This window comes from Balaenoptera borealis (assembly GCF_965194805.1).
Source record: "Balaenoptera borealis genome assembly, chromosome: 20".
NCBI lineage: Eukaryota > Metazoa > Chordata > Mammalia > Artiodactyla > Balaenopteridae > Balaenoptera > Balaenoptera borealis.
The window spans coordinates 8,511,762-8,654,135 of NC_138879.1; the positions used below are offsets into that span (position 1 = coordinate 8,511,762).

The 142,374-nt window shown below is 51.5% G+C and overlaps 1 protein-coding gene and 1 long non-coding RNA gene across 2 annotated transcripts; one reads left to right on the forward strand and one right to left on the reverse strand.

Moving 5' to 3' along the window:
* The first annotated feature begins 9,017 nt into the window (after positions 1–9,017).
* Positions 9,018–77,367, forward strand: MGAT5B (alpha-1,6-mannosylglycoprotein 6-beta-N-acetylglucosaminyltransferase B). The gene is made up of 17 exons (XM_082371718.1): positions 9,018–9,701; positions 13,528–13,640; positions 22,497–22,644; positions 34,133–34,248; positions 34,780–34,853; positions 35,879–36,049; positions 36,912–37,076; positions 37,786–37,955; positions 54,002–54,133; positions 55,516–55,649; positions 59,979–60,109; positions 68,075–68,230; positions 69,292–69,438; positions 69,626–69,742; positions 74,849–74,923; positions 75,316–75,572; positions 76,102–77,367. Exons 1-17 carry the CDS (start codon positions 9,634–9,636, stop codon positions 76,298–76,300), a joined length of 2,373 nt encoding a protein of 790 aa, XP_082227844.1. The 5' UTR covers positions 9,018–9,633; the 3' UTR covers positions 76,301–77,367.
* Positions 77,368–100,015: 22,648 nt separating this feature from the next.
* Positions 100,016–134,137, reverse strand: LOC309618253. The gene is made up of 3 exons (XR_014238374.1): positions 123,177–134,137; positions 103,827–104,742; positions 100,016–100,699 (listed from the first exon to the last, which is right to left on the reverse strand). It is a non-coding gene; the product is annotated as an uncharacterized lncRNA (long non-coding RNA).
* Between the last annotated feature and the right edge of the window lie 8,237 nt (positions 134,138–142,374).

Genomic DNA, 142,374 nt, shown 5'->3' on the forward strand with positions numbered 1-142,374 from the left:
TGCTTCAATTTTATATTTATGGAATTAAACCAGCAGCCAAGGGGCACTTAATTAAGATTCTTTCTCATCAGTTGGAGAAGAGAAGATGGCGGGGGACAGGGCTTGTGACCCATATTCTAGGAGGAAAGTTTTAAGTACTTGCAATAACATGCTGGAGACCCTCGGTGGGGGGGCTTGGTGGGTCACAGGCCGGGAACAAGGGTTGTCTTCACGCTGGGAATCCTGGGGCCTGGTCCCCGTCCTTCACTTCTTAAGCATTTGCCAGTCAGAGCAGCATTTATTCGGTGTCTGGTCCACAGCGCCCTCTGTGCTGTGTCTGCAGATACACAAGAGCACAGAGCAACCAGGGAGCTCGGGCTTGGAGACGGAATCTGGGTTCAAATCTCGGTTCTCCCCCTTACTAACTGTGTACTTGTGGGCAAGTTATTTCATTTATTAAAAATTGAGATATAATTCACATAAAATTCACCCATTTTTGAGTGTACAATTCAGTGGTTTAGTATATTCGTAAGACTGTGCAAATATCACCACTATCCAGTCATATATTTTCATCACCTCAGAAAGAAACCCCCTGCCCATAAGCAGCCACTCCCATTCCCCTCCCCCAAGCCCATAGTAATCATTAATCTACTTTCCGTCTCTATAGATTTGCCTGTTCTGTACTTTTCTTATAAATGGGATAATACAATATGTGACTGGCTTATTTTACTTAGCATAATGTTCTCAAGGTCCATCCATGTTGTAGTGTGTCAGAACTTCCTTCCTTTTCAAGGCTGAATAACGTTCCATTGTGTGGATGGACCACATTTTATTTTTTCCTTCTTCTGTTAGTGGACATTTGGGATGCTTCCACCTTTTGGCAGTTGTGAATAACACTGCTCTTGAGACCCTGCTTTCAATTCTTTGGGGTATATACCCAGAGGTGGAATTGCTGGATCATATGGTGATTCTATTTTAATTTTTTGAGGATCATTCCTTCTTAAGGCTGAATAAATAGCATTCCATCATAAGGACACACCACAGTTTATGCATTCATCCATCAATGAGCAACTTGGGGTTTTTACACTCCTTGGCTATTCTGAATCATGCTGGCAGTACACAAGCCATGTGTACTGGCTTGTGTCTGGCTGTGTGCTCTTGTTTCTCTTGGGAACAGACCTAGGAATGAAATTACTTCATCCTTTGAGTCTCAGTGTTTGTTCGTGAAATAGTAATTGTGACCTTGCAGGCTTAGTGTAAATTGATGAGACACGTACCTGGTGCAAGGTGGGTGCTCAAGAAATGGGAGCTAATAATAACAATGATTTTATCTTTCTCTGTGCCTGAATCTAGTCCTTGAGGAGCTTATAATTTAGTAGGAAAATAAGACAGACAAAAATCAGCACTTACTATGTATCAGGCCCCGTGAGAAGTCCTTAGGTGCAATCCTCACTCTTTATTTATTTATTTAACCATTTAAAAAATTGAAGTATAGATAACTTACAGTGTTGTGTTAATTTCAAGTTTATAGCAAAGTGATTCAGTTATACATACACACATATTGGGTTGGCCAAAAGTTCATTCAGGTTTTCAGTAGGATTATATATATATATATATATATATATATATTCTTTTTCAGATTCTTTTCCGTTATAGGTTATTACAAGATATTTGGTATATTTCCCTGTGCTATACAGTAGGTGCAATCCTTACTTTAGGGATGAGGAAACTGAGGCTCTGAGAGTAATTTGCCCGATTAAGGCAGGGATGGGGCGTTAGGATTGGAGCACAGGCCCCTCTAACTCCAGACTCCTGCAGTGAGTGAGGCAGTGGCTTGTAGGATCTTAGCTCCCCAACCAGGGATTGAACCCGGGCCATGGCAGGGAAAGAGCTGAGTCCTAACCACTGGACCACCAGGGAATTCCCAGAATGAGGCAGCTTCGATCCGGGGCTGAGAAGACCACCACCCCCTACCCTGCAGACATTGCTGCCCTTCAGGTGCACAGGTGAGCATGCAGGGTAGGGGCCAGGCCATGCCCTGGGAGCTATGTGTATATACACCCCAAAAAGCCAGGAATAGCTCGGGGAGGCTGACCTTGGCGGTGATACTCAGAGTGAATGGGGATTTGCACAAAGGAACCAGATTTGGTGACAGTGGAAAGTAGGGAAGGTTTGGGGCAAGAATTCTTTGGATGGTGTGGGAGTGAATACTTCATGAGAGGAGGGGGCCTGCGAAGTAGAAGTAGGGTGCAGAAGGCAAAGTGAGAAATGGCCCCAGCTGACCACCTGTCAGGCTGGGCTTGGAAACTGGGGTCCTTAGAACCAGCCCTTCTACTTTTCCCTGCCCAAACTTCTCTACTGGATGTAGCTTGTGTCAGATACTGTCCAGGACATTTGGGGCACATCGGTAAACAAGAGATAAAAATCCTTCTCCTAGCTGGGGGAGTGCATCTTCACCCTCCATCATCTGCCTCCTCCTCAAACCTCTCAAGGGACCTAGAAGGGATCATGGCTCTCCCACCACAAGCTGGGGCATGGGAGGCAGAGGCAGAGTGGGACTGATGAAGTGGGGAGGGACCGCTTTCCACACCTGCCGGGTGTTGGGAGGTCCTTGCCTCTCAGTAGGGGACGGTCCCACATGGGGTTGGATGCCAGGAGATCTTGCTAAAAAGGGACAGATTCCAAAGTGGTCTGAGACACAACCCAGCGAAACTTGAAATCCTGCATCACCCTTGCCTGAATGGAAACCAGAGAGGGGAGCCTTTGGGCAGTTGCTCTTTTGAGATGATCCAGGGGTATTTGGGGAGAAGAAGGGGGAAATCGAGGCAGCTGGGTGGCTTCCCATGTCCCCCAGCAGCTCTTGGAGGGAGGGAGCTTTCTTCCTGGGGGCTGAACTCTTTGGAGGACAGCTGCTCATGCCTGTCCCCCAGGACCCCTGGACCAGGGTTTTGAACACAATGTGTGACATAGGTTCTGAGGTCTGCTGGGCTTGAGATTGGAGGCTGGGTCTGCAGTGATCCCTTGAGCAAGATACTTCACCTCTATGAACCTCTGTTTCCTCATCTGTGAAGTGGAGATATGAGCTTCTGTGCGGGGAGCATCAACCTTTGCAGTGCCTGGCAGTGGTGGCTCTAAAAAACGGTTTGTCAGTTTTCTATTGCTGCTATAACAAATAACCACACACACGTAGTGACTTAAAACCACAGAAATGTATCAATCATTTTGCTGTTCTGGAGATCAGGAGTCCAAAATGCATCTCATGGGGCTAAAGTCAAGGTGACAGCAGGGCTGTGTTCTTCCTGGAGGCTCTGGGGAGAATCAGCTTCCGGAGGCCACCTGCATTCCTTGGCTTGTGGCCTCTTTCTCCATCTTCAAAGTCAGAGGTGGCCGGTTGAGTCTTTTTCACGCTGCTTCCCTCTTCCATATTTAAGCACCCTTGTGATTACATTAGGCCAACCCAGATAATCCAGGATGATCTCCCTATTTTAAGGTCAGCCGATTTACAACCTTAATTCCACTTGCAGCCTTAATCTCCTTTTGCAATGTTACATAACATATTCGCAGATTATGGGGATTGGGACATGGTCATCTCTGGGAGACCATGATTCTGCTCACCCCAGATGGCTGCTCCCGTACTCCTGCAGTGACCTGTGATGCAACTGGAGAAACTGTCCAGAAAGAAAGGGGGTCTTTTAAAAAAAATTTTTATTATTTATTAGTTCCCCGACCAGGGATCGAACCCATGCCCCCTGCGACCAGGGAAGTCCTGGGGGTCATTTTTTTCAAGTTGCCCTGCTAAAGAAAATTTAAATAAAATAGCCATATAGCTGTGGTGACATATTTAGAATCCCTGAGTCATTTCTGGGCACCTGGTAAGTGCTCAATAAATGGAGTCTCAAGGTCATGTTAAATGAAGAGCTTGCCTTTGTCTCCAGCGCTGGGATGGGGTCCACTTGGGAGGGTCCCCTGTCTAGTCTGTCCTGGGCTTCCCTGCCCATCCACACACATGCACAGACACAGACACAGACATAGCAGCTAACTTCCCTGTAGAACAGGGAAGTACAATGGCTGTGTTCCCTGCTCTCACAAGCTGTGCGGCAGAATGGCCTTCTGTCATAAATAAAAATAAACCCCAGACGCTGCTTTTCAATCGGAGGATTAGCCTAACTGTGAAACAGAAGGCATGAAAGATGAATTGGAGCAATAGCTCTCCCCACTTCTCAGCTGCCCTGCCCGGCTCTAGGCTGCGTGCGGCTGCTTGTTCCCGCCCAGCGAGGTTGCTGATGATTTGTGCACAGTGTCAGTAAACGCTGTTATGACATTATTAATGCTCCGCTCTCCGACAAAGGACAATGGCCTATTGCCTCTTAATGTGCTGTCTGCTGCGGCAGTCGGAGCACATTAAATGGGGATTTCAAACACCGTAAACCACGTTTCTTCCTCTCCTCTTCCCACCCCAGGCCGCTGTGAGCTCCAGAAGCAACCTTGAAGCCTTGGGCAGGTGGGTGTGTACTCAAAGCTGTGATGCCCCAGGAGACTCCAGGGGGGCCCTCGAGGGGGCAGGGAGGTCCCCAGGGAGCCCTTAGAACCACTAGGAGTCTTGACCTTCCTGGGGGCAGCACTGTGTCTTTGCTGCGGGGAGGGGGACCTGGTCCCAGGGAAGCTGGACTTGCTGCGTGGGCAGGGCTGGTGGGCTCCCTGCTCTGCCCTTGGGTGGCATCTGCAGGAGGGCCCAGATGGCAGACCTCCAACGGATTTTATCGGTCTTGCAGTGTTCTAAAAATATTGAGTCTGCATTTTAAAATTCTGTGGCCACACGTGAGAAGCCCAGTTTTCTGACTCCCTTGAAATAACTGGGCCCAGAGTCACACAAAGCAATGGCGGCACATCCCCTCAGGGACCTCCAGTCTTTGGCATTCTCTGATCACTCCAGCCCCTTTCTACCAGGTCCCTGAAGTAGGTTGAACAGTGCCCGACCCCGCCAATTCACGTCCATCTGGAACCCGAGAACATAACCTTATTTGGAAACAAAGTCTTTGCAGATGTAATTAGTTAAGATGAGGTCATTCGGGATTAGTGTGAACCCGAATCCAATGACTGGGGTCCTTATAAGAAGAGGAGAGGACACAGAGAGACACACACAGAGAAGGTCACACAGAGACGGGGGCAGAGACTGGAGAGATGCAGTTACAGGCCGAGGATGCCAAGGAGTGCTGGGCCCCGCCCGAAGCCAGCAGAGGAGCACGTGACAGTCTCCCTCAGGGCTTCTAGAAGGAACTGACTCTACCAGCACCTTGATTTAGGACTTCTGGCTTCCAGAACTGTGAGAGAAAAATTTTCTTTTTCTTTTTTTGCCACATTGCACGGCATGCCGGATCTTAGCTCCCCAACCAGTGATCGAACCCAGGCCCCCTGCAGTGGAAGCGCCGCGTCCTAAACACTGGACCACCAGGGAAGTCCCGATAATACATTTATATGGTTTGAAGTCCCCCCAGTCTGTGGTCGCTTGTGACAGCATCCCTAGGAGACTACTATAGCTCCCCTCCCTTCTTTGCATGGCCCACCAGCTAGGTATTTTGAGTACGACGCCCCTGAGCAGTAGTACATCACCCACTTTCCCCAAATTCCTTCCCTGGGGCCCTGCTCCCCTTTCGGACAGAGGCCCTCCCCTGCCTGGCCAGGGCCTCCTGCTGGTGCTGAGCTTCTCCTGACCCCTCTAGCCAGACCATCAGGTCATGCAGAGGGCAGTGGGAGAGAGCCAGGAAGTGCCACATTTAGAGCACCCAGGCTGATGCAGGGTCTTCACCCGACCCCCACGTTGGGCTAGCTTGTGGTTCTGTTTATAGCCTCAAAAGAGAGAAACAGTAGAAAGGGGAGGGTTTGGGAATCTGGTGTGACCCGGCATCCTGGGTCCTTGAAAGTGCCCCCCAGCAGAAGTGGCCCCTATTCTCCTCTCATTTGTTTAGGGTCACTCTGCTTCTTATCTGAAGGCTGTGGGTACGTATCTAGAACGTCGGTGTTTCTCCAGTGGTTCTCCACCCTGGCCAGCTATGTGGGCATAACCTGTGGCATTAAAAAACAAATGTGACATTGTAAAGCAATTACACTCCAATAAAGATGTTAAAAAACAAAACAAAACAACCCCAAAAAACCCCCCAAATGTGCCAGGAATTCCCTGGCGGTCCAGTGGTTAGGACTCTGTGCTTTCACTGCCGAGGGCCCGGGTTCAATCCCTGGTCGGGGAGCTAAGATTCTATAAGCCGCACAACATGGCCAAAAAAAAAAATGCCCAGGGCCCATCTTAGGTACCGAATCAAAATAAGGACTGCATTCTGCAGGTGATTCTGCTGTGAGTCAGGGCTGAGAACCACTGGCCTATAGGCCAGGGTCTTGGTTTGGGTTCCCCAGAAATAGATTCTGAGACAAGGGTCCAAGTGCCAGTAGTTTATTTGGGAGGTGGCCTCAGGAACATGGATGGAGGAGTGGGGGATGAGGCAGGGAAGGAAGGAAGCCAACATGGGGTACATGACAGAGCCGGTTCCCTCTGTGGGCAGAGGGAGCTCAGGGAACTCTGGGAACCGAGTATCCCACCTGAGGGAGAGGGAGCCCTTGAGGGCTGCTTCCAGGGCATGAACTCCCTGATACTTCTATCTTGCCCCTGCATGTTCGAGCATATTCTCACAGCCAGGAAAAAAGCCTCAGGCAGCGTTGCATGTATTCTCAGTGGCCTGCCTTCTGGCATGTAGAGGTGAATGCCCGGGGAGTAGGACGAGGCACCAGCAGCGGCTGCTACAGGTGGACGATAGCAAGAAAAATCATAACCACCTGCTGGGAGGGCTCCAAGGTGCCAGGCAATTCATGACCGGCAATTCACAAGTTCTCTCCTAATGTCTGCAGCACAGCAGAGAGCAAGCAGGGCCACATGCACTGAATTTCGCCACAGACAAGAGGCTGACAAAGGGGAAATGGACTCTGAAAGGAAGAGGCAGCAGGGTGGTCTGGTTCAGTGTCTTCCACTGTCTGCCCCAAGCCTCCCTGCCTGGCTCGAGCCTGCAATGGGGTACCCTCTCCCACCTTCTGAAATCTGGCTTCCAGCCGAGAGAAGGCCGCCACACCAGACATGGCTGTGCCTTTGGGGAGGCTCCCATCTTCTCCCTTCCCTTTTGGCCTAAATGCCAACCAGGAGCAAATGTGACCCCCTGAACTTACGGGAGAGGTGCACACAACGGGAAGGGGCATTTCATGCCCGAGTGTAGATGTGGCTTTTGCCCTGACATCCAAGGCTTCAGTTACTGCCTGAGTGTGTAGCAGATGTAGGTGCCCAGGGACAAGTGGGACCCCAGCAGAGACCCCCCTGCCCTCAGAGATCTCCTTGGCCAGCCTGCCGTGATGCCCAAATTACCCATCACCATTTGTCACTCTTCGGCACGAAGGCCTGGTCAGCGTGTCCTTGTTCAATGTAAATTGGCTACTTAGCTGGAGTTAACATATTAATCCGCCAACACCCATTCACCATCGGTTTTCATATCAGCGGAGAGCAAGGCGATGAGGTAATGGAACATGGGGCAGGTGAATTTTGATGAGGAACGAGCAGGAAAAGCCGAACAAGAGTCACAGCTGGTGAGAAATGGCTCAGAAGGGGCTGGGAGGTGGGCTAGGTGGGCAGCAAAGGGGCTGGGGACCAGGGGCCTAGTTGGACCAGGCAAGGACCAGATGGACCAGAAGAAAGGTTTTGTCTTGTGGAAGGACCCTCAGCGTCATCCGTGTCATTTTAATTAATTAATTAATTAATTATTTTTGGCTCTGTTGGGTCTTTGTTTCTGTGCGAGGGTCTTCGCTAGTTGCAGTGAGCGGGGGGCCACTCTTCATCACGGTACGCGGGCCTCTCACTGTCGCGGCATCTCTCGTTGCGGAGCACGGGCTCCAGACGCGCAGGCTCAGTAGTTGTGGCTCACAGGCTCAGTAGTTGTGGCTCACGGGCCCAGTTGCTCCGCGGCATGTGGGATCTTCCCAGACCAGGGCTCGAACCTATGTCCCCTGCATTGGCAGGCAGATTGTCAACCACTGCGCCACCAGGGAAGCCCCATCCATGTCATTTTACACGTGGCCTGAGGCCTTGGGCTCTTCCCAGCCTGGCCCTTCTGTCTGTGCCTGGCCAAGCTGGTCTGGCAAGTGCTCTTCCTGAATGAGCAGCACCCTCAGATCCAGGCCTGGCTCTGGGAGCTGCCCTGCCTCGGGGGCTCACAGGGGCCGCTGACCCCTCTCTGCAGTGGCAAACACCTCTCCAGAGTCAAGAAGTGGAGGGAGGGTGGGGTGGGGGTGAAGGGGGGATGTGCATGCTTTATAGAGTTGGAAGGAGCATTAGTGAACCTCGGGTCACTCTCATTTCATAGCAGAGAGACCGAGGCCCGGGAGTCCCCCTGACTCTCAGGCATCACCCACTGGTCAATGGAGGGTCTGAAACTAGAACCCAGACCCACAGAGCGCGCCACTGCTTCTGGCATCAGTGGAAGAGCCTCAGTGTCACAGGCCGAGTTTGAAATCAGAAAGCAAAGGGGAGCTGCTGCAGTTTCTGTTCAGAGAGGGCCAGAGGATGGGCGAAGGTTGCAAAGCGAAATCACTGTGGGTGTGAAGGGGCCATTGCAGAAGCCCACTGCGGCGGCAGAGACTGCGGCGGCAGAGGCAGCGGCGGCGACCGGAGGGAGGGCCCTGGCACCGGGCGGAAGGGGGGCTCTCCTCCCAGGGCCGACCTCCTCTGTGCTCTGCAGGAGCCGAAGCAGCCCTCGGCCCTCAGAGCTGGTGGCACCCGGGATGCTTCCGAAATCCAGCCCGGGGAAGTTGCACAGCTGGAGGGAGGCTCAAGGACCCCTGCTCTCCGCGCCGCCCGCCCACCGCTCCCGGCGCCCCGCCCCGGGCCGGGAGAGCGCGCTGCTGGGCCGCAGCCACGAGGTGGCGCCTGCGCGCCGAGGAAGCGCGGCGGCCGCTCCTGGGCCGCCCCAGCCGCTGCTTGGCCGCCTCCTCCGAGGAAACAATGCGGCGCCTCCGGGCGTAACGCGGCGCGGGGCCGGACGCCGGACACCCGAGCGCGGGCAGACGAGCGAGCGGGAGGCAGGGCGGGCGCGGGGCGCCCTTGCCCGGAGCCATGGGCGCGGCGCGGCGCGGGGCCCGGGAGCGGCGCGGCCCGGAGGCGCGGGGGGCCGGGGCGCGGGCCCGGGTCCGCCTCTAGCCGGCACCGAGGGCGCGGGCCGGGGGATGAGGGCGACCGCGGCGGGGAGCCCGTCTGCGTGCCGCGGCGCCGTCCCGCCCAGAGAGCGAGCCCGAGCAGGCAGACGCGCGGCCGGCGGTCTGGGGGCGCGCCGCCTCCCGGCCCCCAGAATGTGAAGCGGGGAGGGCGGAGACGCAGAGACTGCCCGGCCGGGCGCCCTCGCCGCCCTCCGGCAGCCGCGCCGCGCTCCCCTTCCCCTGCCCGCCGAGGCCGCGCCGACCCCGCGGGCCGCGGCCAGGGCAGCGAAGCCGCCGAGCCCCCGCGTCCCCCGCGTCGCTCGGACCCGGCTTCGGCCCGCAGCGGGTTCGTGGCCCGGACGTGGTAGGAGCAGGGCCCGGGACGGTGCGTCCGGCCTCGCCCGCGGCTCCTCGCCCAGACAAGTTTGAACAATGATCACAGTCAACCCCGATGGGAAGATAATGGTCAGAAGATGCCTGGTCACCCTGAGACCCTTTCGGTAAAGTTGTTTCCCAGTTGGCGCGGGGAGGTCTTTTTCTCCAAGGGGGCGTGGGTTGGGGTGGGCGAGGTCAGCCCCGGCGAGAGTGTCTGTCCCAAGGCTGCCTGTCCCGTTAGGAGAGGGGGCGGTTTGTGCTTCAACCCTTGGTGGTGGCTAGTGGGGCTGGGAGAGGGATGGAGTTGGGGTTCCGGTTCGGGTGGGGAGGGTGTGTAATTCTGGGACGGGTACCGAGTTTGGTCTAGGTTGGAGAGGACTCGGGGTGCGAAGGTGGGAATGGGGGCAGAAGTCACCTATGTTGTGGTCCTGGGCCCTGGAAGTCGCCCCAGCCAGGGTGCCCCTTCCGTGCCCCTCCGGTCCTTCCCCACCTCGCGGACGGCCCAACCCCCGCGGCAAAGTTAGCGCTCTGTGCGGGGCGGTACCCCCACCTGGCGGGCCAGTGGAGCCCTGAGTCGGCCCGCCCACCCCCTCTGCCTGTCCCACCCCCTCTGACCCCGCCTTCTGCGCGCACTCCTCTCCGCGGGGTGCGGGCCTCTGTCCAACGGGAGGGTCCCCGAGATTGCGGCAAGGACCCCCTCTGATGGGAATTCGATCCCCGATCGCGGGCCTCGGAGAGGCTGGGGCAGGGGCGGCGCTGTGGGGCGGAAGGGCGACGAGAGCGTGGAGGCGGGATGGAAGCGAAGACCGACCCCGCCACCCCAACCTCGGCGGTCAAGGCCAGGCAGGGCTACGGCCGTCGGGGTCTGCCTGAGCTCTGCTAGTCCCACCCCAGGGGCCTCCAGAGCCCGGCGGTTCCGGGGCAGCTCCCGCTCCTCCCAAGCGCCGTCGGAGCCGGGCCTGCAGCCGGGGTTGGGGAGGGGCGCTAAGCGATGGGTGCCCAGCGGAGTCAGGATGCCATCTCGCCCAGGGGCTGAGCGGCGGAGGGCGCCGAGGGGGCGGCGGGGCCCGGGGCGGGGGACGGGGGTGGGCCGCACTCGGGATGCGGCGACAGGTGGGGTCCGGGCTCGGGAGGGAGCCCGCGAAGGCAGGAGCTGTACAGGCAGAGGTGCCCGAAGTTTGGGGGGCGGGGGGAGCCAGATTTAAGGCCCTCCCCTCCAGACCTGAGGCGGAGACCCGGCCCCTCCCATGCCCCCCGCTGGTTTTCCTTCTGATGGAAAGACCGTGGCTCACGTGGCTGCCGCCCCGCCATTGCCTCCAGCTATTGGATCCTCCTGCGCAGGGTGCAGGGTTGAGGAGACAACCTTTAGGACGGCAGGGGTCAAGCTGGACCACCAATGTCCAGAGGATTCGGGACGACCGTAGAGCTGGGGGTCCCCAGAATAGAGCCTTGGGCAGGTGATTGGGGGTGTCAGGAGCCCCCACGCCCTAAAGTTCCCATGGGAAGCAGGTGGGAAGCTAGCATCTCTGGAAAGGGCCTTGTTCCTCAGGGGAAATCCTCAAATCCCTAGCCAACCGAGACCGTCGTCAGCCCTGTCTCTCCCACCCAGTGTTGACCCCTCCCTCCAGGCGGTGGGAAGCCCAGCCTCTGACCCCAGCTTGGCTGGACATTTCCCGGCACAATTGGAGGTAGTGGCTGGCGCCAGCACCATGGACAGCACCAGCTCCCTAGCGCTCCTTCCTTTTGGGTCCTGCCCCTGTGGCTCTTTCACGCTCTTTTCAGAAAGCAGGATGTAGAGGTGGGGTTGCATAGGTTCCCCTCCCCACCCCCAGGTTATGTAACTTCCTCTCAGGGTATCCCTAGGCTTCCCAGAGACCCACAGCCACCAGTGAAGTCTTCAAGTCCCCTTCAGATTGGAGGGGGGGTGTTTACGACCTCCAACCATATCAACCCTACTCCCAGCTGCCGTTGTTAATCCTCAAGGGCAGCTGGGAGCCCTATTCCCGATGGTTTTCCCAGAGCCTCTGGCAGGGTCCTTATTCCATAATTGCTTCTGGAATGTTGCTTGAATGGATGCATGGGTGGATGAAACCATTTTAACTTGAATCTACTGTAAATGGCCCCAGGATTGGGTCTGGCAGACAGAGACGCAGATGAGGTGTTTGGGGCTTCAGGTTCTGGGCTAAAGGCCTAGATATCTTTCTCACAGCAGGTTTTTGGACCCTGGCAGCTCAGGTCCCCAGCTCTAAATACAAGTACCCCATAGCTGGGGAAGGGGAGAGGGAGTGGGGACGAGAAACTTGGAGAGACCCATCCTTGTCCTCAGGCTGGGGGGACAAACTGCTGATTTCCCCCAGGATCTTCCTGGATGTGTGACCACCCTCCCCCTACACTGTCCTTCTGGCTGCTAGCCTGAGACCAGCCTGACTTCATCTTGGGGATCCCAGGGCTAGAGTCCCACCCCCAGGCTTGGTGGAATTCAGTGAGGGGTCCCTGGGAGGTGAGGGAGCAGTGTTCCTTGTGCCATCTCCTGGGAGAAGCTCCCAGTGCCATCTCTGCTTTTGGGTTCTGCCCCCCTCTCTGATTTAATCTCTAACAGCTTCCTTTAAATATGGGTTGGGAATTTTGTTGTGCTTTTATTTTCTTCTACAATTATGTGTTTTCTTTAATGAATCAAATTTTAATTAAATACTGCTCTGCCAGTTTCAAATAATGAAGATTAAAATGCATAAACAAGTCTTGCATAGATACAAACAAATGTGGGGTTTGAGGATGGAGGTGGAGGTGGGAAGGCTGGAGGTCTCTGGCATGATTTGGGGGGGCCCCCATGGTGAGCCTGGCTCCACCAGGGATGGGGTTCCTCACCCTGACCTGGGGGGGGGTCTCCTCTTTCAGCTCTGCCAGTTCATCAAGTCCTCGGGTAGATTCAGAATCCCAGAACAGCCGCCACCTCTGCTGCCCTAAGGCTATGCTGGCCCAGAATCTAGTACGGAAGCAGCAGGAGCCTGGGGCCAGACTTGAGGGTGGGTTCCCTGCTGTCCCCCTGGGGATACCTTAGTTCTTGGCACTTGGGATGTAATCAAAAACTAGGTGTTGAAGTATAAACAGTCGTGTTTTGGCCAACTCCCCTGACCACTGTGACGGCACACACTTGTATGACACCCCATGCACAGGTGTTGGCTCGCTCTGAGCCGTGGTGTAATCTACCGTGTGCCTGCCTGGTGAAGATGTGGATAGGGGGAGTCTGGACACAGAAGGCAGCCACAGGACCCTGCCCTTCTAGATCTTACCATCTGGTAGTGATGGGAGCCCTTCCCCCCCCCCCGCCCTGAACATGACAAGGATGTGTTCAAGCTGGTTGCTGCAGCAAGGCCTGTGTACACAAGTGCTGATCAGGGCCCAGGTGATTGATGGGCTCCAGGTGGGTTTTGTCTAGACCAATTACTTGCCCTCTGGCTGGCATCAGGTCCTGCTGTTTCCATCTCTACCAGTTGTTCTCAAACTTGAGCGTGTATCAGGGTTACCTGGAGAGCTTGTTAAAATGCACTGCTTATCCCACCCCCAGAGTGTGTGATTCCGTAAACCTGGGACTAGGGCCCAAGAATGAGCATTTCTGATATGTCCAAGGTGATGCTGATGCCTCTGGTCTGGGGACCACACGCTGAGGACCTCTGCTGTCAATGAGCCAGCTTCCGTCTGGAGGCTAGAACTTGCCCAACCTTGTACCTTAAGGATGCCTCACTGTCCTGCATGGTTTTGCGTGTGGCCACTTCCTTGTAGTCCAGCTCTCTTTATCCTGTGTGATGGGAGACCTACTGGTCTGGGAGCTCAACCCCCTGGTCTTTTATTCCTCCATCCATCCATCCCTTCCTCATTCATTCGTAAGGAGCCCTTACAGGATAGGGGTGCATGTGCTGACCTAACCCTGACCTGCCCTATTGCTCTCCACAGGCTTTTTGTCCTGGGCATCGGCTTCTTCTCACTCTGCTTCCTGATGACGTCTCTGGGGGGCCAGTTCTCAGCCCGGCGCCCGGGGGACTCCCCCTTCACTGTCCGCACAGAAGGTATGTTGGTGGGGAAAGGGGAGTCAGAAAGGGGTGCAGGGGTTTGGGGGTCAGAGGAGAGGGAAGCCTTTGAACCTAACCCTGCAAGAGGCTTTCTGGGGCTGTGTCTTGGGCATCTGGCCACCTCGTTGGTGGATGTGTGAATGGTGGGGGCCTTGCACACTGCTTTGGCTCTTGTCCTGGCTGTGGTAATCAGGCCTCTCAGGCAGGAAGGGCCTTTGAGCCAGGGTCTCCCAGGCATCAGAAGAGGCTGCCTGTGTTGCTTCTCTAGTGGGGTGGTTTGAGGTTTCTGGATATGACACCTGTCTCTCTGAGATACACATATTCTGTACCTTTGGCCCAGGCACAAGGGAGAGGGCAGGCCTGCCGTGGGCTCATGTGTCTTATCTCCAAGCTCTCTGGTCCTTCATTCTTGCCCACGTGATACTTACAAGGCAGTGGAATGGAGGTTCAGAGCATGGGCTGTGGGGACCAGATGGACCTGGTTTGTACCCTGGTTCATCATTTACTAGCTGTGTGCCATTGGCCACATCACTTAACTCACCTTCAGAGAAGGAAAGCAGTGACCATTTTCAGGGGTTGGATTAAATGGGCTCACGTGGCATGGGGTGTGATGGGGTGGTGGCCTGGGAGACCTCCTCCTGAAGGTGGGTCCCGCTCCCCCCTCATCCTACTCAAGGAAGAATGGAGAACAGTTCAGAACTGCTCAGTGTGTCATGGGAGTCTCCCAGTAACCGTGGGAAGGAGACACATAGTGGGGAAACTGGGGCAAAGGGGGTTTCTGGAACTGTTCAGGGGGCTGCTCTGTGGGCTTTCCCCTGCCCCTCTGGGGAAGTCTCCATTTGAAGTCCACCTTCTCAAACCCCCAGGCCTCATCCGGCTCCCCTCTTCCCAGCAACGGATAAACCCTCCAGTAGGATGGCTTGTCATCTAGGGTCGGTGCTCCGAGGGGCACTTACTCTGCCATCTGGTGTCTCCTTAGATTCATGCCTTTGGTTTAACACGCACTTCTTTAAATTTGCAACAGCTCCCAGCAGGAATTTCACATTTATTAGACGTTCTAGCCTGAACGTAAACGAATCTATCCCCTCTCTGACTCACAGAGATCCCTCGGTCTCTCGGAGCCTCCGTTTTCTCCTCTGGTAAACGGGGCTAACAACACCCTCTTCCCCAGGATTGTCATGAGGGGGTGTGAAGATAACGTATATGAAGGGTCTTGAGCAGCTTCTGGCAAATACTGTGAGCTCTGTAAACATTTACTGGATGTGGTGAGTCTGAGATGGGGGCATTGCCGGAAAGGATGTTTAGGGAAAAGAGGACCAAGGAGGTACCGGCGTCTCTACGTGGAAGACTCCTGAGGATGGGGTGGGGGGGGGTGCGGCTGTGAAGGTGCACTTGAGGGGAAGCTTGGGGAGGTGCGGAGGGAGGTGGAGAGTGGGGGAGGGGGTATAGGGAGCGATACTCAGGCTACCTGGGTGCCACCCCTGGCAAGGGGGCGTGTCTGTCTGGGTGGGCTGCTGCAGGGGGCTTGGGCAAGCTGACCCTCCGCAAGGTCAGGGCCCCAGGAGGTGGGAATCAGGGACTGGGGGAGGAGGGGGGTATGGCTGGGCTCTGTTTCTTCTGCTCATCTGCCTGGGGGGGCGATGGGGGGGCCCATCCTGGCAGGGGGTGGTCCCAGTGCCCAGAGGACCGGGGGCTTGTGGGGGTCCTGCCATGCTCTGCGCTGTGCAATTTTGCCTGGCAGAGGGAGAAAGGGTCCAACTCCAACCTAGATGCTGTGTCTAAGGGGTGGGCGGAGCCATAGAGGGCAGAGGACTTGCCCAGGGTCATGCAGTTAGACTAGAGGTGTGTGTGTGTGTGTGTGTGTGTGTGTGTGTGTGTGTGTGTGTGTGTGTGTGTGTGCGCGCGCGCGCGCACGCGCACATGCACGTGGCTAAGCTTCCTGTCGGAGTATAGTATCCAGAAACTGAACCCATCCATGCACCAGCAACCTGGATCAAGAAACAGAGCGTGATCCATCCCCAGAAGTGCCCTCAGGCCTCCTTCCACTCACTACTTCCCCAAGGACTCCGGGACCCTGACTTCTAATAGCACAGAGGAATGTTGCCTGGTTCTCTGAATTTATGAGAATGGAATCCTATGGCAGGTGTTCCATTGCGTGCCCCCCTTTCTCTCGAGAGTACATTTGTGAGATTCATCCGTCTCGTGGTGTGTGGTTGCAGACGTTTGTTTTCACTGCTGCACAGCATTCATTGTGCAGATACGTCACAATGTATTTATCCACTCTGCCCCGGGGCGGACATTGGGCTGTTTCCAGTTTGGGGCGTTTGTGAATTGTGCTGCTGTGAACATTCCAGCACATGTCTGTGGTGGACACATGTGGGCGTTTCTGTTGGGTGCACCTGGGGGTGGAGTTGCCGGGTCTCCTGTGTGTTGTGACATTAGTTCTCAGACCAAGTGTTTTCAAGTCTTTTCACACCTCCCAGGCCCCTGTGCTGGAAGCTTCGTGCCCGGAATATGGAAGTCAAGGCCAGGAGGAGGAGCTAGACAAGGAGGGAGCCCTCTGAGAGCCCCTGGGAACTGACCCCAATTCGGTTCACATCCCAGGTCCCACTGTCCCCTCAATTTTTTTCATGCCCTTGGATTAAGTTGATTTGCTTGGACAGACCCAAAGCAGAGACTTGGAAAAGCCCTAAGTTGACTCTGTGGGTTTAGAATCCTGATCCTGTAAGAGATGACCCCTCAAATGAGAACCCCACCCTGGACCTGGGGTGGCCCTGCAGACAACCTAGGAGGTGCCAGCATTTCTATCTAGGAGCCGCCCAGGGAAGGATGGGGTTGGAAGTGGGGGGCGGTTGTGAAGGGGTCTGGGGAGCGATACTGGAGGTCACAGTGGGGGTTGGATGTTGGATAATGTTTATTCTGGGGGGTCTGTGAAGCCCCAAGGCAGAACCAGGAGAAGGAAACCCACTAAGGGTTAGAAAAAAGATTTAGAAAGAAAAATCCTCCATTGGTCTATAAAACTGTCTGAGTACAAATAGGGAAATAACCTCTCCTCTCCTTGCCTGTCAAGCCTGTGAGGATGTGAGGGACATGGCTTGGAGGGGAGGGGCAGGGTGAAGGGTTTTCTCTAAAGAGCGGAGAGCCTTCCACAGCCTCTTTCGGATTGTGGTCTCCCTGGGGAGGCTCTGGTTTCCCCTGTGGGCCGGTTCCTATTTTGTGATAAAGTTCTCTAGTTTGGGGATAAAAATGTGACAGACATCTCATTGTATATTCTGCACACTCATCTTAAGATTCAGGAGAGCAGGAGACTGAGCAGAGAATCATAAGTGGGAGGACGGCTAACCTAAGTCCCTCTTGCTGCAGTTGGGCCCAGCTTGGGCCTTGGGGGAGGATTTTTTTTTTTTATATGCTCCCTCTCCAGTCCTCCCTCCCCACCCCAGTCCCTCCTCCTTGCCTCCTGCCTCTGCTTTCCTGCTCTTGTCCTAAGAGGAACTTGCTTCCCTCCTAATGAGAGGGGACTTGAACTTACGTCTGAGGCCTCTTTCCTGGGGTCCCCGCAGATCCCCCAGAGCCTGTATGGCTGTTCCTGGCTCTCTGTCTTGTCTTGAAGTAGAGGTCAGAGGCTGTCTCCGGGGAGAGGGCTGCAGGCCACAGGTCCTCGCTTCAGCGGCTTGTGTCCGCCCTGAGGCTCCCCCGTGCACTGGCCCTGCCGGGCGTCCCGGACCCTGGCCAGCCTTGGAACCTGGGGAAAATCAGAGACGTAGTTCCTTGCTCTGTGGTTGGCTCTGGCCCTGGATCTCGGTGCTCAGGGGGGCTTTTCTTCTCAGAGGCTGGCAGGGGATGGGTGAGCCAGGGCCTGGCCTTGTCTCCCACGCTGCCCAGAGCTCCCGTGGCCTCAGCTGGTTCCTGCGTTGGCCGTGTGCAGAGACAAGTGTGCGCTCCTCCAGCTGTGCAAACACCGAGTCTCAGCCCCCTCTCAAGTGCCGGGGAGGTCTCTTCTGTCTGGCAAGGTGGGGGCTCCTTCAGTTTCCAGGAACCAGTGGGAACGGGTGGCGGGTGGGGACAAGAAAGGGGACAAGGGCAGACGGGAGAGAGAAACAGAGAGCACGTCTGGGGATGGATTGGGGCCTCGGTGGGTGATAAAGCACCCCTGTCGATATATGTGAGGACCATTTGTATCTCTCAGCATCCCAGCTTTCCTTATTTATATGGAAATATGGAGGGAACCTGTGTGACTTCTGCGATGTGTCACTGGGGCCTCACGTTAAATACATTTCAGTTTAGCCGCCGCTGAGAGCGGTGCGGTGACTCAGGGCAAAAGCCACGTCAGGAGGCTGCTCTGCTGATGGTCCTGGCCGGCCGTGGCATCCGGAGAGCCATCATGCGGCTGAGCGGCTGGACTGGCTGTGTGTGGCCTGCTTCCCTCCCGGGACCCACGCCCTGCCTCGTCCAGGGCAGAAGATGTGCCTAGTGTCCTGGAGCTCCTCAGGAAGTGATGGGGGCGGGGGGTTGGTGGGGGGCCGTCTCCTGAGGTCTCAGGAGCTCCTGGAGTCCTGCACCATCTGCAGACAATGGGAGTGGCCCCCGAGCCCCAGGTGCTGGGAGGGTATCTTGTGGTCTTCGTCCAGTCTGATGGAGGTGGCCTTACAGACCCATCTGAGATCTGTCACCTTAGCCCCAGTCTATAAGCCCTCTGGTCTTCTGGGGTCCCTCTTTCTGTTGACTTTTTTTTTTTCTTTTTGGCCGCACCATGTGGCATGCAGGATCTTAATTCCCCGACCAGTGATCAAACCCGTGCCCCCTGCAGTGGAAGCTCGGAGTCCTAACCACTAGACTGCCAGGGAAGTCCCTCTGTTGACATTCTTAAAGAATTGGCTTCATCCCTTGTATGAAGGGCAATCCAGAACCCCCAGATATCTCCAAATACTCTAGGGGGCTTATGCTTCCCTGGTCACCTCTTGCTCTGATCCCCTGCTTCTATTGAATTATCCTACTGGATGTCTCCCCTCCTGCCTCCTCTGTGTCCCCTACACTGACCTAGTGGGAAGGACACCCCTTCCTTCCTAAACCGTCCACAGGGATGGGGGGATTTGGGGTGGGGGTTGGACCACTGCTCAGCAGAGCAAACAGATGACAATTCTCTTTTACCCCTGCCTTTCGCAGCCCCCCCCCCCGACGTGTCCCCACGAGTCATCCCTATGGCAGCGTAGCTTCCCCCATCCTGCTTAGCCCCTCTGGGTCGTTGTCCTGCCCCCTGCCCATGTCCGCAGGCCTTGTCCTCTCTCCTGGTCTCCCTAGACTGGGCTGGGAAACTCCAGTCTTCCTACCTGAATATGCAGCGTCATTTAGGTTTCTCTCTGTCTCATTGCTCCGGGCTTCTAGATGACGCTCTGGCCCACCCAGGGGTTCAGCAAAGCAAAACAGAGCTCTCTCCCTAAGGAGATTCTGACGGCTTTTATAGGAACACTTCTTTCCTTTTCTATTACCCTGATCTCTGGGGACAATTAGGGGAAGAGCAGAAACCGGGGAGTCCCGGGCTGTAGACCCTTGGGGCTCAGTAAGTCAAACCCTCGCATTCTACCGGAGGGGACAGGGACGCTGAGGCCCAGAGAAGGAAAGTGACATACCCCTTCCCCCATCTAGTGGGGGCAGAGCAGGTCTGGAGTCGAGGCTTCCTGACTCCCACTCCGGCCTCTCCTGGGCCACAGTGCTGCCCCCAGGCTCTGTCTGGCTCTTGGGGCCGCTGTAGCTCTAGGCCAGATCTTGCAGTTACTGGCTCCATCAGCTATTTTGCAATTTTTGAAATAGGATGGGGGTGGGAGTGGGGGTGGGGTATGGTTGTCAGTGAGATCTTGGGAGGGGCGTGGGCAGTGAGCTCAGAGGGGAAGAAGGGAGCTTGGGATGAGCCCGGAGAGAGCGGAGCCGTGTGTCAGGGCAGGTGCCAGGCCTGAGGCATTGTGGGAACGCAGCGCCGCCCCAGGAGCAGTGATGTGGCTCAGCACTGCTGGAGTGCTGTGTCTCAAGTTCCAGCTGCCGCCCAGGCTCTGTGGTCCAGCTGGGCCTGAGCGCATGGCTGGGGGGCCTCTCAGGCTCTGGCCTGAGGATGTTCCCAGCCATGGCCTCACTCTCCTTTTTTTCATCCCACTCCTCTGGGGAAGGGGCCACCCCAGCCTGAGCTACGAGCGATCAGGGCAGCCCAGGGAGGCTGGCCAGGCTGTGCACTGCACAACTCCAGGACATCCATCAGGTGGCCCACAACACGAGCGGCTCCCCTGGGGCTGTGCAAAGTGCTGCCAGGCCAGATCATCTGATGGGCTCCTATTTTTCTAGCTGAAATGAAGGGAACTCCCCTCTTGTTTTACTCTGTGCTCCAAGCACTGGTTGAAAGCAAGGTATTGCGTTTGAATGACGGGCTTTGGGGGGTGTCCTCAGGATGAGAGTGATTTGAAAGAGTCAACTGTTGTCCCCAGCTCTGTGGAGTTGAAAGAGAGAAGGAGCTATTTATATCTTGCTTTTTGATTGACTAACGGATTGAGGCCATGAGTGAGTCGGGAAGGGCCGAGTGGTGGGAGAGACCTCAGTTTTGCTTCATTTAACACTGTGGTGAAATTTCCTGATCCCAACTGAAAAATCCATCCAGTTTTCTGAGGGGAAAGTGGGAAGACCATTAGCTCTTTCAGCTACTCGGTTGGGAGGGGTTGGAGACAGTTTCTTTCCTTCCTTCCTTCTGATGCCCAGTTTCTCCAGTACCCAACCCCACCCTGTGTCTCTCCTCCGCTTCCTCTGCTCTCCCCACCCTTGGCCCCTACCCGCCCCCACCCCCCCATTCATGCCCATTCTTTTCTTCGGAGTCAGGGATCCAGGCTCTTTGAGGAACCTGCAACTCCTCCCTGCTCTGGATTCGATGCCTGGCTGGGTCCCCCCCCAGCTCCCCATGGCCTCCCATCTGACCTCAGGTGGGCTCAGCTGGCAGGGGAACCCAACCAGGAGGTGACTTGGTGTGAGAAAGCAGTGGCAGTCACTGGAACGGGCCTGGTGCCAGGGGATATGGGGGACAAGCAAAGCAGAAATGTCACAAGCAGCCCTGGTGACGTGCAGCCTCTCTAGGCCCCTCTCCTTGGCTCAGTCCCAAGCATGGAGCAGAGGAGACCGGCCCCCTCCTGCCCCCCTCCCCACTTCTCTCCCCACCCGTCTCTGCCTCTGGCTCTCAGTGGCCAGCCATGGTCTCTCCTGCCCCGCTCCTGGCACCTTGACATTGGGTTGCAGACAGGGCCTGGTGTTATTGCCTTGGGTTTGGGACACTGAGGCTGAGAGCAGTATGACGACTCCCTTGGCCATGTGGCCATGCAGGGGGTGCTGGCGGAGGCAGGTGAGAGGCCAGGTGTCCACTGTAGCCCCTCTCAGTCCGCTGGGCCCTGACCCTTTCCTTCCTGAGAAGCAGATGCTGTTGGTGTTCACGTCCTCAGCCCTCACGATTCCTGTCACGTGCTGGAGACGGCTCTGCCACCCCACGGCAGGTGGAAAGTTCCAGAATGTGGCCGTCCTTGGGAGCAACCCTTAAGCAGTGACTGGCGGGAGGTGGTGTGCACATGCCTGGCCCCCTCGCCCCCCTGGGGAGAACTCTGAGGCCGGATCTACACCTGCTGGTTTCCCCAGGTTGATGACATGCCCTCTCTGGGCGGCCTCCCCGTCCCTGGGTCACCTCCCCACTTCCCTTCACCTCCCAAATAACGACTTGCCCTCAAACCCTTGTCTCAGGGTCTGATTCTGGGGAGCCCCACCCAAGGCACCCCCGGACACCCCCGCCCCTCCAGCAGCCTGGGGAGCCCCTGGGAGCATCTGTGTCCCCATGGATTCAGCTCATTTATTAAGAGTGGCTCAGAGCTTGGCCCCTGGGGTTTGCAGGCAGCCTGGTTGGGAATTGCAGTGCCTGGAACCGAGCACCTGTGGATGGTTTGGAGTAGCTGCTTAAAACCGTCACAAAATTTAATTAAAAAGGAAGGCAAGAGCTGCTCTCCCACACTGGCACGTGCGGTGCTAATGATCGGGAGTGATTAGAAAGGAAATTGTGGAAAATCTCGGGCTGGTTAATGGGATCTTGGTTGAAGCACCTCGTTTTCATTTAATTTTATTCTTCACAAGGTCTCCTGGCCCCTCAACCCTGGAGTTGATCTCTGGGAACCCAAAGACCTGGTTGAGAGTCAGGACAAATTCACAGTGGGTTTTCTAGAGTGGTGGCTGGGGGAGTGGGTGGGGACGGGAGGTGGCTGGGGCCCCGAACCCCTTGAACACAGGCTCACAGCCTGTGCATCCGAGCCACGTGAAGAGCAAGCAGAATGCAGGGTCCTGGGCCCCATGCCTGAGAGATCTGAATTGGCAGATCTAGACAGCGAGGGCCCAGGAGTCTGGACTTTATCAGCCTGGCCAGGAGATTCAGGTGCAGGTGGATGGTTGACCACACTTTTAGAAACCCTGTTTTACAGGTTCTGTCTGGAAGTTGCTGTTGGGGGGTTTTGGGGTTCCTGTCCCACTACTGGGCCTTCCCTGTCTTCTCACAGACCTGAGATTATGTCTAAAGCCAGATTTTGCTGGTGACAAAAACTGAGGCCCAGAGAGGTTAAAAGTTCATCCCAATGTCACACAGCTGGTAGGAAGCAGGGTGGGCCCAGGCCTCTCTGGATTCCTGTCCTGCAGGGGGGAGGGGTGGGGGGGGCTCACTATCCTGACCCCTCCCCTTCCCGAGAAGATGGGGGTGGGGCTGGGGTCTGAGCCACCCCGCCAGACACCAGGTGGTCTCAGATGGCCTCCGGGCTGCTTGGGCCTTGCCTGACTGCACCCACACTCTTCCTGCAGTGATGGGTGGGCCGGAGTCCCGTGGTGTCCTCCGCAAGATGAGTGACCTGTTGGAGCTGATGGTGAAACGCATGGACACGCTGGCCAGACTGGAGAACAGCAGTGAGCTGCACCGGGCTGCCGGCGACAGGCACTTCCCTGTGGACAGGTGAGGGGGCCCCGGGAGGGAGAGGGGCACCCCACTGTGTGCTGGGCTGGGGATTTGGCCTCAAAATGCATTTTATACACACACACACCCAAAATGCATACTGTGTGGTTTTTATAAATCTTCCCTAAGTGGCTTCCCATTGTACATATGTTGCCCTTGCTTTTTTCACTCACGGTGGTGATTTTGAGCTCTGTCCATGTCGATGGGCATGTGTGGATATGCACTTGGTTGTGATGGCCATAGTGATCATCTGTCCTCCTCCCGTGGACATGGGCTGTCTTTTTTAAAATCTATTTATTAATTTTTGACTGCATTGGGTCTTTGTTGCTGCGCGCAGGCTTTTTCTCTAGTTGCAGCGAGCAGGGGCTACTCTTTGTTGTGGTGCGAGGGCTTCTCATTGCAGTGGCTTCTCTTGTCGTGGAGCACGGGCTCTAGGTGTGTGGTCTTAGTAGTTGTGGCACATGGGTTCAGTAGTTGTGGCTCGTGGGCTCTAGAGCTCAGGCTCAGTAGTTATGGCGCACGGGCTTAGTTGCTCCGCGGCATGTGGGATCTTCCCAGACCAGGGCTCGAACCCATGTCCCCTGCATTGGCAGGCAGATTCTTAACCACTGCACCACCAGGGAAGCCCCGACATGGGCCATCTTTGCAAGAAGAATTTCCTGGTTTATTCATTCTAAATATTCCCCCACTGAGGCCAGAATGTGCAAAGTTCCCCAAGGTTTTGTGCTGCAGCCCCACGTGCCTCTGTGCAGCCCCAGGAACCCAGGTGGTGCATCTTAAGTGTCGGGTTCTCCTGAATCCCAGAGAATGAGGGGGCGTGAAGTCAGGGCCGTCCCAGCTGGGAGTCCTGGCCCCCAGACTTGGATGTGGAGGGAGGAGGCTTGGACCTCACCCATCCCAGGGAGGCACTCTGCACCTGACCTTTTATATGTTGAGGTTCTTGATGAGATGGAATTACTCAGTGTGTTCTAACTGCTGAGAAATTAGTTTGAAACCCACACTTCTACACAATTTGGGAAAAGCTATACCTCGGCCAGTGTGATTTGCTAAAAGTGTTCTATTGCTGAAAAATATGTTTGAAATCCACACTTTTAGACAATTTATGGGAAAGCTATACCTCAGCCAGTGTGTGTGATGTAAAAGCCAAAGTTCCAGGTATTTCTGAAGTTCGGTGTTGGGCAAAATCAAAGAAAGTGATGGTGGTGAGTCCTGGTCATTGAGGGGCCCTGGCTGGGTGGATCCTGAAGCACAGCCCACCTCTTTGGTCTAGTGGGGGATCCTTTGCCCCATAGGCTGCCTGGGCTGGACTACTGGCCGTGGGTCCCAACTCAAACAGGCCTTGCTGATTGAATGTTCTGGATGCCCAGTCAGGTCAGCCGATGTCAGCCTCCCTGTCCTCATAATGGGCGCCATTTACTGAAAGCTCACCTTATTGAGTTACCTCCGTGATCCTGTCAATCCCACAGCCACCTTAGGGGGGGGCTTTAATCCCCGTTGCGTAGAGGAGGAAACTGAGGCACAGAGATGTTCATGAACCTGCTCAAAGCTGCACAGCTGCTGAGAAGCTGGGGCCCAGGTCAGATGGCCCCAGAGCCCCACCTTTCTAACCAGTGTGCTCTTGATGGCCGTTCATTAAATATGCGGCTACGTAGGGGTTCATTTTTATCCCTTTGCAAGACTTTTCATATCGATTAATTCACAGCTCAGGGGAAACAAATCCTTTGTTAGACCTTTGTTCTGACTTTTTTGTTTTGGAAAATGTAGGCACTAAAATTACAGTCCTGGAGCCTGGGATTAAATGCAGTTGTGGGTTTGAAGAGCCCACCTCAGTGCCTGGCTCCAGGTGGGAGCTCTTCACCCGCAGGAAGTCGGGGCCCCTGGGTGGGCTGTGCTGCTGTGTGCTGGGTCCCTGGTTAAATGCTCTCACCCTCCAGGGACTGAGCATCTGACAGAAGAAACTAAAGGGATCTGTCTGCTCATGAAATACGTCTTGGCACCTACTAAGCACCAGGCACTGCTCCCGGTGCTGGGGACACCGTGATGAGCCTTGTCCTCATTCCTGCTGGGAAGACAGACAGTAACTGAGAAAAAGAAAGAAATGAGATAAAGTCAGATACTGAACCATGTTCTAAGGATGAGGCAGTGGGTGACTGGGAAAGGGGCTATTCAAACAGGGCGGTCTGGCAAGGCCCTTGGGGGTTGGTGATATTTGAGCTCAATTCTGCATGATGGGAAGGAGCCAGCCACGTGAGGAGCTGGGGGGCAGAGAATTTGAGGTAGAGAGAGCAGCAAGTGCAAAGGCCCTGGGGTAGGAGCAAGCTTGTTGTGTTGGAGGAAAGGAACCAGTGTGAAGGCCAACCTGGCGGAGCGTGGTGGGGTCTGGGAGGGGTCAGCTGTGGTGAGTAGCATTGGGATACTATTCTTAGAGCTGCGGGGAGTCTCTGGATTAGCGGGGTGGGAAGAGGGGAAGCAGAGGGGCCAGTGGCAGAGACAGGAGACGGAGGCAAAGCTCCTGGGCTCCCCTGTACCCCCCCACCCCGGAGGCGTGAGACTGCTTCTTCTCCACGTGCACAGGGCGATTCTCTCCCATGCTGCTGTGTCCCCTCTGATTCAGCCCCTCGCCTCCCTCTCATCCTTTCCACTTTCCCGGCTGCCCCCAGCTGTGCTCCCACCTGTCTGGGCTGCGGATCCAGCCTCTGTCCACAGGTCTGTTCATCAGCGTGAGGGCAGAGGGTCCGGGCCTGCCTCCTTGGGCTGGGAGTGCTCCTGCCAGCATATTCAGTGTCTCTGGTTTCTTCCAGTCCTGGCCTTCCCTCCCTCCCATGCTCTGCCCTTCATCTCCACCCCCTCCAGCTCCATCCCAGGAAATAGCAACAATCTATCATGACCAGCAGAGCCCATCAAACCCCAAGGGCAGAGCCATAAATTTCAGGGACACTGTTGCTTCTGGTTTCAGGGCGAGAAGCAGTGGGTGTGTCCAGGGCACGCTGAGGCTGCTTGCTCCCACTTCCCATGTGCACAAACACCGGAGCCCCCTCCCCACCTTATCCCCCTCCGGGCTGTCAACATGGAGCTGGCGGGCGAGAATCCTGCAGACACGCACCCTGCTGTGTTTCTAGCAAACTCTTCAGTGACCTGCACTTGGATTTCTCACTTTACAATTATCTGTGGCTTAAAAAAGAACAACCTCCACTGCCCTCCTTCTGCCCTTTGGAAGCTTCTGGGCTGTGCCTCCCACTCATGGCTGGTTTATCCTCAGGGAAAACAAATTTGCCATTTTTAGCCTAGGAAAACAAAATTTGGGATTATTTGCAGATTTGTTGCAAATGGCATCATATTATGTATCCTAAAACCAAATAGTAGTGATCTCTGAATTTTCCATAAGGCTTCTCTGCAGCGGCAAATACGGCCAGGATTTGAGGCTGTCTGCATTCAAGCCAGTCCGTATTTGTTGAGTGCCTACTGTGTGCGGGGTCTGGGCTGGAGCGTCAGGAATGAGTGGAGAAGACCCAGGAGACAGAAGTCAGAGAGCTCTGTCCTCAAAGAGTGTCCGAGCCTCTTAGGGAGAGAGAGCCAGCACCCTGTCCCTGTGCAGAGGAGACGGCAGGAAGGAAGATACATCAGAATTCCTGTCTGTGGGTAAGGAGTTGAGGTTTTTTTCCCAATTTTTTTATAGCTTTATTTAAAAACTCAAAAACGCTTCTAGATATTCCTGACCATCTCTGTGCTGGCGGGGCCAGGTGCCGGGGAACGTAGCTTCCCTGGGGTTCTATGTGTGAGGGTGGGGAGACGTTACCGGTTAAGATGACTTCGGGCTCAGTTTTGAAAGATATGCCTCACTTCTCTCAGGCCCTGTGCTGGGCCCAGCCTCTGGATTTGCCCCTTCCTAACAGGACAGATCTGGGAGCATGTCTGGCTCCTGGGTTGGGGAGAGGCCAGACTGGTGGGGGTGGGGGGTGGTTGTCGGCTGAGTGAGAAGGTCACTCCAGGGCAGACACCTATTAAATGTGACATAAGTGTGAAGGGTTAAACATCCCTAACAAAGACAGAGGTTCTCAACATCCAATTATATGCCATTTGTAAGACAGGCCTAAAAACAAATGACTCAGAAACTAAGAATAAAAGGAAATGTATCCAGGACACACAAACGGAAAGAAAGTTTAGATGGCAATGTTTATAGCAAACAAAGCAGAATTTGAGGCAGAGGAACATTCAACAGGACAAAGAATTCAGCCTCACTAATAATAAAAATCCCACCCTTAAGAAATGGTTTAACTTATCAAACTGACAAGTATGTTTTAATTATAAGACTTTTATCTTTGAGGGTGCAGCCAAATAGACACATGTACTTTGAAGAGACTTAAAAGTACTACTATTAAGAAGACAATAGGAAAAGGGCCAGTACAGTAGGGATATCAATGATGGAATAAAATGTAACCACTAAAAAATATGTTTTAAAAAATATTTACTGACTGGCAATGTATTTATTCATACAGTCTAAGTAAAAGAGGCAAGATACAAGGCGTATGTAGCAGGATCTCAATGTGTCTTAAATAGAATAAACATATGAGATGTTGAAAAGGAAAATCCTCCAGGGGAAGTCTGGGCCCTGGGGTGTGAGTGGGGGCTCCGTCCCCCATAGTCCGGATTTGCCCCGCCCATAGGGTACCACTCCCTTCCCCAAGTGATGAAACCACATGCAGTCCAACTCCAGCTCTCTTCCTATCAATAGTGGGAAGACATCTATCTATCTATCTACATCTATCTATCTAATATAAATATATATGTGTACACGTACGTGTATATATATTTCTTGGTGCAGGAGAGAAGGAGTCCTCCCTGCTCTTAACTTGGGGAGGGGCAGGCAGGTCCTTAGTCATCTCTTGGGAGCAGTCACAGCATGAGGACCTCTGATGGGAATGAGGAAGGGGCTGAAGCAGAGGAGGAGAGCAGTAAAAATGCAGGGAAGGCTGGACACCAGGCTGGGGGTTTCCTGTGTCCTGTGTGGTGTGCGTGAGAGGTAGACAGAGAGACAGACAGACAGACAAACCCAGAAAGCACACATGTCCTGTCTGTGGTGCTTGTGTTTCTGGCTGTAGTGTTTGTGTCTTGGTACGTGTGTCTGCGGGCACCTGTGAGCGCGAGTCTCTGTGTTTTAAAAGGAAAGCGATCAGTTTCATAATAAAATAACAACTCCCAGCAAGCATGCTGGCTGGGTGCGCAGAAATCAATATCTCATTAATTGAATGCAACCCTCATAAATCACGGGAGGAACTCGAAATTAAACTTCCTTCCCGCGGCTTCCTGGAGAGTTCGCGCTCAGGGCCAGGGGACTGAGGGCTGGAATCAGCGATGGCCTCGTGGGGCTGGGAGGAGGGGGCCGAGCCTCAAGGGGGCCTTCTGGGGGCCTGGCCTGATGGGAGGTGATGCCTGGAGCTGGTGTCCTGGGGGGAGGTGGCCACTGGCTGCCAGCTGGAGCCAGAGCTCCCGGCTTGGCTCTGGCCCCTGGCACCTGGCCCTGGGTGGTGGAGGGAGCAGAGTCTCCTGAGGCCACTGGGTGGCCTGTGGTGTTGGTTGCTTCTTCAGGGGACCCTGGGCCAGTGCTCCGAGGCTGGCTGCACCTTGGAGGCCGGCTGGCTCCAGGAAGCCACTTACGCCCGAGCGGAGGGGCTGGTGGCCAGTCTGTCAGTGTGAGTGAGGGATGCTCAGGCAGGTGTTTGAGGCTTTGGAGAACCATGAATGCTTCGAATACCCCAGCGGGGCTCCCTGGGGCTGAGGAGTGGGGTGCGCGGGTGACCAGGGGCCTGTCTTGGCCTTCTTTTACCTTCCGAGTAAGAATTGATCATTTTGGTGGAATGCCTGGTACTTAGTATGTGTGCACAGAGGCCCAGGGCTCACAGTCTGAGCATGTTTAGTTACTTTGCAAATACAGTGGGAGGGAGCAGGGCTGGCACAGAGCACTGGTGTCTGAGTCTCCGCCCCGTCCCCAGCCTGCAGTACAACCCTGGGAAATCATCTTACCTTCTCTGGGCCAGTTTCAGAGCTGACTGAAGGAGCAGTAATAATGATTAATGATGAGAATAATAAAAGCGGCTACCCCCTACTGGGTACATATTATGAACTTTGACCTTGGCCAGCGACCCAATGAGGAAGATCCTATTCAGGTCTGCATTAGACAGATCTGAGGGAACTGGGCTCAGACAGGAAAAGGACTGGCCCAGGTCTTAGGGCTGGAGGGGGCTGAGCCTGCCTGCCTTGTCTGCATTGCCCCGTGGTGCTGAGAGCAGGGCAACCACGTGACTATCACATTGGTGGGGGAGGGGTGCGAGGTGGAATCTTCGCCCGGCTGAGAGGATGGCGGGACCCTTAGGGCTGGCGTGATAATGCAGAATGTCCCCAGCTTTTCTGCCCCTGCCTGGCACCTACAGATTACAGGTTGGGGCCAGAGAACCTCACTTCTCTTGCTGGGGTGCTCGTGGGGCCCCTCCCACAGTGGCTCAGGAAGAACCTTTTGCTACTGGAGGAAGTGCAAGGCCTGGGCCAAACCTGCCTCAGCCTGGAGCCCAGGTACCTACAGAGTCCCGGGCCTGGCGGGGGACAGCGCAAGGCTGATCCCCTGGGCAAACTTGGGTGGGACCGGGGGGGACACAGTTTAACCAATAGCAAAATAATATTTTATGACTGCATTGGCATAAAGATGCATATAGTAACATTACATATTAAAACCTTTTCTTTGACCTACAATTGTTTCCCGATGTTTAAAGAAATGGAAACACTTTCGCAGACCCCTAAAAGCACTATGGGCCCTGGTACTGAACTGCCTGGGCCTGATGGAGAAGCCACCCCTGCCACCACCCTGACCCCATGGTGACAACACTGTTAGCTGCAGGCAGCTGCACACCATCTCCCCAATCCATCCCCCCTTTTTCTTTTCCACAGAAGCATTTCCCAAGTCATAGATGTGCTGCGGTGAGGTCTCGCGACATCTACTTTGATTGTCATTTTAAAAAAAGCTTCCCAGGGAGAGAAGCCTAATCCTATATTATTTGAAAATAGAAAGTGCTGTGCAAATGCTAAGTCCAGTATAATAATAGTGATGCCAAGTAATTCTGTTTTGAACAAGTTGAACTTGTTAAATCAGACAGATGCCATCTGCACTGTTCTAAAGCCGGGGCTGGTGATATGTTTTATGCAAAAAGTGCTTATCAGATGAAAATTGCTGAATCTCCCCAAAAGTAAATTGCTTTGCTCCGTAGTTAGACTTATGAGACTTCCTCTCAGGGATGGGGTGACCACTATAGGTAGGGAGTGAAATCATCTCAAGCATTTATTGAGCACTTACTGTATGCTGAGCACTTGACAGTCAGCCTCATGTTTAATCCTTGCAATTAATCACTCTGTGAGGTTGAGATTATTCAGATTTTATATGAGCTAACCCTCATATAAAGGGTTATAAATCAAAGGGGTTCAGAGAGGTTAGATAACTTGCCCAAGGTCACACAGCTCTCCAGTGGAACCAGGATTTGAATCCAGGACCTCAGACTCTGGGGCCCTTTCTTGGTCCAATAAGTCTCCGAATAATGTGGAGAGTCATGGACCTAGAAGTGTGAGGAGTCAAGGGTTCCCCCGCCCCCCATTGCTCTTCATCTCCAATGAAAGCAGCAGCAGGATGGAGGCTGGACTTCTGCAAGAGGAGGATGGGTGGGAGATAAGATGTTCCTGACAGCAGGGTGGCAGGAGGACCTGGGCTCTTTTTCTGTAATGGATTAAAAACCATTTCCCCTCAATTCTGCAGATGGTGATTGTGTTTGTTTCCTAGGGCTGCCGTAAAAACTGACCACAAACCAGGCATCTTAAAACAACAGAGATTTATTTTCTCTCCATTCTGGAGGCTGGAAGTCCACAATCTAGGTATCAGTAGGACCTCACTCCTTCTGAAGTCTCCGGGGGAGGATCCTTCCTTGCCTCTTCCAGCTTCTGGTGGCTTCACGTGTCCCTGGCTTGTAGACACGTCACTCCAGTCTCTGCTTCCATCGTCACGTGGCCTCCTTCTCCCTGGGTGTCTCCACATGGCCTTCTTATAAGGGCACCAGTAACTGAACTTAGGGCCACCCTCCTCCAGTGTGACCTCATCTTAACTAATTACCTCTGCAGTGACCCTGTTTCCAAATAAGGTCACATCCTGAGGTTCCAGGTAGATGTGAATTTTGGGGGGACACTATTCAACCCAGCACAGTGATGGAGCTCTGGGCATGTGGCCCGTGTGGGGCAGTACCAGGCTCCACTTATGAAAGCAAATCCCTGTTCTTGAAGGCGCAGGACTCCTTTGGGGGTTTTAAACCAGCCACCCATAACCACCCCCAGGCATGGGGGTGCTCAGAGAGGTGGATGGAGCAGAGCCTGGACGGAGAGGTGCCTTCAGGAAGGCTTGAAGTGAGGTGGAGTCCCTTCCAAAGTTTCCAGGGACCTGGCAGGACCCCCACTGGTCCCAGACAGGGGTTACTTGTGCCCTAAGGTCTCTGGTTAGAAGCTGGAGGGCACGCAGTCAGTCCTTCTCCACCTGGGAGCCCCACCTGTTGGGCCTCGGCCGCCCGTGCTCTGGGCCAGCCCTGACCCAGCAGCTGTCAGGTCTGGCCTTCTGCCCTGTGGCCGCCTCCCTCCATCACCAGAATGCTCCTTCCAGGCGGTGCCGTGTCCATCCTGTCCCTGGAGGTCAGTGGGGAAAGCATTCCACGACCCTCATTCAGAAATTATTTCAGAGCCCAGGGGACATCAAGGTCATCACATTCCTTCTCTGCTGCAGCCCAGGCATTGTCAATGGGTGCGTATCACCCCCTAAAGGGTGAAAATTGGCTCTTGTAATTTTAGCTACTACAATGGTTTGTGGCCCTCCACAGGCTACAGTGTGTAAACAGATCTGCAGAATATCCGTGGAGTTGACATTTCAAGGGGGGAGCCTGAGAAGGGGAAACGATGTCTAAAAAGGCTCCTTAAGGGAGTGATAATGAGAAAAGGTTGAGAAACAATGGTCCAGCCCAAATCCCTTCTGCTGCAGCTCCAACCCCACCTCCGCAATAATGATCGCTAACACAGACAGGGCTGTTTTCACGCAGGCACTGCTGTTCTGTGTGCCTTACACCTTTCCTCACTGAGTCCCCCAGTGCAATGAGGGAGGTGCCGCTATCTCCTCCATTTTATTTGATTTTTTATTTATTTTTAAATTTTTATTTATTTATTTTTTTGGCCGTGTGCACGGCTTGCAGGATCTTAGTTCCCTGACCAGAGATCAAACCCGGGCCCCCTGCAGTGAAAGTGAGGAGCCCTAACCACTGGACCACCAGAGAAGTTCCTTTCTCCTCCGTTTTAAAAGATGAGAGCTGGAGGCACAGAGAGGCTGAGTGACTTGCCCAGGGTCACACAGCTCAGAAGAGGCAGAGCTTCAGCTCACTTCCTTGTGTGTTACTGTAAATTGGAGATGAGCTGATTGTCCTCTTCCCTACAGCATTCCTTGACAATCTGAAGACCAAGGAGAAATATTGCTACTTCCTGCCTGAGGACTTTTTTGAGCAAAGGAAACATCATCTTATATGTCTTTGCTCATTCTTATTTGTAATTTCATAGAAGGTTGTTGAAGGTTGAATTGTGTCTTCCAAAGGGATATGCTGACCTTCTAACCCCCGGTACCTATGAATACGATCTTATTTGGAAATAGGGTCTTGGCAGGTGGAATCAAATTAAGAGGAGGTCATACTGGATCAGGGTAGGCCCTGCTCCAATGGCTGGTGTCCCTATAAGAGAGGAAATCCGGATACACACAGAGGAAGGCCAAGTGAAGACAGTGAGGACAGAGGCGGAGACTGGAGTAATGCATCTACTAGCCCAGGAACGCGGAGGACCGCTGGTCCCAGCCAGAAGCTGGGACAGATGCTCCCTCAGAGCCTCCAGGAGGAACCAACGCTGTCGACACCTTGATTTCAGACTTCTGGCATCCAGAAGTGTGAGAGAAGACATTTGTGTTGCTTTAAGCCCCCCAGTATGTGGTCATTTGTTACAGCAGGAAGTGAATAAAAGGCAAGGCCATTTTCCATTAGAGTTTGGAGAGGGTGGACTGGACTGTGTGTGCACATGTGTGTGCAATGTGTGTATGTATATGTGTGTGCACGTGTGTATATGTGTGCACGTGTGTATGTGTGTGCACATGTGTGTATATGTGTGTGCACATGTGTATATGTGTGCACATGTGTGTATATGTGCGCACGTGTGTATATGTGTGTCCACATGTGTATATGTGTGTGCACATGTGTGTACACATGTGTGTATATGTGTGTGGAGGGCTCGTCTGTCACCCCCTTCCTGTCACCTCTGCCTTCTGTCCCCACCCCCATCTCCATGTCTCCCATACCAGTTGCCTTTCTCTGTGGATGGGGCCACGCCCTTCCTCTCCTTACAGAAAGTAGAGGTGGGGGGAGGCGGGGGGGGGCGGCTCGAGGGGCACCACTGTGCCTCCTCTGGTGAGAGGTGGGGTTTACAGACCCCAGAGGAGCCCAGGTTGGAAAAATCCTCCTTCGTATAATTCTCATTATGTGCGGCAATAAAGACCTTACAATAAAGTCCTTGTAAAGGGATAAATGGAGCTTAAATGGGGCCTGCGAAGCCAGAGGAGGTGGTGAAAATCAAAGGAAATGGAATTATTGTCTTCAGAAAAAGTAAGCAGCTTCCCCGAGAAGGGCCTCCAGAGCCTTCCTTGCTCTGAGACCCACGTGCCAGCCGAGTGGGATCTGTCTCAATAGAAGTTTTTGCAATGAGATAAATACTGCATCTGATGTCTAATAAACTTCTCTGAGAGGGGAGTAGTAATCAACACCAGGAAATAAATTCTCCAAAAATAAAGGCAGCACGAGTATTGATGATGGGGTGGAGGGCTGTGAAGTTTATGGCACTAAACTCATTTAAGATCCTGGGAAGAATTCATTCTTGGGAACCCAACAATAATTTACTAGAGGTTTAATAGTTGGCAAGTCCCCAGGCTGCTCTGGGTGGAATTTACTTTGGCAAGATACAACTCCTCTGGGAGAAAATAGAGAAACAGACTCAGGGCAGCCGGCTGTGCTCAGGAAAAGGGCCTCCATCACCTGGAGATCCCTAGACAGATCTTGACCAGGCTCTTGAATGGAATTCCTCTGCCCATGTCAGCCTCAGGCACTGCCCTTCACACGTGTGCAGACATGCCTGGCACCTGCAGATGTGGGCTTTCCCAGATGCATGCCACGTGGGTGCGTTGATGGTTAGCGAGCCCCTCCAGCCCGGGCTGGGGCAGCAGCGGCTCCTTTTCCTGGCCTGACTTTACCCATCGCTACCTTTCCGTTTGGTGCGGGGCGGTGTCTGGGTGCCGGGGGCCCTGCAGTCCCGCTGCCTTTGCTGGCAGGCTGAGGCCTGCTCTGCCCGGGAAGGAGACCGTGGTAGGCTCACCTTGGCTTCTCGCACTTAGGCTACCCCCCGGGGCCGGCCTCATGGAGCGGATCCAGGCCATAGCCCAGAACGTCTCGGACATCGCCGTGAAGGTGGACCAGATCCTGCGCCACAGCCTGCTCCTGCACAGCAAGGGTGGGGGCCGGGGGCACCCTTCTACTCCCAGGAGGCCAGAGTACAGGGTGGGACGTCCAGGGTGGGGCCCTGATTTCTCCCCACGGCAGCTGCCCTAGCTCCCGGGGGCCCTGCGTCGGGCTCTCAGTGGGGTACCTCAGGGTTCCCCCCACCGTCCCTGGGTGGCCCCTTCCATTCCTCTTGATATGGGGGCATCAGGCTGGGAGGCCCTACCTCTGCCCCCGTCAAAAAGTCAGGAGTACATTTGGGTGGATGCCCGAGGTCTGCCCGTCCAGAGAGCTGGTTCATAGCCGTTCAGACCAGCTCTGCACTGGTTCTGCACCCCCTAAGGAGGGTGGGAGTGTTGGAAGAGGGGACACCCCAGGCACAGGGACCCCCTGGTGGTGGCCTTTCAGGGGAGAAAACTCAGGCCAAGGGCAGAGTGGGCTCCTGCACTGCCCCACCCCAGACCAGCCCACCTGCCTCACGCTTTCTTTACCGGGCTCCTCCTTGGACCCAGGTCCTCAGCAAGGTGACCTTCTCTCCCTGCAGTGTCTGAAGGCCGGCGGGACCAGTGTGAGGCACCCAGTGACCCCAAGTTCCCTGACTGCTCAGGGAAGGTAGAGGTGAGGCCTGGGCCTGAGGGTGGGGATGACCAGGGGCCCCTCCTCCACGGAGACCATACCCCAGATTAGCTCTGGGATTCTGCTCCTGGCAGGGATATCCACCATCAGGGGCCTCTCTGCCTGACCTCTGGACCCTGAACCTGGCACTAGCTGGCAGAGGCCCACCTCAGGGAAACCACTTCTCTGCTTGGGCCATCTGCCTGGGGCACCAACCCAAATGTCCCAGGATGGGTCATGTTGCAGGGTTTTCAGTACTTTCTTACAGCAGACGAACTATTAAGTATACGTATGGCACCACCAGCAGCCTGATTCCCAACAAATTCAGACAAGGTGTGGACCTCATTCTCTCTCCCCCTCCCTCCCGGCCCAGCTGACCAGCTGGATGGAGAGAGCCCCTCCCTGTCCCCACCTCCAGGGTCCCACCTCTGGCTGCCTGACGTCTGTCCATCCGGGAAGCCAGTCCACAGGCATAAAAGCCAGCCCCCTCACTGGTGCTGAAATCCCTAAGAGCGTGGGGTGTTGGCATTGCAGACCCCTTCCTTGGGGACCAGGTGGGGGTCACTGTGGATGAGTCCTGCCCTGGCCACAGCCCTGGCCCCCCTCAGAGGCTGCTCCCTGACCTTGGCTTCAGCTGAACCCTGCTCTTGGTTACGGGTGGAGGACAAAGGAAGGGTGACCAGCCAGGCCCTGAGCTGCTGCACCTCCACTGTTGCCCCTGGAACCTTGGCCGCATGTGTCCTGGACTGGCCTCATTCCCCCAGGGTCCTTCTCTTTCTGGGCCTGGGGGATGGTGGTCCTGTCTGGCCTTCCCTGAGGTTCTCAGCAGCCAGGACACAGGGCTGGGTCCTAGGGCCCTGGTCCAGTCTCTCTTCTCTGCTTCTAGCCTTGCTGCATCATTAGGGTGGGCCCCAGAGACCCTGTCCTGGGGGACCTCGGGGTCCCCAGGGACATGCATGCAGGGGGCTCACCGAGGGTGCACATGGGGCTGGCGCTGGCTCCTTGGCCCAGGCTGGCCCTCTCCACAGTGGATGCGTGCCCGCTGGACCTCTGACCCCTGCTACGCCTTCTTCGGGGTGGATGGCACCGAGTGCTCCTTCCTCATCTACCTCAGTGAGGTCGAGTGGTTCTGCCCCCCGCTGCCCTGGAGGAACCAGACGGCCACCCAGAGAGCCCGCAAGCCCCTCCCCAAAGTCCAGGTAGGTGTGGGAGGTGAGTGGGCCGGCACGGGGCTGCCAGCCAGCTCTGCCAGGTGGGTGGGCTGGTCCCAGCCCGCCAGCCTGTGGGTGCCCGTGCCAAATTCTGCAGGATGCTGCAAAGCTGAGACTGCTTAAGGGGCAGGCTGGGGCCCTGGAGGTGCCCCCTTAATGCACTGGAATAATGGTAATAATAGCTGTCACTCATTGAGGGCTTCCTGTGTGCCAGACACTTTATTTGTACTTAAATCTCCCAGCAGTCCTTATGCAATCGCATTTAATAGATGATGGATCTGAGGTCTGGAGAGCTGAGTTAACTTCTTCAAGGCATATAGTTACTCTGGCTCCACTGAAAGGTGGCCTGGCTTCCCTGCCCTTGGAGCCCCGGCTCCGACCACTACCTACTGCTTCCTTGTCGCAGCTGGGATCCTGGGAACTGTCATAGCTGACCCCCTCACGAAGGGCTTGGGACAGGTGGCTGATTGGAGCTGGGCTGGGACAGACCAGTGTGGCTGGGGAGTGAGTGTTGGGGGGAGGAGACCTGGGCTCCCTGACTGTGGGAACTGGTGGGCCGCTTAGAAAAAGTGGGAGGGGCTTCCCTGGTGGTCCAGTGGTTAAGACTCCACACTTCCAATGCAGGGGGTGCGGGTTCGATCCCTGGTCAGGGAACTAAGATCCCACATGCCAGGCGGTTGCAGCCAAAAAATAAAAACAAAAAACAAGAAAACAGAAAAAGTTGGAGAAGCTAGAACAGGCCCAGCCTCACGGGGAAGGTGCCAGCCCCTGTGCCCAGGGCAGTGGGTGATGGCGGTGTCGTGGCTGCTGGGTGGAGGATTAGAGAACTGAGGTCTGGACCCTCCTGCAGGCAGTTTTCCGGAGCAATCTGTCCCACCTCCTGGAGCTGATGGGCAGCGGGAAGGAGTCTCTAATCTTCATGAAGAAACGTACCAAGCGGCTCACGGCCCAGTGGGCACTGGCGGCCCAGCGCCTGGCGCAGAAGCTGGGGGGCGTCCGGAGGGACCAGAAGCAGGTACCTTATCCTCTACGTGCATTGAAGCAGCTGAGCTCAGAGAGCTTAGGAAGGGAGCTCAGGGCCTCAGGCTGCCAAGTGGACACGGGGTCTACCCTTACAAAAGTTTTATTGCATTTATTTGAATTTGAGCCGCGGGCAGGGGGAGGCAGAGTCTGGATAGATGCATGTGGTAGCCCTGGCCCTTTTCACGTCTGGGGCAGAGTGACACCCCCTCCACCTTAGGAGTCCTGCAGTCTGTAGACATCTTGTTCTTGTCAGGCAGAAGAGTCATGGCATTTGCCTGGAATGTTGGGAATAATGTAGCCTGTTTGGGGGAAGTTCCATGGTTCATTGGTTCGTCCATCTGTCTGTCCATCCATCCGTCCACGCAATAAATATTTACCTGACTCTCTCATCACCCTGTTTATTTCTTTCAGAGTCCTTATCATTTCATGAAATTATCTCTTGTCTGTGTTTACTGTTGTCTACCTCTTCCATCTGGAACCTAAGCGCCTAGAGGGCAGGATGTGACCGTCTTGTTCACCTGTGTCTCCAGCGAGGTCACTCTGCCTCTTGGTCCCTCCGCTGTGCTCTGGTGCCAGAAAGCGCCCTTCCAGGCACAGCCTGGAGACAGTGTCTTCTGCTGGCCGGGTCTCCCTGGGGGTGGCAGGGCTGAGGGCTGCTGCTCCTCTGTGCCAACCCTCTGTGTCCCCCACCCCACCCCCAGATCCTTGTCCACATCGGCTTCCTGACAGAGGAGTCTGGGGACGTGTTCAGCCCGCGGGTGCTGAAAGGCGGGCCTCTGGGGGAGATGGTGCAGTGGGCAGACATCCTGGCTGCTCTCTACGTCCTGGGTCACGGCCTCCGGATCACAGTGTCCCTGAAGGAGCTGCAGAGGTGAGTGCCGGGGGAAGGGAGGGGAGGAAGGGGAGTCCCTCGTCACCCAGGAGCTCTGGGCTCCTGCTGTTGTCGGATGGTGACATTCCTAATTCCCTCCTCCAGCTGCTCAGTCTGCCTCCTGCCCTTCTGTCCTCAACGCTGATGCCTAGTCATTTTGGGGGATGCACCAAGGGCGTGTATTTGCATAGTGCTGTTCAAACAGGGTCCTGTTCCCCATCTCGGGGCTGACAGGGGTCCTAGTGTCTGTGCTCAGGGACTGACCAATACTGGCTCGTGGAGTTGAGCCACGTCATGCAGATGGGGTCCCCTCTGCCTGCTGTCCTGGTGGACTTGCTGCAGCCTCAGGGGTCCTCTTCTGGAACGGGGCTCCTTCCTGGGCCTGTTCTGGGGGTTGGGGGCCAGGAAGACCTGGAGGGTGGTGAGGTGGGCCAGCGATGCCTACCCCTTCCAGTGCTTGCTTTCCAGGGTCCCTCTGATATTGTTGGAGGTGGGAGACTAGTGATTAGACTGGGTAGGATTTTGTGTGTGTGTGTGTGTGTGTGTGTGTGTGTGTGTGTGTGTGTGTGTGTATGATGGGGTTTATTTTAACCACTGTATCTGTGGGATGTAGAAATATGTAAGATTTTTCTTCTTTTATTTATTAATACTTATTCTATGATATTTGATACATACAAAAATATATGTACCGTATGTCATGAAGTACAAGAATGGAGTGATCGCCCAAAATTCTGCCATCTACCTTTACAATGAGAATATTACCAGGGCTCTCATGTTCGCCTGGGGACTCCTCTTGCCCATCCCTCTGTCCTGCCCGCCGCCCCCCACCCCACCGCCCCGGCACTGGAGGAAACCTGGAACTTGGATTTTGTGTTTATCATTCTTTTGCTTTTTATTATTTATTTATTTATTTATTTTGGCTGGCCGTGAGGCATGTGGGATCTCAGTTCCCTGACCAGGGATCAAACCCCTGCCCCTCGCAGTGGAAGCTCGGAGTCCTAACCACTGGACAGCCAGGGAAGTCCCTCTTTTGCTTTTTTAAAAAAAAATTAGTTTTTTTTTTAACAAATTCATGTATCAATAAACAATATATTGTTTAGTTTTATTTTCATTTGCTTTGAGCTCTGTAAAAATGACATCTGCTGTCTGTAGCCTCCAAGACTTGTTTTCTCCACCCATTATTAGGTTTTAAAGATTTCTCCACATTGCTGCCTGTAGCTCTATTTCATTCATGTTCAGTGCTGTATGATATTCCATTGTGCGAATGTACCGTAATTATTTATCACTTTTTCCTGTGTGGACATTTTCCCCTGTTTTTACAAGTTATTATTTTTTTAAATTTTATTTATTTTTTTGGCTGCATTGGGTCTTTCGTTGTGTGGTCTTTCTGTAGTTGTGGCGAGCGGGGGCTACTCTTCATTGTGGTGCGTGGACTTCTCACTACGGTGGCTTCTCTTGTTGCGGAGCACAGGCTCTAGGCATGTGGGCTTCAGTAGCTGCAGCACACGGGCTCAGTAGTTGCAGCACGCGGTCTCTAGAGCGCAGGCTCAGTAGTTGTGGCGCACGGCCTTAGTTGCTCCGCTTCATGTGGGATCTTCCCAGACCAGGGATCGAACCCGTGTCCCCTGCATTGGCAGGCGAATTCTTAACCGCTGCACCACCAGGGGAGTCCTTTACAAGTTATTTTGAATGATGCTGTGGTGGACATTTTGTACATGTCACCTGGTGTCCCTGGGTCAGAGTTTCTCTTGGGTATAGACTGAGTTTTTTCTTTGGTATAGACTTTGGTACACAGTTGCTGGGACTTAGGGTGTCTGAAAATTCAGCTTGACAAGAAAATGCCAACTGTTTTCCTAAGTGACTGTACCAGTCCAGTCCTACCGTGTGTAGGTTCCCAGTGGGATACATTCTTACCCGCATTTAGTGTTATCGGACTTTCTCATTAGGGGTGTGGAGTGGTATTGTAATATCTTGTTATGGTCTTAACTTGTATTCCCTGACAACTGATGAGGCTGAGCAGTTTGTTATATTTTTGGCCCTCCTTCTTTCCTCTTGATGAAATGCCACTTCATGTCATTTGCTCACTTTTCAGCCGTGTTGTTTATCTTTTCCATATTGAGTTGGAGGAGTTCTTTATATATGATGGGTATAAATCCTGTGTATATTATATGTGTTTTAAAATCTTCTAAGGCTAATTTGTGGCTTGTCTTTGTAATTTCTTTATGGTCTTTTGTTTTAAGGAACAGAAGGTCTTAATTTTAATGTAATTAAAGTTATCAAGTATTTTCTTCACGGCTTGCGATTTTGTGCTTGGTGAATTCCTATTCCTTTCACTGGCATCGGGATAAGATTGTCTTAACTTTGTGCCAGGGCATAACTAAGGAAGGCCTCTGAGTTGTTTGCCTGCAAATGAACTTTTCTCCATCAGCGCATTAACTTACTCTCAGGTGGTTTTCAAGCTAGAATGTGATTCTTCTCCAGAGCCCTCCCACCAGCCGGATGGTCTGTTTGTTCTAGAAGTCGTTCTCTTTTTCTGATTGGCATTTTGTCCCCACCACGAGTGCTGATGCTGTGTAGCGTGGACGTGTTGGAGAGAGGAGGATGCCGATGGGGACAGAGCCATCGACAATCCTAGGTCGACAGGGCCCAGGCAGCACTGGCCTCGGGCAGCTAATCAGCCTCTGCAGTTTTCCCCTGCGGCTTAAAGTCTGCCAGTGACTCAGGTAGAACTTCTTGTGACCTCAGTCGGAGAGAGAGTAGGGGGAGAAGGAGGCTGAGACTGGGGTGTGCTTTGAAGGTTTACATCCCCATGGCTTGAAATTCACCCCTCTGGAGTCATCCTTTTAAGTTGATGTGCTTGTCTCCAGTAGGCCTAGTAAAGACGGAAAGTGTCTTCAGAGGGGAACGGAACATGTAAGTGTGGATGTGGAAGAGGGTCCGCTTTGAAGGGGGAGAAGGCGACAGGGACTGACGAAGGGGCTGCATGATTGTGGCAGCGTTGCGAAGCCCATCCCAGCTGGGGGGGCGGCAGGTTCTGGGGGAGGAGGTGCCACCTTGAAATAGCACCTCTGCCCCATCTGTTTGAATGTCACCAGAGTGGGAAGGAACTAGGCTGGGAGCTGTCCCCGTATGCCGGTGCTGAACCGTCAAACTAGCTACCCGGTGCTGGGAGAGGGAACCGGCACGTCCCTCACGCTGGCTCTCACCCTGTGGCATTTTATTGTCAGACAAGCTGTTCCCATTGTGCGGGCCACTGCAGAGCGGTGTGCCCTCTCGCTGCCCACCAGCACGCACTGCTGCTCGCTGAGCTGTGCCCGCCCCTGCTCCCTCCGAACAGAGAGCTCAGGAGATGTGTCCACACTGTGTGTGGAGCAGAACACTGCAGAGGCAGCTAACATTCGCAAATAATGAAAAGAGGTGTCTCGCCCTGGCCTCAAAGCTTCCTACAGGAAACTCAGATGGGGTTGGGGGGGGGGAGGAGGGAGGAGAAAAGGGACCCGAGGTGTGGGAAGCCAAAGAAGTCTTAAGCAACTTAGGATGGCACAGCCAGTGCTGTGAGAAGCCAGACCTGCCTCAGGCAGAACAGCAGGCAAGGGTCGGGGGACCCTTGTCCCCTGGGTCACCAGAGACCCCAAGATGCAGTGGGAAGAATCCTGGGGGTGGGGACTGTCCAGAGCCCTCATCCCAGGCTCTGCCACATACAAGTCCTCTGTCAGTGTGAAGCATCCTTCTGTCAACACCTAGCTCCTAGCTCCACCTCAAGGGTTAGATGAATTCACGTTTATCAAACAGCGCTGAGCTGGATTCCTCCCTTCTGACCGTGCATCTTCTGGGGCCAGAGAGGTGAGAACTTCCTTCCTTTACTGCTCCCTCAGGGAATGGGAAGGATCCCATGCATTTGCGACAGCCCAACATCACACTTAGAGAACCGTCCTTCCGTGAGAGAGCAGGTTATGACAAGTCTCCCTAAGAGGCAGGAATTTAACTCAGTTGTTCTGCTTCTCAGCCCGTGCTGGGGCGTCTCCTCTTCCAACCTGGACCCTGAGTCCTTACCTGCCCAGAGTACTTCCTCTTCCTCTGGCCAGTCTGGGCCCGGCTGGAGCTGAGCCTGTGGTCAGTGAGGTTGCTTTTGCCCATCGCAGAGCCAGAGCAGTGAAGATGGGGGTCACTGCACTTGGGAGGCCCTGGTGAAAAGTGCCAGAATCTCAAATATGCCCCTGCTGCCATTTCTTTCACTCCACACATGCACCCACATGCGTGCATGCACGCCCCTGTGCACAACCACACATGCACACCCTTGTATATGCACACCCCATGCATGCACACACATGCACACCCCTGCACACAGGTGCACGCCTCCACACACACGCAAACACACACCCTTGCACATGGACATGCACATACCCCTGTGCATGACATGCAGCCCATGGCACACTCATGCACACACATGCACACAGGCACACCCCCAATGCACACACGCACACACACACCCCACAGAGAATCCATATCTTTCCACCAGTGTGTCACTTCCTGCCAAGCCTGTACGGATCTGAAATTCCCAGAAGCAGGGGCTCTAGGGAGAGGTCGCCCCACCTCCGCTTTGCAGTGTGTTAAAGGGGCAGGCCCAAGGCTGTGCCCAGACAGCTCTGCCCTTGGCTCCCTGTGGGGTGTAGGTGCAAGCAAAGACTCTTGCTCAGACAGGGCAGAACTGTGTAAACAACTCAGCCACCTCAGGAAACAGTCTCAGGAAGGCTCTTTCTAAATCTGTTAGCAGGTACAATTTAAAACAACTAAACGAATAAAAATTTAAAAAAAAGAAAACCACCTTCCCCAGGAGACATAGCACACTTATATCTATAAAATTAACAGCACCCGCTGTGTTGAAATTCGTTTCAGGTGGGAATTCTTAACCCTGGCTGTAGCCAAACCGCCTTAGAAATATACCGACCTTTGGGCCCCATTCTTGGCGTCTCTGATTTAATTGATCTGGGGTGGCGCCTGGTATCAAGTCTTCAAAGCTCCCCCAGGCAATCTATGATCTAATGAGCAGTGACCGTTGGGAAGTAGAAAAGTTGAGGCTGTGGCTTTTCAATGCACACTACCCCCCCAGTCTGGGTAGCAGGATAGCTGTGGGGTTAGGACACTGCAGAATGTGTGCACGGGTCCCGAGGAGCAGGATTAGGGGCTGGGGTGAGGGCTCAGCGCCTTAAAGATGTGTGGATTCCTCCCGAGCCTGCATTTGCACACTCAGAAGCGCCAATGTTACCCTTGGTTGCAGGGTCGGGGTCAAGTGGAGGGACAGGCCAGGCAGGCACTCCTTGGAGGTGGCCCAGGTAGCGAGGCCTCTCGCAGCCCACCCAGGACATCCGTGCGAACCTCTGCCCTGGAATGTACTTCATGCCACGCCCTTTCCTGGATGTACTTTTTCCTGGTGACAGCTGTCGGCTGGGGCTATGAGCTGCTCAAACTGATTCTTTGCTGGGACCACCCGGACGCTGCATAAATGCAGGCCTTTCCTTGAGTGGAGATTAAAACACAGATGTGATTTAGTTTGCTAAAGTCGCCGTAACAAAGTACCACAGACTGGGGGGGGGGGTTTAAACAACAGAAGCATATTGTCTCCTAGTTCTGGAGGCCGAGATCAAGGTGTTGGCAGGGTTGGTTGGTTCCGAGGGTGTGAAGGAGGATCTGTCTCAGGCCTCTCCCGTAGCTTCTGGCGGTTGTTGGTGATCTTTGGCGTTGGTTGGCTTGTGGAAGCATCACCTCTATCTTTGCCTTTATCTGCACATGGCATTCTCTCTGTGTATGTGTCTGGGTCCAATTTTCCCCTTCTTATAAGGACACCAGTCATATCAGATCAGGACCTACACTAATGACCTTATTTCAACTTGGTCACCTTTGTAAAAGCTCTACCTCCAAATCAGGTCACATTCTGAGGTTTTGGGGGTTAGGACTCCAAAATATGATGGGCGGGGGGTGCACAATGCAACCCATAACAAGATGGTGACCATTTGAGCCTAGAAAGGGGTTGTGGGCAGAGATGCCATTGAATACAGGCATGGCACTGCCATGGGTTCTGCGGGAGGTGGGATCATCCGGGGGCCCCCTCTCCCAGCCTTGTGAAGCTGTTCCATGCAGGTGGCACCAGGGTAACGTGAAAACAGGTCAACGGGATGTGAAGATAATCCGAATTCTGAGAGTCGCAGCTTGGCTCCTGCCATAGAACGTCTCCCTGGGCTGGCAAAATGCCCCGCGTGGGGAAGACAGCAGGACAAAGACGCCGCCTGTACATTTGTTGTAGTTCATTCACAGATGTTCACGGCAGATGTCTTGGCCACTGACTCAACAACGAGGCTGGACGGATGAGCCTCTTTTCTCTGCTCCTCGTGTTTTGGTGTTTTAATTAACCGACTCACTGGAGTGATGTTTGGGGCAATGCACAGAATCTACATCTGGCTTTGCTGCTGCAAGTTGTTTCCGGGGTGAGAGCGGTGGCGTGCAGGGACAATGGGCCCTGATCAGACTGCAGCTCGGGCATGTCAGACAGTCTCGCCCGTGCCCTGCGCGTGAGATGGGAGGAGAGATGAAGCCAGAGCTCCCGTCAGCTGCATCTGAGACATCCTCATGGATGCCCGGATCCACGGTGGGCATTCTAAAGTGAAGCCTTTCCCTTCCTGCCTGCCCAGAATCGGCTGTGCTCATCTATTTTATTTGCATAATTTCAAGCATCATTAATAGTACATTGGCATGAGGAGAAATTACCAAGCTCTTCCTCCCTCCATGAGTGAAATTGGGTTTAGGAGAAAATTAGTTGACTTAACTGGGAAATAATGAAAGTTTGAGAAGAGAATGTTTAAATAAGGAGGACGAGGAGGGGAAGCTCGGCCCCGGCCACTGTGGAAATCGGTCTCCTGGCCTTTTTGTCTGTTCAGTGTTTGTTCAAGGGAAATACTGGGGAGGGTCCCCGGAGAATGACCAAGGCAGGGACCACATCCTGTCCCTCGTGCTCAGCCCAGCTTGACCAAGCTTCAGCCAGTAAACCCTCTGAAGAGCCAGTCCAGGAAGGCCTCAGGGTTTGAACCCATTCAGATCTGTCTGTGACTGGCTCAAACTGGCCTGAACTAGCCAGCTTAAGGCAGCCACTGGGGGGATGGTGCTGCCATTCTCTGGAGTGGCGGGAGGGGAGAGAAGAGAAAAGCACTGATTTGGGGGGACACACGGGGAAGACCTTGAATTTGGGTTTAGACACGTTGAATTAGAGGTGCCCACGTGGAGGCAGCTGAGTGATGGGCCACGGGGGCTCAGAATGGAGACAGCGTCTCGGCAGCCGCTGGTAACTGAACACAAGCATGAATAAAACTGCCAAGTGATAGGGGAAAAGGCCTGAGAGCAAAGCCTTAAGAAACAGCAACACTGAAAGGCTTCTTGGGAAGAGAGGTGCTGGCAGAGGGGACTGAGAAGGAGTGGGCACCCATGGAGAAGATGCTTCTAGAAGGAGGGTGTGGCCAATGATGTCACATGCTCACAAAAACTAAGAAGGAGACTGAAAAATGTCCGAAGCATTTGGTCACATGGGCGTCACTGTTGACCCTAGAAAGAGCCATTTTAGTTGATTTGTGGGGACAGAAGCCAGAAATCTGTGGGTTGTGGAATGAGGGGGCTGCTGAGGAAACCAGCAGCGAGTTAGGTTCTTCTCCAAGGAGTTCAGCTGTGAGCGGGAGGAGAGAGAAAGAGAAGTGGGGGGACAGTGGAGCCGTAGATGGTGTGTGAGTTTCTTGGGGCTGCTGAAACAAAGCACCACAAACTGGGGGATTATTGTCTTCCAGTTCTGGAGGCCAGAAGTCTGAAATCAAGGTGTCGGCAGGGTTGGTTCCTCCTGAGGCTGGTGGAAGACTGTTCCATGCCTCTTCTAGATGCTGGGAGCCTCTGGCTTTCCTCGGCTTGTAGATGTCTGTCTTCTCCCAGGGTCTTCTATTGTGTCTGTCTCTGTGTGCAATTTCCCCTTCTTGTGAGGGCACTAATGACCTCACCTTAACTTGACCATCTGCAAAGACCATTTCCAAATGAGTCACATCCCAGATACCGGGGTTAGGACTTCAACATCTTTTGGGGAGAATACAATTCAACCCATAACAGAGGTTTGCATGTTTATTTTTCAAGATGGGAGAGTTGTAAGCGTGTTTAAATGCTGGTGTGAAGGAACCAGAAAAAGGAGGAGTTGAAGCCACAGGAGGGAAGATAGTATCATGCATGGTGGCCCGAGAGGATGGCCCCCAGGAGGAAGGAGAAGAGGGCAGGATGTGGTGGGGGTACCGATGGGGCTACAGGGATGGAGGCAGGGGTTGGAGCATGCCCACTGATGCTTTTTATTTTATCTTCGATGTAGGAGGGATGAACATCTGCTGGGAGTGAGGTGGAGGGGGCGGGAGGTGTGAGGAGAGTGGACGAGACCAGAACACCCTGTAGGCCGCCCTGGATTTGTGATGTGTTAGCCCTTAGCAAAGAGGTTTGAACCAAATATGGCAAAATCTTATGACTTGACAAGGCTGGGAAGTGGGAGCACAGGTATTCATTATATCATTGTATTATTTTCTGTAACTTTCTGGATGCTCGAAATACTTTATTGTTCAATTAGAACAGGGGAGGAAGAGCTGCATCCAGCATCTGCTTGGCACTTAGCAGACCCTGTACACAGTGGTTCTTTCTCCCCCACCTATTCCCAGAGGAGGCACGAGAGGCAAATGACTAATTAACACTAAAACACTGCATCCCCTCTCCCTTCTGGTTTGTTTGTTTGTTTGGCTGTGCCATGTGGCTTGCAGGATCTTAGTTCCCCAACCAGGGATCGAACCCGTGCCTCCTGCAATGGAAGCGTGAAGTCCTAACCACTGGACCGCCAGGGAGTTCCCGCCTCTCCCTTCTTTTGCCTTCTTCCTCCTTGGGTTCCAAGGAGGCATTTAAATCCGCGTAGCAGGATCACGTTCGGTGTAGCTGAACACCGAGGAAGATGAGGGCCTCTGCTGCTGGGGGCCCAGAGCCTCGCCGGTCCCTGCCCTTCATCCTTCCCCAGGATCCAGGAGGGATGATTCCCAGCACCTCGCACTCCATGCTGCTCTGAGCCACAAAGAGTGGGAGTCTGTCTCTTGCAAATCAAGGCCCCTAAGCCTTGACCTTGGCCCGTAAGTGTGACCTCACGGATGTAGTGGCCTAGGCGCCTTTTCCAGCTCTGGCCTGGTCCACATTGGGGCTGGGAGGTTGCAAAGGAAGAGCGATTTAAAAGAAATCACAGGCCCTCAGGAAAGGTCCGTGCAACCCAAGTGGGGTGGGGAGAACTTGGGAGGAGTCAGAGAAGAAATGAAGAGGAGGGCTGGCTTCTGAAGGCTTTTGAAGGAAGGGTAAGGAGGTGGGATTCCTTCCGGGGGGGCGGCGGGAGGAATGCGTCAGTACATCTGCAAATCTCAGGAGCCATGGGTTCTTGTAAACAGAGGTGGGGTCCTGAGCAAGGGGAGGTCTTGTCCCATGGCGGCTGGAGAGGAGGAAGGCAGACAGTGGGATGAACTTCCTGGAGACTGAAGTGCCCCCCACAGGAGGGATAAAACTCCATTGCTCTGGGCTCAGAGCAGGGGCAGGGCCGGCCTGGGACTCCTTTTATTCCTAGTGAAGCTGGCAGAAGCATAGGATGGTACAAATAACCCCTAGCACTCCTTCTGACTTCCCTGAAATCATAAAAGGGCTCTGGTCAAGAGAGGAATTATCTTGGGAACCAGACTCTTCTTTCCTCGGCTGTTCTGGAATGGACCCAGATTACCCTACGGTTCGTGGCGGCACTCCAGGGCTGTGTGTTTCCTTTAACCCAAGTCCCCCACAGGGCTTGTTCCAGTGGGATTGAGAGCAGAGTCTCACCCATCTTTGTTTCCTCCACGGGTTGGTTCCTCACAAAGGTTTGTGGAACTGGATAGAACAGCGAGAGCCCCTAGGACCTGAGAATCCCTGGAAAAACTGAAAACCAACATCCCAGTGGCAGGCCCCACCCCAGAGTGAAGAGGTGGCACCTCTGGGACCGACCTGGCCATCAAGAGCCAACACGGGCTTTGGTGACCCTAACCTGCACCCGGGCCTGAGATGCACCTTCACTGAAGTCCTGGCTTGGATGAGAGAAGCCTTGGTTCGTGCTCAGCATTCACGTGCATTGTTACATAAATGGGGGAAGGAGGCAGGGGACAGCCAGAGGGATGTGTTCCCTGCCCTGGCAGCCCCCAGCGAGCTGGAAGAATGAGTCTGTCGTTTCATCCAGCTCTTCTGGGAGCAGCAGCCATAATTTTAGCCCTGAGTTTGCTTACTAGGAGGGAACGCTGGGGAAGAAAGTATTGGCTTTGGACCACAGACCCGATGCAGGCCGCCCAGTTCCATGTCCGAATCCTCCTGCCTGTGTTTGCTTTGGGCTTTGGCTAAGCAGTGGCTTTTCCTTTGAACTCCCTTTTCCTCTGAGCCCTGACTCCACTGGGGACCTGACCGTTCTCTTTAGCTGTGATCCCTGACCCTCCGAGGGCACTGGGACACCTGCCTTTTCGGGAGACAGAAGCTGCGGGTGAGCCCATCGTGAGGGCTTCATAAGGCTGCTTTCGTTGGCTCAGGAAGGTCAGCTCACGCTGGGCAAGAGAAGGAAACCCTGCAGGAGAATTTAATTCCTTCCTTGTTAGTGATCCTAACCTACCTGCTAAAGCAGCTCGTTAGAAGCCCAGTTAACTTTCTGGGTTTATTTCTCTGTGGTCCTCACGCTCTGGGGAAGGGGTGGCAGCCGCTCTAACAATGGCCGTGAGAGAGAGACGGGGGCAGTGCCTTAGTGCTCAGGGGGTGGGCACCGGACGGGGTCAGAGGGCTAGCAGGCCCCAGAGGAGACAAAGGTCCTGGGCTGCCCAGGCGGGGTGCTCCCAGTAATGAGATGGATCCGGGGAAGGTGAAGTTCCCCATGGGCACTTAGCGCCTGGAGGCAAAGATCTTTGAGCGCTTGGTAAGGATTCTTTTTAATTAGGTCCATCCCACACAGAGAAGACAGAGAGGGAGAGAGAATAGTTTGTTCCAGAATTTGAGCACTACCTGGAGAGATTATTTCTAGCCACAGACCAAAGGCACAGGGAGAAATAAAACCGGAGAATTTTTAGCCTAGAACCGTGGAGATTTGTCCATGTATCGTGGAATGGGAGTGGAGGTGGACACCAGAGCGATTCTGTGTCTGTGCAAGGTCACCCAGCAAGTTTGTGCTGGAGCTGACGCCCAGGGATGCTCTTCACCGTGTAGAACTCAGCATTTTGATTCCTAGCTGAGGTTTTTTTTTTTTTTTCTTTTGGGCGTAGATTATATTTTTTCCCTGCCTTGTCCCATTTACCCATTCACCTTTTGATCTTTTAGCAGAGTAACAGCCATCCTGCTCTGGCTATTTGCTGAGCCCCTACATTGTGGGGGGCCCTGGAGAAGATGGGAACATGGGTGCCTTTGGGAGACAGAGTGCTGGGCGTGCATTTGTGTGTCTGGGCACGGACACCATGAGTGTGGACAGTTTGGTTTTGACTCTTTAAAAAAAATTGTAGTAAAGTACATACAATGTAAAATATACCATCTTAACCGTGTGCGGTTCAGTGACGTTAGGTACATTCACATGGTTGTACAACCATCCCCCCCCATCCATCTCCAGAGCCTTTTCCTCTTCCCAGACTGAAACGGTCCCCATCCCCCACTGCCCCTGACAGGTTGGCTTTCAAGGGTGGATTAATCTGGGTTGGGCACCAGGACCAGATGACCAGGTGACCTGTAGAAAGGCTTTTTCCCTAGATCACCCCTTCCCACACCCCCTTCATCTGTATTTAGACTCCCACTCAGGTGGCCTGGGGACATTTGGAAATTCATTCCAACCACCCAATTTGGCAATTGCACGGAAACTTCCCAAGCGTTGGGGGTGGTAGTGGGCGGGCAGGGGAGGCTAAGTGGGTGCATCTGAAGTCCCCTCATGCTGAGAGGCTGCTTGTGCCCCTCTCACCAGGGCCAGGGGGGTGGGGAGGCTCTGTGAGCCCCTCCCGACACAGCCCTGGGCTAAGAGTCGGAAGAGAAGTGAACTTGACATTGGAATTAGGAAGATGTCTGGACAGGGGCCTTTTGAGGAGTCAGCACGGAAGGTGGAATTGTACAGCTGAGCCTCCCTGGGCACCTTTGTCTGAAGGTTGTCAGGAGACAGCGTTTTTCAATTCATGTCACTGCTCCAACCAACCACTTAGAGTAAAATTGCCCATAAAAGTGAACTTAAATTACAAGTGATAAAACCACAACCCCCTCTCCCCTCGGCTGACCCTCTCTGCTTTCCTCGGGAGGAGCTCAGATTCCTTGTGACAAGAGTAATGAGGAAGCTTCAGATACATTTCCAGTGCAGTCATCGTAAATTGAAAATCTTTGTTTTCTAGGGCTGGGGGGACCGTGGGCCTCCTTGTTAACTCCTCCTGGGAAGGGGACCTGCCGTCTCTGGACCAATTTGTCTCTCCTCCTCTTCTTCCTGCTGTGATGTCCTTTTGGGACCCGTGGGGCCACTTGTGTCCAGTCCAGACCAGGAGGCTACTCAGCTAATAACCCTTGGCGACGCCCATCAGCCCTGGGCCCCTCTCACTCACCCACCCCCTCTCTCCTAACATGCTTTTCTTGACCATATTTTCAACCTTTAAACCAGTTCTTCTGGGGGGAGGGGGAGGGCAGGTACACCTGGTTCATTACCTTGTTAATTCGTTCATGAACACAATACTTATTGGGTCAGATCCTGTCCCAGCTCTGGGCTTTCAAAGATAACCTGGCCGTGCCCTGGAGGGGCCCCGGTTGTGAGGAGGTGACTCAGGGCAGTGCAGAGGGATGGTAGGGAGGGGAGTGGGATGCTGGGGCAGGGGGATCGAGGGAGAAGGGCGTCTCACTCTGCCCAGAGGTCCAAGGAGGACTTCCTGGAGGAGGAGGCAAGGTTTGAGTCCAGGAGCAGGAGGTGAGAAGTCTCTGGAGAGGATCAGATGGAGCCAGGGATGACTGACCAGGTGGACATTGTGGAAAGATCTCTCTAGAAAAGAGTCAGGCAAGACAGGAGGGAGGCAGAATGGAGAGGAAATTATCTCAAGATTCTAGCTGAAAAATGACCGCGACCTTAAGTGAGGGGTGTGTGTGTTGGGGGTCGGGGGATGGGGTAAGGAGTTGCCAGACTCGGAAATTCAGAAGGTGAACCTTATGACTAAAGTAATAATAATCAACGGAACTTTCACTCTCCTTGCCCCACTTGATCCTACCAGGAACCCCGTGAGGCAGGCATTTTTATTTGTCTTTTGCTGATAAGAAAAATGAAATCCCTAGAGGCTTATGGCCCCTCCAAAGTTAGCAATGAAACTGGGACTGGGGCCCAATCTCTGCTGGCAGCCTGGGGCTCCAATTTCAGGATGTCACTGTGGTCCAGTGACCCACCATTGTGCTGTCTGATGCCCGGTGGCCCTGGGAGGAAGGAGAGCTCAGTGGGTGGGGGTGTGGGCGCTGGAGCCCACTGCCTGGGTTCCAATCCCAGCTCCACACCTTCCTGGCTGTATGATCCTGGGTAAATGACTAAACCTCTCTGTTTCCTAATCTGTAAAGAGGGGAGCAGGATGGGAATGGGTCTGATCTCATAGGGTAGTTGCCCAGATGAAAGGAATTGAAGAATTGATGAGTTGAAAGCATGTAGAATGGTGCCTGTGTTCAAAATGGTAGCCATGAAGGTAAGGAAGACGACACAGGCTCTAGGAAGTCAGTGTGGGGTCATTTTCCCAGGAGAGGGCTGTGACTCGCTCATCTGGCCTCTCAGTGGCCCTGGTGTCTGGGGCTGGGGTCAGGGGTGGGGTCAGGGTTGAGGCAACCGAAGGCAGCCCCCATGACTTTGTTGGCACCACCCATGGCCACAGAGGGACAACATGTTGCCTGGTAACCAGCCGGAAAGGCAGTGTGGGAAAATCAAGCATGTGACTGGTGCAGGTAGCAGCAACTAGACCCACCTACGGTTTATATTTTCAGAATCGTCTTAATTTTCCCAGACCCAGATTCCATGAGGGAAGAGCAGCCACCCCCTTCCTCACTTCTGCAAGAGGAATCATCACTTTGTCTTTCTATTTGTGGTTCTCAGTTGAGTGGAGGAAGTGGGGAGGGGGACCAGGGTCTGTCCTAAACCCGGAGCTTCTATAGCCCAGGACAAAAACGATACTCCATCTGACTGGAGGACTTTGGGGTCCAGCCACACTGGAAAGAAAACAGGGATCCTACAGAGGAGAATGTAAAACCTGCTCGACACTTAAAAATACCACCAAATATTTCATGAAGTCTCCAGGTTGTGGGAACTGTTTCCTGTGATGGCTCCAGACCCCTGGGGTCCTGGGCTTATTCCCCTTTGCTTTCTGAGTAATTCAGCAAAAAAGCTGAAGAAGCATGCCCTGCCTTAGAAGCCCTGGGTTTGAGAATCCTGTGTGGCCGTCTGGTTGGAAAGAGGGACTCATTGGAGGGTTGGACGGGTGGAGACGGGGGTGGGGGGGGGGTGCTTGGCCATTTTTAAGTTTATAGATAAGAAATGGGGAGAAAATGGTTATAAGATTTTTGCACTCCTCTCTCCCCACTTAGCAGCAAAGGTTCTACCACTGGGGGAGCCAGCATGGGGAAGATGAGTGAGGCTGGTTGCACTGGCTGGGGGAGGGCATGCCCTTCTCTGCCGGCCACAGGCCAACCCCTGATGCCTTGATCCCCGTCGCCCGAAGCTCCCCTTGACATCTTTCCATCATGTCCTTGTCATCAGGTTATCATAAACATCGCTGAAAAGGCCGCGTTAGGGCAGTTTGCTCAGGGGACAGTGTTTACCGAGCCTCTGTGGGTGTTTTGCTGAATGTGAGCAAGATACTGCAGAGGCGTCCAGGTGCTACTTTTCCACGTGGCTTGAATTGTCTCAAGGAGCCGGAGATGCGACCCAGGGAACTGATGATAACCGTGGCCTTTTGCCATGTGGATCCCTGAAGGGGCTCCCTGGGAGGTCTCGTGGATGCCTTCCAGCATCTGGACCACGAATCCAAGGGAGGCGGGAATGGGGGAGGTGGGCAGCTGCTGGGGGGGCTTCCCTGGGGGCCGACACTACTCCCTGCCTGGCTCAGCCGCTCAGTACAGACTTACTGAGTCATTGATCTAAAAGCCTCATCACCTCCGCAGGGGGTGTGTAGTCAGGCTTAGCAAAGGCTCCCGGATGGTGGGCGGGGGTATCCAGGACAAAGTTCACGCTGGCACTGTGGGGGCCAGGCAGGGGGCTTTGAACCTCTCTCCAGGGAGGTGGACTGGGCAGATGGGAGGCCGCGTCCTTCAGGCTCCAGTGAGATGATCCAAAGTCTCCACCCTGGGTCACCAGTGGCAGCCCTGTTCCCATATGAAAGCCTGTGAGTAAGTGACCCAGCAGGCAGGGTCTGCCAGTGGGGCAGGGCTAGGCATCTCCGTGGGCCAGGAGCCAGTCAGCAGAGCGGGATTATATCTTCTGGGGCACAGGTTTGGGGACCCTTCAGCTCCTAACAAATGCTGAAGCTGTGCTGAGGACCTCGGCGGGTGTTTATGGCACTTTGTGAACATTGGGTAAAGGTGCCCCCTCTGGGTGGACACAGCCCTGCAGGGATCAAGTTTGTGCAAATTAACAGAAGGTGCTCCTTCCTTCTGGTAGGTAACCCAGGCCAGGTACAGTCTTGGCAAGCTAGCTGGGGCTGGATCTCAGTCCCATTTGCCCCTCGTTGGAGTCTCTTGTGCAGTGAAAAACCTATACAACCGTACATGGCTGCCCTGTTTGCTTCCTCTCCAAGAGTTCGCCAGGATTCATGCACTGACCTCACTTTCCTTTACAGTGTTCTCCCCGCCACTTATTCTGGGCTATAGGAACCAGGGTGGGCTCCAGGTCCCCCCAACGCAAGCCTTTTTGGGAAGAGGGGTTTTTGCTGTCTGTGGGTCCCTCTCAGGGCTCAGACTCTGAAGGGTTCTTCTCTCAGTAACTTAGGGGTGCCGCCAGGCCGGGGGAACTGCCCGCTCACCATGCCCCTGCCTTTCGACCTCATCTACACCGACTACCACGGCCTGCAGCAGATGAAGCAGCACATGGGACTCTCCTTCAAGAAGTACCGGTGAGAGGGCAGCGGGACGGTGGTGATGGCCCATGGCAGCCCCCGGGGTCTGGCTGCCGGCTGGTCCCCAAGGTGCGGGATTGCACTTTCCCAGGTTCCGCGGTGGAGAGAAGTCTCCCCCTCCGCCACTGCCTGCCTTCTCTGACAGCTCTGCCTCCTGACTAAGGCTGACTCAGATGACGATTAATAAACCACAGCCAGGCGATCCAGGCCCCTCTGCTGCTGGACAGGCTGGGGGGCAGGGTCAGAGCTGACCCAGATGGAGGGGGCAGAGGAATTGCAGGGAGTGGTGGAGGGGAACAAGGCAGGTAACGGGGAGTGACCTCTGTGTGTGGGGACCCAGCAGCCCCCTCCCCACTCCCTCCTCCACCCCACCCCCTCCAGGGCAGGAGGAAAGACAATGCCATAGCTCTGTCTCTCTGCAGCCAGCTGGGTACGGGGTTTAATTTAGCACAGAGAGCCCTGCTATTTATTACGTTTGCTCTAGTCTCATTGACTATCCCACATGATTTTATTAGGAAAAAAAAAGTGACAGGCAGCGTTATTACTTTTATTATTAATGCATGTTCTCCATGCACTGGGGTTCTCTTCCTGCCATCCCCGGCTCTTCCGGGGGAGGAGTGCCGACCTCAGCAGTCTGGACAATTCTGGGTCACCGGCAAGGACTCTGGGTGAGGGAAGTCCTTGTAGGGGCTTCAGAGTCTCACCGGTTTTCTTCAGGTGCCCACTCCAGGGTGGCCCAGATGGAGGGAGAGGTTCTGGGCTTTGGCCCATTGACAGCAGCCTCAATGGGCCAAAGGGTGGGACAGAGCCTCCACCGGCTGGGAGGCCCACCTGAAGTGGCCACACTTGCAGGAGACTTTGAGGCACGATGGGCACGATGGGCCCGTGGCAGTGGCTGGTCCCCCTGGGGCCCTGCTTTTCTGCGTCTCAGCCCAGATAACCCAGGCACATCCTGCGGGTGTCAGGCTCCTGGGCAGAGGGACTGTGGACTCCCTGCCCAGGAAAGTAGAAATCGTACAAGTGACCCCTGGGGCAGTGGGGAGGGAATCCCATTCCAGGCTGGGCCTCCCCTTCTAGGCTCCCTTGGGGCAGCTGTAAAAACTAACAGTCTCTGAGTTAGTGGTCCCTGGTTCAGGTGTATCACTAAGACCCTGAGACAGTTATCCCCATTTGACTGATGGGGAAGCTGACCCAGAGAGGTTAAGGCACTTGCCCATGGTCACACAGCCAGCTAGTGTCGGAGCCCAAGCCCTGACCACACATCGCACGACCCTGACCAGCCACCTTCGGGTTACAGAGCCCACGGCTGGCACAATCCCAGCCCAGGGAGACACAGGGAGGTTGGTGACCCTGGTTCCTGATCCCGGGGGGGTGGACAGGTGCCGCATCCGGGTCATCGACACCTTCGGGACAGAACCTGCGTACAACCACGAGGAGTACGCCACGCTGCACGGCTACCGGACAAACTGGGGCTACTGGAACCTCAACCCTAAGCAGTTCATGACCATGTTCCGTGAGTGTCCGGCCGCTGGGCGGCGGTGGGGGCCTCTCCGAGGTGGCCCGGGAGGAGGCAGGTCCCATTCCTTCCTCTCCTCCCTTTTGGGGCCTGTGCGGGGAGGGGAACACACCCCCTTGGCGTGTCCCCTCGGACGGGAAAGCCTCGATCCCCTCTCTGCAAATGTGTGAGCCACAGAGGAAGCCTCTGGTGGCGTGTAGGGAGGGGGCAGCCTGGGTGCGGGAGGAAGCGTGGTGACCTTTCCAACACCCGGAGGACGCAGCCTTTGTCCTCCTGGAGCACACGTTGCTCTCTTGCCCTCGAGAGCGGCTCAGCACAGGGTTCCAGAACAAAGAGGGTTCCGTGGCCTTTGAGAAAGAGAGACATTCCAACGTGGAGGGAGACTTAAGTGAGTGGTGAGGCGGCAGCATAGGGAGGCTTTCTAAGCAGAGGGAACAGACGTAGTGAAGATGGATATGGAAAGAACGGAAGGTTCTGGAAATGCAAATGCTCCGGGAGCCTCCAGCGTTGGGGATAATGGGAAGTAAGGCTGCGGGGTGGGGTGGCTGGGGCCCCTGTGGGTGACGGGCTTCGGGCAAGGGATGCCATTTGAGCTAAGCTTTTGCGATTTAAAAAAAAATTTATTTAATTTATTTATTTTTGGCTGCTTTGGGTCTTCGTTGCTGCGTGTGGGCTTTCTCTAGTTGCGGTGAGCGGGGGCTACTCTCGTGTGCGGGCTTCTCATTGCGGTGGCTTCTCTTGTTGCGGAGCACGGGCTCTAGGCGAGCAGGCTTCAGTAGTTGTGGCACATGGGCTCAGTAGTTGTGGCTCGCGGGCTCTAGAGTGCAGGCTCAGTAGTTGTGGCGCACGGGCTTAGTTGCTCCACGGCATGTGGGATCTTCTCGAACCAGGGCTTGAACCCGTGTGCCCTGCATTGGCAGGCAAATTCTTAACCACTGGGCCACCAGGGAAGCCCGCTTTCGCGATTTTTAATGAGACTTTAAAATATATACACACTGACCTCCCCTCTTACATGCAGTGTGCTGAAAATAATTTAACCTTTTCTTGACAACTCAGGGTCAATGCTCTATCTCTCTGGTGTGGGGCCTGCCCTGCGGGGCCGGCAGAGGTGTGCAGAGCCGCGTCCCCTGCTGAGTGGCCCCTTCTCCTGTCGCTGTTTGGTGTGGCACCTTTTCTCCTACTTGGGAGACTGTCAGCTGTCACTTTTAATCGTCGTCAGGCTATCTGCATCCAGCAGCATCTTGGATGTCTAACTGGCGGCTCTTTGAAGGCTGTGGGTCAGAAAGCCGGATAAGCGCCCTCGTTAGGATTGTCTCTAAATTAAGAGTGAGCTTGGTTCCAAGCAGGGTCCCGAGGAACTTGCTCGTAAGTAAAGTAGCTGATCTCTGCTGAGCCTGTCAAATGAATGCATCCCTTTTGGGTGCTTAGGGACTGCTTTTTTATTACTCTTCAGGCTCTAGGCTGTATTAGAGGCAGACAAGATTTCTGAATAATACATGAGTAACGGCTTGATTGGATCCCAGAAGGTTGGGAAGGTGGGAAGTTTCCTTGGAGCCCAGATGAGGAAACTGAGGCCCAGAAAGGTGGAATGTCCTGTCTGAGGCCACATGGCTCTGTGGGGACCAGACTCCCTCCCCATAGCCCGTTGCAAGGTTGTATGAGGCTTCTCCAAGAGAAGAGTGACTGTCCTAACGGGTCATCTGGTGGCGTTGTGCTCCCAGCAGAGTGATTGGCGTGGGTTGGGTCCTGAGGAGATTTCTGGAGGGAAAGGAAGCGGGGGTGGGGAGTGGTGGTGATGCTCTAGGCTGTGGAAACAGCATATGTGATAGCAGAGCAGAAAAAATACCATCGAGGATCTGGGAGCAGAGGGGTGGGGTCTTTTAGCAAAGATTCCTGAGTTTACATTGGATATGGTAATTCGAGGTTCACTGTAGGTTCTTGAGCTAGGGAATATCATGGAGAAATTTTTTTTTTTTTTTTCGTCACGCCGGGCGGCTTGTGGGATCTTAGTTCCCTGACCAGGGATTGAACCCAGGCCCTCGGCAGTGAAAGCACGGAGTCCTAACCACTGGACCTCCAGGGAATCCCCCCCCCCCCAGTTTTTTGAGATACATTATTCTGGCAGACTGCAGATGCCAAAGGGACAGTGGTAGAGGACAGGGAAGCAGGAGATGGGTTAAGAGCCCTCTGCGATAATCTACACTGAGAAAATGAGGAGTTGCCCTGGGGTAAAACCCACTGGATCTAGAGTTCCAAACCCGGCAAACTCCTACTCATCCTCCAAAACCCCATGTCAAATGTCTCTTCTTTTTACTGTCACTTTCACTGATCCCCTTATCTATTCCAGGCAGAATGTTTTTACAACTCTTAAACCTAATTCTGTTAAAGCATATATTGAAATAGAGTTATTTGCTTATACATTTATTTCCACTGATAGATTATGTATGAATCACTCAAAAAGGAGCCACTGACTGATTTATCTTTATTTCCCTGGAGCCTATCGAGGTCCTCAGAAAAATGTTAATTGACTGAATCAATTAAAGAAAGAGAGAACAAGAAACAGACTTGCCTGTCTTAATGATATACCAAGTCCAGGAAGGAATTCATGAGCAGACCTCTTTCCCCAGCTATTGATAGCTGGTTGATTTCCCCAAAGAGCTAACTGGGAGGCTGGCTGCCTCGCCCTGCCCCCAGGAGCTCTTTGCTTAATGGTCCCTGTTATTTCAGTTGGTTGCAATACTTCGCTGTCCCACGCCCACTAGTTGAGCAAATTGTTCTAAACCTGTCCCTTCTGGTGGAGTTGGTGGAATGAGATTTTCTTCATCTCTGAGAATAGGGAGGAAATGGCGAATGGGAGAGAGACCTGGGTGCAGCCCCAGCTAGAGCCAGAGGGTAGGGACAGAGGCCAGGGTGGGGCTGGGCAGGCAAACTGGGTCAGGGAGGGTCTGGTCTGCCCTCCTAGGGCCTCTCCCTGGCCTGGCAGAGCCTCCTGAGACAGGAGAGCTGCCTGAGCTCTGACCATCACAGAAACAACTCCAGGCCTCCAGAGCCCCCCCCCCGCCCCCCACCTTATGCCTCTGAAGCCCTAGAGGAGAGATCATTTTGTTCTGCAGCCCGTCCTTATAGTGGTCGGATTTTCAGACTCAAGAATCCGTGAGCTTTCTGGGGCACTTCGACAGAAAACCACCACCTGTTCTAAGGTGCACCAGATATTGATTATAAGTTTTGTGGGTATTGAGAGGGATGGGTAGACATATTGTGTTAAATCTACACATTTGATTAAAGTATGCATTCCCAATTTCAGACATGCTAAAATGTGAAAAAATGTGCATCTGAAACGAAGAAATAGGGTATTTGGCATCAGGACTGTTCTGGGAATTCAAGGGTGTATGGCTGTAACCAACCTACTCCCCGCAGCCTCTCCCACCTGGGAAGGTAGAGTAGGTTTAATTGGGTTCCATAAGCATTCTATTCAAGGTTCTCTACGTGGAAGGGAGGGATCATGTGACTTGCAAATGGATGGCACTTGTGCCTACACCTCTACCCTGCCACGGCAGACAGAGCTAATCAGTGACACTCCTGCAGCTGGCCGAGGAATTGGAGCCCCAGCTGAAAGGCATTCCTTGCCCCTGGTGTGCTTGGTTCTGGGAGGTGAGGCAGGGTGCGATCTGCGCTTTGCCGGAGACCTAACCGCAGTGGATGGGGTCACAAGGGAGGGCACGTGGGCCCCAGAGAAGGCTTCTGGGAGGAGAGGAGGTGACGTGTGAGTGGGACCCTGGAGCGGAATAGGATTTTCTCATCCTAGAAAAGGGTGGTGGGCGCTCCAGGCAGAGGGAAGGGCAGGGCAGAAGCTGGCAGGTGTGAAAGGGAAGATGTTCCATGCATTTGTGAGCCAGCCGGCCGGGCGCTCCCGTGTGCCGGGGACACAGACAGAGCTTTTGCTCTCATGGGGCTTAGATTCTGATGATGATACACAACCAAATCAATATATACTATCGCATCTGGTCAGTGAGTGCTGGGACAAAAAATAACGCAGGGAAAGGAGACAGAGTGGGATTGGGGTCAGGAAAGACCTCTCAGCAGGGCCTTGTGAGCAAAGAGCTGCGTGGAGAGAGGGCTGGGGAGGTGGTAAGAGATGCCGTGGGAGGGGGCCAGGGCACTGATGGGTGGATGCTCTCCCCGCCCCAAACCGGACCCCTTACCTCCCAGCCCCCTTCCCCATCCGTGCCAAACAGGGAGCCCTCCGATGGGACTGGGCCGGGTGGACCCAGGGCGTGCCCTTGGCTGTCTGGTAACCCTCTTCCTGACCCCGTGGTCTGGCTGCAGCTCACACCCCGGACAACTCCTTCATGGGCTTCGTGTCCGAGGAGCTCAACGAGACGGAGAAGCGGCTCATCAAAGGCGGCAAGGCCAGCAACATGGCCGTGGTGTACGGCAAGGAGGCGAGTATCTGGAAGGTGAGCCCCGCTGACCGCAGGCACCAGCCCTCGGCCCCCAGGGGCTCCCAGCCCCAGGATTCGGCTCCCATCCACCGCCCCCAGCACTGGGCGACGGTGGAAAACAGCCCCCACTAATGGGTCAGAAAAGAGCCCTCTAACTGCCTTTGGAAATACCAGCCCGGGGGGCTCATGCCTCACCCCTCTCCCTGCTCCCATGCTTTGCAACAAATTCAAATGGCTTAACCTTCCACCCTCCCTCGGGTGGATCAACAGACACTCTAACCCCGCAAAGGGGGTTTAGGCTAGACGCGGGGATTCTGTGGGATGGGAGGCAGTGGAGAAGCAGGAGAGGACTAGGAGCTGGAACCCCATCTTCAGGGCGGGGGTCCCACGAGAAGCACCACCCGCATGGGAGGGTACCCACTCACCCGGCCACTGACTTGTTCTCTCTCCTCTTTTCTCTCTGCCCCCCTGGCAACGAGGCAGCTCCAGGTATGCCGCGTGTTCCCTTCGCCTCCTGCCCCCCTCTGCTCTCTATAGGGTCTCCCCTGGGGGTGCTCCCGAGGCGGGCTTTCCGGGGTTTGTGGCTCCTGTGGATGGACCAGACCAAGGTGGGAGGAGGGTGATGGGGACAGCGGGGTCTCAGGCTCTTCCCGGGGCCCTCTGAGGGGAGGCAGGCCCTGGAGGTCAGGGTCCAGCTCCGCGTGGCGCAGGGCAGCTCCTAAGATGGGCTATTGACCTAAGGCAGGCGGCATGAGGCTAAAGGTTAATAATAAAGATGCCGATCGTGGGGAACATTGAGCAGCCCCTGTACCCCGTGTCAAGCCTGTCACATGACCATCTTAGTTAATGATTCTCATGCTGTGTTGATTAGGATTAAGTCCAGCTGTCACAGAAAAACCCTGAATAATAGTGATTGAGGCAAGATGGAAGTATGTCTTCTTTTCTGTTTTCAAACTCTGGAGGTGTCAGTCCTGGCCTGACACCTGGGGCTCTTCTCCCCCGGTTGACCCGCCCTGTTTAGTTCCCACCCTGGTCTTGCCTCATCGTTTAAGATGACCACAAACAGTGCACAGTCATTACATCTGCCCTCCAGCTGGGAGGGGGTGGGGGAGGAGGAGGAGGAGGGGGAAGAAGAAGGGGCAGGGGAAGGTCAGGTTTAGGGACATCTCCTGACCATTATGCGCATCTCTTCCCCATATGGCCCTGTGGCTGGGTCTCGGTCCCATGGCCATGCCCAGTCTCAGGGGATGCTGGAAGTGGCTGTGCCCCTGGCAACCAGGTGCCCAGCTCAGCCCTGGAGTTCTGTGACTGAGGAAGGGGGAGGAAAGCGATATTATGGGACATCTCATGGTCTGTGCCACAACAACCCTATGAGGTCATAGCCATGGCTAACACTGGTCCATCCAGAGCTTACTATTGCCAGGTGCTCGCATATATTTTCTCACTTGACCATCAACTACGAGGTTAGAGTGACAAGCTAGTTAAGTGGTGCGGCTGGGATTCGAACCCACATCTAACTCTAAGAGCCAGAACACTTAACTCCGACTCTGCATAGCTTCCTCGGTTATGACGCCTTGGATAGAGGCAGAGAGAAGCTCTGGATTAAGCTGGACTACGGGTCCAAGCCCTGGCTGAGACATCAGTGCCCACTGCCAGGTGTGGGGAGAGGGGCGAGGGGTCATCCTCATTTGATGCCAAACGAGCTGGCTGCCAGGGTACCCGGGGTGCCGGGCAAGGGAGCGAGCACAGACGGTGTCTGCTTGTACCAGAAGATACCGTTAAGAAACTGCCCCAAGAGAATGAGAGGTTATGAGGACCGGGAAGAGAACAGTTGTATCTCTAGCTCAGGAGCTTCTGGGATAGCCAGGAGCAACGCTGTACAGCAAGAGACCTCAAAGCAGCTGCTTCCAAAAAAAGACATCTTTGCTCTGGTCTTTGTGACCCAAGGAAGGCACAGGTGGCCGGATGAAGAAAGGAATGACAGCAGCATCCTGGGACAAATGCCATCTAGAGTTCAGGGGACCAGGTGGCGAGAAGCGGAGGAGGGAGGAGGGTGTGAGGTCGTCACATCCTCAGGGGAGCGGCAGCCGGGATCAGGGAGAGGGTTTTGGTGAATGCTGTGCCGAGGAGGCTTGTCTTATCCTGGGTCCCCAGAGCCGGAGGCTAGGGCTTAGATGCCGCTGTTTTAGGAGAGCCTGTCCCAGGGAGCGGGAGTGAGGGATGCGAGAGAGGCTGCTTGTCCGGACGCAGCAAACCCAGCCTCGCTGTTGGAGGAAACGTTCCAGACATCAGACGTGCTTCTGGGGGAGCTGAGGTGGACTTTTCAAACTGCAACTTGGCTCTGGTTGTTTTTCTTTTTTTTTTTTTCTCCTCAGGTTTACTGAGGTATAATTGACAAAGAGAAATTGTATGTATTTAAGGTGTACAGCATGATGGCTTGATAAACATTTATATTGTGAAACGAGTGCCACAGTCAAGCTAATGAACACATCCACCGCCTCAGTTATCATGCGTGTGTGGTGAGAACATTTAAGATTGACTCTCTTAGCAAATTTCAAGTATACAATATAGGTTTATTAACTATAATCACCATGCTGGACATTAAATCCCTGAATTTATTTATCTTAAAACTGAAAGTTTGTCCCCTTTGACCCATATGTCCCACCCCACCCCCCTGCCCAGCCCTTGACACACACCATTCTACTGTTTCTATGAGTTTGACTCTTTTCAATTCTGCATACGAGTGAGATCATGCAGTATTTGTCTTTTTTTAACTCAGAGAGTCTTGATTAGCCTTTTAAATGAAGCAGAATAACATAGAAACAATAGAATAAAAGGATATCAGAGGACTTTATATGTATTAAGAGTAATTATTGTTTTGTAAAACTAAGTTTTCATACATAAATACGCACATGTGTATGATTAGGTGAAAAAAAGTTGCTCAACAGTGCATGTAACGTGAACCCATTTGTGCACGTATGTGTGTGTTTTAAAGAAAATGTACATCTGCTTATAATGCGTAAAAGATCTGAGGAAGGCACGCAAGAAACTGTTAATAATAGCTGCTCTGGTCATGGGATCAGGAAGTTGAATGGGGGCTTTGGAGACATTTTCTTTTTTTTTTTTTTTTAACATCTTTATTGGAGTATAATTGCTTTACAATGGTGTGTTAGTTTCTGCTTTATAACAAAGTGAATCAGTTATACATATACATATGTTCCCATATCTCTTCCCTCTTGCATCTCCCTGGAGACATTTTCTAAACACTTTATGTCCTTGATTTGATTTTTTTCTAGGGCCATAATTCAGTTTTATAATAAGTAGTCCTTTTAAAATTTTGGTGTGATTACTGATATTATTTGGCTTTGAATCTACCATTTTATTAGTTGGTTTCTTTTTTCTTTTTTTTTACCTGTTCCATGTCCTTTTTCCACTCATTTCTTATCTTTTTACATTGATATATTTTTAAAAATCCACCTTCCTTTAGCTAATTTTACTCTCATATTCTTTTGGTTCTGATCTTCTTAATATTTTTATACTCTTTAGGCTACCCTAAAGGTTATAACATGCACCTTTGACTTATCAAAGTCTAAGCCAATACTTTTACGTTTCATTGGGTTATAAAAGAACTTTAAAATGTTTTATTTCTATCCGGCCCCAACTTATATGTTTTATGGTATTTTAATACTCTCCAAATATTTTATACCCCACGATATATTATTACTATTATTGTTGTTGTTTCTACTGTTGTTTTGCGAAGTCAATATTCATTTACATTTACCCTTTGTATTGTTCTGTGTTCCTTCTTACATCTCTGAGATTCCATTTGGAATCATTGTCTGTCTCCAGAAGAAACCAACTTAGTCTGGGACTGCTGTTTTTGATTTTCTAAAAGTGTCTCAGAGGATATATTCATTATGTACAAATTCTAGCTTGTCCTCTGCCTTCTGTCATTTCTGTTGAGAAGTCAGTGTAGGTCTGATTGTTCCTTTAAAGGTAATTTCTTTTTTGTGTTTTCCTTTGCCTGCTTTTAAGGCTTCCATTTGGTTTTCAGAAGTTTTACTATGATAAGCCTCAGTGTGGTTTTTTGCTTGTTTGTTTTGTTTTGTTTTGTTTTTATCCTGAGTGGAGTTTGTAGATCTCTTTGGATCTGTGGTTTGATCTTTCACTAATTTTAGAAAACTCTCAGCTACTCTCTCTTTAAATGTTGCTTCTGCCCCAATCTCTCTCCTGTACTTCTGGGACGCCATTTACACAGACATTAAATCTTCATTATATCCCCTTGTCTCCAACATTCTCTTCTGCAGTTTCCATCCTTTAGTTTCTCTATGCTTCATTCTGGATGTTTTCTTTTGTTCTTTCAGTAAGTGAAGTTTCTCTTCAGCTGTGTTTAATTTGCTGTTAAATCCATCCATTTAGTCTTTAGTTTCTGCCACTGTGGGTTTTTTTTTCCATTTGATTTCAAATTTTATCTTCCATCTCCTAGACTATATTCAGCATGTTTATCTTAAAGTCTGTGCCTGGTAGCTCCAGCATATAGATCTCGTATGAATCTGTTTTTATTGTCGTGTCTCTTGGGTGTTGATCATATAGTCTTGTCTCTTTATGTACGCGATTTTTTTTTAAAAAAAAAAGGTATTTAAATTTTTAAATTTAAAAATCTATTTTAATAGCTCTATTGGGGAAAATTGACATGCAATACACTAAACTTGTTTAAGGTGTATAATTTTATGGCTTTTGACTTATGTGAAACCATCACCACACTCATGAGAGAGAATAGATCCACCACCCCTGAAATTTCCTCCTTCCCTTTGGCATCTCTTCCTCCTATCTCTCCTCTCCTCCTCATCTCCAGGCAACCAGTGATCTGCTTTCTGTCACTATGGATTAGTTTTCATTTTCTATTAATATAATTTTATATAAATGGAATCATATGGTATATACTCATTTTTGTCCGGATTTTCTCACTGAGTATAATTATTTTGAGATTCCTTCATCCTGTTGCATGTAATGATAGTTCATTCCTTTTTATTGCTGAGTAGTATTCCATTGCATGGATGGACTACACTTTATTTATCCATTCACCTGTTAGTGGACATTTGGGTTGTTTCCAGTATTCGGCTATTACAAATAAAGCTGTTATGAACATTCACGTACAAATCTTTGTACACACATCTGCTTTCATTCCTTGTGGGTAAATACCTAGGAGTGGATGGCTGGGTCATATTGTAGAACTATGTTTAACGTTTTAAGAAAAGTGGTTTTGCCATTTTACAATCCTGCCAGCAATGTATGAGAGTTCCAATTCCTTTACAAATTCATCAATACTTTGCATGGTCAGTCTTTCTAATTTTAGCCGTTTTAACAGGTGTGTGGTAGTATCTTATTGTGGGTTTAATTTGTAATTCTCTAATGACTAAGGATGTTGAAGATGTTTTTGTGTGCTTATTTGTCTTCCATTTATCTTTTTTGGTGAAATACCTTCAAAAATGTTGCCCATTTAAAAGATTGGGTTGTTTATTTTCTTATTATTGAGTGGTTAGAGTTCTTTACATATTCTGGATATAGGTTCTTTAACAAATAGATGCTTTGCAAAACTTTTCTGCCAGGCTGTGGCTTGTCTTTCTCTTAACAGCATCTTTCAAAGAGCAAAAGTTTTTAATTTTAATGAAGTCCAGTGTTTTCTTTTATGGGTTGTGCTTTTGGTGTATCCAAGAAATCTTTGTCTAACCCCAGGTCACAAAGATTTTTCTCCTATGAGTTTTATAGTTTTAGGTTCACATTTAAGTCTGTGATCCATTTTGAATTAACTTTTATATATGATATGAAGTATGGATTGAAGTCCTTTTTTCCCTTCCCTTTCCTTTTTTTTTTTTTTTTTTTGCATATAGAGTGATCCATGACTGTTTGTTGAAAAGACTATCCTTCCTCTACTGAAATGTCTTTGCATCTTTGTCAGGATTCAATTGACCCTACATGTGTAGGTCTATTTCTGGACTGTCTGTTCTGTTCTGTTGATCTGTCTCTCTCGATGCCAGTATCACACTGTCTTGATTACTGTAGCTTTATAATAAGTCTTGAAATCAGGTAATATAAGTCTGTCCAATTTCTTCTTCTTTTTCAAAGTTATTTTGTCTCTTCTAGGTCCTTGCATTTCCAAATGAATTTTAGAATTAGCTTGTCAATTCCTATTTTAAAAAGCCTGCTGGGATTTTGATTGGGATTTTATTGGTTCCTTTTTCTTTTCTTTTCTTTTTTTTTCTTTTTGAGAAAAACTACCTCTAGGTAGTTCTGGAAAGTGAATAAGAAAAACTGTAGAAATAATTTGAGGTCAAGCATGATGCTCTCTTCTTCCAGAGAGGATTTACTTTTTTTTTTTTTTTTTTAATAAGTGGGCTGCAACCCCTAAAGACCTTTGCATAGAGCTTTTTTTTTTTTTTTTTTAAATTATTTATTTTATTTATGGCTGTGTTGGGTCTTCGTTTCTGTGCGAGGGCTTTCTCTAGTTGTGGCAAGTGGGGGCCACTCTTCATCATGGTGCGCGGGCCTCTCACTATCGCGGCCTCTCTTGTTGCGGAGCACAGGCTCCAGACGCGCAGGCTCAGTAATTGTGGCTCATGGGCCTAGTCGCTCCGCGGCATGTGGGATCTTCCCAGACCAGGGCTCGAACCCGTGTCCCCTGCATTGGCAGCCATATTCCCAACCACTGCGCCGCCAGGGAAGCCCCAGGATTTACTTTTATTCTTAGGTTACAGCTGGGGCCCTAGCAATCCCAGATCACCTCAACCAATGATAGTGATTGAGACAATTTTAAAAGGATTCAGCCCCTGCAAGAGCTGCTCTAGTTCTGGGCCGCCCTTTCTTCCAGGATGTAACTCCTCAGAGTTCCAACCCAAAGTGTGGATTTCCGTCAGGGCTCCCCATCTTAGGCGGGCCCCGAACTCTGACTTTTGTCTCCCAGGTCTGCTTAGCTGCCTAGATGCTGCCCTTGGAATCAGCAGGTGCCCCCAGGAGGAAAACCAACCCCAACACTGGCCTCAGCAATCACTTTTCCTCCTTCTCCCAGGTCTTGGCCTTGTAATTCTTCATTCTTTGTTAGATTTTTCAGGGCCTTCATAGATGTTTTTTACATTTTCCCGTTTTTCCTGGTCATTCTCAGAGGCAGGGCTGATCTGCATTACCCAAAGTGGAAGGCCTCCTTGTGAAAAATGTATACAGTTTGAGTTTCAAAATGTGAATTGTTAACAATTATTCTGATGTCCATTGATAATATTCTTCAAGAGCTGTGGTTTGTAAAGTAAACCTGGGCTGGAGCTCCTGGTGGTCTGATCTCATGCTGGCCGGCGGGACGTGGGGAACCATGAGTTCTTTTCCTCTGACCCATTGGCCTGTTGGGAACTAATCCTTCCTGAAGAGAGCCCCACGCCCCACCCTTCTCCGTGATCTCGAAGCTACTTTCCCCTCCCTCTCTTCTGCAAGCCTCAGAAAAGCTCTAAAAAATAGAACCCAGCAGCCGATCCCATGCTTATTCCTGTCGAGGTCCTACACTGACCACAGCTCCCAGCTCAGGGCCCTGGCCGTAGGGTCAGATGGGTGCCCAGACGCTGAGGTGTTATCTATTCACCTATGCTCCATGCCTCCTCAGAGGTCCTTGGAGGTCATCAGGGATTCAGGGGAGGCCAAGTAGCTCCAGCTGGATACAATTAAATGTTGGTCTCTATAGGAGACCTTTGGAAAGAAAACAGGTCCATGGCTAAAAATAGTCCGGAGGCCTCTGGTCTAATCCAACCTCTGTAACTCATAGATAAAGAAATTGAGGACCAGAGAGGGCAGGGGCCTCCTCAGGGTCACACAGCTGGTTAGGGGCCGACCTGAGACTGGCCCCATGTTTTCCGACTTCCTGACCAGGGGTGTCTCTTCAGCTGGCTCTGCCGTCTGAGGTTGGAGCAAGGCTCCCATCCCCTCCTCCTCCTCTTCCAGGGGAAGGAGAAGTTCCTGAGCATCCTGAACAAGTACATGGAGATCCACGGCACCGTGTACTACGAGAGCCAGCGGCCCCCCGAAGTCCCGGCCTTCGTGAAGAACCACGGCCTCTTGCCGCAGCCTGAGTTCCAGCAGCTGCTGCGCAAGGCCAAAGTGAGCCCCACCCCGTCCTCCATCCTCACCCCAGCCCGGCCATAGATGTCCAGGAGGTGCCCATACGTGCCTGCCATGACTGCCACCATCACTTGTGGCCCCCTCTACGTGTGGACATGCCCAGCACATTCTGCTGCCCTGAGCCTCGTGTCCGGGCCTCTTAGGGGCTGGTCAGAGCTGGGGGCGGAGATGGGGATGCCCATCAGGCAGGGGAGGCCCCACAGTGAAAGGGACCTGAGTGGGGCTCAGTGATGGTGAAGACGAGTTGGGCTGCCCACCTGCCCCCACCCCGCCCTTAACAGCAGTCCAGCCCAGCTGACTCCTGGACCTGGCTTTCAGAGCCACTGAGAGGGTGGAAGCGCAGGCTGGGGGCAAATGGCTGGAGTTCCCTCGGGCCACTAGTTCTGACGAACTGCTTCTGGAATTCCCTGAGCTGTGTCCCTGGAGCGTGATCCTGCTGTTGGGCCCTGAAGCATCAGCTAAGGCTGGAGGGTCTTTAGCCAGCTGCCAGGTCCTCTCCTGTTCTCACCATAACTTATTTCTTCAGGCCTCTTGGATGTGTGTGTGTGTGTGTGTGTGTGTGTGTGTGTGTGTGTGTGTGTGTGTGTGTCGGGGTGGAGAGAGGGTATCTTTGTGCAGTGAGCAACCTGAACAACCCTACATGGCAACCCCAGATTCAGAAGCACTTATTGATCACCTTTCAGGGGCCAACCCTATGAGCACTCCTAGTACAAGTCAGGTACTGAATGAATGTTTTTTGGGTGAATGAGTAAAGGTCCTTTGAGGTCAGCTGTAGGAGTGGCCTGAAGCCTTCTAAGCTTGGGAACCCTTGTTCTTTTCTCCTCCAGAATCATAGCCTTTAGAGCAGGAGGAGGCCATTGATATGACCTAACTAGACGTCCTGATTTCACAATGGCTGAGGCACACAGCTGCTCTGGGCTCTCTGCTGCCCCAGCTGCCTCCTGTGAATGTCCCAACCCCAGCCTCGCTCCCAGCTTCCTGGGGCTCCTGGGTTGTGATACCCAACCTTCCCTGACCGTCGTGCCGCCTCGGTTCTGCAGCTCTTCATAGGCTTTGGCTTCCCCTATGAGGGCCCTGCCCCGCTGGAGGCCATCGCCAACGGCTGCGTCTTCCTGCAGTCTCGCTTCAGCCCGCCCCACAGCTCGCTCAACCATGAGTTCTTCCGGGGCAAACCCACCTCCAGAGAGGTGAGTGGGAAGGGCCTGGTCCCACATTGGGAGGGTCCGAGATGGGACCCCTGCAGTTCCTGGAAGGGGGAGACTGAGACATGGGGTGAAGGGAGAGATGGGACAGGTGGGTGGGGGGCTCCTGCTCTTCACGCAGCCCAGCTTGGCAGGCAGAGGGAGAAGCGTCCCGTCTCTGTGCCCTGGCTAGGTGTTCTCCCAGCATCCCTACGCAGAGAAGTTCATTGGCAAGCCCCACGTGTGGACCGTCAACTACAACAACTCAGAGGAGCTTGAAGCGGCCATCAAGGCCATCATGAGAACCCAGGTGAGACTCGGATCCAGTCGGGACCACCAATATCCTAGACTTTGGGTCTTTGCTATAATTAGAAAAAAGATGCTCCTCTTGGTGAATTCAGACTTGCAGGCCTGGGTTGGCAACTTGGATGCGTGTGTGTTTGTTGAAGGAGTGGGGGGAAGACCTGCCTCTGTGCCGTGAGCAACCTGCACAACCTTACACGGCAGCCCTGGATCCAGAATCATTTATCGCGTGTCTCTGGGGGCCGGGTCCTGTGAGCACTCCCAGCACAGGTTAAGTGCTGAGTAAATGTTTTCAGGATGAATGCGTGAAGGTTCTTCGAACTCCACTGTCTTTGTGGTCGTTTAGCAGCACCTCTCAGACGATAATGTGCACACAGATCACCTGGGGATCTTGTTAAAGCTCAGGTTCAGAGTCAGCAAGTTGGGTGGGGCTGAAGCCCTGCATTTCAAACCAGGTCTGGGTGGTGCCGCCTTTGCATAGCAAGTGGATAGAGCGTTCTGCGTTTCCTCCAGCAAGTAAGTGTTGGTGGGTGTGGGCGGAGGGCAAGGAGGGGTTTGTGCAGCTCCTCTCCTCGGTGGGCACCTCCGTGGCTTCTGATGGCTCCCTGTGCGTGTGCGCTCTCGTGGGGCCTTCATTTTGAGAAGCGGTCGGACTGTGTGAGCACGGGGAGGGGCGGCTCTGCTTGCCGTGATCCCTCTGGACCCATTTCTTGCTGTCGCTCGGACACCAGGCTGAGCAAAAAATCCCACTCCTGTCAGGTCCCCTTCTCTGCCCATCACCAAGGTCACCGAGCGTGCCCTCCCTGGCGGGGGGCTGGGGGTGGTTGTGCTGCTCTGGGCAGACTTGTGGCAGAGTCAGAGAGCATTAGGCTGCTGGGGCAGGGGCCACGACAAGGGAGAGCCCTGCCCAGGAGGACACACAGCTGTCTGGGGAGCTGGGGACACTGCCGGGCTCGGGGCAGAGGCCAGCGCGCATCGATGCCCCATACAGTCCGAAGGGCTTAGCTTTGGGTCCAGAGTCCTGCCTGGTTGTCCTGACCGTGAGACAGGGTTGCATATTTTTTTAAATTTGTTTTTGGTCGTGCCATGCAACTTACAGGATCTTAGTTTCCTGATCAGGGATTGAATCCAGGCCCCGGCAGTGAAAGTGCCAAGTCCTAACCACTGGACTGCCAGTTTTGTTTTTTAAAATTTTACTTATTTATTTGGTTGCACCAGGTCTTAGTTATGGCAGGCGGGGTCCTTAGTTGCGGCTCGCTGACTCCTTAGTTGTGGCATGCGAACTCTTAGTTGCGGCATGTGGGATCTAGTTCCCTGACCAGGGACTGAGCCCGGGCCCCCTGCACTGGGAGCTCAAGAGTCTTAACCACTGCGCCACCAGGGAAGTCCCTGCATTTTTTTTTCTTTTTAACACCCTCCTGCATCCTGTGGATCAGTCCCTCCCATTCAGCACTCCCAGCCTTAGCCCACCCCCTCAGCAAATGACCCCAGAAAATCCCTGCCCACCCTGCCCACTCCCTTCCTCTACCCACCCCACCCTCGTCCTTCCCTCCTGTCTGGGTGTGAGTGTTTCTCTAGTGAAAGTACCAAGAAAACTGCTGTGTCACAGCCTAGGTGCATCTCTGGTTGTGGCAGATGTGGCCAGGTTGACCCGCGAAGTGGCTGAACCCCTGGACCTCCACCAGTGGTGCAGGGAGAGCCCTCCGCCCCCTCTTAAGCATCCGCTTAAACAAATCCTCCTCTGCTGGAAGTTCCTCCGGGTCCCGGACTGAGATTGGGTTCTTCCTGGAGCTGACCCCAGGCAGGGATTTGAGCACAAGTAGTTTATTTGGGGGGTGATCTCAGGAAGGAAGGTCCTGGGGTGCCAGTGAGTCAGGGTGTGTTATCAAGGTTACCCCTGCCTTCAGGCACCTGGTGCTCAATGCCGGCGGGGACCTCCGAGAGGTGGGGTACTCGCATCCCAGATTGTCCTGAGAAATGAGGAAACCGGGGTGGTTTTCCCCCAACTCCATCCATCGCTGGCTGAGGCTGAACCGGGGAGGCCAGGTGTCAGCTCTCAACACTGAGCTGAGCAAGCTAGAGAAAGACCCCAGCCCCCGACAGACGGTACGGGGGAGGGCGCTGTGGGAAGCTGCCCTGGGGGACCCCCATCCTGCTCCCTCTCCCCACCCTCCCTCTCCCCACCCTCCCTCTCCCCACCCGTTGCAAAAGCAGCCCTCTGGGGCTTCCACCCCAGGGGGGCAGGGGCGGCGTGGGAAGGGGACCAGGACGGCTTTTGTCCACCCCCAGGCCTCAGGTCTGGCTCCACCTTCAAGATCCCTTGTGAGGCTGAGTGAGCGAGATCCCAGCCCTGTGGAGGGCCACGTTCCCCGCTGCAGACCTAAACAGGGGTGTATGTTGAGGGGCGTCTGTGCATGTGAGCATGATCATCTGTTCACGCGTTATTTCTGGTTGGACACACGAGAAATTGACAACAGTGCCTGCCCTGGGGAAGGGGCTGGGCATCTGGGGTCAGAGGAGAACTTACTTTGCCTTGTTTTCTCTTGATTTTTTAAAACGTGAACATCTGTTTAATTGTTAGTTAATTAAAAATCAATAACAAAAGGGTCCAGGAACCAAGGTATTGCAAATTCGTCAGGCTGACTTGCAGCTGGACCCCAAACCAGCCCGTGGTCCCCCCTGCCTTTAGCCATCCCCCGCCCCCCCGACCCTGACTCTTGGGCAGTTAACCCTTTACCCAAGAATTGCCTGGGAGGTGTTTAAAATGCAGATTCCTGGGCCTATCCCCAGCGTCTGATTTAAAAGGACCGGTGCGGCCTTGGAGTTTGCGTTTTAAACAAGCACCGTGGGTAACTCTGATCATCCTGTTTTAGGAAACTGACTTAGAAACAGCTGGCAGGAACTGAGAGAGCGAATGAGGGCCAGCATCAGGGGACGCAGCTGCTGCAAGTCATGGGGCCTTTTGCAGGGTGAGGGAGGAGGAGGGGGTGAGAGAGACCTGAGGCGCCAGCCCAGCTGTCCTCCACCCAGCAAGCAGCGAGGAGGCTCCAGGTGGGGGTGGGTTTGCCCTCCGTCTAGGGTGAGGCCATTCGAGGTGAGAGGAAGGAGGTGGGGGGGAGGGATGCCAGCACCTGCTCCCGCCCCCTTCCGCTCTCATTATCACAGGCCAGCAATCCCGGCAGGACCAGCAGCTGCCATTCTGTCGAGACGGATCACCGTGCACACCTGTAATTAGACCTAATGGGGGTGATTTCCAGGCAGGCTGGCTCCTCCGGTGCGAGAGCCACGGCAGGTGGCTGCTGCGAATGGTCCCCTCCCTCGCACGGGTGGAGGGGGGCTTAGAATCACCACGTGACGGGCTTCAGACCACGCGGGGATAACTCGCTGGTTGCCGCCAGGAGCAGGCAGAGTGATATTTGGAGGGGAAGTCTCTTCTCTGGGGGGTTTATTTATAACCAGGACTTGAAGTCTTGGACCCGAGGTGACTGGGGATCCCCTGGGGCAGCAGCCGGCGGCCGGGGCCTCGGTGGCCATCCGCTGGGGTTGGGATTGGCTGTGTGGAGCTCAGGGCTGGAAAGGCTGTGCTGGTTGATGGGCTGTGAAGTGGTGGCTGGATGTGGACCTGGGGATTCTCTGGGACCCCGGAACTGCCCCAGGATTAAGGACACCTGCTCACAGTGTAGGTGAAGTCAGAACCGGGGCAAGGTCAGATGGGTGGGGCCTTGTCCCGAGAATCGGTCCTGGTGGCAGCTGCTGCTTCCCTGAGACCCTCCTCAGCTTGAAGTCGGGGATGTCCCCTTGGCCAGAGGGCCCAGGGTGGGCCTCCAGCCCTTCGAGCTGGGGTCTACAGGAGGCAGGACCCAGCGCAGCCTGATTGGGTTCTGACACACCCATCTCTGATGAGGAGAAAGGACTTGGGCAGGCCCGCAAGATTTCACTACCTGGGCTGAAACTGCCTGATTTCTGGAGCTGCTGGCAGGGAAACGGCATTAACAGGAGGCGGCTGGGCTGGGTATGGTGCCAACACACATGTTGGGGAGTGGGAGGTGGGGTCAAAGGCTAAAACAGACCTTCCTCTGAGTCTGAGATGGACCATCTCCCATGTCACCGCGATCTCACCTCCCGCCCACCTGGCCGACAGTTTCCTCCAAAGAGGCTGTGTGCTGGGCCACCGAGGGTTGCTGTAAACAGGGAGGGGGTGGCCAGGTAAGAGGAGTGGAGAGGAGGTGGGGGGTCCCCGCGCTGGGGAGGCGGCCTCCTCATCACCTCTTCTGTCCCCCTTGCTCCTTGCGCCCCAGCTACCAAATCCATATGCTCCCGTCGGCCCCGGCGTGCGCTGTCCTGTAACTCTGATATTTAGACTGACGGTATGTAGCCTCCATTTGGGGGCACCTAGTTCATGTAGCTCCTGGGTGCCTGGTCTGGGCAGGAAGCTTTACAAATGTCATCTCGTTCCATCAGGCTGGGAGATGCCCTGTGTTGCTTTGCATGAAACTTCCACATCTTGGGCAGAACACAGGCAGAGCTGGGGATGCTTTTTCATTCCACGACTAGTTCCTCAGTGACCGCTGTGTACCAGGCATCGTGCCAGGCACCAGGGATTCAATGGTGAACAAGTCGTGGTCCCACAGCCCATGGGCCTTATGACCTGAGAGAGACCAGGGATAAATCAGAAATGATGACACAGGCACTAATTCTCTACTGGGGAAGTCTGGGGTGGGTGCAAAGGAAAGTGGTCCTTTAACAGGAGTGGGGGTGGAGCTCTGGGTCTGCTTCCTGGAGGAGGTGACGTCTAAGAGGGGATGGTGCGTCCAGTGGTTGGCTGGGGAAGAGCAGGCATCACAGCCGAGGAGGGGATGGAATGCTGAGCTTTACGGAAAGAGGAGAAGCTCCGTGGAACTGGGAGGGGGCCAGGGAGGGATGAGCTATCGTGAGCCCCCCCGAGGGCCACTGAAGGGCGCACCGGGGAGCGGGCATCTGCGTGGATAGGATGGTCGGCTCCCTGGGTGCAGGCCGTGAGAGCCCCCAGATCTCTGCTCCCAGGGCCGAGCAGCCAGGTCTGGGGAGGCCCAGGGCTTCTCCTGCCCCATGTGTCTGCCTGTCTCTCACACAGGTGGACCCCTACCTGCCCTACGAGTACACGTGTGAGGGGATGCTGGAGCGGGTCCATGCCTACATCCAGCACCAGGTAGGTGGGTCCCCCGCTCTCTGTCTCCAGGGGCTGAGCTGGCTCCAGTGTCTGAGGGCCCACCTCTGCCCAGGGTGCGGCGTGCTTTAACCTCCAGGTCCTTCTCCAGTCTGTTTCCTTCCCCGTGGGGTTGGAGATGGGCGGGGCCAAGCAGTACTGCTCAGAGACCAGGCCTGGGGCGCCCCTGTCCTGGGCCCCCAGCTTGAGTCCCAACCCCCATATCACAGCACAGAAACGCAAAGACTCATTTTTCATTTTTATTACAAAGTTGTTTAGAAGTTTAGTAGTGAGTGGGGAGTAGGGAAGACCCTCCCCCTGCAACCCCTACCCACAGGATGAGTTGGGAGTGAGGTATTCCATTTCCCCTCTTGACACTGCTTTCCTCTGGGCAGGACTTCTGTGCAGCCCCAGGCCCTGCCCCCCCAGGGGCCCGAGCCCCGGAGAGCCCCTTCATCCTGGCCCCCAACGCCACTCACCTCAAGTGGGCCCGCAACGCCAGCTTGGCCCCCGGGGCCTGGCCCCCAGCGCACTCCCTCCGGGCCTGGCTGGCCGCCGCTGGGAGGGCCTGCACGGACGCCTGCCTGGACCACGGGCTGATCTGCGAGCCCTCCTTCTTCCCCTTCCTCAACAGCCAGGACGCCTTCCAGACGTGAGTGAGCCCCGGCCCGACCCGGCCCAGCTGACCTCACCTGTAGCTCCTTTGCTCCCGTGGCCGCCTTGCCCCCGGCCCTGCCAGCGGTGGGGGCATGCAGTGCTTTCCAGTGAGTCAGGAAGGATCCAGAAGGGACCTTCCGGGCAGGTATCCACAGCACAGCTGCCCACTCTTGGCAAAGCCTCTGCCCCAAACCACTAGGGGAAGCTCCCTGCCCAGTTCCTGACCTCCTCATCCCTCCCTCAGCCCCCTGCCCAGCCTGTCTGGGCATCTTCTAGGTCCAGGCCACAGAAGCTGCCCCAGGTTCCTCCTGATGGGCGAGCCTGGGGCCCCCGCCCTCCTGCCCACTCTCCTCTCTCACAGCAGCGGGGAGAAGGAGCTGCATTCCAGCATTTGTCCTGGCGCCTCCTAGAGACATCTCCCTGGGTCTGGAATGGGATGGGCCAGGAAGAGGGAGTGGGCAGTGCCAGGCTGGGGCGGCCCCTACCCCGCACGCTGAGTGACCACCTCTTTGGTGCCCACCCAGGCTGCAGGTGCCCTGTGATGGCACCGAGTCGGAGATGAACCACCTGTACCCGGCCTTTGCCCAGCCGGGCCAGGAGTGCTTCCTGCAGAAAGAGCCTCTGCTCTTCAGCTGCGCCGGCTCCAGCACCAAGTACCGCCGGCTCTGCCCCTGCCGAGACTTCCGCAAGGGCCAGGTGGCCTTGTGCCAGGACTGTCTGTGAGGGCGCCCACCCGGCTGGCCCTCCCCGCCGCAGGAGAAAGCACCAGCAGATTCCGAGCTCCAGCGACCCGCCCTACCCGCTCAACGCCCCCAGGCTGGAGCCTCCTTTCTTGGCCGGGATGTGGGCCGAGCTGATGATAGGTGCGCAGGTCTGGGGAGGGAGGCAACTCCGCCCGAGTGCCTGGTGCCCGCCCTAGGCAGGCTCCTTGTTCTCACCCTGAGGGCTCGTGGCAGCGTTGTGGCCAAGCAGCTGGGGGTTGGTGAGAGGGTCCCACTGGCCCGGGAGCAGGTGGTCGGAGGCCCCTTGCTTTGTGCAAGACCAGATCTGGACCAGATGGAGTGAGGGCCTTTGTCCTTCTTGGGCTCAAGGATGGGGCCTCTGGGCGTACGATAGAGGAAGCAGGGTGATGCTTGCCCAGTGGCCCACTGGAGGGTCCACAGAGTGGGGAGTGATGCGTGAGGGGCCAGCCTTGTCCCTGTGGAGTTGTTTGGGGTGTGGACAGAAAGGGCCGGGGACTGGGGGAAGGCCAGGCTGGGGGACCCTGTTCATGCCTCCTCCTTAGCCCCACCCCTCCTGCTTTCCCAAATTCCCCCTCCTTTCCACACTTGGGCACCACAGTTAGGGTTGCAGGGACCACTTAGACCCTGGGTTGAATTGTTTCCCTCTTGCTTATTCCAACTTTCTTCACTTTGGGCATTTCCTGAAACCTATCCCAGCATGACTGCGATTCCAGACCGTGGATTTGTTTCCAAAGCCTCAGTCCCCACCCCAGCCTCTGAGAACAGGCTCTAGAATCTACCCTGCCCCCACCTCCTAAGCATCTTTTGTAGGCTTGGGATGAAGCTTCAGCCCCATGGCACACGTGGCCCAGTTCCTGGATGCCCAGGCCTGCTACCCCCACGTAGCCACCCCTGCCCCATCAATGCTGCGTCCGTGTCCCTGACCTCCAGCTTCCTCCAGCCTCAAACCGCCTCTGGATCCAGCCGTCCATCCGTGTGGCATGCCTTCCCCTTCACCCTGAGCGCTGCCTGAGGAAACAGATCGGGCCGTCAGAAACACTGCCCCCCCCACCCACCTAGGCCTGCCCCTCCTCCCTTCCAGGGAGGCAGCCGCAGGGCCCTGAGTCCAGAGGGCGGGGCCGAGAGCCCTCCCGGCCTGGGCAGCTCCTGTGGCCACAGAAACTCAACAGTCACCAAGGACCTGACCTGTCGGGGGAAAGCAATAGAGATACTCTTTTCTCTCTCTTTTTTTTAAAGATTTCTTGAAATAATAAATATTTTATTGGGACGTGAGGTGCAGAGGAGGAGCTATGCTATTTCTCGTCTTTTCCTGGGATGCCCAGGCCTGGAGGAGTGAGGGGGTGTGAACACCCTGGGTGGGGAGGGTGTATATCTGGGGCCCCGGGGCCCCTCCTCCTCCTCCTCCACATTGTCATTCCATCTACAAAGTTGGTGCTGTGTCAGCCTGCCTAAAGGAAGTCACTGCGGGTGCCAGAAGTCCATGGCCCCTCCTGCCACTCTGGCACTGTGACTCCAGGGACCCTGCTTGACCAGCAGGGCTGGATCCAGTTCTGTTCGCCTGGGGCTGGCCTCTGCTGGCTGTGGTTGCTGTGAGGTCAGAGAACATAAACGCATTTTGATGAGAGCCTGAGCCAGGTCGTCATAAGAAGACTGACTAGGGGAGGGAGATCAAGATGGCAGAGTAGGGGCTTCCCTGATGGCACAGTGGTTAAGAATCCGCCTGCCAAGGCAGGGGACACGGGTTTGAGCCCTGGTCTGGGAAGATCCCACATGCCACGGAGCAACTAAGCCCGTGCGCCACAACTACTGAGCTTGTGCTCTAGAGCCCATGAGCCACGACTACTAAGCCCGTGCGCCACAACTACTGAAGCCTGCAGCCTAGAGCCCATGCTCCGCAGCAAGAGAAGTCACCGCAATGAGAGGCCCGCACGCCACAATGAAGAGTAGCCCCCGCTCGCCACAAGTAGAGAAAGCCCGTGCCTAGCAACGAAGACCCAATGCAGCCAAAAATTAAAAAAAAAAAAGATGGAGTAGAAGGACACAGAGCTCACCTCCCGCCACAAACATCAAAAATACATCTATATGTGGAACAGTTCTCCCAGAAAACCAACTGAAAGCTGGCAGAAGATCTTTCACAACCAAAGCTGTAAGAAAGATCTCTTTGTAACCAGGTAGGACAGAAGAAAAAAAAAACAAAGCAGGATGGAAACTGGGCCCCTGGGAGGAAGCTCTGAAAGAGGAAAGGGTCCTTTGTCTTGGGATCCCCCTTCGTCATTTGGGAGGCCAGCTGGGGCAGACAGGGCGCTGGAGTGGCCTGGACTTTGCTCGGGAGGTGTGTGTGGGTGCTGACTTGCTGCCAGGCAGGGTAGAGAGAGACCAGCACTGACAGCTGCCACGTCTCCACACTTCTCAGCCCGAAACATGCTCCTGCTAATATGCACAGTGGCTGGGGCTTCAGCGGACAGACCCAGGGAGAAGACTTGATTTAGCTGTGTGGAAGCAGCCCAAAGGGCCTGGAATGTGGTCTGGGCACCACTGTTAACACGTGCAAGACGGGGCGCGAGTCTGCCATATAAGACCCCTGCTGTCAGCGTGCTCAGGTGGGGCGTGACTACAGTGGCCATGGGCTCTGTGAGCGCATGCACTGCGGGGCAGGGCTGACATCTGAGCCTATTATCAGCACTCCCTCAGCAGGGGCAGGTCCAGGGGCAGGTCCAGCAGCAGCCGACTTTGTTGGTAGGCACACTGGGTGGCGGGCAGCATCACAGAATTGCATGTCCCCTGTGGGTAACCCCTGGGGAGGAATTCACAAGGGTTCTTTTCCCAGCGGGAGTGCTCCAGTCCCACCTACCTGCCCCCAACATAGCTGTGACAACCACAGAGCGAAGAGGAGGACCCACCCAACATCCAGTGCAGGCTCTGGTCACCACAACACCAAACACACCCCCTATCAAAGGGACAGCAGCCAGCACACCCTGAGGAAAGATGTGGCAGACATCCGTACCAAAAACAGCCCTCACGCCAAAAATATTGGACTCACACAGTCTATACCGGGTCACTCCCACGTAAAAACAGCCCTTAGAGACCACAGTAGAAAACTGTTTCTCCTAAATTCAGAGACAGAGAATTTAAGTCAAATGAAAAAGTGGAGGAGCTACTCCCAATTAAAAGAACAAGAGAAATCCCCTGAAAAAACAAACAGTGAAACAGACCTCTTCAGTTGACCAGACCCCAAATTCAAAAAGGAGGTAATAAAAATGTTAAAGGAATGAAGAAAGATTATTGATAGAAATATAGATCACTGTAACGAGGGACTAGAAACTATAAAGAGGAACCAGTCAAAATTAGACAACTCAATTGCCAAGATAAAAACTGAGCTAAAGGCAATGAATAGCAGAGTAAATAATGCAGAAGAACAAATAAGTGATCTGGAAGACAGAATAATGGAAATCACCCAATCAGAACAGCAGACGGAAAGACAAATTTTTTTAAAAAATGAAGGCAATATACGAGATCTATGGAATAATATAAAATGTGCCAACCTACACATAATAGGGGTTCCAGAAGGAGAAGAAAAGGGGATTTAAAATGTATTTGAAGAACTTATGGCTGAAAACTTCCCAAACCTAGAGAAGGAAACAGTTATCCAGGTACAGGAAACACAGAGGGTCCCAAACAGATGAACCCAAACAGACCCACACCAAGACATGTCATAATTAAAATGGTAAAAGTTAAAGATAGAGGATTCTAAAGGCAGCAAGAGAAAAAGTGTCAGTTACAGACGAACCCTCATACGGCTATCAGCTGATTTCTCTACAGAAACCTTGCAGGCCAGCAGGGATAATATATTCAAAGTTCTGAAAAGGAAAAATCTGCAACCTAGGATACTCTACCCAGCAAGATTATCATTTAGAATAGAAGGAGACACTAAGAATTTCTCAGACAAGCAAAAACTAAAAGAATACAGCAATACTTAACCTAACCTAAAAGAAATATTGAAAGACCTTCTCTAAATAGAAAAGAAGGATCAATAGGAAAGGGAAAAACACAATAGGAAAAGCAAATATATCAAAGGACTGAAGATCACTTAAATAAGCCAGTACATAGATTAAAAGACAATCAAAATATTTTTGTAAAAGTGATTATAACTATAATTAACAGCAAAGGATAAACATGTGGATGTAAAATAGGACGTCAAAATCACAAAATGTGGGGGAGAGGCGTAAAAAAATGTAGATCTTGTAGAATGTATTTGAACTTATACGACTATAAGTCTACAGCAAGCATATATAGTTATGGGTTAACATACTTGAAAACCACGGTAACCACAGATCAAAAACATACAATAGAATCACAAAAAAACAAAAAGAAAGGAACTCAAGCACAATACAAAAGAAAACCATCAGAACACTAAAGGAAAAACAAAAGAAGAAAACAACAAAGAAGAACTGCAAAATCAACTGGAAAACAAGGTTTAAAATGGCAATAAATACATACTTGTCAATAATTAAATATCAATGGACTAAATGCTCTGATCAAAAGACATGGAGTGGCAGATTGAATAAAAAACAAGAACCTACAATATGCTGCCTACAAGAGATTCACTTTAGGGTGAAAGACACACATAGACAGAAAGTGAGGGGATGGAATAAGATATTTCATGCAAATGGAAATGACAAGAAAGCAGGGGTAACAATAATCATATCAGATAAAATAGACTTTAAAATGAAGTCCATAAAGAAAGACAAAGAAGGACACTATTTAACGATAAAGGGATCAATACAAGAAGAGGATATTGCACTCATTAACATAGGCACCCAATATAGGAGCATCTAAATATATGAAACAAATACTAACAGACATAAAGGGAGAAATTTACAGGAATACAACAATATTAGGAGACCTTAATAACCCACTGACATTAATGGACAGATCTTCCAGACAGAAAATCAATAAGGCAACAGAGGTCCTAAATGACACAATACAACAGTTGGACTTAATTGATATCTACAGGACACTATATATTAAAAAAAAAATACACATTTTTTTCAAGTGCACATGGAACATTCTCTAGGATAGACCACAAAGTAGGATAAAAAATAAGCCTCAACAAATTTAAGAGGATAGAAATTATTTCAAGCATCTTTTCTGACCACAGCCCTATGATTATAGGCCAATATCTTTGATGAATATAGATGCAAAACTCAACAAAATATTAGCAAACCAATCCAACAGTATATAAAAAGGATCATACACCATGATCAAGTTGGATTCATTCCAGAGTCACCAGGATGATTCAACATATGCAAATCAATGTGATACGCCACATCAACAAAATACACAAACCACATTATCTCAATAGAGGCAGAAAAAGCGTTTGATAAAATTCAACATCCATTCATGATAAAAACACTTATCAAAGTGGGTATAGAGGGAACATATCTCAACATAATAAAAGCCATTTATGACAAACCCACAGCCAACATAATACTCAACAGTGAAAAGCTGAAAGCTTTCCCACTAAATTCTGGAACAAGACAAGGATGCCTACACTCACCACTTTTATTCAACATAATATCCAAAGTCCTAGCCACAGCAATCAGACAAGAAATAAAACATACCCAGATTGGAAGGGAAGAGGTAAAATTGTCATTATATGCAGATGGCATGATATACTCTATATAGAAAACCCTAAAGACTCTACACAAAAACTATTAGACCTAATAAATGAATTCAGCAAGGTAGGAGGATACAAGATTAACATACAGAAATCTGTTGCATTTCTTTTGTCTTAAACATTTATTTATTTATTTATTTATTTGGCTGCATTGGGTCTTTGTTGCGGCATGCGGGATCTTCATTGCAGCATGCGGGATCTTCATTGTGGCACTTGTTGCAGTGCACAGGCTCTTTGCTGTGGTGCACAGGCTTCTCTCTAGTTGTCGTGTGCAGGTTTTCTCTTCTCTAGTTGTGGCGCGGGCTCCAGAGCACATAGGCTCTGTAGTTTGTGGCACGTGGGCTCTCTAGTTGAGGCACGTGAGTTCAGTAGTCATGGCACATGGGCTTAGTTGCCCTGTGGCACGTGGGATCTTAGTTCTCTGACCATGGATCGAATCCACATCCCCTGCATTGGAAGGCAGATTATTTTTTTTAATTAATTAATTTATTTTATATTTCGGCTGCGCCATTAGTTGCGGCACGTGGGATCTTCGTTGTGGCATGCAGGATCTCTCGTTGCAGTGCATGGGCTCTTCTTTGCAACATGCCGGCTTCTCTCTAGTTGTGGCGCGTGGGCTCCAGGGCACATGGGCTCTGTAGTCGTGGTTTGCAGGCTCCAGAGTGCATGGGCTCTGTAGTTTGCAGCATGTGGGCTCTCTAGTTGAGGCACGTGAGCCCAGTAGTCGTGGCCTGCGGGCTTAGTTGCCCCGCAGCATGTGGGATCTTATTTCCCTGACTAGGGATCGAACCCACATCCCCTGCGTTGGAAGGTGGATTCTTTACCACTGGACCACCAGGGAAGTCCCAGTTGCATTTCTTTTATTTATTTATTTATTTATGGCTGTGTTGGGTCTTCGTTTCTGTGTGAGGGCTTTCTCTAGTTGTGGCAAGCGGGGCCCACTCTTCATCGCGGTGCACGGGCCTCTCACCATCGCGGCCTCTCTTGTTGCGGAGCACAGGCTCCAGACGCGCAGGCTCAGTAACTGTGGCTCACGGGCCCAGTTGCTCTGTGGCATGTGGGATCTTCCCAGACCAGGGCTTGAACCCGTGTCCCCTGCATTGGCAGGCAGATTCTCAACCACTGCGCCACCAGGGAAGCCCCCCAGTTGCATTTCTTTACACTAAAAATGAAATAAGAGAAACTTAAAAAAAAAAATCCCATTTAAAAATCCCCTTAAAAAAAAAAAAAGTACCCAGGAATAAACCTAACCAAGGAGGTGAAAAATCTATATGCTGAGAACTATAAAACATTGATAAAGGAAATTGAAGATGATTCAAAGAAATGGAATGATATCCCATGCTCTTGGATTGGAAGAATTAATATTGTTAAAATGGCCTTACTACCCAAAGCAATCTACAGATTTAATGTGATCCCTATCAAATCACCCATGACATTTTTCAAAGAACTAGAATAAATAATCCTAAAATTTGTATGGAACCACAAAAGACCCAAAACTGCCAGAGCAATCCTGAGGAAAAAGAACAAAGCTGGAGACATAACCCTCCCAGATTTCAGACAATACTACAAAGCTACAGTAATCAAAACAGCATGGTATTGGCATAAAGACATACGGATCAATGGAACAGAATAGAGAGCCCAGAAATTAACTCACACACCTACAGTCAATTAATCTTCGACAAAGGAGGAAAAACTATACAATGGAGAAAAGACAGTCTCTTCGGCAAATGGTGTTGGGAAAGCTGACAGCCTCACGTAAATCAATGAAGTTAGAAGACTCCCTTCACACCATACACAAACTGAAAATGGTTTGACCTAAATATAATACATGATACCATAAAAGTCCTAGAAGAGAACATAGCAAAACATTCTGACATAAATCGTAGCAATATTTCTTAGATCAGTTTCCCAAGGCAAAATAAATAAAAGCAAAAATAAACAAATGGGACCTAATCAAACTTAAAAGATTTTGCACAGCAAAGGAAACCATAAACAAAATGAAAAAACCTATGGACTGGGAGAAAAAAATTGCAAACAATGCAACCGACAGGGGGTTAATTTCCAAAATATACAAACAGCTCATACAACTCTATATCAAAGAAACAACCTAGCCAAAAAATGGGTGGTAGACCTACATAGACATTTCTGCAAAGAAGACATACAGATGGCCAACAGGCACATGAAAAGATGCTCAACATTGCTAATTATTAGAGAAATGCAAATTAAAACTACAATGAGGTACCAGCTCATACCAGTCAGAATGGCCATCATCAAAAAGTCTACAAATAATAAATGCTGGAGAGGGTGTGGAGAAAAGGGAACCCTCCTACACTGCTGGTGAGAATGTAAATTGGTGCAGCCACTATGGAAAACAGTATGGAGGTTCCTTAAAAAAGTAAAAATAGAGTTGCCATATGATCCAGCAATCCCACTCTGGGCATATATCCAGAAAAGATGAAAACTCTAATTCGAAATGATACATGCACCGCAATGTTCATAGCAGCATTATTTACAATAGCCAAGACACGGAAACAACCCAAGTACCCATCAATAGACAACTGGCTTAAGAAGAGGTATACTGGAATAATACCTTGCCATTTGGAGCAACATGGATGGACGTAGAAATTGTCATACTAAGTGAAGTAAGTCAGACAAAGAAAGACAAATATTATATCACTTATATGTGGAATCTAAAAAATAACAAGTGAATTTATTTACAAAACAGAAACAGACTCACAGATAGAAAACGAACTTATGGTTACCAAGGGGAAAGGCAGAGGAGGGAAAATTAGGAGTATGGGATTAACAGATACACACTACTATACATAAAATAGATAAGCAATAAGGATTTACTGTGTAGCGCAGAGAATTATATTTAATATCTGTAATAACCTATAATGGAAAAGAATCTGAAAAATATGTATACATATATATAACTGAATCACTTTTCTGTACACCTGAAACTAATACAATATTGTAAATCAACTATACTTCAATTAAAAAAAAAAAGACTTATTTCCTGAGCATTTACTGTACTTCAGACACCGTGCTGAGAGTTTGATACACCACGATTTGTCAGTTTATGTGCTTAGCCATCCTATCAGGTAGGTACTAATCTATCCCCATTTTACAGTTGAGAAAACTGAGGCACAAAGTTTAAGTAACTTGCCCAAGGTCACACAGCTTATAAGCAGTGAGATGGGATTTGCTATAAAGCGAGGATCAAAGGACCCAACAGAGGGACAGCCCAGCGTGGCGCCCAAGCCACAGGATGTGTTCATGGTTTTACATAATCCTGTGTGTGAGACGCTCCCCGAGCCAGGGGTTCTCCACGGGGGCAGTTAGCTCCCCAGAGGACACCTGGCACTATCTGGAGGTGTTTGACTGTCACGACAGGGGCAGTGGAGTAGCCTACTCCTGGCAATCAGTGGGTAGAGGCCAGGGATGTGGGTCAACCTCCCACAGTGCACAGGACGGCCCCCACCAGCATGAACGATCCGGCCCAAAGCATCAGCAGTGCCGAGGGGGAGACACCCCGTTCTAGGCCAGCGGTTCTCAAACTTTGGAGGGCATCAGAATCACCTGAGTCTGAGCTTATTAAAACCCAGGCTGCTCTCACCCCACCCCGAGTTTCTGATTCAGTCGGTCTGGGGTGGGCGCTGGGAATTTGAGTTCTTACCAAGGCAACGCTCCTGCTGCAGGCCCAAGGCCCACACGTTGCACACCACTGGTCTAGATCAAGTGGGTACCAGTAGCTATTCTACTTATTTTTAATAGAATTTTAGTTTGCAATTCCCTGGCGACATGGGATGTGGAGCATCTTTTCATATGCCCACTGGACAGCTGTATATCTTCCCTGTGAGGTGTCTGTTCAGGTCTTTTGCCCATTTTTTAATCGAGTTGTTTGCTTTCTTATTGTTGAGTTTTGAGGCTTCTTTGTATAGGAAACTACATTTGAATTCTCTTAAAATGTTAATGAGGTGGATGGGTGGGCTGGGGGGGGCAGGTGAAGCTGGGGGGGGCAGGTGAAGCTGGAGGGGCAGGTGAAGCCGGAGGGGCAGGCAAGAGAAAGAAGTCAGGCCCTGGGAAGAAACTGCAGCCCGGACACAAGACCAGATGCTGGTGCCAGGAGGCCCTTCCTCCCTAAAACCGAAGCTGGCTACCCCCTGCTTCACCCCTACCACTGCTGAAATAGGCACGGACCGGCCTCATCACCACCCTGCAAGGCGACTCCATTCTCCCCACTCACTTGGTGAGGAAGCAGGTGTGATGAGGCCCCGCCCTAGCCTTTGCAGTCACCTGGGGAGCGTTAGCCATCCCCATGTCCAAGGCTAATTAAACTGAAATCTCTGGGGGGGGGCCAGGCATCAGAATTAAAAAAACAAAACAACCAAAAAACACTCCGGTGTTTCTAATGTGCGTCCAGCGTGAACCACCGGTTTCCCCATCATGCCTGGATGGCTCCTCCCTGCTCCCTCACCTCCCAGCTTTGTTCCCATAGACTGTGATCAGGTCGAGGGCGCTGGAGGAGGCCTCCTTTGAAGGCTTGGACCCCCCCAGTCCCCACCTGCAGCCCTCAGGCCAAACGCAGCTCCTCCCTCCAGCCCAGGGCTCGGGAGGCGGCCAAGCCTGGGAATGAAGAGGGAAGAGGCTGGGTCCGGCCTGGGCCTGGAGCCAAGAGCGCACACAGGCTCCAAGACAGAATCCTGAGATCAAGGGCAGGAGAGAGAGTGCAGGGAGGCTGTTGACCGGCTTGCTTGCCCAGAACCAGGGAAGTGGGAGGGCTGCCGAGGGGCAGGGTCTCCTCTAGTCTCTGCAGAGCGCTGAAAGGCATTCCCAACTCCAGTTTCTTCTCCCGGTCACCAAGGACCCTCTTAGCTGGGGCTGGGCCTGGCAGATATGCCTCCCCCATGTCCTGGCACCGCAGCTGCAGCCCCTCCCTTTAGCTAACTCAAAGTCCCGTGAAACCCCATGTGTTCCTCCTGCCATGTCTGGGGGAATGAGCCCAGGGCAGGGGTGAGGTCTCAAGAAAAAAGGCCCACCCACACCCCCTGCACCGGGAGCACAGAGTCTTAACCACTGGACCGCCAGGGAAGTCCCGGTGGCCCACGGGGGTCACGCTGGTTCCTCCAGTATCTTATCCTAGTAACCTTTAAAGTGGTCACAACATTTCCTTAATTGGGGGGGGGGCTCTTTTCAGGATGGCGCTCGGGAGAGGCTCCCCCTGCCCCCAGCTCGGAAGGGCAGACAGGCGTGCAAGCCCCTGTTCCAGCTCTTACAAGAGCTGAGTCAGGCCCGGGCTGGCATCTGGGCACCCAACCTGCTGCCGTGGGGCTCACCTTATTTTGTCCTTTTTTTTCTCCTGCGTGAAACGAGGAAAATGATCCCAGCACACACGGGGGTTGAAGATGAAACGAGGTCAGGCAGGTACAAGCCGGGTTGCGATGTGTGCGATGAGGCGGGTGTTGAGTAAGTGGGCTGTGAAGGCTCAGGGCCGCCTCCAGGTGCCTCCAGGTAGGAGGGGCTGACCGCCCCTTCCTGGCAGGTGAGACCAGTAAGGCTTGCGGGAAATGCTGCTCCCAGCCTGCTGCTGCACCAGGTATTCTGAACCCCCAACCTGGAGGGCCTTCTCCTAGCCACAGCTGCTGGGGGTGGGGGATGGCTGTCCTTGGGTAGAACGAGATGGAAGGTGTCGTGATTGAGTTGAGCACCGCTCCCCATCCCCCCGCCAAAGCTGTGTTGAAGTCCTAACCCCCAGTGCCTGTGAAAGTGACTTATTTGGAGAGAGTCTTCATAAGCCTAGTTAAGACGAGGTCGTACTGGATTAGGATGGGCCCTGAGTCCTTATAACAGAGGGAAATTTGGACACATACATACACAGGGGAGAAGGCGATTTGGAGACGGAGCAGAGATTAGAGCGATGTAGCTACAAACCAAGGAACGCCAAGGACTGCCTCCAACACCGGAAGCTGGAAGAGACAAGGGAAGATTCTTCCCTCGAGGCTTCAGAGCGAATGCGGCCCTGCCAACACCTTGATCTCAGACTACTAACCTCCAGGACTATGAGAGAATACATTGTTGTTGTTAAAGCCATTGCAGTTTGTGATCACTGATTACAGCAGCCATAGGAAACTAATACAGACGGGGTCAGATTTCTGCTGCTTTTAAAGATAATAGCAGGAGAGAGGTAACCAGACTGAGTGCCCTCCGTCGTGAGCCCAATGGCCCCCTGGCCAGGCTGTCGGCCCCAGCGCACAGCTCAGTCCATCTTTTCTCATAAAAGTGTGGTGCTGGCTCAATAAAAGCCCCCAAAGGAAAAACAACGCTTGTGCCCAGGGATATAGGCAGGCTGTAGATCATGCCCGTTCTCCTCCCCGCCAGAACCCCCAAATACAGGCCCTCAGGGCACCTGGGAGCAGCATCTGGGCACTTCCACCAGGAGGGGGGCGGTCCCTCCAGCCTGACTTCCCAGGTTGGCTCTGCTCAATTCAGCCTTAGATCATCTCCCCCTGACTCTGCTAAATATAGCCCAGCCTCGACTTCTGCATATATTTGAATACTGGGCTCAAGAGACGCGTGATTCTGGAGAAACGGTGCAGCTGAGTCCCCTGAGTTGGGTGTGAAACGAATGGAATAGAGACTCTTTGTTCTTCCAATTCAACTCTCAGCTACCTCCTCTGTCCCTGGCTTCCCAGGCTTGACCATCGGCCACCTCTTCCTATCAAGACCCTTTCGGGGGCGTCTTCTCCAGCGGGGATCCCCAGGGCTTGGGTGGGGTTGGGCATTTGGCTTTTGGAGTTTCAGGCTGGGGGCTAGGTCATGGGAGGGCGCCTTGGACCCATGTGAGATATCCCTAGACGATTGATACCCTTTCCCTAGGCCCTCCTCGGTCCCCCAGAACCCCTCTCTGTCCACCCCATTCTGGGGTCCTAAGAAGGTGGGGATGGAGGGGTGGGTAGAGATTGTGAATTCCCAGGCTTGTCCTCATTTCCCATCACTCATTCATCCAGCAAACATTGGCCCAGCACAAGTGCTTGTTTCAGCGTTTGGCCTGGAAGATACAAAGTCTCCCATCTAGTGCCTGTGTTTTGGGCACCAGCATCCAGGGCCTGGGGTAATGGGACTCACCGGGCTTCCTGGATCTGATGACGCTTGGTTTTCATCCATTCTGGAAAGTGCTCAGCCAGCATCTCCTTGTATTTCACCTCTTCCACGAAAAAAGACCAGCCTCCTCATCTCCCTGCCCTGGGACAGGTGTTTTCTTCTCTACCCTTTCACCGAAGCTGTGGTCCTTAAGAGGTTGCTTTTCCCCACCTCAATCCCCAGGCCACGCCTCCCGCCTCCAAGGAGGGGTTGACATCCAAGCCCCTTGGTGCAGGGTTTGGAAACGCCTCTCAGCCTCATAGGCTTAAAGGCCAGGCTCATACACTGACCACCTGGTAGTTTTCATCTCCAGCTTCATTTGGGCCACACCTACCCCGCGGAGGGGGCGGGTTCCCTCCTTCCAGCAAGCTCAGCTGTGTCTTCACCTGGACGTTGCTCTTTGTGGTGGTTTATTTTCTGGTGTTTGGTAAAGAAAACTTTCCAGTTACCTAGGCTGAAATAGGACTAAGTTGGTAACCTTCCTAAGGGCGTTTACATTTAAAGAATGGCTTTTCTCACGAGACAGAACAAAGAACTTGGCCCTTGGAATCAGACGGCCCTAGGCTCAAACCCCATTGACCTCATCACTATGGCAACCTTGGCAGCCTGCTTCTCTGAGTTTTAGGCTCGTCACCTAGCTAACTGCGGACAATACGTATTGGTATTAGTTTCCTATGGCTGCTGTAACAGATGACCACAAACTTAGTGGCATAAAATGATACAAATTTATTAGTTTACAGTTCTGGAGGTCAAAGTCCGAGATGGGTCTCATAGCTAAAATCAAGGTGTCAGCAAGGCTGTGTTCCTTCTAGAGACTCTGGGGAAGAATCTGTGTCCTTGCCTTTTCCTCCTTCTAGAGGCTGCCCACATTCCTTGCTTTGTGGCCCCATTACATGGCTGGCCAGGTCTGTCACATCTCATCACTTGGACACTGACCCTCCTGCCCGCTCTTGTGATTCTACAGTGCCCTTGTGGATTATCCAGGACAATTTCCCTATTTCAAAGTCAGTTGATTTACAACCTTAATTCCATCTGCAACATTAATTCTCCCGTTTTCTCCTTTGCCATGTGTATTAGTCAGGGTTCTCCACAGAAACAGATGTGTATGTATGTGTATATACAGGATATGTACATATATAGGAAGAGATTTATTTTAAGAAATTGGCTCATGTGATTATGGAGCTGGGATAGTACAAAATCTGAAGAGTGGACCATCTGGCTGGAGACCCAGGGAAGAGCTGATGCTGCAGTTCAAGTCAGAAGACAGAATTTTCTCTTAGGGGAGCTCAATCTTTTGTTCCATTCAGGTCTTCAACTGATTGGATAAGGCCTACCCACCTTAGGGAGGGCAATCTGCTTTACTCAAAGTCCACCTATTTATTTATTTTATTTTATTTTATTTTATTTTTATTTTTGTGTGCATTGGGTCTTCGTTGCTGCGCGTGGGCTTTTCTCTAGTTGCGGGGGGCTACTCTTCATTGTGGTGCGCGGGCTTCTCATTGCAGTGGCTTCTTTTGTTGCGGAGCACAGGCCCTAGGCGCACGGGCTTCAGTAGTTGCAGCACGTGGGCTCAGTAGTTGTGGCTCGCGGGCTCTAGAGCGCAGCCTTAGTAGTTGTGGTGCATGGGCTTAGTTGCTCTGCAGCATGTGGGATCTTCCTGGACGAGGGCTCGAACCCGTGTCCCCTGCATTGGCAGGCAGATTCTTAACCACTGCGCCACCAGGGAAGCCCAGAGTCCACCTATTTAAATGGTAAGCTCATCCAAAAATAATGTCTGACCGCATCTGGGCACTGTGGCCCCGTGAAGTTGACACATAAAATTAATCAACACATGATGTAACGTAACATATTCATAGGTTCCGGGGATTAGAACATGGACATCTTTGGGTAGGTGGGGAGCATTATTCTGGTGACCACAATTACCCCTGTATTAGGGTTCTCCAGAGAAACAGAACCAACAGGAGATTATCTATCTATATGTAAAATGGAGGCTGGCGATTCTCACCATCTTCATCTGGCAAGCTGGAGACCCAGGAGGGCTAATAGTGTAATTCTAGTCTGAGTCCAAAGCCTAAGAATGTAGTGAGCCAATAGAGTATGTTCCAGTCCAAAAATCAGAGACTCAAGACCCAGAAGAACCAGTGTTTCAGTTTGAGTCCAAAGGCAGGAAAAAAAATCAATGTCCCAGCTCAAGACAGTCAGGCCTTGCTCAGGGAAGCATCAGTCTTTTTGTCCTATTCTGGTCCTCAACTGATTAGACAAGGCCCATCCACACTGGGGAGGGCAATCTGTTTTATTCAGTCTACTCACTCAAAAGTTAATCTCATCCAAAACACCCTCAAAGACACACCCAGGTTAATGTTTGACCAAATATCTGGGTACACATGGCCTAGTCAAGCTGACACATGAAATTAACTAACCATGACACCTTCTTGCAGGGAAGGTTTGAATACCATCACACTCACTGTGGTGCTGGGGCTGGCTCCCACTAACGTGAAGAAATGGTTGTTAAATTTTCAGGAATTCTACAAGCCAAGTGTTAACTTGTTGGTATCTTGAAACTGGCCGTGGTGGGAGTGTTTACACCTTGGCAATTGGCATGTGCTACAGATCAGGGCTTTGAAGGTCTTGTTTGCATTTTGTTTTCAGAAAGTAGGTTTATCCCAGGTGTAAGGCGCCTCTGTCATTGTTCAGTAAGTGGTGATTCTCTTCTCCTTCCTGCTCTGCTGAAGACAAAAGTCCTCACTACCCCATGGAGGGGATCTCCAGAGGCGAGGTCTCTCCCGGGTGGAAGGGGTGTTTTTGCCAGTACAGCCCTCTCCCTCTCCCCTGCCTTCTTTCCTCCCAAAGTTTGGAGTTTCCAGCTCCGGCTCCGGCGCCACTCAGGCTGCTCCCTTGCCCACCCTGGGCCCAGGCGAGCCTGATGGAGCCGACAGGGCAGCTGCTCAGAGCCCCACTCATCCGAGGGTTTGACAGCTGACATGCGGCTGTGGGCTGAGCAGGGCCCTGCCTCCCCCTTGCCACTGCTCAAGAAATTAATGAATAATAATTAACGAAGAAACTGTTTATTGAGAGCCGTTTACCACAAAAGCCTCAGGGTACGTTGCACTCAAACATAATTAAAAGTGGCATCTTTTAAACTTTGATTTGCTACGGAAAGCTTGGCTCTGTTGCCCAGCGTGAGTGCCGCCACACCTCTCTGTGATCCCAACTTTGCAGATGGGGCCTGAGAAGGTGGGAGTGAGGGGCCTGGTCATGGGGATAAAGGTGCAGCCAGAAAGCGTGGGAAGGGCCCTGGGGAGTGGGGCCCCAAAGATCAGGGTGTGCCCTCAAGTCTATGAGGGCTGGTGCAGCTGTGGCCACCAGTGGGGAGGGAAGCAGACGGCCTAGAAGCAGGTGGCCGCCCTCCATGAAAGGGTAAGACACAGCCTGTGTGCCAAGCTTGGACCACATGGCCTCTGTGCCAGCTGAGCCCAAAGTGAAGACTTTCTCTTTTTAGACCCAACACCCTGTGCTCCTTCCCTAGCCAGCAACTGTGATTCACTCATTCAGTCAGCAAGTGTTTATTGAGAACCTACTATGTGTTAAGTACCGTTCAGGAGATCTGTGCACAAACGACGCCTGTTCTCATCAAGCATATATTGCAGCTGGTGGAAGATAGACAATAAACAAAAATGAGGGGGCTTCCCTGGTGGCGCAGCTGTTGAGAATCTGCCTGCCAATGCAGGGGACACAGGTTCAAGCCCTGGTCTGGGAAGATCCCACATGCCACGGAGCAACTGGGCCCGTGAGCCACAATTACTGAGCCTGCGCGTCTGGAGCCTGTGCTCCACAGCAAGAGAGGCCGCGATAGTGAGAGGCCCGCGCACCGCGATGAAGAAAGGCCCCCGCTTGCCACAACTAGAGAAGGCCCTCGCACAGAAACAAAGACCCAACACAGCCAAAATAAATTAATTAATTAAAAAAAAAAAAAAAAAAGAAATAACTGTTCATCCAGGGAAAAATGCAGATCTAGCCTCAGAGGGTTAGACTGGAGCCTGACAGAAATAGAACAAACTTGTCAAAGGGCAGAGCTGGGCACCGGCTAGTTCCTACTGTAGGGCTGCAGTTAATGCCTACCGTGTGGGGCTTCCTTTCTAAAAAAAAAAAAAAAAAAAAGAGAAAATTACAGCAAGAAGGAGAGGGAGTATGGAAGGTGGGAAGGTGGCTATTGGTTTATAAGAAGACACTTGCTGAGATGGCATTTGGCCAGGAAGCTGGAGGAAGTGAGTCAAAAGGAAGAGCATCCCAGGCAGAGGGAACAGCCTGTGCAAAGGCCCTGAGGCAGGTGCAAGGTGGAAAAAAGAGGCTACTGTGGGTGGAGCAAAGACAGGGATGGGGAGAGTGGTGATCAGACTTTACAGAGAGTCCTAAACTCCAGTTCTATGCCTGGCCCTGGGCTAGACCCTCGAGGTACTGTGGTTGAACCCCCAAATGGAGAGGCATTTAGATGGCAGTGAAAAATATAGCAATAGAACCCTAACCTGCCAAGGCCTGTGATGATCAGCCAGGTGGGGGACCCCACCCTAAGAGCCTGGGCATCCCAGCCTTGAATAAAGATGGGTGGAGCCTGGGAGGTAACTTCCCCTGGGGATTGCCTCCCACTCAGCTTTCCATCTCGCTCCAGCCGGGTCCTCTCCTGGCTTCCCTGGCCGCATCACCCTTATTCTTTTCCTGTTGAGACCCCCTTGGGAAAACCCCCTCCAGGAGGCCATGAGTCACTGCTGACTCTGGATGATGATTGTGTCCTTCCCCTTCTCCTGGGGAAAGAACGGAATTAACAGGACGCATCAGGGTGCCAGGGCCCCTCCCAGAGATCAGCGGTCACATGAACGTTTCTCTCTGCAGTTGCCCTGCCTGCTTGCTCTTTATGTTTCTCTAAAATCAGAGATGCTTATCCCTCTGTATCCCAAGTAAGGCTGATGGGAACTGCACTGAGGTGACACCGAGGACCCCCGATTCCTGCCAGGAGTGGGAGAAGAGTAAAAGGTATTAGAAGGGTGTCCATGCCTGCTAGAGTGGTCACCTGGCTGTCCCCAAAGGGGGCCATGCTGAGGGCTGCAGACCAAAGCTCTCTGCTCCCCCCCCCTCATCAGTAAGCACACTCCAGGCCCAGGATGGTGCCAATGCTTTAAAAATCCTGCCTCTAGGAGAAGGCTAGAAGTAGGTCACATCTAGAATGTGAGGTGGGCTGGCATCGGATAGGGCAGAAAGGAAAAGCAAAATTTTTTGGCCAGGTTCTCAGCCCCTTGGTGTCCTGCAATTTCCATTTCATGTTTTTAAAAATATTTATTTATTTATTCGGCTGCACCGGGTCTTAGTTGCGGCACACAGGGTCTTTGTTGCTGCGTATGGGATTTTTAGTTGCGGCATATGGAATCTAGTTCCCTGACCAGGGATTGAACCCGGGCCCCCTGCATTGGGAGTGTGGAGTCTTAGCCACTGGACCACCAGGGGAGTCCCTCCATTTCATTTTGATAAAAGAAACAAAATTGGTTTTAGCTCAGAAAGTAAGGAGAATCATCCCTAATTTTGGAAGCTTCTATACAGCTGGCTTGATGATTGACCTTCGGGGTCCTTGTTTCCATCCATCCATCCATTAATTAAAAAGCAATGTCCTGGTGCGCTGTCTGAGCCAAGCACTGTGTTTTAAGTTCTCCAGACATAGATTTGTTCCATCCATCCCTGGAGAAGGCGGGCTCACTCAAATGCTTCAGACTGCAGTGGAATTATAATTATAAAAAGCACACACACTGCAATTCAGGTTTAGGTTGAAAGTACTAATTTTCTGGTTTCAATTATTCAATAGAAATTAATGAAAATGCAAAAGGAATCACAAAGGAGCCGCTCTCACCAGCGGTGGTGGGTGTGGGCGAGGAAAGTTGCATAAAGAGGAGTCTAGGAGAGTAGGGTGAACCCAAAGGCCAAGGACTCCAGCATCTACCCCCAACCCCATCAGCCTAGGAGCTTCCCGACGGTGGGGAGCCTCCTGCACCGACCCAACACTTGGAGTTTGCACCGTCATTTGGGGGCGGGCACGGGGAATGTGTTGCTCCATCTGTGCCAGATGCTGGAGAGACAAATAAGACAGCCCTGCCCTCAGGGACCTCACAGCCCATCAGGAAGATGGACCGGTGACTTCCCCATCCCACCACTGTGGGATCAGAGCTGCAGCCACGGTGTTATGGCAACACAGGGGGCAGGGGGGGTGGGGGGGAAGGGGTGCGGCTCAGCCGGCAAGGGATGGCTGGGAGGTGGGGAAAGGAAAGGCTTCCAGAGGCAGAATCTCCTGGCAGAATTCCAGAACTCAGAAAACCCCTCTTTGAATAAAGGCACCATTCTGGGCTCCTGGTGACCACTTGAGGCAGGATAATTTCCCATGTGGCATGTCTAATTTGTCCTTCCTGTAAAAGAATCCGACTTCAGAGAGCTTTTTTTTCTTGTCCACCCCAAAAGAACAAGATGGGGTGGGCTTTGAGTCCAGATGACTGAATTACTGGGGGCGGACAGTTCCGGGGCTTTCAGAATGGGGACACTGGCTGGGAGGCGGCTTCCCCAGGAAGGAAGACGATCAGAGCTTTGAGGGTGGATGATTCTGAGGGTGGGGAAACCTGTGTCCCAGGCCCATGAGGATCCTTACCAGGAGACAGGTCTTCAGAAGAGATGACGCACAGATGTAGACAGGTCCCAAGAGCTCTGGCCTCGGGAGCCCTGGCAAAGGAGTCCCCAAACCCAAGTTTGCCCCAGGGATGGAGCTGCCCATCTTTGAACGGACCGCCAGCATCTTGGACAAGGAGCATCTCCACGGGAACCATGCAGGGATAAAGATGGGGGCTTCCCCATTCTTGTATGACCTTTGAGAGGGTGGGTGCGGGGCAGAAAACATGACTGACTCCAAACTTCTTGCCTCTCTCAGAAGCAGGATTTGGAGTAAGATTTAACTGGAGTTGGCCAAGTGTCATCTATTTCAAGAGAATGAGAAGACAAGCCACAGACTGGGAGAAAATATTTGCAACAGACACATCTGATAAAGGACTGTTACCCAAAATATACAAAAAATTCTTAAAACTCAACAGTAAGAAAATGAGCAACTCCAGATAGCTGGCTCACTCTCCTTTGCTCTGACGGTTCCTCTCTCAGAGACCCTTGGATTTCAAGATTTCCTTTTAAAGTTTTTTCTGTGTTTACAGACAGGTGACCTCCAGGATCTTGTCCCCCGCTGGGGAAGGAGGCCACACACACAGCAATTAGTGATGTGAATGGGCCAAAGGGTGTTGATGCAGAGAAGGACCCAAGTTCAGAGGAGGGGGAGGGCTCTGTGAACTGTGCTGGGCAGGGCAGGCGGGAGCTCAGATGTACCTGAGGGTCAGGAGACACCAAGTTCACCGCACACCAAGGCAAAGGGACACACAGGGGAAGAGCCTGGGCTTTGAAGAGAGCAGACCCTGAGACTGAACCCCACAAATGACTGAGCTCCTCTGTGCCTCAGTGTCCCCAGCTGGAAACGTGGATGCTTCCATGGCACCCGTGTCCTGGGGTTGTTGACTGGATGCTGGTGTTTTTCTGGTGATCCGGTAACCAAGCCTTGTTTTGTTTTTTTAATTAATTAATTAATTTTTGGCTGCGTTGGGTCTCCGTTGCTGCGCGCGGGCTTTCTCTAGTTGCGGCGAGCGGGGTCTACTCTTTGTTGTGGTGCGTGGGCTTCTCATTGCGGTGGGCGGGCTTCTCACTGTGGTGGCTTCTCTTGTCGCGGAGAGCAGGCTCTAGGCGCGCGGGCTTCAGTAGTTGTGGCTCGCGGACTCTAGAGCGCAGGTTAAGTACTTGTGGTGCACAGGCTTAGTTGCTCCGCGGCATGTGGTATCTTCCCGGACCAGGGCTCGAACCCGTGTCCCCTGCATTGGCAGGCGGATTCTTAACCACTGCGCCACCAGGGAAGTCCCCCAAGCCTCGTTTTTATGGTATCAGCACCCTGGTTTTCCTTGGGGGAATAGTCACCTCTCTCCCTTGGTGGCACATGACCCAAGGCAGATCAACAGGACCCCATCCTCCCCCAGGACCTTATCTCCAAGAGTGACGCAGGGCAGAAACGGGTTGCATCAGGCATGGGGCTGGAGCCACTCCGGTTCCTGTCCTCCCTGGCCTGGCTCTCCGCAGATGTTCTGAGCTCCCAAGGCAATAAACTGATTCTGCTTAAACCAATCAGAATTGGCTGTCTTGTGCAATCAGTGAGTATCAGCTGATGTTAATTGCCACTGATGGCGGGTCCAAGGTGTCAGGCACTGGGGTTATTGAGAGTCTCAATATACAAATGGATAACGGCCAGACTGTATATAAAAATAGAACGCTGACCCACAACCTGCAGCAACCAGCCCAGGAAACAAACTCATTATCTACAGTAGCCAGTCCAGGAAGCCGGCCTGCTGGCTGTAAGTCAGACTTGGAGGAATTCAGACCACTATCTCTAGCAAACATCCTGGAAGCCTAACAACCAGCCCTGTAACAACTGGCCCCAAACAGCTAGGACTTGATTCATAACCGGCAGCATCCTTAATTTTTGTCCCCACTTCCAACTTAGGACCAACCAGAGAGTGCCAAGTATGCACCCCTAACCAGTGGGATACCCTGCTGCTAGCAGACCCCCACCAGCTTGCCCAGGCCTCCAGCCACCAATCGGCGCACATCTGAGCTCTCCTCTTTGCACCCCTAGAAAGCCTTCCCACTCCCCTGCCTGCCTGTGAGTTTCTGCTGAAAGAAAAGGGATGGGGGCTACAGCAACCTTGAATAAATGGTCTTTGCTTATTCTCATTTGGTTGGCCTTCATTTACGTATCAATATTTCCACATTATTTTTTACAAAAACTTGTATAGCACTTACTATATACTGGGCACTGTGTGTAGTGATTCATTTCTGCTGAAAAAGACCCTGACACGGGCAAAAAACCCAAACCTCTTACTGTGGATCCTGTCTCACAGACCTTTGGGGTTATCTCCACTTTTTGTTGTCTTTGAGCTACAACTCTAAGTTGTAGAAAACTGATAATAATGCACGTAATTTTTGTCCATAGGAGTGCATAGGAGCTGAGTTGATGGAATGCAATTGATTATTGTTCTGGGGCCAGGTTTGCATCGCTTCGTAAATTTATTTCAGCATTCCCAGTTACCCACATGTGTGTGTTCTTTGAATTCTCCTTTGAACCGGTTGTAACATCTTGGTTCCCTCAGGAGTTAATGAGTTCAAGAAAATCTTTGATACATGTTCCTTTTCCATTTGAGCCATGATTTTACCCACATAAAAAGTATCTCTTAGCTATGTCTCACGGTCCTTGACGTGGGTACTGTTGTCATCCCTCATGTTACAGAAGAAGACCTTGAGGCACAGAGAGGTAAAGTAGTTTGCCCAAGGTCACACAGCTAAGTGGAGCTGGGATTTGGACCCAGGAATCTGGCTCTAGAGTCTGCGTGCCTCTGAGAGTCCTCGAGCTTTTTTATCTGAGTAAATCCCTCATTAACGCCACAAAATAGGTATATTATTTGTGGAATGAGAACAGGAAAGCACAGAGAGTTTAAGTAACATACCCAAGCTCCCGCTCCTTCAGTGAATGGCTGATTCTATCAATACAATATGGCAGCTGTCCACAGTAGGGGTGGTCTGATGTTGGTGCTGATAGAATACTGCATTGATACAAATCGTGGCTAACATTTATGAAATGCTTTCTAAGTTCCAGACACTGTGCCAAGGGCTATACCCAGACCATCTCATTTACTCCTCACAGTGGCCATACAAGGCAGATAATCGTATTATCGCATTTTACAGATAAGGGGGACTCCAGGCACCCAGAGAATGAGCAATGAGCCTTCATCTCTTGGTTTATCTGGGACTGAGCTCTGCAACCTGAGGTCCCTCCACCAGGGCCCCATTGTGGGTCTCCCTTAAGATCTGGTGTGTGTCCCTGGGCTCCCCGACCCCACCTCCCCACCTCCACCTCGAAGTCTAAATCCTTGGACTTCTGAGAGGCATGGTGACAGGTCCAGCCTGACCTGCGCAGCAGACCTCTCCAGCTGGGCCTGGATTTGGGGCACCAGGCTTGAAAATCCACTAATTACCACTGGAGGCGGGAGCCCCAGTTCCCTGGGCTTCAGCCAGGGCCGGGGCGGGCGGGGTGGTGGGTGGTCAGGGATCGAAGGTGCCCTGTATGCTTAATGGGGCCTCGTCAAGCTAATTGAAATGTGCCAGCTACCTGCCTGGGGACCGGTGAGCCGAGCAGCCCTGGGCTCCTGGGTCGACCGCTGAGTTGATTAGGTTTTAAAGAGGAAAAGACACGGAGCAGTGGCTTCATTTGCAAGGGAAATGACAGGGGCCTTTCATCTGCAATCTCTGCCCAGAGGTTTTGATTAACTGTGGAGGAAAAGGTTCCTCCTGCTTTATGCACGAGGAGCTGCGCCTGAGGACGCAGGGAGCCCAGCGGCCGGCAGCTCCCTCACCCTTTCCTTCTCTGCCTCCCGGATGGGGAAGGAGGAGAGGGGTCAGGGCGAGGGTTCCCGGAGGGCAGGATCGATTGCCAAAGCCCAAGGCCAGCCCTTGAGGGTGAGAATGGAAATTTCCTGAGGCAAGCCTCTCCCTCCTCATCTGTGAGACCTTGTCCTGAGGCTGCGGGGTTGGTGGGGGGGCGGTGGGGGAATTTAAGGAGCTCCGCATGCCGGCGCCTGTCACGAAGCAGGAGCTCCTTTCTGTCCTGCTACCCCACCTGCCAGGGGCCTCAGGGTGAGCCCTCCCCGCCCAGAAGGCTGCTGCCCCCAGGCCCCCTCCATTTCCGCCAGCCCCTCCGGTGCCTACTCTGAGCCAAGACACCAGCCCCCCACCGCGGGCCCTGGTACCTACTGCTGGGAAAGTGGAGGGGGCGGGGACTGAACCAGATGCTTTTCAAAAGTTTCTCTCCAGCTACCAATTTGGGGGACAGTTCCCCTTTAAAAGTTAGATTTCACTTCCGATTCCTTTCCTTTCCTTCCCATCACACCCCCTTCACTGCGTGCTTCCTTGGGTTTTTTCCACCTTCTGTAAGGGCTGCCACCTCCTGCTCTGCACAGGTGATGAAAGGCAGAATCAAGTTCTGCAAGGCTTGAAGGCTGTGGGCGGCCGAGCGGGGTCGGGTGGCCTGCTGGCCATGCAGGCGAGGGAGGACTGATCCAGAATCTTGACCAACAACAATGTGGCTGTTTCTACAGGACCATGGGGAGGGGGTCGCCCAGGATTCAGCCTCCAAAATTCCCAACCCAGTGGCTTTGGGAACACCCAGGCGACGGGCCTCTTGGGGTCAGCCTTTGGGACTTGACTGCTCCTTTGGGCCACTCCAGACTGTGGCAGAGGTGGGAATCCTGTCACCATGTATGGGGCACACGGCCGTGAGTAACTTTCAGACATCAGTTAATGTCTGTGCCACTTACCAGCTGCTGCTCTTCGACAAGTTTCTTAACCTCTGAGCCTCAGCTTCCTCATCAGAAGAATGGGGATGGTCATCCTTACCTGAAAGGGTTAGTGGAAAATTAGAGATGATGTACCTAATGCACGTGACTGTGGGAGGCCTTCAATAGATGGTAGCTATTACTCTGAAACTCCTCAGATGGTGTTACCTGCAGACCAGGTGGGGGATGATGGGGAACAGCTCTGCCTTAGGCTCAGATGCTTGAAGAAAATGAAACATTCCTCCAAGTTACAAGGAAAAATTATTTCCAACCTAGAATTCTATATCTAGCTAAACTATCCATCAATAAACCTCAGGGAAGAATTAAAGACATTTCACACATGGAAGGACACAGTTTATCTTTAACACACCCTTTCTCTAAAAATTGCTGGAGGATATCAGAGAAGTCAGGAAATAAACAAAGAAAGAGGATGATATAGTATCCAGAAAGCTGGATTCAACCTAGGAGTCAACGGAAGTTTCAGGATCAAGTGACCAACTCATTCCGGGCTGCCAGGATGTTTTATTTTTTTAGCACTAATAGGCTTATTTATGTGCTGAGAAATCAGGATGGTTGTTCACCCCAGGCCTCGAGACCAACCAGTCAAGAGTGGAGCAGGAGGAATAAAGATCCTGAGAGCAAGGTCTGCTGGGGGCAGGGGTATCCATAGAATTTACAGTATGATAGACATATGATTAAAGTCAAACTATCAATAAAGCAGACAAGACTTGGCTGTAGTTCAGAGACAGATTAAGAACTTTGACGACGTAAAGATTCAAATGTGGTTGTCAGAAGGAGTGGAAAAGATTGTTAGGGAAAAGGGTGGGCGTGCATATATCCTCGTTACAAAGTCGGAGTCAGGAGATACTGTCAAATTTGATGGCAACATGAAATAGAGGTTCATATGTTAGAGTTAAAAGGTACTCAAGAGAACAAAATAACAACAACAACTTTCAAACTTTGAGAGGCAGAGAGGGGAAGAGAAAGAAGTGAGCTAAATCCTCAAGCTTACAGCAGGAAGCCAATAAAGTTTTTAAAAAGTCATGATACAGACTTGGAGAAAACATTTGTGAAGCACATAGCTGATAAAGAACTTGTAACCAGAATATATGTGAAGAACTCTCATAACTTAATATGAAAACAAACAATTGGCCAATAAAAAACGGGCAAAACATTTGAACAGACACTTCACCGAAGAAGAGAGGCAGATGGCCAATAAATACATGAAAAGATGTTCAACATCATAAGTCTTTACAGAAATTCAAATTAAACACACCTAGATACCAAACACACCACAACTAGATACCATTACACACCTATTAGAATGGCTAAAGCTTAGGGGAAAAAAAACTGACCATACCCAGTTTTGGTGAGGATACAGAGCAACAGGAACTTTTGTACACTGTTGTTAGGAATGTAAAATGGGACAGCAGCTCTGGAAAATATCTGGCAGTTTCTTGCAAAGTTAAGTAAACCCAGCATCCCACTCCTAGAGTAACCAAGCAGGACCCTATGAGGCCTTCCCAGGACAGAACACCCCTTCCTATGTCCTCTGCCTGCATTGGGCTACTCTTCATTGCAGTGCACGGGCTTCTCATTATGGTGGCTTCTCTTTGTGGAGCACGGGCTCTAGGCACGCGGGTTTCAGTAGTTGTGGTGCACGGGCTCAGTGGTTGTGGCTCCCAGGCTCTAGAGCACAGGCGCAATAGTTGTGGCGCACGGGCTTAGTTGCTCAGTGGCATGTGGGATCTTCCCGGACCAGGACTCGAACCTGTGTCCCCTGCATTGGCAGGTGGATTCTTAACCACTGCACCACCAGGGAAGCCCCTACCTTGCTATTTTTTAATTTAATGTTAAATCTCAGAAATTCTTCCATATAAATACATCCACACTTGCCTCATCCTTTGTACGAGCTGTACAATATGCCTTTGTGTCTATGCACCATAATTAATTTAACCTGTTCCTTACTGATTGACATTAGTTTCCAATACTTTTCTCTTACAAGAAACAACGCCACAAATGCTTTTATTTGTATATGTGCTAGGGGTCAAAGTTTTATTTTCAAGAAGGGAAAAGCATGATTCTTGCACCACTATAAAGTGACTGTGTGTCAAAGACGTTGAACTCATTAAGGGAGGAGCCAGCAGGATGGCAAAATTGGTTCAAAGAGAATTCAAGAGGCTGGATACATATAGGCACTGAAAGAAATCTGGAATAAGGCAGCTGTGTTACATAGAAAACTGGTTCATGTATAAACTCCAGGGCAGTAAAACTGTAACCTTTGGGATTAGTACTTCTACAGGATAGAAATTATTTGCATCTCTTCCAGACAAAATTCATTTGAATTGTTATTAGACAAGCACCATTTGCATAGCTAACAGTTTTCTACAAGCTGACATCTGCCCTTCAGCGTTGTAAAATACCCTAACGCATAGCAAAAAGTAGGTCAAACCAAGGTGCAAATGTCTATGAAATTAGATGATCCTCGTGTGGGTCTGCTAGACAATACCCTCACAGGACACTGAAAGGACAAGCAGCCACCAGTTTAGGATGATTTTTCTTAACATGGGACAGGTGTGGGATACGTTCCCAGTAGACTCGTTGGGTCCAAGGGTATATGCATTTGTAATCTCCATGGATACGGCCATGGAGGCCCCATGGAGTGGTACCAATATGGTGGCTTCCGAGTCTGCTGCTCATTGTGATAACTGCATCCATTGGGATGCTGACGGTTGGGGTTGCCACGTGGCCTCTGTTGTTTCGGGGAGGGGAGGAGGTAGAGAGTGGGGTGGGGTCCTCTTCCTCCCACTGCTCTCAGCTCTGCCCTTTGGGCAACTCTACCTCCCACCATCAGCCTGGGCTTACAGAGGAGGCACCGGTGCACCTTCTAGCGATGCTGGCGCCCTCTCCCCAGCACATTCCATACGCTTTGGTAAATGGTGTGTCCTCTGGGACTTCCCGTGGTGCCTGCTCATCTGGTGGCTTTCTGGCCTTACCTGGTAGATCTCCTTGAACCCACCCACTTCTCTGGCCTTTTGACCCCATGGAATTCGGGCATTCCTACCTCTCTTGGTGTGGGCCATCACCTTCCTATGCTGCTGGGGGCTGTCCTAACAGGGTGTTCGCATCACCTCCAGGGGTCCCTGCCCAGAAGAGTGCTCCCCCGGCCGGCCCTGTGTTCCACCTACTTGGTCAAGCACGTCTGGCACCAGTTCCGTGCGGACTCGTCTGCCTTCTGCAGGAACCAGCCGGCTGCTTCCCAAGCTCCTCTGCAGTGTGGTCTTCTTCCTCTTTCATCAGGCCCAGAGTGTCCCCAGCTGAGCCATGTTGCCAACTTGCCCTGGCCGCCAGCGGGGAGGAGGGGGCAGTTTCTGAAAAGGATGCGTGTTGTTTTGCAGGGGAGAGGCCTCCAGGTGGTCATCAAGCAGGAGGGTGCGACATGGGCCTCTCTGCAGACAACGTAAAGCTGAGACTTGGAGAAACCTTGAGATTCAAGATTTGGGGGATATCAACCCATAAGTTCTTATCCCACATATCAGGGTCCCATTCTTCCCAACCAGGACTCTGACCTTGGCGTGGCAGATCTTCCTGGATTAGGAGTTTAGCCTTCTACGGAGTTCTGCTACTCTTGGGGTCAGGTCTTGGGCCAAAACTGGGGTCTCATCCCAAGACATGAGAGCCTCTTATGTTTTTCCCAGGAAGGCCCTGCATCTTTCACACTTCGCCTTTAATTGCCCATTAATCACTCTCAGCTTTACATTATTTTTTCCCAAAGCATCGCCGTCCTCATTTGATAAGTGTTTCCTCCGTATTTATCGAATGCCAGATATACCACGCCAGCTGGTGCATTCTCCTCCCCGAAAATGCCAGGTCACCATGGGGAAAATGTTCACAATGTTTGCTACCTGTGTGAAGATCTATGCTCCCCTGACCACTGCTGGCGTCCTCGTTGCCAACCAGATAGTAGATGACCCAGCTCCAAAATCCAACTCCATGTGGGTGTTTTGGACCCTTCTGACACCTCAGGCTGGATTCTCCGGGGGGGCAGACCCTGAGTCAGAGATTAGCATCACAAGGTTGATCGGGGTGCTCTTGGAATCACGCCTGTGGAAGGGAAGGGAAGGAAACAGATTGGGCCGGGGGAAAAGCTGGGATGTGATGTAGTCTCAACAGAAGCCCCGGCTGACCCCACAGGGATTTGCGAAGATGGGTGACCCCCAGAGCCATCCCAAGGTGGGAGGAGAGGCCCGGACTTTAAATCCCTGTGTTGATTAGTCCTTTGACATGGGTCACCCTGAGAAGGGGGTGTCATCCAAGCAAGGCTGCTGTCTTCAGCCGAGGCAGTCCCCAAAAGGAGCTGCCAGCTGAGGGCTGAGTGTCGGTGACTCAGGCCCCCAGTCCTTCCTTGCTGAGTAGGGATCTGGGCAGCTCCAGCACCCACCACACAGGTGCTCAATAAATACTTGTCAAGCAAAACACAGAAGAGGCCCAGAGGGAGGAGTGAGGATGGGACAGGTCATCAGGGGCAGTCACAGTGACAGCTGCCATGTATTGACACTGGACAGTCCATTTGTACCCGTTGTCTCATTGGATACTCCGAGACACAGCAGGTTCTCTCATCTGCCCCATTTTACAGATGCAGACACAGTGGTTCAGAGAGGTTAAGTAACTTGCCTGAGGTCACCCAGCTAGGAGGCGCCCATGTGGTGACACCCCTCGTGAGCTGGGTAGCAGCCCCCCTCTAGAGGGGTCACATGCTCTCCAGTTTTCCACAGGTTGCACCATGCCCTACGGTGTTCCCTGACCATTTCTATCACCTGACTGGCTCTGTAGCTGTATGAGTCTGTGAACTCAGATCTGGTGGTTTCTTCGGGCTTTTCTGGTACTGATGTTTTCTATGGCTAATCATGCCACTTGGGAGGGATTAAAAGATAGCCCTACGAGACTAGTGTCATTCACATTTATAATAATGTTCTGGCCAGCTTACTCCCAAGGTCTGTCCCCAACCTGTGCAGAGTCTGCCCCTTGGCCCGTTGGGAGCCTGGACTCCCTGACCTTAGAGCCACTCCTCAGAGCTGGGGTGAAAACACATGCTATACAGATTCCAGCCTGCTGTCCCCTGGGAAAGGCAAGAGGCCATCTAAGGAACACCCCGACAGGGACCTGGGTGCCTTGACTAATCCCCATGTGCATTTCTCCAGCTGAAAGCAGGCCCGAGAGGAACGCAACTCTGGGCAGTTTTGTCATGATGGGAGTAGAAGGAACATAAAATATCTCTGGGGAATTGGGCTGCCAGGGATGAGATTGGGACAAGAAAGGGTCGTTGAGTGAGGGCCCTACAAGCTGGGAGATTGGGACGGGATATGGAAAGAGTCAGGGTGAACTGTCCATAACCAACGTTCTTCGCACTGATTCTGAGCCCCTGACCCTGAGTGGTGCCACCCACGGCCTGCCCAGACATCCCCTCCCTGATGCCATGCCAGGGCTCTTGGTGACATCTACTGACTCCTGCTACGTGCAAGGCCCATGCTGGGCACCTCACATCTGCTGACCCAGTGGCAATTCTAAGGTTGGGGCACTGAGGGTCAGGGAAGTTAAGAAGGTGACACATTTGCAAGAAGAATCTAGGTGCATCGATGCCTCAGTGATTTCTACCTCACGATGTGGTCCCACCCCAAGGGCCCCCCCCCCCCAATTCATACATCCCCTCACCAGGAGGGCAGGAGGCAGCCACCTTGTACCAAGTCCTGCAGCATCAAATCTCTGATCCTGTTGCCATAGAAACAGCTTTAGACCTCACCAGTGTCTCCTAGGCTGACTAGGGAGGTACTGGAGGGCATCATCTAGCATTTGCTGGCAAAGTAAGGGAACTGGGGGATCGTGCTAGGCAGAAAGGCAGTGATGGGGGGCGGGGAGGCAGCTTGGTGTAATTTCAGCCTCTCTCCCTGTTCAGGATGGGGAGATACAGCAGCCTCCCACCCCTTAGAGACCCCTCCCTGTCAGGGAGGCTGGGCATCAGGAGGGAGAGGCCCCGAGGCTGACCGCAAGGAGTTCGGCCTCCTGGGATCATCCTCACTCAACCAATAGTCATTCTGCTGCTTCTCTTCACCAGGAGTTCTTCTGGAGATGTGGGAATGGACGTGTATGACACGGATTCCTGTCCTGGAGGCGCTTACATCCTCGTGGGGGAACCAGACAAGCTACCATAGACACAGCACATGCATAATAAATAGTGCTGGCAGATGTTATGGAAAAAGAAACAGTAGCTCTGTGTACTGGCAATTGGGAGAAGCATGGGTTTGCTTTGAAGTAATAACGCAGCTCCATCTTGGAGGGGGGTATCGAGGTGCCCATAAACAGGGTCCTACTTGCCCATTTCCGGGCTGACATGGGACCCAGAAAGGTGCTTGTTTTGTGCAAAGGCAAGAATTACAGGATTCCAGATGAATCATAGGGTCCAAGAGTGGGTCAGCAGGTCCCCCACCCCACCCCGGCCCCAAATTTCACAGCCCAGAATTCCTAGGCTTGAACATTAAAGGCTTCCTGTGTTGAAACCTCTCCTGTTATCAACTGGACATGTGGGGAGGTTCTGCTCATACAGCACGTCATGGGGTGGTTAGCGGCTCTCAGGAAGCCGGCACAGACCCTGGGTGGGGCAAAGACAAAATTGTTTGGAAATGAGCCGTCCAGCTGACCCTGGGAAGAGGCATTGCCACCCTCACCAGGCCATTGGGATGGAGGGAAGGCAGCAGGATAGAGCAGAAAAGCAGAGGTGAGTCTGATTCTGATTGGCAAGGACCTGGGATTTTGAATTTCAAAAGTCAGCTTTGAAAGACTTAGGACATAAAGTTGATGGATTGGTGTGAAAAGATGAAGAGCCAGCCACCGTGTCCCACCCACTCCCAAGACAAAATGTATAAAGTACTGTTGGCATGAGATAATAAGGCAAATACCCAATTTTTTTTAATGGACAAAAGATTTGAACACACACGTCACCGAAGAAGATATGCAGATGGCAAAGGAGCTCATGAAGAGCTGCTCACCATCGCTGGCCATCAGGGAAATGCAAGTAAATTAAAACCATCATGAGATAGCACCGCCTGCCTTTCAAAATAACTGCTGGAGAGGATGTGAAGGAACCAGAACGCTCAGATGCTGCTGGTGGGAATGAAAAATGGAACCACCACTTCGGAAAACACCTGGCTCGTTTCTTAAAAGTGAAACGTACTCCTACCATGTGACCCATCATTCCATTCCCCAATGAAAATGTGTTTACTCAAGAAAGACTTGTGGGGCTTCCCTGGTGGCGCAGTGGTTGAGAATCTGCCTGCCAATGCAGGGGACACGGGTTCGAGCCCTGGTCTGGGAAGATCCCACACGCCGCGGAGCAACTAGGCCCGTGAGCCACAATTACTGAGCCTGCGCATCTGGAGCCTGTGCTCCGCAACAAGAGAGGCCGCGATAGTGAGAGGCCCGCGCACCGCGATGAAGAGTGGCCCCCGCTCACCGCATCTGGAGAAAGCCCTCGCACAGAAACGAAGACCCAACACAGCCAAAAGTAAATAAATAAATTTAAAAAAAAAATTAAATTCACAATAAAAGGCCTAAAAAAAAAAGAAAGACTTGCACAGAAATAGTCATAGCAGCTTCATCTGTAATAGCCCTGACACTGAGAGTAGAGATGAGGGAGTGCCAAGGGGAGCGCCAGGGCTCTGCTAAACCATCACATGGGGTCACCTGGGGTCACAGGCAAAAGGCCACTTCCACAGAGTAGCCAACTGGTTCCCTTGACCTGAGGCTTTAGGGCTCAAAGTCCTTGCAGCTCCTTCCCCGCGGAAGCGCAAAAAGAGCCAAGTTCTCACTACGTCCATGCCCTGTGAACCGCCTGTTGCCCTAGAACATTCAGCTGGACCGTTACTGACAAGCTCCTGTAGCCACCCAGCACTTTCCCTCACGGACACTCTTCCCAGATCTAAACATGGAAGTCAAAAATCAGTTTTACCAAAAAGGGATAGAATAGATAGGGCTGATGTGCCTTATAATAATTTTTTTCTTTTTACTGTGCCTAAAGTTTCCCTTTCAAATAAATAGCAAGCACACCTGGGGCACTGGAAATAGAATTCAACTCACAAGATCCTGACTCACTCCCAGGTTTCAGGGACCCCACCTACTGGCCTGGTGAAGTGGAGCCGGACTCCAAAGATGATTTGTGGTGAGTGGGGGTGACGGCGGAAGATGTTTGCATCTTACCCATGAGACAGCACCCTGGGGCAGGGTCCCCAAGATGACAGACATCATTCTTCCCCGGTTTCCAAAAACCCTTGCAATTTCACTATATTAACGGCTATATATTTTTGCAGGATTTTCTATTTCTGCTCACGAGATTTTATTGTTTTCCATAAAAGAGAGTTGTTCAATGTATAACAGAATGTGACTTGATGTTTATGGCTGTTTTGTTGATGCTCCAGTTGCACTGTGGTTACCTGGAGTCATGGGGTTATTGGAAGGAATGACGTGCAGGGGAACCAGGAATAGCGGAAGCTCCGGGCTGGGGAGAGCTGGAATGGGGCTGCCCACAGGGAACAGAACTGGCTATTGTCATCTTTTTTATGGAAATGCATTCTCGAGGTGAAGGTGGGGGGGGGGAATCCAGACATAATTTTTGGCTCAGAAACTATAGAAGTTCTTTAGTTTATTTATTTATTTATTTATTTATTATTATTTTTTTAAAGGGACCGCTATTTATTTATTTATTTATTTTGGCTGTGTTGGGTCTTCATTTCTGTGCGAGGGCTTTCTCTAGTTGCGGCGAGCGGGGGCCACTCTTCATCGCGGTGCACGGGTCTCTCACTGTCGCGGCCTCTCTTGTTGCGGAGCACAGGCTCCAGACACGCAGGCTCAGTAGTTGTGGCTTGTGGGCTCTAGAGCGCAGTCTCAGTAATTGTGGCTCACGGGCCCAGTTGCTCCACGGCATGTGGGATCTTCCCAGACCAGGGCTCAAACCCATGTCCCCTGCATTGGCAGGCAGATTCTCAACCACTGCGCCACCAGGGAAGCCCCTTTAGTTTATTTTTCCTGCCTGTTCTCTGCCTTCCCGAGATGGACTTGCCTTCTCTTTATAGCTGCCCCAGCAGGGAACAAATCAGTCCTGCCCGTCTGGGACCCAAGGTACTAATGCCCCTGAGGGCTCTGACTCTCCCTTAGTTACCCGGTCACTGCAGGACGGGCCCTCTTTCCCTGCCTCCTCAGCAAGGTCTTGGCTGTTTACGAAAGCCTGCCTGGTGCTTCTTTAACATGAGCTGTTCAAGAAAAAAACCTTTTCTGACCGCTTGGCTATGAGCACACGTCAAAGTTTACATGCATAAGGGCTGTTCCCTCCCCGAGCCAAATTGAGAATCACCCTCTGAAGGGGGTCTGGCTTCCCCGGCTGCCCTCTGAGCAGTGACCTCTCTCCCAGCTCGGGCTGGCTTCTCCCCAGTGGACACGGGTGGGTGTTTGCTCCAGCCCCTGCACCCCACCCAGCCCGTGGGTGTGACCACATTCCCTGCTCACCGGGAACACACACCCGTGTATACCATGTGACACGCGTTCTGGGGACCCAGACAGTCTGCTCAGAAGAAGTCCCGCCTGCTGTGTGCTCTCAGGCAGCCTCTGCGTGTCTAGGATTCTTTGCACAGGATGGAGGCCAAACCCTCCTCCTGGGAACCTTCTTTCCTTTCATCCGCCTTCATCCTGAGAGCGGCCCCTCTCCCACTCCTGTGGGCTGATGCCGTCTCTCAGTTCAGGCTGCTGTAACCAATTACCATAGACTGAGGGGATTATCAACAACAGACATGCATTTCTCATGGTTCTGGAGGCTGGAACTCAGAGACCAGGTGCCCATCTACTCTCCTACAAACTGTGGCTCCTTTCTTTCCTTGTCTTACTTCTCTTTCTTTGAAGGGACTGGAGCTTTGGCTGAGGTCCTCAAGAGCCTCCAGAAGTGTGCCCTGTGTCTGAGTTTCCTGCTGTCACTGTAACAAATGACCACAGACTGAGTGGGTTAACACAGCAGGTGTTTATCCTCTGACGGTTCTGTGGGTTAGAAGTCCAACATGTGTCTTACTGGACTCAATCGGGTGTCAGCAGGGCTGAGTTCCTTCTGGAGGCTCTGGGGTGGGGGGCAGTCTGTGTCTTTCCCTTTTCCAGCTTCTAGAGGCCACTCGCATTCTCTTGGCTCGCGGCTCCCCCTCCTCCACCACCAAATCCAGCAATGGCCAATCGAGTCCTTCTCTCTGCTTCCAATTTCAGCCTCTCTCTTCCTCATTTTAAGAGCCCTGTGGGGGACTTCCCTGGTGGCACAGTGGTTAAGAATCCGCCTGCCAATGCAGGGGACACGGGTTCGAGCCCTGGTCCGGGAAGATCCCACATGCCGCGGAGCAACTAAGCCCGTGCGCCACAACTACTGAGCCCACGTGCTACAACTACTGAAGCCTGTGTGCCTAGAGCCCATGCTCCGCAACAAGAGAAGCCACCGCAATGAGAAGCCCATGCACCGCAATGAAGAGTAGCCCCGGCTCGCCGCAACTAGAGAAAGCCCGCACGCAGCAACGAAGACCTAACACAGCTGAAAATAAATAAATAAAATAAATAAATTTAAAAAAAAAAAGAAAGAAAAGAGCCCTGTGATTAGGTTAGGCCCACCTGCATAATCCACAATAATCTCCCCATCTCAAGGTCTTCAATCACATCTGCAAAGTCTTTTTTGTCATGTGAAGGGAAAACTTTTTTTCTCTTCTCTCTCAATACTTCTGATACCAGATGTGTGTGTGTGGAGCGGGCAGGTGTTTTCCACATCAAGAAATCCTCCAGTCCTCAGCAGGCACCAGCTGGCTGTCCTATAACTCAACTCAGTTCTGACACTATCTATCTGGAGATAGCCTCCGACCCCACGGGTTAAGGGCTCAGTCCCACTGGACTCCCCACAACACACAGATTGTCACCAGTACTTCTGACCTACTGGCTATAAATCAGGATTCCCACCACCACTCCTCAGGTTTGATCATTTGCTAGAATGGCTCACAAAGCTCAGGGAAACATTTACTGACGTTTACCAGTTGATTATAAAGGATACAGATGAACGGCCAGATGAGGAGGTCCCCACAGGGCCAGGTCCAGAAGTGACCTGAGAGCAGGAGCTTCTGTCCCTGTGGGATGAGCCAACCTCACCAACCAGAAGCTCATCAAATCTTCTTCAAGAGTTTTCACTGAGCTGCATCTCCAGGCCCTCTCCTTCCCTGGAGGCCAGTGGGTGGGGCTAAAAGTTCCAACTCTCCAATCACTTGGTCTTTCTGGAGACCAGCCCCATCCAGAAGCCATCTTGGGGGGGGGGCACCCAAAGTCACCTCATCAGCATAAACTCAGGTGAGATCAAAAAGTGCTTCTTATGGGGGGGAGGGATAAATTAGGAATTTGGGGTTAACAGATACACACTACCATACATAAAATAGATAAACAACAAGGACCTACTGTAGAGCACAGGGAACTATATTCAAGATCTTGTAATAACCTATAACGGAAAAGAATCTGAAAAAGAATATATATCTATATCTATATCTATATATATGTATCTGAATCTGCTGTACACCTGAAACATTATAAATCAGCTGTATGTAAATTTTAAAAAAGGGAGGGCTCCTTATGAATGACAGAGGCCACTCCTGACACTCAGGAAATTCCAAGGGTCTTAGGAGCTCTGTGCCTAGGACCTGGGACAAAAAACGAACTATATATTTTATTATTCCACACCATGTAAGGTAATATATTCACAGGCTCCCTGGATTAGGATGTGGACGACTCTGAGAGCCATTATTCTGCTGAGGACACTCTGTGACTGGCTCTCAGGCCTCTCCTGAATTGGGAGTGAAATCTGATTCAAATTTTGAGTGCAGTGTTGCTGGTATAGTGGTGAGCATAGCTGCCTTCCAAATTTTGTAGGCTCTGTGGACGGAGGGCATGCCCGCGCACCCCCAGTCCTGCTGGAAGGCTGAGCCCCGAGCTCCAGGACCTAGGATGGGGAGGGCTAGAGAGGTGAAGGCCATTTGGGTACAATGACCACAGTCCTGCATCAGGACCAGCAGAGGTGGGGTCCTTCCCAGCCTTCCTCAGCAGTTTCCCTTTTTGCTTTGCCTCATCCTCAGATAAAAGGAAACTCAGCACAAGTTCTGCCTGACTGTGAAGGCAGCTCATGATACCAGGAAATCCCTCCCATCCCACCCTCCTCCCAGCCCTTGCCTTGAGAAGCTGTTTCTCCCAATTTGTTCTTTTTATCGTGCGCTTGCGCTAACCCTGTGGGTCCATTTCTCCCTCACCTGGAGATGATGGGGAAGAACTCAGGAGACAATGGTCATTTCAAGCTCAGACTTCCTGCTGAGGGTCAGTGACTTCCTCATTGTTCCTCTGCAAATTAATAGAGTGGCCCACCCCCAGTCACTATAGCAACCGCCCCCCCCACCGCACCCCCCCCAGGGATTTTGTCACTGAGAAATGGAATTCATCGGACCTGCCATTCAGTGCACTCTTCTCCAGACAAAGAGATGGAAGAAAGAAATTACCGGAAGTCCAGCACCTCCAAATGGGTCTTTGTTTCCAGGAGAACAGTTCAATTGGCTGATGAGAGACCCAGAAACCACTGCAGAAAAGGACATCTATTAATTAAGGAGTGTTCGGGAAGTTGCCCTGGCCACCGTGGGAGAACGTGCTTTGCAGATCCCCTGGCACCGCAATTAACCCAAAGCCCTCCTGAAATTTCAAAGACAATGGGGTGTTATTCTTCTCCTGCTCTCCCACTATCTTGAGTTTGACTCCAATAGTCCCACTTCATATTGCTTTAACCGGGTTCCCATCTCTTTGAGGGAGGGTGTGTGCAGAACAAATGCAGCTCAAAAGCAGAAATCCAGGAGCCTCAAACCGCTGGCCGCCTTGCGGGGTTCACGGAGGCTCCTGCAGGCAGGCAGGCAGGATGGTAAGTGAGCTTTGCCAGTTTATAATAACACTCCAGGACCCGGTTGTGAAGAAAAGTTTCCTCTCCTGGCTTCTGTGGATTCCTTAAACGTTCCCTGCCTGTCTCTGGGGTACCTGTGACCCCAGGTGTGCTTGTCAAATTCTGAATGGCCCCATGTGACTCCTTCCTCTGACTGAACAGCCATCAGGAGCCCCTGCATCACCCTGCTGGGCACCGCCCCTAACCCCATGAGACGGCCCCGTTGGACAGGCCCCCGCGTGGCCCCTGGCAGATTCTCTCTCTGGTCCACAAAGAGCATCTCATCTCCTTGCTCGCACTGAAACCCCTGGGCCTGGGGGCTGTCCTTTCGTCTCCCAAGCCCTCTCCTGGCTCTGCCATCTGAACAGCCGAAGCCCATTTCCCTGCTGTGTTGTCTCTGGGGGTGCAGACCCCGCCCCTATTCATGCAAGCTTCTTCGGGCTGGGCTGGGTGTCTGTCCTTTGCATCTCTCAACTGTAGGGGACACATTTCAAGGCTCTCTTAGGGGCCGTAAGAGAGACCATGCAGCCCACAGTCTAAAATATTTACTACGGGGCCCTTTACAGAAGAAGTTTGTCAACCTCTGCGATGGAGGATTAGATCTCCCTGCTTTCTGAACTCAGGGGTGTCCAGGTGATCCGCTCCAACCAATGAAATGTCAGCAGAGTGACTGGGTCACTTTCGTGTGGAAGCTTTGAGAACCAGCTCATACTTCGTGCCTTGCTTTCTTTTGCTTCCAGGAAAACCTCCAGTGGTCTGGGTAGAAGCTGCTCGGTCAGCTTGGGTCCCGGAGTGAAGATATAACTTGTATCAGTTTCTTATGGTTGCTGTAACAAAGTACCACCAACGTGAAACAACAGAAAAAGGATTCTCTCAGGGTTCTGGAGGGCAAAGGTCAGAAATCATGGTGTCATAGGACTGTGCTCCGTCCCAAGCCTCTAGGGGAGAATTTTCCCTGGCCCCCTCCGGCTTCTGGCGGCCGCCAGTGTTCCTGGACTTGTGGCTACGTCACTCCAACCTCTGCCTCTGTCATCACTGAGAGCAGGGCCATAGATGACCCACACTATTCACAGGGAGCCCCTGAGACTCGGGGCTTGTTTGCCTTTGCACCACGGCACCACGTGGCCTGTGCTGAGTGATGCTAAACATTAGGTAACACCAGGCGAGGAGGTCATGGGCCTCGAAGCATGGACGGCAGGTGTGGCCAGTGTGACCAGGCCAATTTGGACACTGATGTGAGGCACACCCTGCCGAGTGTCAGGCTTTTAGAAAGCTTTGCTTCGTAATATCTGAAACGACTTAATTTTCTCCCATCTGTGTTCTTTTATTTTTTTCAAGTGCATCAATTACAATGTTAAGACTTGAAAGTAAGCTATCAGTTGGGGCTCTCTGGGACAAAGCAGAGAACTTTTGACATGGTTTTGGGACACGGACGTCCCTCCCCTGGTCCCTGCCCAGACAGTAACCCCTCATGCTGGCAGTTCCAGCTCTGACCAGAAACCTGCTGCCAGCCTGTTTTATCTTTGCTTGCGACCTGGCTGGAGACCAAAAGTGTTGCACCAGGAAGACTGCAGATTGTCTGAATTTACATATAGATTTCCCTGGGCAGGTAGGTTCCAGCTTTTTCCCTGGGAGAGGAGTTTGTTCTCCGTTTTCTGATTACTCAGAGGTGGGGTTGATGGTGCAGCCTTTTGTGGAAAGGTTATGGGGGTGGCGTGGGGTGGGAATTTAACAGTGGAAGTTGGTGATCTTGGAGGGGGGCTGGCCAGTCAGATGCACGGACTGGGGATTCTTTTCAGAAGTCTGTGCCGCAGAGTCAAAACACTCCTTGCAAGGAGCAGGGAAGAAAACGAACCTCCACCTCCTTCCCTTTCATGTTCCAGAGTCACCACCTGGAAGACAAGCTTCCTCTACACGACTTCCCTCCAGTGTCTTACCTCTTCCATCCTCCAGCTAATTTTACATCCCTCTTCCAAGGCTGGGCTGGTCAGCTTAATGAACCTCACTGATTTGCCCCCAGATGAATAATGGACCATTAGCTGTCATTTAACGACCATATTTCTTCCTCCCGGTGAGGGCTCAGTATCTCTCCCATGAAATATGGCTTGAAGAGCCTCCATCCCAGACTTGAAGTTCCAAGCAATTACTCAGCAGTGATTCTGGAGCTTCGGCCGCTTGATGACAGCTGCCCCTTCTGTCTCCTCTGCTTGATTGGAGATCAGAAATGAGCAGGCTTCTATTGTACGAGAGATTGATGCCTCTTCCCCAGCGTTTTTTTGGCTCTCTGTGAAGCTTTCCCTCCAGTGTCCTCTTTCCGTCCTGCATGCTAGAGTCACGGGTCTCAGGGCGCTCAAGGGCTGAGATGGTCTGCAGGCTGGACCTCTGCTAGACGGAGGTGGCTGACCTGGCCGGACCATGGCCCTGACCTAGGGCAACCATGGGGTTAATTCCCACGAGGTCATGTTACCATTGAAAAGGTAATAGAGTGAGACACAGGACATCTACTCTGGAGGACTCTTTCCAACCACCCTACGGAGTTGCCTATTTAAATAGGCCCATCCCTGACCCCAAACCAGGTCTCCCCAAATCCATCCCTGTAGAGACTGGCCCTGTGGTCACTCAGGTCATGCATCCCTCCATTATCATTTATCCTCCTCTCCCTTGCTGGCCCATGTCCCTCCCCCCTACCTCCTCTATCTAAGGGCCTTTGGAAACATGTCTGTGTCTATGTTAAAAGCAGGTGGAGGGCAGGTGAATGGAAGGAGAGAAGGGCTTCTAGCAACATGGCAGACCAGGTGGATGGGGGCTTTTCTCTCCTCTCTTCTAGCACAAGGATAAGCAGAACAGAATATAATGCCACTACCAAAAGGTTTTTTAAATGAGTATTCATACTCAAAAGAGAGAGAGAAAAATTCCCAGGGCGGAAAATAGATCATTAAAGGCTGGGGCAGGATAGCAGAGGCTGACCCCAACACTCCCCAGGTTTTGGGATGGGGGCTGAGGTTCTAATGTTTCAAGAAGAGGTGACGTTTGGAGCTTACTTGAGGTGATGTAGCTGGAATGGAAGCCCAGTTTGAAGCCTAGAGTCTTTAAGAGCTGTCCATTACTGCCCTGAAGCTGGTACGAAGGGGGCTAGAAAAACTCCACCTATTGGGCCAGTTACTTAGGGACCTGGATAGAAAATAAAAAAAAAATCCACCTGTCTGAAATCAAAACCCCAGGCCTCTGCCAAAAATGGGGGAAAGTTATAATTTTATGAAATCTGAGAAGTGGAGGAAAGCTAAGTCATGAGAATAACATAAAAACTGGTCCAGAACCATTTAAACACTTGCACCCTGGCAGAAGCAAATATGAAACTTCTCTTCAAGGACAATTTCACAACCCAGAGCATACTGGACTCCTACAGGGCAGGGGCAAACACACTTAATATGGACCCACAATAGAAAAATTACAAAACTTGTATGTAAACAAACCACCATAAAAAAGAGACATTAGAAATAATAAAAGGAGGGCTTCCCTAGTGGCACAGAGGTTAAGAATCTGCCTGCCAATGCAGGGGACACGGGTTCGATCCCTGGTCCGGGCAGATCCCACATGCCGTGGAGCAACTAAGCCCATGAGCCACAACTACTGAGCCTGTGTGCAACAACTACTGAAGCCCGCGTGCCTAGAGCCTGTGCTCTGCAACAAGAGAAGCCACTGCAATGAGAAGCCCGTGCACCGCAACGAAGAGTAGCCCCACCCCACCGCTCCTAGCAACTAGAGAAAGCCCGCGTGCAGCAATGAAGACCCAATGCAGCCAAAAAAGGAAAAATAAAATAAAAATAAAGTAAAAAAAAAATAGAAATAATAAAAGGAGAATTAGCTCCCCTATAACTAAACTTAATAGAACATCTGAACATCTGAAATACATTTAAAGTATATTTTAAATGACATGGGAAGTAAAAGAAGGAATCAGAGCCATAAAGAAAGAATAGGACATTTTGAAAAGAGAATAAGCAGACATGAAAAAAATCAAACAGACCTAAATTTTTTAAAAAATTCATTGAAAGTATAAATTAAATTTGTGAGATTAATAGCAAAGTTTACAATGCTAAAGAAAGAATTAGAGAAGTAGAAGATAAATAGAAATCATCCCAAATGCAATACAAGATATAAAGAGATCAAAAATATGAAAACACAATACATAAATGTGGAAGATGGAACAAGTATGTTGAAGACACATCTTATAGATGGTCTAGAAGAAGAGAATAAAGACAATGGGGGGAGGGAAATTTAAAATGAAAAAATTATAGGGTTTTTCCATAATTGAGAGAATGAGTCATCAGAGTGAAGAGTCACATTATTCAAACAGGACAAATAAAAATAAATAGGCATCTAGACACATGGTGGAGAAACAAGAGAGCATCAAAGATATAGCGATCTCAAAAGCAACCAAAGAGATAAGACTCACTACCTAAATGGAAATGACAATTTGATCAACAGCATTCTCAGCATCAACAATAGACGTCAGAAGACAAAGCTGTGTTTGCAAAGTAGTGAGAGAATGTATCTGTTAACTAGAATTATATGCCCAGTTAAACTATCATCCAAAAGTAAGGATTGTAATAGAGACTTTTTCAGACAGAGACAAAAAGAGTTTGTTATTCATGGATCCTCACTGAATGAACTACTAAGAGGTTTGGAGTGGAAATTAAATCCAGAATGATTTAAATGATAATTAACCCAATGCGCATTGACTATAATTAACCATAATATTAATAAAAATAATGATGAATCAAGGGGGTTAAAAACAAACTGAAACTAAAATGCTAGCTGAGAATAACATGCAAGATAGGAGGGAAAAATTAGGGTAGAGACATGATAAATAAGATAACAGATGTAAATCCAAATATACCCATAATTACAATAGTAGTAAATGTATTGCACTTACCTGTTAATTGACTCAGACTAACCTGATGAAAAAAATCCAGACTAACTGGATTGGATGAAAAAAAATCTACCTGTACAAAATGTTTAAAGATACAACTGACCCCAAACAACACAGAAAGGTTGAAAACAAATAAAGGTTGAAAAAAATATGTATACAAAAGAAAGCTGGTATAGGAGTACTACTGCCACACAAAGGAGTCATTAAGACAGAAAGCAAGTCTTTACTCAATAATGAAAGACATAATTCTTCAAGAAAATATGCCACACCTGAGCCTCTGTGCCTCTAACTATTTAGTGTCAAATATAGAAAGGAAAACTGGGAATTCCCTGGTGGTCCAGTGGTTAGGACTTGGAGCTTTCACTGTTGTGGCCCCGGGTTCAATCCCTGGTTGGGGAACTAAGATCCTGCAAGCCACTTGGCGTGGCAAAAAAAAAGCAAAACTTCAGGAGAAACCCATCACAGTGGAAAATTTTAACATATCTCTGTCAGAAAAATTATAGCTTAATTAGTAAGACTATAGAAGATCTGAACCACATAATTAATAAAAGCTTGATCTAGACATACACAGGAACTAAATATTCTTTTCAAACATGCATCTGACACTTAACAAATTTAATCAGATATTAGGCTCAAAAAGGAAGTTTCAACAAATACCAGAGAATTGATATCATCTAGATCACTTCCTGACACTAAATAAAGAAATGAGAAATCACAAGTGTTTGGAAACTGAAAAGCATACTTCTAAATCATTCAAAAGATAAAGCATAATAAAAAGTATCAAATATTTAGAACTGAATGTCAATGAAAGGACTACATTTCCAAACAGGGGAGATAGCTGAAGCAGTAATGAGTGATTTTAAAAACTCGTTAACGAGTAAGAGTGAAAATTAATTAAGCATTCAACAGAAGAAATTAAAATACCAGAGAAATTTTTAAAAGAATGGGAGGAAGGAAATAATAAAGATAACTACAGAAATTAGTGAAATAAAATCTGCAAAAGAAATAATTAACCAATGCGAAATTGATTCTTCAAGAAGACAAAGTAGATAAACTCTTAGAAGTAAAAATCATGAAAGAAAAAAAGGGAAATCACGAATGAATAGTATCAGGAATGCAAAGGAAGACATAACTACACAGTAGAGTTCTTTAGAAAAATAAAGAGAGCATTCCCTAGTGCAACTTTATGTCGAAATGTTTAAAAACAGATGAAACAGACAAATGCATAGAAAAAGTAGAAATAATCAAAACTATCTCAAAAAGTAATAGAAACCCTGTAAACATTAAGACTATTAAACCAATAGTCACAAATCTATTTGCAAAAAAAAATAAAGCACCAAACTGTACAGTATTACCAAGTAAGTTTTGTACTTGTAAGTTTTGTATAGTAACACCAAGACAAGTTTTACCAAACCTTCCAGGAGCATTTAACCCTTATCAGATACAAATTGTTCCATAGAAATTTCGTGGGATGGGGGCAGGAGGAACGGACCCCCCCACAACTCCTTTTATAAGGGTAGCAGAACTTTGATCCCAAAAGTAGACAAGAACAGTACCTACAAGAAAAATAGGAACACAGATGCACAAATCCTGTATCAAAATTAGCAAACCAAATCCAGCAATCTATATATAAATACTTTATCACGAGCACAGAGTCTTTAACTCAGGAATATAAAGACAACTTAACAGTAAAATATCTGTTAAAGTCATTCACCACATTAAAGATTAAAGGAGGGCTTCCCTGGTGGTGCAGTGGTTAAGAATCCACCTGCCAGTGCAGGGGACACAGGTTCGAGCCCTGGTCTGGGAAGATCCCACATGCCACGGAGCAACTAAACCCGTGTGCCACAACTACTGAGCCTGCGCTCTAGAGCCCGCGAGCCACAACTACTGAGCCCGCATGCCACAACTACCGAAGCCCGCGCGCCTAGAGCCCGTGCTCCGCAACAAGAGAAGCCACCACAATGAGAAGCCCGCGCACTGCAGGGAAGAGTAGCCACACTGCAGGGAAGAGTAGCCCCCGCTCGTTGCAACTAGAGAAAGCCTGTGCACAGCAACGAAGACCCAAAGCGGCCAAAAATAAATAAATTTATTTATTAAAAAAAAAAAAGATTAAAGGAGAAAGTCCATATATAATCATCTTCTTAGACGCAGGGAAGGCATTCAGTAAAATGTAATATACACTCATAATTCTTTAAAGAAAATTCTCAGCAAACAGAATAGATGGAAGTTTTCTTAAACCAATAAGAAACATCTACCAAAAAAGCATCATACTCAATGGTAAAACATTAGAATTATTTTCTCTAAAGCCAAGAACAAGGTAAGGTTGCCTGCTCCACCATTTCGATTCAGTATTTTACCAGGATCTTCAGCTAAGTTAATAAATAAGAAAAATATTATTACTTGAGATAAATATTTGCCTGCACTTAATTGATATCCATGCAAATTGATAGTGACTTAAGCAAAATGGGTATTTCTTCCTCACATGAGTATCTGAATGTGGTCCAGGGCTGATGTTTGTGGTTCATGAGGTTGTCCAGGAACCCAGACTCCATCTATCTTGTTGTTTTACCATCCCTAGCACAGTGTCTTCATCCCAAGGTCCACCACACCTGCCACCATGTCCACGTGTAAAAGTCCAACAATCGCCAAGACAATGTTGAAGCAGAAGGATAAGAGATTTGTCATTTCAGATGTAAATACTTACTATAAAGTGATATGTAGAAATAAAACAGCGTAGGGAGGGTGGGAGGGAGATGCAAGAGGGAGGGGATATGGGGATATATGTATACGTATAGCTGATTCACTTTGTTATACAGCAGCAACTAACACAACAATGTAAAGCAATTATACTCCAATAAAGATGTTAAAAAAAAAAAGAAAACAGTGTGGTTTGGATCTAAGACAAATAAACCAATGAGACAGAATAGGGAAACCAGAAGCTGATGATCAGTTTGTGGAAATTTGGCAAATGACAGAGGTATCGGTACAAGTCAATGTTGGGAAGACTGAGTCATATAATAAATGGTATTAGGACACCTGGCTATCCGTAAAGAAAAACATAAAATTTGTGATTACCATATGCTATGCATGAAAATCAATTCCAGATGAATTAAAGTCCTAGATGTGAAAAAGAAAACTTTAAATCTTTTAGGAGAAAATATAGAACATCTTTTCTTTTTTAACATAGAGAAGAGCTTCTTAGGATCCAAAAAGCACAAGTTATACAGAATAAGATAATTATATTTGACTGCAGTAAAAATGAAAGCTCTTAAACTAAAAAGACGATGTAACAAAGTAAAAAGACAAGTTCCATTCTGGGAGATGTTTTAAAACCACCATATTGCTCAATAAATACTGGACGGATGGATGTATGGATGGAGGGACGGACGGATGGATGAAAGGATGAGTGGGTGAAAAGAGAAGTAATCGTTTATTAGTTCTTCTGCCTATTCTGGAAATGGGTAAGAAGCCTGAATGTTTGTTACTGTTTAAAATAGAGTGTAGGGCTTCCCTGGTGGCACAGTGGTTAAGAATCCGCCTGCCAATGCAGGGGACAGGGGTTCGAGCCCTGGTCCGGGAAGATCCCATATGCCGCAGAGCAACTAAGCCCGTGCTCCACAACTACTGAGCCTGCGCTCTAGAGCCCACGAGCCACAACTACTGAACCTGTGTGCCACAACTACTGAAGCCCACGCATGTAGAGCCTGTGCTCCGCAACAGGAGAAGTCACCGCCCGTGCACCGCAACTAAGAGTAGCCCCCAATCACCGCAACCAGAGGAAGCCTGCGTGCAGCAACGAAGACCCAATGCAGCCAAAAGTAAATAAAAATAAAATAGAGTGTAATTTCATTGCAGCACTATTTACAATAGCCAGAACATGGAAGCAACCTAAATGTCCATCAACAGAGGAATGGATAAAGAAGATGTGGTACATATATACAGTGGAATATTATCCATAAAAAGAACAAAATAATGCCATTTGCAGCAACATGAATGGACTTAGAGATTGTCATACTGAGTGAAGTAAGTCTGAGAAAGACAAATACCATATGATATCGCTTATATGTAAAATCTAAAAAAGGGGTACAAATGAACTTTTTTACAAAGCAGAAACAGAGACACAGATGTAGAAAACAAACTTATGGTTACTGGAGGTAAGAGGGGGAGGGATAAATTGGGAGATTGGGATTGACATATACACACTACTGTATAGAAAATAGATAATTAATAAGGACCTACTGTATAGCCCAGGGAACTCTCAGTACTCTGTAATGGCCTACACAGGAAAAGAATCTAAAAAAGAGTGGATATATGTATATGTATAACTGATTCACTTTGCTGTACACCTGAAACCAACACAACATTGTGAATAAACTATACTGCAATAAAAATTTTAAAAAAAGAAATAATAATCATCCTTCAAATAAACCTCTGAGGGCTGATCTTGGACTGTGAAAAAATAAAAATAAAAAATAAAATTAAAAAATTAAACAAATAAAAGAGTGTATTAATAGAAAATCTGAGGTATGGTAAGGACAAGAGATCAGGAGATGACTGACACTGAAAAGATAGTTAATTACTCACGGTTCCCAAGAGAGCGGTACACAGCATTCCCCAGGAGTCACGTGGGGAAGCAGCAGGGTCAGTCAGGAGGCAGATCCAGAGGAGGGAACTGTGAACAAGAGTCTTTATTGTGGTTTCTGCAGAGAGGAGGGGGCGAGACAGGGTGAGCAGGCTTAGGATTGGCTACTTTGAGTAATTTCAGCTGGGCCTGGGGCATAGGGGCTGGCGCTGGGGTGATTAGGGCCAGGAGTATTGAGAGCCTGATAAGGAAGGTGGTTGGGCTGTGGACTCTTGGACGGGTTGGTTTGAATTGGAAAAGCGTGGCCCTCAGGGAGGAGGACTTCCTCTGATTTGGCGGGAGGTGCAGGGTGGAGAGTAAGAAGGGGGGTGGGGTGGAAACAGGTGAGGGAGCAGGGCGCCAAGGTAACGTGACCCGGGCATATTGTTGAGTTGTCCAGAACAAGATGGGTCAAGCATATGCATGTGAAGACACCGAGTTTACAGAAACTAGAAACATGGTTAATACAGTTACACGCTGGTAGCTGCTCCCATCTCCGAATTTTCTTTATTACCCTGCTCTGAATTTTCTTTCCTGCTAAACAGCTGCTCAGTCTGGAGCTGCAGGAGGAAAGGATGAAATTAAAGTGCCAAAATTAAGAATTTATTCTTGTGTGTACCTTATTGTTGGCACCTGGCACACGAGGCCCAGCAGAGCACAGGTTTATTACCTTCACCTGCTTTGTCTGAAAAGAAAAGACCCTCCCCATCTGCCGAAGGAAGGGACACACAGCTGCCCCTTCTATTTGGATCTGCTGCATTTCTTGCCCACACGCCCACCCCAGTTTGCTCCCCAAATATTTTCCTGCCAAGCTCTCTACATAAGCAAAGACACATTTCATTTGCATGCATGAAAATCTACCCTAGACTAAACTCCTAGCAGCGATTTTAGGACATTTAAATGCCAACCCAGCTGTTAAGTTCTTCCCCAGGAGTGAACTTCAGAAGCAGACACTCACTCGCAGCCCATGAAATGCAGCCCCCCCAGATCAGCTAATGGGTTGTACCGCCCGCCAGCAGCCACTGGGAGAGGCGCTGACCTGCAGCTAGAATTGGGGTTCTTCTCGGGCCCCGAATGCGGGGAGAGCGCTGCCTTTGGGCCCACCTGACCAGTCCGCTGGTCACATGCTGCTGCTTAGAAACCTTATCTATCCAACCACACTTATAGGTCCCTCTTATAGAGCAGGTCCTTTCTGGGGACACAGGTGTCAATAAAACAGACTGAGAGGGTTATGTGTCTGTAGTCCAGAAGAAGAGACAGACAAGAGAACAGAAATTTCCGATATAGAAGGAGCAGGGCCAGCTACATAATTTCTGGCCCCCCGTGCAAAATCAAAATGTGGGGCTCCTTGTTCAAAAATTATTAAGTATTTCAAGTTGGTGACAGTAGAGCATCCAACCCAGCACAGGGTCCCCCAGTGAACCTGGCCTGGGAAGGAGGCTGGGTTGGGGTGCCGTTGGCCGGCTGGACTGAGGGTAAGCACTGGCCAAGGGGAGATCGAACCATCCAGAAGCCAGGTAGCTGATGTTTAGAGCAAGGGGTCCATGTCATCAGATTCACCAGGCCTGGTCTATTCTAGCAACTGGGTTATCAGGTTGCTCAGAAAACCCCCAAAGACCTTTTCTGACCTTCATATTGTTCCTCCTGGCCCCAGGCTCCCTCCCTGGGACCATACTTACCTACCCCACCAACAGTGGCATTTAGGTACTTTATTGGGGTCTGTCCTGTCCTAGCTAGTGGTCTTTACTCCTTGATGGGGGGAGGGGGACCCTCAGGTGTTCTGATGGCAGAGGCCCCAGCCAGCTGCTTAGTCCCCATTAATTATTTCCTGCCCATCACTGACTGCTTGTCTTCAAGCGCCCATATGCTAGGTGATGGGCTGGAGTAGGCTATGTCCAAAGAAGCTGAGGTGACGTACTGTGCAGAAGTAACTGTGAAAATGTACGCTGATTAAATCAGAGTGCTTTGTATTATGAAGCTATTGTATGCCAATGTTTGTCCGGAAATCCGGTTTGCCATTTCTCATCGGAACTGTTTTCTGGGCACTAGTTAACACAGACCCAGGCCAGTCTTTGCCTGGGGCGTTCCATGTCCTGCTGTCATTGGGTGTATTCTTCCGGAATCAGTGTTCTGAGCAGTGGCCTCAGAAAGGCCCCTGAATAAAAGCATTCACCCAAACTTGGGCTACAGCTAAACAAATTCTGGAATTTTAGCATCTTGGAAGGAGGTACAGAGATCAAAAATCAAAATATGCAGACTGAGTCCACAAACAGAAATTTAGATAAAATAATGTATATTCTGCTTTTATTTACATGCCAGGAATGTGCATCTACTGATCTCACTAATTTTTAACATATACAAATGCACATCAATCAAAATTGCAAGAATCTGGAGTGCTTTAAATCATGTTGAAATCAGTGCTGATTAAGTTCCTACATTTCTTAATGAAAATGTACGGAAAGATGTACCCAGCGTCAGGAGCGTCACAGGCCAAGAAAGATCCGAGACAGCTCTCATTTTTACTGGATCTCAAAACAGAAATCCTTTCCGCAGGAACTGAGGCCCTGTAGGGGGACAGAATCCTGCATTCTGCCTGTATGTGGGTGGCTCCCAGATCTACAGCTCTCGCTGACCCCTCTTCCAGAATCAAGTCTCATCTCCAATGGCTCTCAAGACTGGTACCTGAGCTTAGGAGAGCGACATCCAGAGGGCAGAGACTCTGCATGGCCAGGGGAACAAGCCGTCTCTGCCAGCACCCAGGGGAGGCCTCCTGTCCCCCGACCCCAGCGCACCCCACTCCACTCCACAGACATCCTGTACTCTGAGCTGTGAGTCCAGTTTGCCCTGGATGGGCTCATCCTTCAGAGCAGAGTGTCCATAGGACAAGCAGACCCCTCTTGTAGCCAACACTGCTGGCGAAAGCTTCACGCTGTGACATACGATACGGATAAGGAGGCTGTATTCATTTCCTGGGGCTGCCGTAACAGAGCGCCATGAACTGGGGGGCTTAACACAGTAGAAATCTACTCTCTCACAGTTCTGGAGGCCAGAGGTCTGACATCAAGGCGTCATCAGAGTTGGTTCCTTTGGGGGCTGGTGGAGAATCTGCCCCATTCCTCTCTCCTGGCTTCTGGTGGCGGCCGGCACTTCTTGGCATCCTTGGCTTGTGGCAGCATCACTCCAATCTCTGCCTCTGTTGTCACATGACCTTCTACCTCTGTCGGTCTGTCTGTGCCCTCTCCTCTTGTTATAAAGACATCAGTCGGGCTTCCCTGGTGGCGTAGTGGTTGAGAGTCTGCCTGCCGATGCAGGGGACACGGGTTCGAGCCCTGGTCTGGGAGGATCCCACGTGCCACGGAGCAACTAGGCCCGTGAGCCACAATTACTGAGCCTGCGCGTCTGGAGCCTGTGCTCCGTAACAAGAGAGGCCGCGATAGTGAGAGGCCTGCGCACCACGATGAGGAGTGGCCCCCGCTTGCCACAACTGGAGAAGGCCCTCGCACAGAAACGAAGACCCAACACAGCCATAAATAAATAAATAAATAAAATAAATAAACCCAAAGTTTAAAAAAAAAAAAAAAAAAGACATCAGTCATATTGGATTAGGGCCCCCTTTAATCCAGGTGAGCCTCATCTGAAACTTAATTACATCTGCAAAGACTGTTTCCAAATAAGATCACTGTATTAGTCAGCTCGGGGTGCCATAACAGAATACCATAGGCTGGGTGGCTTAAACCACAGAAATTTATATTCTTGCATTTCTGGAGGACGGAAGTCTGAGATCAAGGTGCCACGAAAGTTGGTTTCTGGTGAGACCTCTCTTCCTGGCCCATAGACGGCTGCCTTCTAGCTGTGTCCTGACGTGACTTTTCCTCTGTGCGTGCAGAGAGTACTCTGATGTATCCTCCTCTTCTTAAAGGACACTAATTCTAATAGATCAGGCCCCACCTTTATGACCTCATTTAACCTTAATTACCTGCCTAAATGCCCCATCTCCAAAACAGTCACATTGGGAGTTATGGCCCCAACATAGGAATTTCGAGGGGACGCAATTCATTTCATAACAGTCATTTTCTGAGGCTCCGAGTGAACACAAATTTTAGGGGGACACTCACTATTCAACCCTCTACAGGGGTGAAGGGGACCAAGGACCCTGTCTTCCACCCCCTCCCCGTTCCCGAGTCCAGCCTCTGCCTGAGGCCCCCAGCTCTGCCTGACCAGTGCCCAGGCTTGAAATCTGGATGTAATTGTCCCAGCGAGTCCCCAGGGCACCCCTCTGACTTTACGTCCCTTTGTTCCCCTCAGCTCCCAGATCTGAACCCTTTATTCTTCAAACTGCCCCTCAACTCTCCACGTCCTTCTAGTTCTGTCTTCCTGACTTCTGCCCAGCCTTCAAGGCCAACTCAAGTTCCCCCTTCCTGGGAGCTGCCCTCTTCTGAGCTTCTACAGCCTCTGCCTTTCCCTCCCCATTCCTTTCTTAAATATTATCTTACCTTAGTCTCTGGAAACGTAATGCTTGTCCCAAGCTGAACACATGAGTGGAAGCTTCTGGGGAGCGAAGAGCACTCCCTGTTTCTTCTGAGCCCCTGTGGGCCCAGCACAGTCCGTTGACACGGCGTTGGGGGTGAGGGAGCAGAGCACGGGTCCAGCCCTGCCCCTGCTGCATTCCAGCTGTGTCACCTTGGGATGATTGCTTCCTTTCTAAGCCTCATTTTCCCCATCTGTAAAATGGGATCATTAGATTGTCTCCCTCCCCAGGTCAGTACGAAGAGAAGTAAGATAGTGCTCAAACCCTTGACATTCCAGGTGATGGGTGTTCCTCAGGCCCCCGAAATGCAGCCAAGACTCAGAGGCTCCCACACTAAGGACAGGCCAGGGCCAGCAGGCCTGACCACCAGACCCACAGTCTCCAACCTTGACCTTTTCGCCCTTCTACTTCTGAGCCCCAGGGCCTGCAGGCTCTCCCCTCCTTGCCCTCAAACTGGACTCCCAGGAAGGGCCTGAACACGCTCCCCACCCACACGACTCAGAGTCTGAGCAGCTTTGCCTGCCCAGAGCATTCCCATCCACCCAGGACAAGGGTCTGCAGGAAACCTGGGACTTCAGCGAGCTCGGTGGGGGAGGGATTTGGGAGCAAGGGACCCCCATGAGGACTGCCACTTGTTGGGGATTTGGGGGATTCTGATGGATGTTGGCTCCCCCGCTCTCCATGGAGGGAAGATTCTGCAAGGCAGTTACAGCGCCGAATACCAAAGGGAGGGCGGCTAATCTTCCCGACACCATCAAGTGTTTCTGCCTTCAACGCCTGCCCAGCGGGGCTGCTCCAGAAGTGTGCCTGTGGATAACTTTCCCAGCTGCATCTCTGGAACCAGGAGCCGAGGATAGACTCCAGGAGCCGGGCCGGGCCAGCCTCCCTGTGACCGTGTTCCTTCCCAGGGTTTCCATGCCCCGCTAGCAGCCCAGATGGGGCCTAGGACATCTCGGAGCCCTACAGGTGGGCTGGGAGGCGCCCAGGCGCTGGGCTGGGTGCCATCTGTCAGAGGGCAGCTCCCTCCTGCTGCCACTTGCCAGGAATGTGTCAGATGCACTCAGAGGCCTCCTGCCAAAACCCAGGAGGTGCTGGGTGTGTGGCTGCAGGGGTCTGGGGGCCTAACAAGGTGGACGCACCAAGGATCAGATCCTCCTCCGCCATCTGCCGGCTGTGAAACCTGGGCTGTCACTTAACCTCAGCCAGGCCTGGCATTCTCCAGGGATCAGGATGGGGCAGATGGAATGGGTCTGGAGTGGCCTTGATCGTGCTCCCCGGACAGAAGCCACATCCACCCTGTTCATCCTCGTGTCCTCAGTATTGAAGTCACGCTCAGGGCCTGTGGGATGAATGAAGAAGAATAACTGAATGAATAATACGAGAAAAAGTAATAATGAAAGAATGGGGTCATAATAGAGAAATGATGACTGAATGAATGTAATTTAACAAACATTTAGGGGGAGCTTCCTCTGGGCAGGACACAGCTCTTAGAACTTTATAATTTTTAATTCATGAAATGCTCACAACTACCTTGTCTCCATTTTACAGATGGGGAAACTGAAGCACGGGGCAGAGGCCAGGACTAGAAGCAGGCTGCTGATTGGTGCTCTCAAGCACCACTTTCCTCTGCCCAATGAGCCCCAGGATTGCTGCAGCTTCCCGCCCCCTGAAGCGGGGGTAGGAAATGCAGGGGCAGGCAGTAGGCAGGAGGGGTGGAGGGGGAATGGTGCTCAGACTGGGGACTGATCCACTCACAGACCGCCAACCCAGGAGGCAAGGTCCAAACTGCCAACACCTTTACATCCCTGTACCTGGAATCGTGGCTGGCAGAAATTTGCAAAAGGAATGAAAACAATTTATTAAGCCTTAGGAACAGCCATTTATCTGGAGAAACTGGTGCTTTGCACGGACTCGTAGCATCCACACTTGGAGGGAGGTTGACATCACCCCACGTGTTCCCCAGATAATCTCCGAGGAGAGAACAGGGACAGCAGGTGGTCCCTATAGGTGGCTGCTGGCTTCCGTCCTCCAAAACCAGCTCTAATTTAGACTAACTGGGGTCAAGCTCTGTCTTACTATGGGAAAAGACTGAATTATAGATTTTTGGATGATTTTTCAGGAACTTCTAAAATACGCACAGCAACATAACTCACAAAATAGAATTTGCCTAGTCAAATTTCTTGCTGGAGTGAACGGGAAGAGACAATTTGCAATCAGCATTTCCATCATGTATGAGAGAAGGATGGAAAGTTAATTCTGCTTCCACTCGGTGGTACCCTATGCACCAGCCCAAACCCTGCAGAGTGCTTTCACAGGAAACAGCCTTGCGGTTTCCACCAGGCACCTTCCAGATCCAAACATCTATTCCCATATCTTCCTATCCCTCTGTTGGAGGCTATTTCTCCCTCCTGTGAACTCCCTCATAACTCATTTATTTCACTTTTTTGCCAATGACTTCTTGCTGTCTTGTAGGATTAATAACAACTCCTGTTTATTGAGCACTTACTACGTACCAGGCACTCTGAACACATTATCCCTTTTAATCCTCACACCACCTCTGTGCAGAGGGTTATGACTCTGATTTTACACATGGAGATTAGAAAGGTTAAGTCATTTATTATGGACAGTGCTAAAGGAGCCTGTCTAGCCTTCTCTTATTTCCTCCAAATTCCAAATGAGTGATGAATGAATCAAAGAGGACACATTTATTTGGGAAAGGGGAAGAGCAGATTATTTGCCTACTGCAGGCTGTATTATGTTAATTTTCTATACAACCAACTCTATACATTTATAACATTTATTCTGTAGGTGTCAGACGGTGTGCCCACAGAGGAGTCATGGGAGTGACCAACACTGTTTGGGGGGGATCATCAGTCATATGTGAGCTGGGTTTTGAAGGATGAGTAGGAGTTTTCTGGTAGGCAAGGGGAAAAGGTAAAGGGAAAATGGAGTGGGTGAGTCAAGGGGTGAGGGTGGTGGAAGGTGAGTTGAGTTTCTTGGGCATCATGCCCACAGAGAGAGAGGGGGTGCTGGTAGGTAGATGGGCACCTGGACCCATACTGAGGGATAGTAGAAATGAACTATTGACTACCAATGCCCCATGAAGCAGGCAACTTCCAACTGTATTGAAATCTACTTATCAAAATATTAAAAAAACAGTAGAAAGCTATATACTTTTTTTTACTAGCACATTAAAGCATGAGCCAGTGGAAGTCCTAATAACCACTATAATTTTTAATAGTGATAAGTGTAAGTGATATTTCAAGATCTCTGCAATAGCTGTGATGGGATAGGAAAATATTGGTAAACATTTGTCCAAACCCATAGAATGTACAACACCAAAAGTGAACCGTAATGTGAACGATGGACTCTGGGTGATTATGGTGTGTCAGTGGAAGTTCATTCATTGTGATAAATGTGCCACTCTGATGGGGGAGGTTGATAATGGGGGAGGCTGTGCGTGAGTCAAGGCAGAGCGTTTATGGGAAATATCTGGACCTTCTGCTCTATTTTGCTGTGGACCTAAAACTACTCTAAAAAATAAAGTATTTTTTTTAACAGTTAATTTTTTTTTGGTCGTGCCGTGTGGCTTGCGGGATCCTAGTTCCCCAACCAGGGATTGAACCTGTGCCCCATACAGTGGAAGCGTGGAGTCCTAACCACTGGACAACCAGGGAGTCCCTTTAATGGTTAATTTTATGTCATGTGAATTTTACCTCAATTGTGTAAAAAAAAAAAAAGCTACACCAGGATACTATTTTGTACCCATCAGACTGGCAAGAGGAACAGGGTTGATGGCAGCCCGTGTCAGTCAGCCAGGCTGTGGGGAATCAGGCCCCTCGTACATTGTTCACAGGAGTATAAATGGGAACACCTCCAAGAAAGCGACTTGGTGACCAGACAACATCTATCACAGGCTTGTGGCCTTTGACCCAGCAATTCCACAAGAGGAATTTATCCTATAAACACACTGGCACGCACCAGGAATGACACAAGTACATGAATATTTGTTGCAGCATCATGTGCCATGGCAAAATATTGGAAACAACATAAACATCCAGAGGACTGGTTAAATAAATGGCAGCAATTCACACAGTGGAATATAGCAAGGAATCAGGCAGCTCTTCATGGCCTGGCTAAGTGAAGAAAGCGGGCAGCGGAACAACAGGTTTATGCACTTCATTTGTTTATATATATATATATATATATTTGTATATATATTTGTATATATATGTGTGTGTATATATGTATACATATATATTTATATATATAAACACTTGCGTGTTTATATATATACATACATACATATATACACACACACAGCTGTACATATGTAGGGTATCCCTAGAGACACATACCAGAACAAATAAGGGGACTTCCCTGGTGGTCCAGTGGGTAAGACTCTGCTCCCAATGCAGGGCCCCGGGTTCGATCCCTGGTCGGGGAACTAGATCCTACATGCATGCCACAACTGGGGGTTTGCATGCCACAACAGAGAAGCCCGCATGCAGCAACTAAACATGACTCAACAAAGATCCTGCATACCTCAACTAAGACCCAGTGCAGCCAAAATAAATAAATAAATAACAAGAATTCCCCTTGGAGTGAAGGGAGAGACCTCCAAGACAGCCTCCAATGAGCCCCACCTCCTAGTATTTCCCACCTCCCTCACTGTAGCAGGATTGTCTGTGTGACCAAGAGGATACAGCAGAAGTATATCACTTCTGAGGCTGTGCTGTGGGCTGAATTGTGTCCCCTCTCAAATGCACATGTTGAAGTCCTAAGTGTCTCAGAATGTGACTGTATTTGGAGAGAGGGCCTTTAAAGTGGCAATTAAGGTCCTATGAGGCCATATGGGTGGGCCCTAATCCAATAGGACTGGTGTCCTTATAAGAAGAGGAAATCTGGACACAGACACACACAGAAGATGGCTGTTGGCCACCCAAGGAGAGAAGCCTCATGAGGAACTAACCCTGCTGACACGCTCACCTCAGATATCTAGCCTCCAGAATTGTGAAAAAAATATTTCTGTGGTTCACGCCACCCAATCTGTGGTGCTTTGTCATGGCAACCCTGGCAAACTGATACAGGCTAGGTCATGAAGGCATCTTGGTGTCCAGCCCATTTTCTCACTCAGAACACTCAGTCTGGGGAAGCCAGCCAGCCGCCATGTTGTGAGGACACTCAAGCAGCCTTATGCCGAGGCCAGCACGGTGAGGACCTGAGGTCTCCTGCCGGAAGCCACATGAGTGAGCCACCCTGGAGTGGATTCTCCAGCCAGGTCAAGCCTTCAGATGACTGCAGCCCTGGCTGACAGCTTGACCGCAGCTTCACGAGAGACCCTGAGCCAGAAGCACTCAGCTAAGCTACTCCAAAATATCTGACCCACAGAAATCGTGTGAGATAATAAATGTTCATTGTTTTGAGCTGCTGAATTTGGGCATAATTTGTTATACAGAAACAGATAAGTATTATGGAGGCTGTACAATTTTGTACCTGTGAAAGGCTGAATAATGGCCCCCAAAGATATCCTGCTCCTCTTCCCTGGATCCTATGGATGTGACCTTATATGGCAAAGGCGATTTGGCTGCTGTGATTAAGTTAAGGATCTTACGAAGGGAAGATTATACTGGATGCTCTCGTTGGGACTTAAATGTAATCATAAGCATCCTTATAAGAGGCAGGCAGAGGGAGATTTGACCATAAGGGAAAGAGAAGGTGATGTGAGAACCTCAGCAGAGAAAAATTGGAAGATTCTACCCTGCTGGCTTTAAAGATGGAGAAGATGCAAGCCAAGGGATGCAGCTCTAGAAGCCAGCAAAGGCAAGGAAACAGTCTCCTCTAGAGGCTCCAGGGGGACTGCAGCCCTGCCAACTCCTTGATTCCAGCTCAGTGAAACTGATCTTGGATTTCTGATCTCCGGAACTGTGTGTTGCGTTAAGCCACCAGGTTTGTGTAATTCGTTACAACAGCCAAAGGAAACTATCCTTGTCCTGATACCTTTTGAGTTTTGTCCTGAGTATGTATGTATGACCTGGTCAGTCTTGGACCTGTGAGCACTCAGATCCGTTCCTCGCCTTCTGTGGCTGAGGTCCGGGGGTCTGAGCCCTGCAGGCTGTTTCCTGGGCTTCCATGTCCCTGGGCTTCTGACTGGTTTCAGGCCATGGGGGACACTGGAGGGAAACGGGAGGATGGGAATACCTGAGGGCTCCTCCCTCTTCCTCTGCCCTGGGTGGCGCCTCCGCAGGGGCTGTGTCTTCTCCCAGTGGCCCCAACAGTGATCTCAGTCCTGAGGTCCTGTAGCTCCACGTCTGCCCTTCGTCCCTACAGCCCTAAGGGTGGTAGCAACTTCCTATCAATGCCAACTTCTAGGTCGCCTCACTGCCCCGGTTAGATCCTCAGCTCCTCTGACATCTGTGCAAACATTGACTCTGGAGCACGTGGCGCCTGTTGCACCTGCAGGGGAGGGAGCTCCCTGCTGGAGGATCTGCCACCAACAGTAGCAGCCCCAGGGTTTGCAGCTGTCAGGGTCGCCAAGAAAGGCACGACTTACGCGGGCACCAGGTGCACGGAGATGAGAAGGCAAGATCAGCTTCAAGTGTGTTGGTCCCCCATGGCCAGTGGGTCTCGCCCCACAGCCGGCGCAGGGCGATGGTCTGCAAGCACCCCTCTCATGCTGCAGGTGAGGGACCCCAACCCCTCCCCACCAGGAGCGGATCTAACAGTGGGGTTGGCCACGTGCTGTATGGCGGACCCGCTTAAGCAGAACAAAGAAGTACAACCAAACCCAGAGCAGAGAAAGATATTCCCAAACAAAGGGAGATGCCCTCACAGGCTCTTTATCTCTCTGAGAGGACACGTTCCAGGCTCAAGGCCTGTTCGTATGCGACGGTGCAGGGGGAAAGACCGCAAACTGTGACTGCCTTTCCCAACCTTCCCTACATTAAATACACTCCAGTTTTAATACCTGGAGTGTTTTCTATTTCCTGTTTGGGACCTCACTGATATTCAGATAATATAATAAGAAAAAGGAAAAGGTCATGGAAGTGAAAAAATTATCAAAGAGTATTTGGTCCAACCCAAGCTCCATCCTTGAATCTCCTCTCCTGTGTTCTCACTGAGGGGCCGTCTTTGTATGCTTTCGTACCTCCATACTTGGAACTCAACTCCTCCACTCACCACCCACCCCAACTCTCTCACATCCCTCAATATCTTTCAGTCCTGAGCTGCCTCAGCTTCCCTAAAGGATGCCTAGCTGCTGCATCTGATTTCACGAGGGATAGGCAGGTTGGGGAGGTGGGGTGCCCCAAAGGCCAGCCCGGTTTGGCCACAGTGAAAGACACAGAGACGTAGAAAATAAAACAGGAGAACACTGATAACGCTGTGTATGCACCTCTCAGTGTGGCCAGACTGAAGCCCCAGAGGCAGATGTGGGGCTGCTCACCTCCCCTCCTCCACAAAGAGCCCCAGTCCCTCCCCCAGCTGGCACCTCCTCTGGACAGCCCCAGACCCAGTCAGCTGTGGCTGGAAGGAGGTCTTCGGTGACTCATGAAGCCGAGGCCGACAATCCACTTTGACAGCACGAGTGATGTTCGCTTGCCTGCCCGGTTTTCGTTTTTAGAGTCTGACATGGGAACATTGCTAGGTGACCATATTTTTCAAAGCTCAAATTGAGACAGATGGTCTGCCCAAAGATGTTTTCCAGATTTAGCCATTTACTTATATAAAATGCCTCACCAGAAGTGTGCACGCCAATTCGCATATGATTGTCCATTTAATGAATCGCCTTCAAAGAGCAGGATGAAGCCTTGACCGCTGGGGGACATTATCTGGCCTGGATGGGGGAGGAGAGGGCAGGGAGGAGAGGGCAGGGAGGAGAGGGCAGGGAGGAGAGGGTGGAGGGCCTCCAAGCCTGGAGGGATGAGGTCAGGAAGCTCAGGCGGTTTGCACACCGGAGTGCAGAGCCGGCTGTGCAGAATGAATCACTCTGGGCTGTGAAGGTGATAAATAACTGCCAGAGGCTCAGGGGAAATCGCTGCAGCTCAGCAGCTGGTCTTTCACTCCGAGCCCTTACCCAGGACGCAGATCTGAGAGAATACTGATGAGGAGCCCACCGCAGAGCTCGAAGGGGCGACCCCTGCACGAGGCCCTGTCTGGGAACTGGGTCTGGGCCTCCCGCTCCCTGTGCCGGGGCAGAGGGGGAAGCAGCGGAGGCGGGGAGGGGGTCCGTGGGCACCCCACTGGGGGCCTCAGCCCCACGCGTCACAACATCATCAATCTTTGTCCCGAATTCCACCAGATGGTGCTTCAGACTTGAGCTCCTTTTGTACCCGTGGCACCCCATGAGGAAGATGCCATTATTTATTTATTTATTTAAAAAATTTATTTATTTATTTATTTATTTATTTATTTTGGGCTGCATTGGGTCTTCGTTGCTGTGCTCGGGCTTTCTCTAGTTGCAGCGAGCAGGGTCTACTCTTCGTTGTGGTGCGTGGGCTTCTCACTGCGGTGGCTTCTCTTGTTGCAGAGCTCGGGTTCTAGGCGCGCGGGCTTCAGTAGTTGTGGCACTCAGGCTCAGTAGTTGTGGCGCACGGGCTTAGCTGCTCCCGTGGCATGTGGGATCTTCCCGGACCAGGGCTCGAACACATGTCCCCTGCATTGGCAGGCAAATTCTTAACCACTGTGTCACCAGGGAAGTCCCGAAGATGGCATTATTAACCCCTCATTTTACAAAGAGGCACAGAGAAGGCAGCGACTTGACTGAGGCCACACAGCTAGTCAACAGCAGAGGTGGGACTCGAACCTGGGCCCACAGGACTCGGGAGCCTGTGCTCGCAGTCACCTCTCGCTCCTGTCCTGAGGCCTTTCACACACGTCTTCTATTTCTTCTCCCCCTGCACGACCCTGTTCCAGGCACCTCCTGTATGTGGCGTGGAGTCTCTCTTGGCTCCCTTTCCCCTCCCGCGCCTCATCCAAAATCCATAGGAAATCCCATGGCTCCACCTTCAGAATAGACCCAGAGTGGGACCACCACTCCCCCCATCTCCCCCTGCTGCTGCCACCCAGCTCCCACCACATGGATTATGATGTTCCCCCGAACGGGTCTTGCTTCTTTGGTTCTTAGCAGCACCGCCTCCATAGAGCATTCTCCATGGGGAAGCACGGGGAGCTTCTCACACATGGCAATCAGATGCTTGGGGTCCTCCACAGGTTCCTGTTTCACCAAGTAAATGTCCTCGCAGGGGCTTCCAAGCGCGACCCGATCTGGCCCCATCACCTCCGTGGCTCCGGCCACGCTGGCCTCCTTACTCTTCTTCAAAACCACCAGCCAGGGCTTCCCTGGTGGCGCAGTGGTTGAGAATCCTCCTGCCAATGCAGGGGACACGGGTTCGAGCCCTGGTCCGGGAAGATCCCACATGCCGTGGAGCAACTAAGCCCGTGTGCCACGACTACTGAGCCTGCGCTCTAGAGCCCACGAGCCACAACTACTGAAGCCTGCGTGCCTGGAGCCCGTGCTCCACAACAGGAGAAGCCACCTCAATGAGAAGCCCGTGCACCACAACGAAGAGTAACCCCCGCTCGCCGCAGCTAGAGAAAGCCTGCGCTCAGCAATGAAGACCCAATGCAGCCAAAATAAATAAATAAATAAATAAATTTAAATTTAAAAAAACCACCAGCCACACCCCTGCCTCAGGGCCTTTGCACTGCTTCCTCTGCCTGGAATGCTCCTTCCCCAGATGTCGGTGTGGCTAACTTCCTCATCACCTTGATGCCTGGGATCCAATGTCACCTCCTCAGTGAAGCCTGCTCTGATTGCAGCCTTACTCCCACACCCCAGACACCCCCATCTCCTCTCTGCCTTACTTTGTCACCGCACTTAGCACCTCCTAAATTCTCTTTCATTTACTGACCATGCCTCTTGTTCACGGTCTGCTGCTGGAATATAAACAACACGAGAACAGGCATCTTTGTCTAATTCTCTGATTATCTCAGTTCCTAGAGAACGCTTAGCACATAGTATACACTCAGTAAACAGGTTAGATGAATTGTCTCTAATCCACACAAGAAGCCTCCTGGTGGGTTTAATCTCCTTTTGCAGATGATATAACTGAGACTAGGAGTTCAGCACCAGCCCAAGTTCACACAGCAAGGAGGAGCAGGGCAGGGGTTGGACCTGGTTCTTTCCCCACAACAGGCTGCCTCTGAACCAATTGCAGAAATGGCCCCAATCCTTTGCCCTCCCCTCTACCCACACTCTTTCAGATGATGCAGAGTCTATTCCCCACCCCTTGAATCTGAACTGGCCATGTGACTTGCTTTGGCCACAAGGTTGGGACAGAAGTGTGGGCCCACCAGCTCCAAGCCGCAGCCCCCCCTTTCTCCTGAGACCCCCTCACCAGGGTGAGCACCAGCCCAGGCTGGCCTGGGGAGGATGGCAGTGATGTGGACCTCAGCCAACCCGCTGACTGACAGCAGATGCCTGCGAGGGCCCGAGGTTGGCCAAGCCCAGCCCGGGGCCGCAGAATGGCCCCGCCAGCCGCAGATGCCTTGTGAGCCAAAGCAATTGTTCCGTGTGGAATGCCAGAGAGGGCTGAGTTGTCATGCACCATTTCTGTGGCACTTGACAACTGACACACTTGAATTTGAACCAGAATCTGCATCGGGCAAGTCAGCCAGTCTAGCTGCACGTGGGCAGCTCTGGCACCTGGGGCACCTTCTGGTGGGTTTGGAGCTGAGGAAGGGCCCTGGACACCAAGGGCCAGTGGCCCCTCCACTCCCTGCTGAGGACTGTAGTGAGACAGAGGGTGGGCCGCAGCTGGGGGGAGACCCCAGTTATCCCTCCAGGCAGCCCCCAGCCCCCAGCCCCCAGCCAGGCTTCTCTTTGGGGTGGCCTTTCCCCACCCTTATGTCCCAGTGACCTGCCCGTTGCGGGTATATCACTGGCCAGGATGGGGGTGGGGTGGGCGTGTCCACGTTTCCTCTTCTCAAGATTCGTCCAGGGAAGCGTGGACTCGGTGGGAGTGGGATGGTGAGGGGTGAGCTCGTCTCCCTCAGCTGGGTTCCCCGAAAGCAGAACCTGAGGCAAGGATGTGGATGTGGATGGTTTGTTAGGGGGTGACCCCAGGAAGCAGGATGTGTTGGGAGCCCAGCCTCTGGGGGCCCCTAGGAGCTGCGAGGACTGTGCCCCAGACTTACCCACCACAGGGCAGGAGGCCAGGACTCCAGGACAGTGGCGGAGGGTTGTCTCCGGGGCCATTGGCGCCCCTGTATTTCGGGGCTGCTCCAAGCAGGGGTTGATGCAGGAGACAAGTCAGGGCCGCCCCCCAGCCATGGCTGAGATCGGAGGGACGGGCCCCGCCCTGCCCCCTCCGGCCACGCCAGGCCTTTGCACAAGCACTCCTTCTGCCCCTGCTCTCCTACAAACTGGACTCCCGGTCACCTCCTCTGTAAAACTGTCCTGACCTTTCCGGTAGCCGGTCACTCCTTCCTCTGTGCCCTGTGGCCCTTTGCACAGGCCTCGGTTATGACCACAAGGCCGATTTAGCAGGAGCTCGCGTTATACCAAGCACAGTGCTAAACGGTCTACTTCTGTGGCCCGTTTAATGCCACGACACTCTGAAGTGGGCACCTTATAGACAAGGGGCTGAGGCTCAAGTTCCGTGGCTAGAAAGTAGGGAAGGCAGGATTCGAACCCCCTCCCAGATGGACTGCAGAGCCCCACACATAGCCCTTAACGGGCAGCACAGAAACAACGGGTGGGGGGTCTGTCTCCTTCTCTGGACAGCACGCGTCTGGAGGGCATGGCACCCAGGGTCCAGCGCACATGATGAACGCCCCAATAGGAAGGTGTGCACACAGGCTGGCAGATGGAGCTCATAGCTTTCATGCATATTCCAAACTCCCACTCCCAGAGGCAGCCGCCAGCAAAAATAGCCATCTCATTTGAATGGAGTTACAGGAGGAAGAAACAGGAACCCAACTTCAGACAAATGGACGTTTTCAGAAGAGCACGGTAGCAGCCAGGCCTCCAGCGGAACAGAGCTCCAACCTAGCAATTTAGCACGATTAACTGAAACCGAAGCCCCAGTCAATATAATAGCGAGTACATTATCAGTTTTGCCACAAACCATTATTCATTATCTCTGGGTTTCACTGGCTCGCCCGAGGCCGGCTGGAGTGACACAGCTTCTCCTACAGTCAGCTATATTTTAATCAGCTACATTATGGGAAAATGTCCCCGGAGAAAATCATGGCATCACTCGGCATGTCAGCTGCTCACATATCGAAATAGGAATGTTCCAAGGTGTGGCAATGTGGTGTGACGCTGTGCAAGTTAATTTATAGAAAAATTAAACATCATTCAGAGCTGAGCAGGGGAGATGAGGGGGACTGGCCTGGTATCAGACAATATTTAAATGGTCTTGGGTATTGATTCTGGAAGAAATCTTTGCAAGGACTCAGGGTGGTCTATAAATGTTTGTCCAGAATTCCCTAACTCAGCTTAGATGTGGACAAAGAAGACTTAGAAAGCAAGATATGCCCCCTAGTTAAAAACATTTATGTGGTACCATGTGTCTTGGGGGGATGGGGAACTTGAGGAGGGCATTGGGAGAGCTGGGGATGAGGGAGGGGGTGGGGCAGTGAAGGTGAAGGAAACTTCGAGTTCATACACATTTCCTGGGCCAAGCAAGATGCTGGGGCCACCAAGATGTGGCCACATTGTCCCTGACCTTGAGGGGAAGAGAGGAAAGGGCACAAAAATGCCTAACAACCCAAGGCAGGAGGGGAGGGGTTCTGCCCTTGTCCTAGTCATCCCACTGGTGATGGAGGGAAGCCCACACTAAACAGTATGAGATGGTGGAACACACAGCAGACACTGGACAGACGAGATTGTCAGCAGCTGACTAATACAGATACTCACAGCTGGGGGAGGAAGACACCGTAGGTCATGCAGGGCCACATGGGGGCCGTGCTCAGGAGCAGAGTGAAAAACCAGGGACTGTGTGGAGGAGGCTTTGTAGTACCAAGAGGGTGAGGTGACCCTTGGTTCCCATGGGAGGATGCAATTGGCTTGTTTGAATAATTTTGCAGGCTGGCGGGGAGGTGAGACCATGGGGTTGAGGACCACATCAGGTGCGGCTGGTCTGGCTGGTGGGGGAACTAGCCCGGTGGGGAGCCTTCCCACTGTGGGTGGGTATCTGGGGGGAGTAGCAGAACTCAGTTACGCCTTTGGGATCTTGTGAAGCTCCAGGTTCAAGGCAGCATTTAGTATCGAATGTTAATTTCAGGCCTACACCACAGCAGGGGCCCGAGAGGTGGGAGCACTTCCCTTGGAGCGGTGAGGTGCTGAGGCTTCATGGAGCAGGTGATATTTAAGGTTCGCCTTGAAGGATGAGTAGCATTTCAGGACATGAAAAAGAGAGAGAGGGCATGCAAAGCTGGGAGAACTATAGGAGTAAAGGCGTGGAGGAGGCAGGGTAATACAGGGCTTGAAAGAGGGATGGGGCACCCACAGTAAGGAAAGGCCATAAAGTGCAGCGAGGGGATGGGAGTGAGGGGGTTGATGGGGGTGGGAACAGACTGGAGGGGGCCATGCTGGAGGAATGGGAATTCTTCAACACGGAGGGGGAAAGACTCAGGGGGAAAACAATAACCAGCTATAATGGCCATATGATCCACCTGACTGCTCGGGACAATTACAGAGAAGTTGGTCCCCAGGTGTTGCAGTGACCGCCTGGAACTGGATGGCCCCCCAAATCGTGATTCCAGGCCAGAGTTCTCTCTGAATTCCAGACTCAAATGCCCAGGCAGATATTAACCAGCTATTCATTTCCTGAGGTACCAGGCACAGTTTGAGACACCGAGGATCCAGCAGTGAATAAACCAGAGAAGGTCCTGTCCCCATGGCTCCTCTCTCCCAGTGGTTCCCTAGGAGGATGTTTGTGAGGCCTGGGCAGGTTCACACTAGAATGCACATTCCTGTTAACTCCTCTGCAGGCCAGCATCTCATCCTGAAGTCTCAGGAGGGGTTTAGTGTCCACAGTCCCCAAGCAGGAAGCCCAGGTGTTCTGCCCTGGTTGCTTACATCACCTGATCTACCTCGCCCTGCCAGGTGCCATTCTTGCCAACACATTTCTCAAAACTGTGTCCTCTGTCTTCTGATCCTTTCTTATGACCACAGGCTATTTCAATCCTGTTCCAATAGAGAGGGAGATGCACACACACACACACACACACACACACACAAAATATCATAACCAGTCTTAACACTTCCAATTTCTCCTGCACAGTCATCAGGGCAACGTATCAAAACGCAAACCTGGTCACATCACACTGCAGCTCAAAATCCACCACAGGCTCTGCTAGGACTGAATTGCACCCCCTTCCCCCCACCCCAGTTCATATGTTGAAACCCTAACCCCCAATGTGATGATATTTGGAGATGAAGCTCTGGGGAGGTGACTGGGTTTAGATGAGGTCATAAGGGTGGGGCTCTCATGATGGGATTAGGGCCCTTTAAAGAAGTGACACCAGAGAGCTTGCTCTCTTTCTCTCTACATTGTGAGGACGCAGTGAGAAGGTGGCCATCTGCAAGACAGGAGAAGGGCTCTTACCAGAAAATAATCAGCCAG

Bases quoted from the DNA above. Each gene is read 5' to 3' on its own strand.
- MGAT5B (XM_082371718.1), top strand. From the start codon at position 9,634: ATGATCACAGTCAACCCCGATGGGAAGATAATGGTCAGAAGATGCCTG. The intron at 37,956-54,001 runs GTGAGTGCCGGG...TTCTTCTCTCAG, and splicing joins TCCCTGAAGGAGCTGCAGAG to TAACTTAGGGGTGCCGCCAG. The intron at 69,743-74,848 runs GTGAGACTCGGA...TCTCTCACACAG, and splicing joins AGGCCATCATGAGAACCCAG to GTGGACCCCTACCTGCCCTA.